The sequence below is a fragment of the Akebia trifoliata genome, chromosome 5 (assembly GCF_017979445.1).
Source record: "Akebia trifoliata isolate Shusen 1 chromosome 5, ASM1797944v1, whole genome shotgun sequence".
In the NCBI taxonomy this organism is placed as follows: Eukaryota; Viridiplantae; Streptophyta; class Magnoliopsida; order Ranunculales; family Lardizabalaceae; genus Akebia; species Akebia trifoliata.
The window spans coordinates 6,390,772-6,534,950 of record NC_141379.1 but is presented as its reverse complement, the minus strand read 5'-3'; the positions used below and the strand labels follow the sequence as shown (position 1 = coordinate 6,534,950).

Genomic DNA, 144,179 nt, shown 5'->3' with positions numbered 1-144,179 from the left:
ATCTTAGATCTGAAATAATTTCAGATTGGATTTGGATCTACCCCAATCTATTTCAAAATAATCAAGCTGAACATATTTCAATAATTTTTTTTTATTCTTAATTTCATATAAATACATATTGAAAAAAATATTTTAGTCTCTTTTATTTCCTTCTATATTTGTAGTAGGAAAGTAGATTTTTAAAATTTTTTGAATATTGATAATTTGAAAATAAGGCATGTGTTTGGATTGGACCGGATTGGTTTCAGATTAAGGATGAAATGAAATGGATCGGATTCGATTCATATATTCATTAATCTGTTCGAACCAGGTACATCTTTTAAAAAATCGGATCAGATTGGAGTGGCATTGATCCAGTACTGAACCGATCTGTTGCCAGTCCTATCTAGACTCTAGATAGACACTCCAAAATTTAAGATTACCTGATAGAGTGCATTTGAAGAGCATATCGTGTCAAAAAACACTTTTACACAGGCTATTGACACCTATTTTTTTGGCTCCCACAAATTATATACTCGTTTCATCCATTGATTTATTTTAAAACATAACGGTAATCTATCAAACTTTTCAATAATTTTTAATAAATACTTGTTGAACATTTCCAAAAAGTTTCGGTAATAAATTACCAAATATGTTTCACATGGGATCCCCTGCGAGGAACTGTTTGATATGTAACTACCGATCTAAGAATGATAAATTTGATAGAAACATACCGAAAAATATGCTATCATATGATATGTACATACCAAAGAGTTCTTTACATGGGGATCCCATGTTAAAAATTTGTTTGTTATGTACCTATCGACTGGACTGGCTCGATATAGGTTGAGGCCTAAGGTGAAAATTCTTAATGAGGTCTTTTTAATATTTAATATATTGATATAAATAATGTTATGTATATAAAATAAAATTTTATCTAAAAATTATTTTCTTATTTCTTGAGATCCAAATTACTAATTAAATTTTGATAATCAAATTTGGCTAACATATCATTTTCAATAGATAATATGAGTAATTAAATTAAAATACTAACAAAAAAGTTAAATTTATATTCCAAAATAGGATTAAAAAACTTCTTTTGATTGATTAAAAAAAAAACTATAAAAAAAAAAGAAAATAAATAAATTGATTATGTGAGGTTTAAATGAAAAATAGATTAAAAAACAACGATGAATATAAAATGATAAGTTGAAATTATTTTTAATTAATTCAAACATTTAATTTACCCTCATAAGAATGCCCTTTTTGTGTCTCGATGTTCCAAACTAAGTTGAATATCTTGCTAGATTTTTAAGTTGTTAATAAAAAAAGATAGAGTATGCATGAAAGAGATATATATATATATATTTGAAAGACAAGATGTATATTGTGTATGGCACTTAAAATCAAGGTTCTAGTAAACTTTAATGAAAGAAATAATAATAAATGTTTAATGGTGATTCCTTTCATATATACAACAATAGAAAAAATCCTAAAATTTTCAATTTTTTTTCCTTGACTTTATATATTTTCATTAGTTTGGAATAAAAATTAATAGCATATCAAAAAAGAAGAATATGATGCCAATTCAGTCATCAAGTTGAGAAGTGTTGATAAAAAATAAAAAAAATCCACCAATCAAATCAATAATTTGAACTGCATAAGATAGGATAAAAGCCTTTATTTGAAGATTAAAGAAAAATGGGAAACGATCGAAAATGTTCGGCATGGATGATTTGGGAAAAAGGAAATACAAAAAAACTTCTCATTTTTCCCCTACATCCACACCCAAGCCTCCCTGAAAGCATAACACTCTTTCCTACTCTCATCGTCGCCACTTCCACAAAATCCTAACTTCTTTGATTTTTACAGAAGATGAAAATATAAAGGAAAGAGAGGAACCGAAAAAAATCCTAAGGATGAGTAATTATGGAAAGGTAATTTCCTGTCCAACCCATTAATTCCTAAATCAAATCTAATCGTTTTTCCCAATTCGTAATCTCTTGTCTTTAAATAAACAAAAAGAGAGTCATCCTACCATTCAAACTAATCTAGGGTTTGCAAATATGAAGCATAGACCATTCATTTTGTTGCCTTATTTGACTTTTAAAGGTTTTCTCTCTGAACCCAACTTTTCTAACATCCTTCGGTGTCGGACACATGACGTCTATCAAACCACTTAGATTGATAGAGATACATGTCTTTGTAGTCGTTTATTAGGTATCAATTTCAAAGAAAAATCTTTAGAAAATGTTTTACATCTGAACTGTCATCATTACACGGTATATTTGCTTCTTCTTATTATTATTTTTTTAATACCAAAATGACCTTACTATTTTGTGAAAAATTAACATTTCAGTCACATTTTTTGATATCTCGAAACATCCAATTGCACATAATTTTTTTCTTTCTTAATGACCCCCTGCCATATAAATTTTTCTTAATACCCTTACCCCATGAAACATGCCAACTCAAATCTTCGAGATATACAATTCAAATCGACGATATGAACTATTCAAATTGTTATATTGAAACTTTTAACTCTTACGGTCAACACCTTACAATTTATCAATGAGTAAAACTTATATTTTTATTTATTTATGATTATGCTATATTTTTTAATTTAGATTTAAAATGTGGTATATATGAAAAATATGCCTATTTTAAAACTACCTTAAAACATCATTTTTATAGTCTTTGAATTTTTTCCTAATGTAGCCGAATTGAATAATAAGTTAATCCACATTTTGTTACTATGACAAGGGGTAGGGACTTTCAATTAAATAATTTTTATTTTCAAAATCTTGAAGTATCAAGGTCAGTGGGGGGCGGGGAACATTTTTTTTTTAGCTGCCTTCTCGCAATTTAGAGCAATGGTATATTATAAACATTGGGGGAAGGGTAGAATTTCCACGGTGAGAGCTCAATTTTTTTTTGTAGGGTCTTCTCAAAAATAGGTACAAGGGTTTATTATATAAAAAATAATAATTTTATGGGTAAGATTTCAAGTTTTTTTTGGGGGGACCTTCCCTCAAAGTGAGGCCTTAGATGATTGCCCAAATGGCCTTATGGTTGAGCCGACCTTGCCTACTAAAATAGTGTTGATGAGTTAGGTCTTTGACTTATCGAACATACTAGAAATTAAATAAATAAATAAAAAATTCTGATGCAAACGATAAAGATAAAATCGATTTTTACTATAGTTCATTTGCAAAACGATTAAAAATACTTTCAAGTACAAAAGATGACGAAAATAAATGATAAAAACTTACCCTCCATCTATCAAAATGCTTAATTATACTAAATAACAGTGAAAAAAAAAAACAAATTTTAGTGAATAATGTCTGTCTCAAATGGATCAAAACACGATCTTTTGATAAATCTCTGAAGATAAATCATTTAGTTATGTGGATTCGATTGAACTTTGAAAGAGTTTTTTGATAGGGTTTAATATGCTTTGAATTGATAGGAGGAAAAAGTTGTGTTTTGTTCGGTGAGTATTAGGTGGGTGTATGCAGTAAACCACAAAAAAATCATTAAAGGATATTTACATACTTAAACATTATTGGCATTTAATGTTTAAGCAGGAGTGGCGAGCAAAAAAGTGGGTGTCAATAGCGTGCCCCAAATTGATATTGAACGGTTTGATAAGAGACAACTTCTTATTTTCAGCATTTACAAAAAAATTGGCAGAACTTAAAATAACATGATTTTCAAATGATACTAGTATTTCAGAAATCGGACCAAATCAGTGGTCCAACTCGATTTTATAGTAAAATTAGTCCAATTACTGAACCATCGATTTTTTTCTTCGAGTATTACACTTTTATGAAAATAAAAATAAAGGTGATTTATTCATACCATCACTAAAGGCATGCGCTATCGTATCTTTTCTTATTTCCTCCATCCATCCCCCTTTTTTTTTAATCTGTCTTCTATCTTTTAGATCTATCAACTTGCAAAAATGCACTCATCACATAGATGTTATTATCGGCCTTCTTTGTACATATTTCAATTTTCTAATGCGTAGAACACGTGTAACTTTGATTTTACGTGTCTTATCTAGGCAAACGCTTGTCCTGATTTATATTTTATGGGTCTCAACTAGTCAAAATGTCTGCCTAGGTGAAACTTCGATGCAATCAACATATATAGCCAGTGTTGTCAAATGTGATCTCATACCCCAAAAATATGTTATCTGTTAATATGCAATGGCATATTTTTGTGTGAGATGGCATACTGTCCAACGGTCATAAATTTTTTTTTTTGAAGCATATATGATAGCATATTTTTTGTGTATGATGGCATAATGTCTAACGATCAGAATTTATTTTACAGCATATGCCACCACATATGTGATGTGCAAGATCGCATATGTGAATAGCATGTGTTGGTCGCACATGGTCACATATGACATAGGAAAATGCTGAAGTAACATTGAAATTGCCATCGTGGGGGACATTTTCTGATGTGGATGTGTGTCAGAACTATAGATGCTTTTCATCGAGATACAAGTGAGAAGCATCTATGTTTCTGACACACATCTGTGTCAAAAATGTCCCCCACAATGTCAATTTCAATGGTACTCCAGCATGCCTCTTACATATAGCTATTTCATTTGTTTTGCGTATTATTGATTGTACATTACGGATAACATTGGTTCAATTGTTTTGAAGGACTCCACTTCTTACTTGATCAATAAAACTTGGATTTGAAGGTCTATTCATCATTTTTGTCTTTTCAACAGCTAGAACAACAAAAAATGCAAATTTTGATTTGAAAATGGGCAAGAGATGATTATCAACCATAGACCAATTTGTGTCAATTTGTATCTGTTACCACAAATCCTTTGTTTTACAAGATAGGATTCCCCAATGCCTTCCTCTCCACGCGACCATCCTTCCCTTGGCTCCTTCTCAATTGTTAAATTCAAACAATTTTGATCCTTTGGCAACCTGTTCTGATGGACTAAACACCGAATCAATTTCTAGGTGTCTTTGCTTTAGCATAATCCTTATAGGGAAAGATTCCCCTTTGAAATGTTTGAGAGTGAGCAACACTCCCGGACTCTGATACTAATTTCTCAATTAAAAATCTTCGATGCAAGTTCAACAGTAAAACAGTAACAAGAACAGCTCCTTAGACTCATCACAACCTGAATGGTGTTCAAGTGTGGGAAGCTTATCACTCCAAACCCCATGTATCGATTATGTGGTCATCGAACTTGGCCTGCCTAGCAATCTTGCCAACCATTTCATAGATGGAAGATGCATGTTTGTGAGTCCAATCATCTGCCACAAAGTCATGGATGACTCTGTTCACTTGGATCCAACTCCGACCCGGAGGCTTCTTCACACCCATTTCAACCATCAACCGTCTCACATTAGCAACATCATCCCACATTTTAGCACCAGCATACACATTTGACAAGATCACAAGATAACCCGCGGCTCGATCTGGCTCAAGCTCCACCACCAGTCGGTGAGCGACATGGCTTGCAAGCTCAACATTCTTGTAAATCCTACAACCACCAAGCAAAGCACCCCACAAGACATCATTAGGCTTCATTGGCATGGTTTCAATGAGATTGAATGCTTCATCGAACAAACCTGCTCGGCTAAGGAGATCAACCATACACCCATAGTGCTCAATCCTCGGTTCAATTTTATAATATTGACTCATGTCCTTGAAATACCGACGACCCTCTTCGACCATCCCTGTGTGGCTGCAAGCACACAACACACCAAGGAAGGTTATCTCATCTGGTCTTACTCCTTCCTCTGGTCCCACACTCAGCATCCATTGAAACACACCAAGTGCTTCCTCTCCACATCCTTGTTTCGCAAAACCAATAATCATAGTTGTCCATGAAACTATGCTTTTCCATGTCATCTTTTTGAACACCATATAAGCTTCTTCAATTACTCCACAACTTGCATACATGTGTATTAGTGCATTGCTCAAGGTAACAATACATGGTTGAGCTCCGTCAACATAGGAATGAATCCGCCTCCCTGTTGTTAAGTCTCCTAATTTGGCACAGGCCGACAGTGCTGCCACCATTGCTATTTGGTCCAATTCAACATGGGCTCTCCACATTTCACGGAACAACGCCAATGCTTGTTTACACCTCCCATTCCGAGTATAACCAACAACCATTGTCGTCCAGGATACCACATTCCTCTCTGGCATTCTATCAAAAATTCTACGTGCTTCATCTACATTACCAATCCTCAAATACCCATTAAGCATCGAATTCCATGTGACGATACTTCTTTGAGACATTTGTTCAAACACCCAACGTGCATTTACAACACTAGCATCCCCTCCTGCCATGACATACATGTTAACTAGATTGGTCTGCACAAACACATTAGAACATAACCCATTTGACAAAATTCTCCCATGCAGCTGTTCCCCTTCTCTCAAGAAGAATGGTCTCGCACAAGCGGTGAGAACGAACGAATAAGTAAAACCATCAGCTTCAGTTTCTGCTCCTTTCATTTGATTGTAGAGTTGAATCGAAATTTGTGGATTTGGGCCCCGAGAATAGCCTCTGATAATTTGGTTCCACAAAATTGTGCTTGGGTTTTGAATTTGATCGAAAGTTTGGTGGGCATGAAGGAGGTTACCAGTGGAAACACAGAAGGATAATAGTTTGGCAAGAATGTAATTCTTCTGGGAGAAACCATTTATTAATATCTGGGTATGAATCTGAGTGAGTTCTCTTGTAGTTTTGCAACACTGCAAGAGAGAAAATAGGTGTTGTTGAAGAGCTCTTGAGTTTGGTAGATTGGTTAGATTTACTTCTGCCAAGAACATGAAGAAGACTTCTTTGGAATCAGTATGCATGTGAAGTGTAACGTAGAAGAAGATCGACTAGTTGTGCAAGTGGTGGGCCCTTGTTAATTTGAGGAACGCTCGAAGCCCATCATTGACTTGAAACTCTAACAAAAACTCAAGTATTCGATCAAGTCTGTTTGTAATAAAATGTTGGGCCCGTTTAGTTTAACTCCATTCTCAGCCAACGCCAGTAGTGCTGTCAATGGGCCGGTTTGGGCTGGGCGTTGGATGATACCTTAGACCAAACCCAACAGCTCCACAAATAGCTCAGACTGGATTTAGATTGATTTTTTTTTTTTTGGATTTTATTAAAAGATTAAATGCATCACGTTCGAAGCTGTTTAGTGGCTACTTTTCATCAAAATAAGGATCCAATTTTCATCCTAAAAGCTTGTTTTATTTTATGCTTTATTTAGTTAGTTACAAAATCATCCATCTCACCATATACAATGTACGAGCTGGAAACTAGGCATTGTTAGGCACTAACCCAACTCGGATTTTTTAGTGGGCTAGAAAATTTTGAGGACGACTGTACCTTTGCAGATCAAGATCAAGACCCTAACCTTGTTTTTTAAAACAGGTCCGGCAGGATTAGTGTGCCAACAGGCCAAATTATTAAGCACCATGTCTCGAATTCAAACCTCAGAAGAACAACCTCTAGGACTACAGAAAGGTATTCAAGTGAAGTAGCCATAAAACAGGCCACTAAGGGCATCATCAGAAAACAGTGCTTTTTGGTGGATATTAGTTGTGGAACCATTGATACTTAGGTGCTTTTTGTGTATTAGGTTTGTATCTGATTCAAACGTTGGAATGTATGATCTACAAAGAAGGCAGTTTGTTATGATTTTTTTCGATGGTTTTCTGGGCTTTAAGCTGGAAAAGCACGTTTGTTGGTAACGCCTTCTGCTTCAATAGTTTTCACATAGAGCCACTATGAAAAGTCAACACCGAAAAACAAATGGAAAGCCTTCTTAACTCATTGATTAAACAACAAAATCAATTCGACTCTCTCTACTTCTATTACTTTTTTGACAGCTTTTGTAACAAACAAGATTCTCCTGGACACAACTTCCTAGACTTTGAGCTTCTGCTTCTCTTAGACACAGAATCTTGAAGCACAAGTTGGAATCTCTAACAAATAGATCCAATTAGGATTCCCAAAAATAGTTACCAAAGTGAAAGCTTCCATGGTGAGCCATTAAGGATGCCAACAGAGGGGATAACTTGAGGAAAGGACTGCCCAAGGGGCTTGAAAGAAGTGGAACAAAGTTGAAGACAGAAGTGGAACAAAGTTGAAGACATCATAGAGTGGCCTATTGTGGATGGATGTCAATTGTGATGCATAGTGGTGTGTTACAACTCCAAAGAGATGAGGACTTAACTTTCCGCACAAATACACTGATCAATGAGCTTTTCCTACAAGTGTTGAAAACTTCTCACTCCTTGCCCTCAAGGCATGCACCAAGAGGCCCACACATTTGAACCATGGATTTGATCATGTAATTTTCTTTCATAAGATTATAATAAACACTATTCCACAATGGGGAATTTTGATGATGCACACTACATGTTTGACGAAGTCCACTCCAAAAACATGAGTCTGCCAGACCATCCTCATTTCTGCCTATGCAACAATTTGAAGCCTTAACAAAGCTCCCGAGCTTTTCAAGCAGATGGGAATGGGAGTCTGGACCCAGAATGGGAGCCAATGATGGTCATCCCCTCTGCATATGCCAATCTTGGGAGAATGGATATAAGCCTTTAATCATCATGACGAAGGCAGATATTTGTCTGAGCAATGCTCTCATAAACATGTATAAAAAATGCTGAGACATAAGAACTACTCCAAGAAGGTTTACACAGTGAGACAAAGGGATAGCACAACAGACATCCATGATTGTAGGGTATGTTGTGCATGGGCAATGATGCTACCACGTCTAACACCTATGCTGCTGCATGCATGGTGTATGAAAAGATCACAGTGAGAACTCTGATAAAGCATCAAAAGGCTCCAGGTTTCATGAGTTTGTTGCCACAGATATGAAACATTAATGCTTATCACCAAGCCCCCGAGATTTGAGATTTGAAATTTGGCTGATAGTTGGAAAATAGAAGAGAGTGAGGTGAGTATAGGGGGATTTGACTCTTGTCACTCCCCAAAACCCTAAAGAGAAACACCAATCAAGATAATTGTATAAACATTGTAAAACTCAACAACCCTTTTTTAAGTTATATAAATGACCAACCTTTCTCTTGTCTACACTTTGAAGTCTTCAAATTATTTTTTGAAAGTATGATAATTGCTAGTGAAAATTACATGAGCAGAAAATTGGAAGATGTAGAAACTGACTAAGGTGACTAGAGGAGCTTCTTCCTCTCAAAGAAGGTCTTCAAATGCCACAGCTGCAAGCCTGCTACTGACAAGCAGATGAAGAGCGAACAGAAACTCAACCAGGCCATTCTGGAATTAGTTGATCTGTTCAAATCTTGCATTTCTTCCTCCCTGAAACACCCATAACATAATGGGAAAAACAAATTTTAAGTACTTGTAAGACAGAATAAAGCAATGCAAAATAAAGAACAAATGTTTAGTGACACAAAATTTTCATAAATAAAAGTTTTTTTAGTAAGTGTGTGAGTACCTCTCACGAAGATAAAACATCTCCTCATGAATGGATTGAACAGTGTCCTCCAACTTCTTCAGCTCTAGTTCCATGACCTAGACAAGACACAATTTTAACGGGGTCAATAAGTAGAATCGAGGTAATTTACAAATAACATCATTATTTATGAACAATTAACAAGATATTTCCTGATATGAACAATGCAATTATAAGGCTAAATTAGGTGGCAAATACAAATATAACAGATTAGGGAACAAGAGTTGTCATCAATGAAGGACAGCATAACTTATTTGACGGAATATTAGGCTACCTCATCAGCTCTCAACACAACATTTCCTTGATTAACAACTCCCTAATTGGACTTGCTAATATCTATACTAAGTTAAGGTGCAAATAATTGTAAGGCACCATGGAACAATCAAACATTTTTGAAACTCAAGCAATTGAATTAGAGAATCATATTTGATGCCAAGGGGTCCCACAAAGCAATAGGGGAAGATCCTCACTCTGTCTTCCACTTCATTTGCATTCTTCGGCGCTGTAAGGTTGCCGTAGACATTAAAGGCATCTTCCCATATCTACAAATGTCATAGCCAACTCAGTCAAAAATCGAGGCTACTTCTTGCCCTTCAGTTTGCCTCACTTGAATTGTCTTCAGCCATTCTAATACCAAGGACCTCTTAAAATATTACCAACTAAGATCAATTTTAAACTTTATGCCATTGAATACAACTATAAATGACTTCCAAGATATGATGGTTACTTAATTTTTCGAAATAAAAAAGTATTACTGTAGGCATTTTAAATGGTTACTTCAAAAGATAACAGTGGCCAAAGACATCTTTTTTCCCGAGAAAGGGATCAATTGATTGTTTAAATAGATCAAACCAATTTATGTTGGAACCTTAAAAAGATAAAGCGGTTTTGATCCCATGTCTGTGGCAATACCAATCACACACTTTACCACCTCACCAAGGTGACCCTTTCAATATGTGCTGGAACCATTGTGTGAGTTTTGTTGGATTTATAATGCCAATTGACATAGCCAATCCTTTTATACTCACAAGTCACCAATTCGTAAAACAAATCTTTAGTGATTATAAGAAAAACACAAAAACAATGTGGATTCCTCTAGATGATTTGAAGAGGACAATACATTTAATTCTTTACATTTGCCTTTAATGCTTCTGAATTCGGGCAAATATGTCCAGGTATCTAAATCCCTAAGAACAATAACAGTGACTTAGTTCCCTAAAAAAATCCCTTCAAATTGATGACATCCCATGAAAACTAGGACTCGCAATACAACGAAGGAATTAAACTTAATTTCCTTTTCCTTAAATTATATTCCTCAGTCAATCTGCCAACGTGGATGTGACCCCCCTTCAAAAAATTCACCACGTTTTCACAATGCACAGGCCTACAAACAATGCAACCAAATCAGGAAACCTTGGCATTTGACATAACGACCCTAAATTCATGGTGTTGAAGTTTTCTCTCCAATTCGAAACTCGCCCTCAATTGAGCACAAGAAGGTACTCCTAATTCCAATGAGATATACTCGTATAGTAACACCACAACAAATTTAAGAAGAAATAAACTCAGTAGAAGTTACAACTCTTATCCATTATTGGTAGTATGTGATTTTTTCTTCCATAGAGAGAAGCAGTTCCTTCTTTTTCTGTTATTTTCGTTCCTTTCAATAGCAGCTGTCAATTTCAATAAATAATCATCATCACCCATCATTCAAAGAATCCTATTTCTGGGCATCTTCCTCAACCAAAAGCACCCTTCCTTAATTGATAGAAAAATTTCCACTCAGTTTATGAAAAGAAAATAATCAAACAATATTATTTTTAAGCATACACAAACACCAAAAAGAAAAATTCCCCATGCAATTTCCATTAAAAATAAGCTTGACACCAATGGGAGGAGTTTAGTCATGGTTTAAAATGTCGTAACGTTTTGTCTTTTCAAAATAGCGAGACGATACAGTCCGGAACTCGGAACATATGATGTTTCGTTGATTTCTAAGAGAAAATCAAAGAAGAAGAAAATTGGGGGAGGGGGGGGGGGGGGAGGGAGGGAGAGAGAGAGAGAGAGAGACCTGGGTGGCTGTGATGTTGCCGGATTGCTGCTGACGTCTAAGATAAGGTCTCCTTCTTCGAGTTTTTTTTTCAATAAACAACGAAGTTGATCTTTGCCCTTGACTTTGGTCTTGTCTTGAAGACAGGATTATTCATTTAAGCCCCCCATATTTTGGTAAATATTTGTGATACCCTATGTCTGGAAACTGAACACATGCCCCTTGACCACAGTATTCTGAGTAAGACTTCTAAAAAAACCTAATTTAAAGAGTTGTTTGTTTCGGATTTGTTTTGTATTGTTTCGGTATCGTTTAAGTTTTTCAAAAAATCGAAACGAGATTTAAATCATGAGTTTAGTGCCCACTCCCCAGAGTTCACCATTGCAAACAAACTTCTAGAGTGGCCATGTACGGAGACACTCAGTGATGTTCTTCAAAATCCACTCAACTTGGCATATTGTTCTTTGAGCCATTATCTTAATTATTCTACCTTCAAGCATATCCAACAAAATCCCCGAAGCATAGTGACCAGATAGAGTTAGAAGAATATGCCCCATTATCTTGGAATGGCCAGTTGATCAAGAATTAATTTTTATTGAGCTCCATTAACATGATGCTTCTTTACTGCCCAACATTTAGCTCCATTAAGAATAACTGGTCTTATTATCATCTTATAAAATCATCCTCTTAATTTAATTGGTATGTGTTGGTCATATAGCATCTCAAAAGCGCATCACCATTTTAACAATCCAGTTTTGATTCTATGCGCAACATATTCCACTTCATGTATCTCAGTACAAAATATGAAAGAAAGTGCACAGCTTGACACTTCTCCACACAACTCATCCCAAAATTAATCATATTACCCATTCCAATAGGAAACTCCCATAAGAAGTCTTCCACATGGCAGATTCCTTTTCACGCATAGGAGCTCTTCCAATCATCCCATCTGCTTTTCAATTCCCAATTTTTACTATTTCTAACTTCTCAAGTAGCATTGTTCCTCACAAATGAAACCTTCCAAGAACATATCATGTTGCCTTTCTTATTTGTAGCCTCTATCTAGAGAGCTCTCCTCATTTTCATAAATATAGAGCAAAGTCCGAAAGAGGACTTGCTAAATTCCTTAAACCCAAATGCCATGACGTATGGGATGGCACATGATGCCATAATCTACAAGCTGATCTTGTCCCTAATCCATCCAAAGGGAAATGCTCCCAACATTCTAATGAGATTTATAACAAAATCATGCACCAAGAGGGAGATATCACATGGAGGGGAGAGATTGGATTAGGGGTGCCAATGAGTCGGTTACGGAACCAACTCACAACATTTTAAATTAGAATATAAAATACGAAAAAACTCATGTAATTACTATTAACTTTAAAAGGTACAAAAAACCTTCAACCATTTATAATATTAAAAAAAATGGTAAAATAAATCGGCTCCGGGTACCCACGGATACCCAACGGGTAGAACCTCTCAGTTTCGGTTCCTTTTAGACCCGATTCTAATAGGGTATTGAAAATAAGGATCCAGAACTAGGGTTTTTGGTTCCGGTTAAATGGGTACCCATTGACATCCCTAGGTCAGGGAGGACATTATACCATCAAAATCAACACTTCCCATAAGGCTAACCACACTAACCAATTTACCTGAATACTCCAATTTTCAAATGGATCTTATATACATAAAGGAAACTACAATTTAAGTGCATAAATGCTGTACCCACATCATAGATCTATGTCCTCGCCATACACAATGTGTGTAGACTACTAGAGACTCCTGGTACTTTTAATCTTTTTCTTATAAGAACCCCCACTTTTGCTGAGAGGTTTGTTGTGGTGCTACACAGGTGCATCGAATGGTAGATTCTCCTACATTAATTAGACCCTAAAGATTTAATAGTTGCCACTGATAATACATAAGCAATTGCTTGATTATACACCTAAAAACCTAACCTGCAATTCAATTTTTGTGCATCTTATACCTGACACACTCCATCAAACATAACAAATTTCCAGAACAAATAAAAGCTGAGCACAACAACAATGCATAAACATAAGCAAACTCAAAATAACAAAAATGCTCAACTAAACAATTAAGGCAATAGAGATAATTAAAAAAACAGAAAAAAAAAAGTTGTTAGTGAGCGTTTGCTTACATCGATCTGCCCTTTCTTAGCGACATTCGGCCAATCCTTGGCTGCAACTCCAGTCTTCCAATCAAAATCAATCGTCAACTTCGCCGGATTCTTATGATCAGAGGCATAGAAGCAAGCCATGTAGTCCCCAGCCTCAGTTGCAGTAAAAGCAAATTTCCCAGATTCCACATGATCACCATAGTGAAAATTGTTTCCATAAGAAGAAGTAACCTGAAATTTCAATAAAAAAGTTACTCCAACCAGCTAAGAAAGAAAACCCTAGAAAATTGCAGGAACAAAAAATCAAGAACTAAGACGAAATTAGGGTTAGAGTATCAAGTTTATTACCCTAACAGTGATCTTATGCGTATCGGGGATTGGATGACCTTCGTTCGGATTAATAACGCTGTACTTCCCGACTGTCATGGAGTTGCTTTTGATGTCTTCTGCGATGCACTTGGTGTGACCAGATTGAAGATCAAAACGGATGGATTGAGATACAGATGAAAGAAACCCTAGAATTAGAAGAATAACCCCAAATCTTCTCATCGTCCCCAATATATTTCTTCGATGGAAGAATTAGGGTTCGAGAGATGTAGAGAGAGGTTATAAGGTTTTGAGAGATCTCTGCAACAACTTAGATTATTCGATGAGATCTGTTTTTTGTTCGAGAGGAAACAAAGAGGATGACCGAAGACCAACCAATGTAGTTGAGAAATAAAATTGGTGGGGTGACTCTGATCTGCGATACTGTTATTGAATTATTTAGATTTTATCATTTATGACGTGGAATCATTTACAAAATACAGGAAAATTACTTAATGAACCCTGATTTAGGGATTTCTTTCTATATACCCCTAATTTTTGATAATCCACTCATCTCTGATCCAATCATTGAGATCGATCTTTTTATAATCTTTGAAATCGAACGATCACAATGTTTGAACACAAATCTTGAGTTAAGCAATTTAAATGGGGTATAATTTTAAGAAAGAATGTAAAATAATTAGCTCGTTAAACTATTGCCCAAAAGAGAAACATCAATATATAAAATTGAAAGATTATTCTTGAAAGAATCGTGTTAAGGCGCCCAACAACTTAATTGAAATAATTGGCTAATCAACTCGTCCTCTTTGAATCAAATTCCTGGAATAATCTCCTTACTGATTCAAAAGCAACTTTTGAAATTGCATAAGATCGATCGAGCATGTTTTGATTGATCCATCTCCACCAATTTGAAATCTTATCGAGTAAATTCACATTATTTTCAAACAAAATTACAAGATCATCCCTCGCTAAAATGCAACCTAGGGTTTTAGTGATTGAATACCAAAGCTTATTACTCGGAGAAATCAATCGAATGCAAACGAAGGTTTCAGTGATCAGACAGTTGCGGCTGTGACATCGGGATCTAGTATGAGAATAGTCGATTGAATGTGATTGAAAGCAAGTCTTTTAAAGACAATGGAAGTAGGAGAAGCGACGATCCCTTCATAAGATGATTTGGCAATTATGGAGATGCCTCTTCCAACAGCGGCTTGAAGAAGAGCTCTAGATTGACAAAGAGCATCACTGGGACACAGATTTTGTTGGTTTCAAATGGTGGTAATTCATTGTGGTGATGGCACACAGTGGTGTTGATGGCAGCGAAGAAGTGATGAAGGTAAGTTGTTGGGCACCTTTAACACCAGCCTTCTTTAAAAAATGGTATAAGAGAAAAGGTAATAAAGTTGGGTGTATTTTTGGCAAGGAGGAGAAGAGATAAGGGAATAAATTTGAAAATTGAAAGTTACCATTAGATACATTTTTTACAAGGGATAAACATTCGGAGACAAAAAGGGGAACAACCGTCCTCTTTTATTATATAGATATCTCTCAAGTATTTTAATGTGAGATTACATGTGGTAACAAAAGTATAATAACCAATCATTTTTAGTTAGTTTGCCACACGATCTTGTTCCAAGAGAGCCTTTAGACATCGAGGATACTTCTCCCTCACCTCCTTCAATTTGTTGCTCAGCATGTCCTCATCCTACCCCAAACATTCAACTTCCCTCTTGTCCAAACAATTCCATGATAGAATCGTTCACTTTGCATCCTCGCACTTCCCACAACCTCCACATTCTCATGGGAAAGTAAGTCTGAAAGAATGATCAACAATGCCTCTCTTGCAAATAGTTCGCTTAGTTGATTCTATGTATATTCATACAACCTGCTAAAGGATAAGAAATAAGAAACAAAGCAAAACCATAACAAGAGAGCTTTGAATCTGAAAACTCCTTGAAAATTTTGCCCCAAAGGAACAAGAGTACGATGATTGAAAGAAAATCTCGCACGAAGGCGTGCTCATTTCCTTCGAAAATTCTATCACTCCACTCTGATCAAATTACCCATATTAATTGACATTCCCTTCATAAATGAACATGTATCATCTTGTATTCTCCCCGAATGATGAAGTCATTCCCATTATTATTATAGGATTTAAAAAAAAAAAAAATGCTTTGAACACCATCCAATCCATGCCTCCTCAAACACTCGAAAAGGGTATAAATCACTTATCTTATTTTCTCCTTCAATGGCACTCCAAAGAATTCGAATAAACATATTCATGCCTGTGGTATTTAACAAGGCTGCTCCCTAATATTAATAATACATTCTTCAAAACAATCACACAATACATATTGATTCAACTACTTGGGCTCCCAGAAGATGATATCGCCTTGTTCCCCGACTAGACCCAGATCCTTGAGCCTCCTCTCTTGGTAGTATTCGAGCTCATCTAGTTCCAACTCTCTGTCTTTAAAAATCCCATCAATCTGCTCCAAAACCCTCTTCTCCCCAGCCCTTATTCCGACCGCTATTTCAAGCCTTGGGTCTAGGTTTCCTCCTTCCCACAGCTTCACATCCTGCAAATACAATTTACAATTTTTAACTTCAATTAAAAACTTAATAATAGTGGTAGAGCATTGAAAGGTGCATCACTACTGTCTCTTTACTTAAAATATTTATTTTTCTTACTTTAGCCATGCCAAAATTCTCAATCTTCAAAATGAAAGAGAAAGGGTGATTTAGACATGCCCCCTTACGTTTTACTGAATACAAGAGATAACCCCTATCCTTTGACATTCATGACATGCATCCCTTGACCTCAGTCTTCTCAATAGACTAAGAGGAATAGACTCAAATGCCCTCATCTTCAACATCTAGATTTTTCTTCTCAAAACCCGTCTTCTTGAAGCTCTCCAATCTCCTTGGTGTATCTACTCAACTTTATCTTCAATTTATCATTTTCAACCTAGAACTAACCCTTTACATAAACCCTAGATTTTTCTACCAAAACCCCCACCATTTTCAACTTCCCCAAAAATCTTATATATTGTTTCTTCCCAAAATCAGTCAGCAAAACGTAGGTGGGTATCCCTAATATTCAGCAAAACGTGTGGGGGGTTTTGGGGTGGGGGGCATGTCTAAATCACCCAAAAAGAATCCAAAGAAAACTATCTTTTGCTGATTCAGTCAATTTAGATGGTAAAGGTCACCTAATTGGTCATTCTTTTGCCTATAAGATCTCCTGGGACCTGTCAACTGTGGATCCTGAAATTTAGATTTATAGTTGCTCTGTTAAGAGGGACATGCAACAAAATGAAATGCCTTTTACCTCTTCAATAGAGGTGTGATAGCCAGAAAGTGCAGTTTTGCACGCATCCCTTACAACTCGGCATATTAGCTCTTCATTTGCACGGCTAATAGGCAATTCAAGATGACCCCAAACTGAATTTCTGAAAATGGATTCCAAGAGGAAGGCATCAGTTCCCCCAAGAGCTACTAACCGCAGATATGGAAGCATTTTGGCTGGAAGAGAACGGCCCAGAACGAAATCGAAGTATGCAGTTTCGGCTAGACCGTTGGACTCTGCAATGTCCAGTTTATCCCCGAAAAATGGGTCTGACTCGGAAATCTCTAGTGTGAGAGTATATGTGTAACGATCTGACCTTGATTCGATAAACCCATAATCCAATGCCAACTCAGCATTACTCTTCCCTAAATCATATTGGATGAAAACCTGTCATGAAACCCTTCTGTGTGTCATTTAAGACAGTTTTATGAAGCAGAATCTGCTTCAAATGTAACATGAAGACAGCGAGAAGTTTCACCTGCTCTCCAGCCTTGACAGAAACTGGGGTTCGCAAGGAAAATACAAGTTCCCTAGAAAAGAGGCCCCCACCTTTGATCTCCCAAGCAGAATCTTCAGTAGTTATTTTGGAACTGTGGTTGAGCTGATCAAGAAAACACACTCAGAAAAAACCCCAAAAGAACAGTGATTTAACTGAACCATCACCCAAAAAAATGCATTTTTTTTTATATGATAGCAAATTTACTATGCATTTCAAAAATGCCTCTTTTAGAACATTTCAAATTTACTATGAATATGTGTTAGGAGGCTGCCAGCCATATGAGTCTGACGCAGAGGCGTAAATTACCCCTTATCCAAGTTATTCTAAATATTGCTCGTAGTTTAAGTACATTATTTGTCTGCACCGAATTTTGTTTAATATGGAACTGAAATGTCAAAGGAAACTCCAATCATTGTATATATTTCAGCCAATTAACGTCACTGCATTTGCTTACAATGCAATTAACCTCCTTCGTGGAAAAAAGAAATTCCTTCACCAGATAACCTCTTGCTTTAGACATATACCGAGTCACTCTTTCATTAACTAACATAGAATATAATCCATCAACCATTCCAAACATTTTTATTCCAAAACAGAAGAATAAAAAGAGTAAAAAATATCTTACCAAGTCTGCGTAAGGGATTAGAACAAGATTTTGACCACGAAGGCGTGAAAATGCCCTTGATCTCAACATTCCAAATGCCCATAGGAAATCATCCAACGTAATAGGAGAAGGGAAAAGATGCTTGTGAGGGAGTATTACTTCTTCTTCGACCTTGAGAAATTCATTCTGCACATATTCTTTAACACCCAAGGTTGTACTCAATAGTTGAGTTCCTGCCGAAAAAAAGAAAAAGAAAAACCCATCTCAATGATTCAATCCTGCAAAGAAATGAGAGGCAACGGAACCAAAAATGATGCAAGTGGTGTGATATTTTAATTTGTGGTGTTTATTTTAATTTTCATATTGTGTGTTGGGTAACTTAGTAATTTTACTTTCTTTAGTTAGGTCTTTACAAAAGGATGGGTTGTGGAGAAGCATGTTGTGCAATTGTCTTGTATCATGTTTCCTTTTTAGGATGACTAAAAAGGGAATTATATAATATTTTGTTAAGGGTTTTTTTTTTCCTATTTTTGGAAAGAGAGACGCGTTTTAGCAACTCCCAATTCATTCTTACAAATTGGGTATCAGAGCCAATCAGGGTTCGTACAGAGAGTTAGTACAGATTCGACTATATTTTTTGAGATCGTACTTTCATTTCTTTAATACAATGGTAGTAAAGAGTTCGAACAAGAAGTTCAAGGCCGAGAGATTCAAACAGTTTCATTCAATGGAAAAGAAGGATGAAAGACATCCTGCTTCAATAAGGCTTGGTTAGGATGTTGAAAGGGAAGTCCCGTAAATTAGAGATTATGGCAAATGCAGATTGGGAAGACATTGAGGCGAGAACGGTTAGCACAATTCGACTTTGTCTTGCAGATGATCGTGAGGTGGTTTCTACGGTTCAAGAAGACAAGTCGAGGTCCCTTTCTAGAATTAACTAGGGGCATCTACACATGATCCTTGCTCGTGTGATCGAATTGGGATAGATCAGGATGATTCAATGGTGTGTGTAGCTAGTGGTTCTAAAAGACCAATGGTTGTATACAGTATTAGCAGACATGTGACTAAGTCGGGTTGATTCAGGTTTGAGGTGAAGTTGCATCCCAAGCATAGGTGATACAAAATTCGTTGTGAAAAACATGTGTGATTTCGCTTCAAGGTGGTTCAAGTATTTAGGCCAAGGTGAAGCGATGGGCACATGTGACAGGTTAGTGCTCCAAACATTTGGTGTGACAAATTCAAGCCAAGGTGGAGATTGTTGTGCAATTGTCTTGTATTCTATTTCTTTGCAGGGTTACTAAAAAAGGGAATTATGCAGTATTTTGTTAAGTTTTTTTTTTTTTTCTATTTTTGGGGAGATAACCACGTTTTAGCAACTCCCACTTTTATAAATAGAAATCTCTAGGACTGTAAAACCAAGAAAAGGGAAAGAAAAAATAGCACTTGCTCTTGCTTCAATCTGTGGACATAGGCACCCCACTGAACTACGTAAATCCTTGTTTTTTTTTTTGGTGGTGGTTGTTCTCTTTATTGCTTCGTTGTTTTTACAAAGCAAAGAGATTTTTGGCTTTTTTTTTTTTTTGAAAAGTATAATATATTGAGCAAAAGAAGGAGAACTACAAAGAGAGAGGCCGAGAGAGCCTCAAGAACAAACAACAAGCAAAAAACAGCAAATCAAAGAAAAAACAAAAAACAAAAACAACATCACTGATTACATAAAGAGTCCCATCTAAAAACAAAATCGTCGAAGGTAGTCCCCCGCGAACTCTATATTCTGCTTCGACCAAATGTATAATAGACCCAAAATTTCCAAGAATCTTGCACGAGTGGTACTGCTCTTGTTGTTGAACACTCTGTTGTTTCTCTCGTTCCAGACTCCCCAAGCAATAGCCGAGGGAAGCATAGCCCATAGGATCCTTTTTCTGATGTGGAAAGCGTTATTGGTCCATTCAACTAACACCGAAGAAAACTTACGAGGGAGGACCCAGTTCATACCGAACATACCAAGGAAGATTGACCAAATATTATAAGAAAAAGAACAATGGACTAAAGTATGATCAACAGATTCTCCATCACTCAAGCATAATGGACAGCCATTGGGAATGATCCAACCCCGCACAATCAAATTATCCAGCGTAAGAATCTTACCAAGGGCGGCCAACCAAACAAAAAAAGATATTTTAGACGGAACTAACCTGGACCAAGTGATTGAGCCCAATAAGGGTCGCTCAGCTTCGAAAGAAAGCCATTTAAAGAAAGACCTGACAGAAAATCTCAAATCCTTAGCCCTTGTCCATTCCCACTTTGGCTATTTTGTATTGTGCGGAAGCTCCTTACTACAGAGAATTTGGGTATGTACCCATCTACCCTAGTGATTCCTCTCTAATCCTCTAAGTTCTTGCATTTTATTTGTGTTTTCATTCTGATCTTTTCATTTGCTTCAAAAACTACTAGTGAGCAGGAACGCAACAAATCAATATGATTGATTCCCAATAGTTAGTATCATAAAAATCTCATATATGGGTCCAATCTTTCTGGTGGCATGACCGAGTCTGGGAGTCGACCGATCAACCAAAAACTTGAAATCATTTTTCGTGATATTATGTGAAAAATGTAGCTTACACCATGAACCGAATCCATATCAGATCTTAAGGCCATATTTACGCAATTTGGGAACTGAACTAAATTTTTTGGCTGTTGAACTCTGTCCGTAGACCATAACAATAGGAAATAGTATTTTTTGTTAAAGGTTTTGTTATCAAAGTTTTTGTTAAAAACTTATATACTGTAAACTTAAGCAAAATATCTATGCAACTAACTAATGTTCTTAAAATTTTATGTGGTTCAACAAATAACTTTGATCAAACAAGAGAATTGTACTAACCTTGTAGCTCAGAGAGCTCCTCTTCAGGCCTGTACTGCAGACATCAAACCACATTCATTAACAGCAGAATCATAACTTCTAAAGAATAAGGCCGCCCTACTTGATCAGCTCTGGTTTCAGCTAAAGTGCTTCTTTGGAATCATTTCTCTTTGAATTACTTAAATAAAATTGCATGATTTTCAGAAAATGCATTTTTCGGTTTAGATTACAACTAAATATCCGTCCCTATAAACCTTTGATCATTATCACTAAAAAAAAATCCCTTTTTTCATTACAAAATCCCCTAGATGGCTTAAGCTGATTCTGGCCCATATCCTAGATCTGACTTTTGTGAAAATTCAAAAGACTTACCCCTCAAATACATGCCAAATTTTGTATATTTTTTAACCTTTTTTTATAATCAAAATATTTATTCTCTAAATAAAAATATGATCTTATGACTAAGCATCCTTTATCTTTAAAAAAAAAAAAAAAACTTACAATAATTTGAATTTAATATACTCTAATAAATAATTATAAGAGAAAGTCAAAAAGTCCTGCATCCTCCATAAAAAATAAGGAAAAAACAAAAATACAACTTGAGCACAATCAATTAAGAAAACAAGCCATAGTGCCATACTCACCAAAATATAGAGGAATCGGTAGTGTCAGGAAGAATGTCAAGGTAACTACGCCACACAGAATCCTTCCTAGACTTCTCCTTGAGAAGGAACAAAGCTACAGAAACCCAAGGCTTCAACCCACCGCATACTTTCCCAATCTCAGAAGCCGCAACAGCGTCTGAATCAATCCAATACTTCTTGGGTACCTCAACAACAACTTCATTCCGAGATATGTCTCTCTGTGCTATCAGCCCCAATCCTTCTGCAACAATTCTGGGTTTGACAGACGAAGAATTCGCCGAAACTACTCCTCTGTCACATAGCCATTGCCAGAAGCTTTGGACGGCCGTCGAAGGGGTGTCAGTTTCCGGCGACAATACAGATTTTATGGTGAGAGATGTACTGAAGCGGAGGTTTGGTCTCTTTGTTTGAGAAGAGAGAGGTTTAAGGGGTTTTGCAGAGAAAGAGAGAAAGGAAGGAGAGAGGGAAAAGAGAGAGGTCGCCATTCTCTTTCTCTCTCTCTCTCTCTACGAGTGTTTCCTTTGGGGATCACTCAAACTGAGCTACTCAGAACTGAGAATCTGAGATGTAGTTGTTGATTTGTCAAAATATTTGTGGATAGGCTTTTGCTTTTCTAACATTTGTTATATGACTAATTTACCCTCGAAATTTATAAAATATTAGGGTGGTCTAGACATGAGAACTTTTACTTATAACACACCAATACAAAATAAATAAGATTAGAGTTCCATTTGTAAATCTTGTTCTTACAAGTATGCCAGTATTGTATTGTATTTACAATGCTTTCACAGCCTCCAAAGGAAGGAGCGATGTAGGGGATTTTTAAAGCATCAATGAACTTTTTGGTGGTATTCAAGTCTTCATCAACTTGAACAAGAAAATAAATTTGGCTTCACATAAGCCATGCAGTAACCCCAAAAACTTGGTAGAGAAAACAAAATTAGCCCACCAATTCATTCCATGCATGATGAGGTTAATTCTCACCTCAAAACTGACCACACCTCCGAAACCAGTCATTTGTCGCTTGGCGATGTGTTGTTCCGGATGACTTGGCAGGCCAGGATAATGGACCTGTGTCACCTGATTGTTTTGCCATATCAGTTTTTTCAAACATGGACTGAAGAAAACCCTAATTTGTTATTTATATATGCTTTTCTTTTTTTAATCTTTCCAAGAGAGAAATAATTATATGTATAAAACCACAAAAGGACAAATAACTTGGTAGACCACACAAGAAGAAACAAGTTGTATGCTGTGATGTTGAAATGAACTATAATGCTGAGGTTCTCCTACATATCATTTCTTTCTGCAATAAGATTTTTGTATAACAAATAAAAATGAAGTTTGATGCCCATACATGACACAAAAAATGGACACATGACAATGAATAGTAATAGCATACATGAGATTCTTTAGCAAACCCTAGTATTCAAGATGAAATTGCTTACTCGGTTCAAAGCACCACCCAAAACATGATGCAATTTATGGACTTTTGAAATCACTTCCACAGAACCACTACTGCAACCTGCAAGAACCTAAAAATAGAATAGGAAATTACTCAATTTTCAGTGTTCTACTTCTCAATAACAATTACATTTCAGCTATGTAAAGCTATATATAAAGAGCAAAGGATGTTTGCAGAACCCACATCATTGTGCCCTCCAGTGAACCTTGCAGAGTGCAGAACAATGTCTGCACCAAGGGCAAGGGCTTTCTGGTTCATGGGTGTGGCAAAAGTTCCATCTACACAGACGAGTGCTCCTTTGTTGTGGCAAAGCTCTGAAACCAACTTATTATCAATGCATCGAAGGTACGGATTGGTTGGAGATTCTGTGAAGAAAAGGAACACCTGTAGGCAAAACAATACAATCAGATTATGAGATTATCATCCTTTGAGAGAATCAAATCAAAGAGCGCTTCCAATAAACAAGACGACCATTTTTGCAGTACTGACATTATCTTGATCCAGTGCAGATTTCAGGCCATCGATGTCAGTAGGGTCAATAACAGTGACCTGCATTGGATTGGAGACAAAAATATGGTAGGTCAAAAGACATAAAAAAAGAGGTCTCGTAAACAAGAAGCTTGGGATAAGTTCCTCAAATGATATTACAACAATAATAGGAAATCAAAAATAAGCAAATGCTTTTCCTAAGTACATTGGCACAAGCAGGACGGTGATATCCATGCTGGGAACAAGATTGTCTTGGATGAATATTCGGGTCTTCCTGTAGCAATCTGTGGTGGTCACAATATGCCCGCCTTTCGTAACCAATGCAAACATCATAACTATAGTAGCACACATGCCAGATGCCACTAAAAGAGTTGATTCAGCCCCCTCAAGTGCACCACTAGAGTAAATAAGACAGAATTTATCTAGTTTAATCATAGTCTACAATTAAAATAATGACCAAGCACATTATAATTCACTACACATTGAAGAAAAAATCATACCTTATCTTCTCCTCCGCAACCACAGTAATTGGGTTTCCATGGTGTCGATATTCAAAACTTGCATGTCACCCCTCCTACCAAAGATCAAAAAATTACATTAGCAAGAAATCTGGCACAGTCCGACAGTTGGGAAAAAGCTTAATTGATTTCGTTAAATACCCATGCGTGTGCTGCCTACAAGAAGTATAACTATCATTGAGGTATGGAATTAATGGACTGGATCAGACTCAAAATCAGGTCTGATAAATTCGACACTAGATCAAGGCTTTGAAACTTGGCTATGATTTATGGTGTATGTTAGGTGGTCAATATGCAAAACATCAGTAGATTAAGCGGTAGCATGACCTTGAAGGATAAGAACATTTAATTTAAATCCTAATACAAAGAGGATTAGTATCTTTTGGCCAAATCACTCTAGCAACTGGCAAGATAAGCAAAAAGGGAACTATTGATGATCGAAAAGTAGTAGATGCATAACACGACTAAGTCGACTTAGAAATTGAAAAGTCATCGAGTAAGACCAGTTACACATTAAGCCCACTCCTCATGTAAGTTATAAGAATAAAGAGGAGTGGGTCTTCAATGTCATTACGATCCTTTATTATCATACATACTAGACAATCTGGATAGAAGGTTACAACAAAGTTATTAATCACCCTTTAAGAGACTACTCTATAAATAGAGAAGCATCTTACTTTCAAACCTAAGGCATAAACCACACAAAAACTCTCTGACACTTATTATCTTCTTCTTGTTCTGTAATTTAACTAAGATCTAACTTGATTGTCGGAGGCTCCTTGGCCGAAACTGCATCGATGTTTTTTTTCAGGTTAAGACGATTCCAGATTGATACTGAAGATTCATAAGCAATATTAGAGAAGACGACTAATTTCAGAAGTTTCATCAGAGAAGACAACCAGAGTTCTTCACCTACTGTAATTTTCATCTTGAGGAAAAGCCAATCAATTGTTATAACACATATCCCTAGGACGAATTGATTATCTTTATAACACGTATCTCGAGGAATGGAATACCCAAAAAATCTCCTACAATCAAGAAGCAAAACTCCAGTAGATTAAGCGGTAGATGAGATGGAGATGCTGAGATAGTTGATTGGAAAGATTGAAAGACAAAAATTAGAAATGAATGCACTTTTGTAAATGTAGTAGTAGTCCCAATAGGTGATAACTAAGATAAAGTTGAATGGGATAGTCTAGTCATGTGCAACAAAGGTCGATCACAATTCACAATCCCAGTTAGAAAGCAGGTGAAAGTTCTATAAGAATGAGAGGAAGCCCCAAAAGAACGTGGATTGAGGTGGTGAAGACATATATGAATTCACATGCTTCAACAAAAGACATGACTCTAGATAGAATTAAAACGAAAAATATGATTTGTTCAGCCGACCCCATATTTTTGGGAACAAATCTGTGATGTTGATGATCCAATCAAATCTAAATGAAATGAAATGGATTTTATCCAATCTGATTCTATGGGGATCCAATGTTGAAATCCAAAAAGGCTCCAATCCAATATCTTATTGGATCAAATCCAATCCTAACCTAACTCTCTTCCGATTGGTTCTGAATCCACCCAGATTTAAACCCTAACCAAATCCAATTGAGGCATGCTTCAAATGTGAGACTCTCATGAGGCACCATGAGGATCTAAGGGGGGTTATTATTTTATTTTTTTCAATCCTTGAAAGCTTGTGCTTTGCTTTAAATGCATTGAAAAATCTTATGCCTTAGGGAAGACACATACCTTTTTAATGTATTTTGGCTAAGATATATGCCTTATGGAGATACATAGGACTTAAGGGAAAGCTTTTTTTTTTTATTCAAAGGCTTACACCTTATGTTAATAGGCATTGAAAATTCTTAGGCCTTAAGGTAAAAAACATGTCTTTTAGATGAATTTTGATAAGAGATATGCCTTACATATATACATAGGGGGCCATTGGAGAGCCAAACATTTTATCCTATATGGATTAGAAGTCTCGGAAGGAGCTTGTTTTTTGCAAGGATGATCTCTATGGTGAGAAGATCATCCTTACAAAAAATCAGCCCATTGTGAAACTTCTAACCTCAATTTACAAGTTGAAGAATCGTGGATTGTCAATTAATTGTAAAGCACTTTTGATGGGGCTAGAAGTTTCAGAATGAGTTAATTTTTTGTGAGATATCCTCGCCATAAAGACCATCCTTGTAAAAATCAGCTCATTCCGAAACTTCTAACCCATATAGGATAAAACACGTTGGCAAAATGTTTGTCACTTGAACGGTTCCCATATATTAAAGAGGTAAAAGATGAAAAATAATAAAGTGGGTTAAAGGGGTAAAAGAGAAAATACAAGAAAGTTATATGGATGAATTATAAATAAAATAAAGTGGGTCCCACAAAACTATACCTTGATGGGAGGGTTAAGGGGGTAAAAGTTGAAAGGGTATTATTAAAGAATTTTGAGGTTAAATGGGTAAATGATGAAAATAGGTTAAAAAGGGTAAAACAAAAATATAGTAAAGTTAGGAGTGAAGAGTAAAGGAAATAAAGTAAGTCTCACAAAATTATAGCTTAATGGGAGATTTATCCCATAGACACAAAAATGTAGAATTGTGGGCCCTAAAGTGGGGTTAAGGGGGAAAGGCAGAAGAAAAAAAAAGTAATAGAGGGTATTATTAAAAAAAAAAAATAGAGATTGAAATGATAAAAAATGAAAAATAATAAAGTGGATTAAATGGGTAAAAGATAAAATATAGTAAAGCTATAGGAGATGAAGTATTAAGAAAATAAAGTGGGTCCTACCATTGTTATTAAAAAATTTGAGGTTAAAAGGTAAAAAAGTAAAAAATAATAATATGGGTTAAAATTAAGATATAATAAAATTAGAGTGAGTAAATAGGAAAGTCAAAAAAGTGTAGTGTAGCTCGATAGGACATTTCTCCAATCACAAAACTGTAGTTGAGGGGACATTTATCTCCAACTCAAAAAATACCATGTTGCTAGCAAATCAGTTGTGTTTTATTATATAGATATATTTTTTGTTGTTGAATATCATAACATAGTACTTATAGTTATAAAATTGTTATTGGTTTGACATTTAATTTATATAAATGTCCTTAGTTACATATGTTGCATCTTTTCATTTGGTTATAACCTCTACAAGCCCTAGACAATTTGCAACTCTAGCAATCCTCGGCTTTTCTTCTTTAATTATTTTGACTTTTCTTCCATGTTTCTATCCCTTTCAATGCCGAAGCTACTCCACTTCTTCTAGTGTTAGAATAATGTTAGTTAGTGGTATGTTGGCTTTTGTTTGAGGGTTTAAAACTGTGAAAGTTAGAGATATGAAACTATTGATTAGGTAATTAAATTTTCTTCATTTGAGTTTGGGTATTAAGCTTTGGAATTTGAATTGTTGTTTTTCTGTAAGATTTGCTAATTTTCTCCTTATTAGATTATTCATTTATATTTCTATTTAAAAAATGCATGCTCATGAGGCTAATTTCTCAAAGCTTTGACTAGTAAAACACCTTGTCTCATGCCTTAGTGTTTAAAAACATTTGACAACCCTAAACATACCAAAGTATTAGGTCCTTGTGTTCAAAAGTTGGACCCTATCCCCAACAGTTGTGTTGCATTTGGGCGTAATGCACAAATTGAGAATTTGATATCCCTATGGCTACTAGAATATATATCTAAGGCTGTCAATGGATGCTTATTGGTTTGAATACGGTAATATCCAAAAAATTTATCTGATATCCGAATTTGAATCTAATTATCCTATCGGATAATATCCGATTAGAATTCGAATAATTTGTATATTTAAAAAAAAAAAAAAACTAATTTTTCCTTATCCAATTGATTTTTTATTATTTAAAAAACCTATTATATATTATAGTATGTATATAATAAATAAAACAAATAAAATAATATATATTATATTATTTATATAAAAGATAAATCAAATAAAATAATTTATATTATATATTATTTCGAATCGGATATTATCGGATTTGAAATGTTAATATCCGAATCCGTATCCGATAAGGATTCGAATATATAAAGCCATCCGAATTAGAATTCGATATTCGAAAATTTCAGATAATATTTGATTTTTCGAATTCGAATTCGAATCGGATTCGAAATTTTTGACCATCCATTGACACCCCTAAGAATAACTACATTAAATAATCAAGCGCACCACCCATTAATCAGTTTCTTGTTGTCAGGCATTGAAGAAACTAGTCCAGTTCATTGGCTCTTCAACAAACAAAAGTATATATTCTTCAGCTTTTCACCATAAAAAACTGATTCAATTACGTGAATGCTGGACAAGGATAATACTTTTAACGCAATAAAATACAACAAAACGTTTACAAGAAGACAAACTTTCAGGGGTAGCTCAGAGTAGACCTTGAAATCAATGAGCTCGTCAGAGTTCTTGGACCAGTAAGCAGAAGTGTTCACAACAGGGGTGGTGATTCCATCATTAACGATACCACGACCTAATCTTTCACCTGCACACATAAAAAATAAATCACATATTGTTTTCAATCACAAATAAATATAATTCAGAACCCTTTTGACAACAAGTTTGAACCAGCAGATTCAGTTCTGGTCCAGCCTATAAATCAACTCTGCGAGCAAACCCATTAAATGGAAACACATAGCTATTCTTTCTCACTCATTTCATGTTGAGAAACACTTTCCTTTCAAATCTTAATAAGGGTCATTGAGTTCAAATGGATTACTAAATTGGCAATCCAACACCACAGCCCTCTCCATTTCATAGAAAAATTGGGACTTGATCCAAGGTTTTGAAAATGGATGGCTACTTAACTCCCACCGAAGTCCGAAATTTATAATTAAAATTTAATGGTGAAAAGTAACTTCTTTTTATTTATTAAAAAAAAAAAAGTAACTTCTTTTATAAATATGTGAGACGGATCATGCGACATATGTGAAAACAATGTAATAATAATAATTTTTTAAAATATGGGTTAGAAGTTTCGGATTGAGCTGATTTTTTGTGAGCATGATCGTCCAATCTAAAATTTCTAACCCCATCGAAAGTGATTTAGAATGTGGACTGTCAATTTTTTACCAATAATTTGTAAACCACTTTTGATGGACTCAGAAGTTTCAGATTGAACTGATTTTTTGTGAGGGTGATCTTCTCATCAACAACAACATCCACCACTTCATCATCAATCACATTTGCGTCAATGTTAGCGGCAGAACCATTAGCGACAACACGTCTAATGTTGTTGGTGTTGTTCATCCATGAAGCAGCGACCAATTGCACAATGCCAATGTTGCTATAGTTCCTCTGAGCTTTTATACTAAGCTGACAAATGGAATTCGGAGGAAACCTAAAGATTAAAGAAGATAGACCAGATGAACCGAACGATCCACAAATTGGAACCGAGTTCGCTTTTCTAGAGAATCGGCTCGAACTCGTCTTCTCTGCTCGAGGATTGGAAGAAATATCGAGATCTGATCTGCATTTGAATGAAGGAAAAACCCTAGCTAATTAAGCTGGAGACCAACATGATTTCTCCTCTCTCTCTCTCTGAATTCTGAATCAATCCTTCTTCTTGATTCTTGAAGAAAAAGTACGTGAGTTTTATGTTACGTACAATGATTGGGGAATTAACCATGGTTAAGTTTTTCAACTGTGGTTAGTTACTTGAGGTTACTCAGTCTCAGGTGCTGTTTGTTAAACTAAAAAAAATAAGTGTTGAATAGCATTAAGCACTGAAACTTATAAGCGCTGAATTTAAGTACTGAAAAAGTTGTTTGTTTAGATGCTGAATCATGTTTGTTACACATTCTTGAAGCTAATAAATTGTCTTTGTTATCCTTACAATCATATTATATATTCTTTGCATGTTTCAAATGCCTATTTCTTATTAAACGCAATAAAATATATTATTTCTTATAAAATTAAAATACAATTCATTTTTAAATAATAAATAATACTCAAATCTTCAATTTATAAATAATAATTTCTATTTGTAAAAATCGACAAATTTCAAATTAAAAATAATAATGTCATACAAATCACCAAAATTTGAAATTAACATTAAAAGCACTTAATTTTGGATGAATAATTTTCGATGGAAATGAAGGATGTGTAATTATAAAAGCACCCTATGAATTAATAAGGGCAACTCACATCATAGCCAATATTTTTTGTTTGAAAATTTTTGGAGTAAGCAAATTTTTAGTGAGGATGGTCTATATGGTCTAAAAATCAATCCATTTTGAAACTTCTAACCCGTCAAAAATAATTTTTCAAAAAAAAAAAAAAAAGGACGATTTGCGGTTCTTGAACTTATTTTGATAGGGTTAGAAGTTTCTGGATGGGTTAATTTTTGGTGAGGATGATCTCATTGTAGAGATCATCTTCATCAAAAATCAACTTATTCCAAAAAATTTAACCCATATAAGACAAAATAATTTAGCCATGGTGTGGATTTATTAATTTGTGGGGTGCTTATATACTAATGAGGAGATCATCCTCACCAAAAATCAACTCATTTAAAAAATTTTAACCCATCTAAGACAAAATAATTTAGCCATAGTGTGGGTTTATTAATTTGTGGGGTGCTTATATACTTATCCATAGGATATAAAAGGTAATATCTTTTTAAGTATAAGGGCATACTTGTCCGTGTCAAAATAAGCGAAGTGCTTACCGCTTTAGCACTTTGTTTTTAGCATAAAAAATAGTGCTGAATTTTTTTCACTTATTTTCAACAATAAGCGTTGAAAATATAAAGTAAACAAACGCGCGCTATTTTAACAAAAAGTGCTGAATTTAATTTTTTTCAGCAATAAACGCTGAAAAATAGCGCAAACAAACACTACCTCAGTCACAAGGCGGATGACGAGGACTATGATTCACATAAGTGAAGGAGTGCTGATTTTTTAACTCAACCTAACAGCCGAATCAAAACTCCCCGACATGGCATGCGGAGAAAGCCATATATTCTTTGGCTTATGATACACAATTGTACGAGTGCGATTTTGTTGACAGGTATATTGTTGACACATAGTGACCTCGCAATCCTATTGGTGGATTGCTTAGAATAGTTTTTGTAGCAGTTCCTCCATCTTAATTTTATTTATAATTCTTATACTCTTTATTAATTAAATTTAAATTCAAAAACTGATATTTTTAATTGAAATAGCAAAATATTTGTCTCACTAACTAACGTAATAAGATTTTAATTTAATCCTTACTAAGGGTCTTTTTACTTATATGGATAACCACATCACCAGTCCAACACTACCACAGCCCTCTAAATTTCATCAAAAGCCTTAGATATAAAAATAAAAAAAAAATTTATGAAACAATATTTTTTAGCTTGATGTAAATTTTTAATAATTACCGAACTTCCAAATAACTCTCAAACTTAAAATTGAAATATAATAGTGATAAATAACTTTTTTTTTTTTATATACATCTTCAAAATATTTTTTCAAAACCCTTGAAAATGACTTTTTTTTATAAATAAATAAATAAAAACATTTGTAATGGAGTGGAGTCTCCAAAACTCAATTGAAATGTCAAAAATCTAATTTTTAGATGAAAATGATAAATTCAAACGGTTAGAACATTCAATCGTGAGAAATGGAGGAGATGAGGTCCAAGGACCACTTACAAAGAAAAAGTTTACTAAATGTCCTGCCAAGCTATCATTGAAAACTTCCCTCCGTGAGAGTCCTATAAGTAATTTTCCCAAAAATCTACGATTCTTTGTACATACCACACTTCAGTGAGTTTTTGAGTTACTCTATCAGATTGAGTTAGAAAATCAGCACTCTTGCTGTTATTGATTTTATCACCCAAATCCTCTCTGCATTCCACCAAGTTCTCAAAGGACCTTGAATAAAAATTGCAAAGGGACCAATATATTAATGTGCAGTTGAAAACACGTTGTCTCTGTTAAAAATTACTAACAGAGTAATAGAACTTGGTACCAAAGGCCTTGCCAATTATTTTATTTGACCATGTTAATGAATTTCTGACTGTTGCAGAGTAATATGAACTACTAAAATGTCTCACTTTGACAACAAACACAATTCACATCTCACTTCCATCTAAATTTATTTATCTTGATTTGTTCCATGGATTTACTCTTAGATAATTACCAAAATTTTTTTTGATGAAATTTGTTGAAAAGATGATTATATATTCTAAGAGATAGAATAGAAGTCGAAAAACAAAGTAGGCAAAATTTTCAAAACATACACGACATATCGATTATTTATCAAAACGGAGCACTATCTTATTTACCAAAATGATAAAAATAGTTATTTCCATATTTTTACTACTAAAAATACTTTTTTTGTCGGAATGATCCTTCTGACATGATATCAGAATGTATTTTATATAATGTCAGAATGATCTTTGTGACAAAAAGAGTATTTTCGATAGTAAAAATATGAAAATTACTGCTTTTACCATTTTGGTAAATAAGATGTATAGTGCTCCGTTTGATGAATTTCTCAATAATGTATGTATGGAAATGAAGACTTTTATTCAATTAGCCTTATGAGGATTGTACGGCCAACTCTTCTCTTTTCTTTATGTATTCTAGGATGCTTATTCACTTGTGCTCACCGCATTATCAATTTCTAGGTAACATGTAAATTTGTTTTATCATATCCATGCTGATTTCAAGTAAATAGTGCATACAATTACAAGCCAAATATCACATGTATATAATTCAGTTGAGAATAACTTCATAAAAAATCATAGAATTGTATTTCTCAAGAAGAAAAAAATAAAAATGTTCATTTATAACTGATAATTAATTTCTTAATTATAATGCAATACAAGAGACCAACAAATATATTTACAATCTACAAAGTGCACTTTGGGGAAGGGTAAATTATCATGATTTCATTTTATGACACATTTTTCACTAAAAGTGAATTTGATGTTTCAGGTTGATGAAAGTGTGCTCTTCCTATGGAACAACGACCACATTGTGAGCTTGATTGCCCAGAACTGCAACGTCATTTTACAAATCATCCTTGAGGCATTGTGAAAGATGTTCTTTGGAGATGGACGATGAGCTGTTTGAAGAGTGCCAGACATTGTACAAAAAGAAAGAAGCCATGAACAAAGGCATGGAAGAGCACGGGGAATTGACATGGAAGCATAATTTTGTAAAGAACCCAATAACCTTGCTTACAGCTTGGTTGTCTCGTACAATAGTAGATGTAATTAGGTGTGATGCTTAGTGTGTTAGAGAATAAGATGCATTGTATTAAGGTGCATGAGATACACTGTATTATTGTTAGTGTATCTCATCACAAATGAAAGGTTTGTGATAGAGGACACTCTAGAATATTTATATGAGGTAGTTTCCATATGTAATATTCATCCAAGAATTATCAATTAAATCAGTTTTCTACATAGTATTGCACCTCAATTGGCGATGTGGCACTGAAGAGGCACTAGAAGTCTAGAACAACATAACAACCCCAAATTATTGAGATGGCTGACTTAGTAAGGTTAGACAACTTGAATGTAGTTATTTTGGAAGGTGCGAGCAAACTTGGTTGTTTGAGTCGGGTTATCATACCATATATCTGGGCTCAATTCGCATCACTATGCTATTCATTTTATTAACAATAGGCTAATTTGACTAGCCCAAAGAACAGTAGACAAGGGTAAAACTCATCCATAATGTATCACTTTTAGATGAGGAATCCAATTAGACCTCCCTTGTGCTTTCAGTCCACCAAAACACAACCCTAAATATATTTCAAGTAATTTCAGTTTTTCCAACTAGGTCTAGAGGATCAGTCAAAGATTGGATCGAGTTAATTCGTTTTTATTTGATTTGACTCAGTCAATGTTGTTGATTTCTTTCTTCGATACATCTTAACCCGATCATAAGTATTAAAATAAGTGTCGGCAAGCCTATCTACGTCACCATGTTACCCAACAGAAGCAAGAGAAAGAAAAAGAAGAAGAGAAACTAATGTTGCAAGATGAAAAAGAAGAGAATGATGCCCATGAGTTTTTGGTATTTGTTTTAATGTGTGTGGAGGATCAAGAGACTAGAATTAGGTTTGTGGATTAATTTATTCTTGATTTTGTAAGCCTTGGCCAAAATTTTCAAGTGGGGGCACTAATTCTAGACAACAAAAAGAAGGAAACTTTGGAAAAATTCGTTTTATTTGGAAATCTTTGACTGATCCAATTCGTTTTCTAAAATTGAAATAGAAATTAAGTAGGACTACTTAAATAACTAAAAAAAAATATAAACTCAATAAAAAAAGAGTCCTATTTGGAAATCTTTGACTGATCTTCTTCCTCCTGGAGATGTCTATTATACTTTTCCACAAGTTCTCTTATTTGGAAAAGAACTAGCATTTAAAAGCATACCACGTAGCCAAGCCCGCCACTATAGTTGCCATTAGTAGCTCAATGGTTTTTAGGTTTTAATTATGGGATAGAAGAGCAGTTCTTAAGTACACAAATATCCATCGAGGTAGAAAATGCAACTGGCAAGTCGTTTGAAAAAAAATTCACAAAAAATTCTTGCATAGAGAGAACAATGCAAGAAAGTTTAGAACTACTGAGTTAAGCGCACTTACTTCCAATACATCGTAAAATTAATGATTGAAGCTTCAAGTAAGCTTTGTACTTTGAAAATGGAATACCTTGGTAGACATGATGATAAGGTCCCAATTATTCGATTTTTGGGACCGTAATTGCACTAAGATTACCATTGCATAAATGTTAGTTCCTTTAAATAATTGCAAAATTATTTTATTTATCCAAATTAATAGAGCTAATGATATATTAGTGTTAATTGTAGCGCACGTGGAAGTTATCAAATCGCGAAATAATTACGGTTACAATACACGAGTCGAAAGGAAGCATCCAGAAGAACCTCGATCGATTTGGGCGCCACGTGACCGCGCCGCGGCTAGGCATGACCGCGCCGCGGTCATCTCGAGGAATTTGTCCTCGAGATTTTCACAGAAGCTTCCAATTGCTTCGGTGGTTGTAACTGAATGGGTAGTTCGAAGCGAATCATCCGAAAAGTTGACCCGATTACCCGAATACGAATGTTATAAATTGGAGGGTTGATTTTAGAGAAGGGGTCTTCTCTTGGCTTTCTTCTTCTCTAATTTTTGTCTTCTCCTCTTCTCTTCTTCCATAATTTTTGGTTTTTCTTCTTTTAATTCTCTGTAATTTTTCCTTTTGGTGAGATCTTGAGTGTAGTGAGAAGATCAAGAGGAACCATTCATTTTTTGTGTAATTGTTGGGAGAGCTATAAAAGAAGAATTTCGGATCGATCATCATCTTCATCTTCTTCACCTATTCTCTCTTTTCTCTTTTATTATTTTTCTGCAATTACAATGCTTGCAATGATTGGCTAAATTCTCATTAGAGAAGTTAAGGAAGCCATAGCAAATTAATCCCTCTAGTGTAGATTTAAATTCTTGCTTTGCTTACATGTTTTAATTCTGAAAATTCTATTCTGATTAAAGTAATCCAACTTATAATTCTGATCCAACTTAGATAGCCATTACTTAGATAAGTTCAAGAATGGCTATGCTATGTGAAAAATCAGAAGATGAGTTGGGCAATCTCAATCATACTAGTGTTTTCATGAATATCCTTTGATTACTCTTAAGGATTTAATTGTTCCACCGTCCGATCCATGAGCAATGACTTGTTCCATGGATTGAGTTATATTCCGAATTTATCTACATTATGGATTAATTGCAAATGTTTGATTAACTTCTCTAATCTCTCTCTTAGATTTTCAATCTTTCTTTTCTATTTTTAATTTCAATTGCAAGTAATTTTCATTTCATTTGTGCAACAAATCAATTTTGTTTTTAAGAAAAATCTGTTGTTAATTCTGTTTTGGCCTTTTTATTCGAATGAGATTTTGAATCCAAATTGTCCCTGTGGAACGAATTCGACTTACCAAAGTCCATCTCTTAAATCTCTATCTTTGCATCTTTATAACAAGCTTTACAATCGATCACATGACCGTCTATGTTTTGGTCAATATTAGAGATAATCCCTTAGTGATGACATTCCTCTTTAACCTAGTTTTTCTTTGAGAGAGGAACATCCAAGCTTGTGCTCCGCCAAAATTTCTATCTAATTCTTAAGGTTTGAAGGTTGAAGAAGATAAAATCCTAATGTTATAGATTGCAAATAAACTTGGCTGAAGAGGAGAAAATCAAAGGACCATCTGAAAAGATGAAGGTGTTTGAGTTATTTATGTAATTTCTCTTTGAAAACACCTAGGTCTAGAAGAAATGACATGTCATCAATTTGAAAACATAGGTGTATCTTTAGGATCAAAATGTGGAAGGGCACTTTTAAATCATTTTTTTTAGGGGGACCTTCCATCGTGAGAACTTTTCAAGTCTCATGAGTTATTTAATTTTATTTTTGAGAGGTTTTTCGGAAGACCTACCAATAGGGGATTAATCGTAATTGTATTTGAGCGAAAAGTTGGAGTTAGATTTTGAGAGTGCCTTAAAATATTTATAAGAGTTCCCCCTCCCCTTCTTTTCAAACACTTACTACATATTTTTTTTTGGCAAGGATCTTCTCATAACATGAGATAGGGTTAACAATTTAAATTTGGAGGGCTTCTTTGAAATGGGGCCTCAGGCCGTTTCCTAAGTCGCCTTATGGTTGAGCCATCCCTACTGTCAGAACCATGTTACTAGAAGAGGCAGATATGATGCTTGCATTGATTAAGTTCTGATGGTATAGCTTTCTATGATTTTTATAGTTGTTATTAAAATAGAAGAATAAGAATTTACTTACAAAAGTAAGTGGTTAGGTAAAATAATCATGTTACTTGTGTGTCCATTATCACTTGTAAAAAATCAATGGCATTTTGAAAAAATATAAAATTTTAGAGATCACATTAACTTTTTTGTAATAGTATCACTTTTAATGCAAATCAACTTGAATTGCAACTCATGCTATTTCAAAAAATCAACACAAACAAGTTAATTTTCAGAGAGAGAGAGATTGGGTAATTTGTATTGGCAACTTAATGGATGATTTTGATTTGTGATGATTAAGTGATCAAAATGTCTTTAGGTTGCATTTAAGTTTTGAATATATAAGTAGCAAAGATATCTACACTAGTGAAGGCAACTTGATAATTTTAAGTTGAGATATTTTCTCACCAAGAGAAAATCTACATTTCGTTGGTCATGTTGAGATTTGATATCTCAATAGAGACTATATTCTGTTGGCCATTCCAAATATTGCATTTAGCATAGGAAGCATTAGGTGTTGGTCACAAACAATGACCAATATCAAATACAACATTTGGCAGAGTCGCTATCAAGAGTGGCGTCCTTTCCTATGTCAACATAGGGTGTCTACATGGTGCGTTTTGGTTGGATATTAAATACATTGAGCTGCCTACAATATATTAATCTATTAACGAGAAACAAGCATAGATTTCACCATCGTCACCGTCATCTAGGTCTTATCCCAAACATTGGGCTGGAAAATGAATCTTAATTCGTCGTTCAACACTGTCTACAGCTTTTTATGCTTTTGTTTTTGGTCAAGCATGTTTTGTACCCGACTCGAATTTGTTTCCATCCTTCCTCTATCCTTTTTACAAACTTCAACGTGCACCAAACCTCATTAACGTCATCATTGGTCTTTGTTGTGCATGCCTATACCATCTAAACTGACCTTCATTTATTCTTGTAGATGCTATTGATACTATTATTAGATAATTATATTTTCTTAAGCAAACTCGTTTTTATTTGTTTTTCCTTATCTACCACTCATTCATCTCAACATTACTGTCTATACCACGTTCATTCTAGGAACATATCGTTTATTAAATGCCCAATATTTAGCTCTATCAAACATAGCTCATATTTTGTCTGTTTTGCAAAATTTCCTCTTTAGTTTAATCAGTAGATACCGATTGTGTCATACTTAAGATGCGCATCTCCACATTAATCACCAAATACTAATTTTATGGCTACATATTGACCAATTTCTCTATCTTTATGGATAATTGGCAAAACATAGATTGCAACTGATGAACAACAATGATGCAAGATTTTCTACCCAAGATTTCAATGTAACAAAAATAGTTTATCATCAATTAAAACTAAAATTTTATAAACAGTATAAATGTCCAATTTTGTTCGATAATTTTCTCATTGTAGCTTTTGATCCCTACTTATCGCGCTCCCGTGAAGAAACACTGTTATATTGTGAAGAAACAAAGTTATATTTTGAACATAGAACATTCCACGAACCCAGGAAATGGTATCACATGACAAACATAACATAATGCACAAAAAGTTTGTCGCATTTCTAGATATTAATCACTATAAACCAGAGACAGAACATTCATACATTACAAAGAAATTAGTGTTCAAAAGTTTCTACCAAATCCAAATCCATTTTATCTCCTTTCACTCCTAAAGTTGATTATCATCATCTTATGCAACAACAACAACAATAACAACAATTAAATTTTGATGCCACCCTCAACCCCCCACCAAAAAAAATTCAAAACCATCGAAACCCATGAAGCTGCAGAAATTTGCATATTTATGAGAATCAACACAATTCATTAACAATTGTATTCAAATTGGTTTCAACCAAACTATTTCATTTCGAATCAATTATTATAACAGAAAATTCTTGCATTGAGAACAATAATTCTCTAAGCTACATTAAACCTACTTATCGAGGAATACAAATTGAGTCACATTGGTGTCAAAAATCATGTTTACATATGAATTAAGTAACAAAATGAACATTTATTTATTCTCAAAGAGAACTAAAAAGAGTAAACCTCAACTATAAAAAGCTCAAGATCTCTTAATTACCTCTTAAGGCTCTGAAAATCTTTATAACACAAACTCCTCCAAAAGAAGGAAATTTTTTAAAATCCTCTATTTTTCCTGTTTGGCCGCCTTTGCCATGGCTTCTCGCTCCAATTCATTCTCTGCTTCTTCTTCCACCGCTTTTTCGGCCCGAAGTACTGGTTCGTAGTAATCAGAGTGAACCTCCATACATTTCTTAAGCAATTCGGTCATCTCGAAACACTTCTCAACGATATCTTCTTTGTTCTTCTCTGCTTCTTTGATGCAATTCTCCCAATCGATGAACCTCTCCTTACATCCACCTCCCTTCATGAACAAGCAGAAACCACACTCTCCCTCTTCTTCATCTTCTGTTTCCCTGTTTTCTTCATTGATGGAGACATTCGATTGAACTGAAACTTGTAGGGTTTGATCTTCTAGGGTTTCACTGTCGAGAGGAGGATTTGATTCTGTTGATGTTTGGGTTTTTAGGGTTTCGGTTTCGTTTGGAGGGTTTGAATTTGGTGTTGAAGGAGTTTCGCTTTCTAGGGTTTTAGAAACAGAAGAAGACATGTCGAGGGTTTAACGATCTCAAGGCCTAGCGACATTTTTCCAGTTAAACCCCTAAAACCCTGGAAGAATCCTCGTTCTGGGTCATAGAAAATAGAATTTTTCTTCGGTCCAAGCAAATGGGTTCACCCACACCACACGCCCAATTGGATCGGATCTAACATTCGTTTCACCATGGGAATTAGGGGTCCAACTTGATTCGGATTGGGCCTAAATCAGAATAGGTCGACTCCACTAAATAAAAACCTGAATCAACCCAAATGGCCATAGAACCAAATCAAAGTAGTAAATCACTAAAAATTTTGTCCTCGGTTTGGTTCACTTTATACAAGTCTTGAACTAAGAATCGAACAAAACTAATTGATTCTTCATTTTTTAAAACCCATAACTGAGGCGTAAGCTCTTCTAAACTAAATCAAACTAGTCCAAAACTATCAATTTGATTATGTTCTCAGTTTGAATCGAACCAAGTTATATCCCTAGTAGGAATTAGGACCCAAGATTGGTTTAAATTTGGATAATATATTCATATTTAAATCTGTTTAACTTTTATATAGTATTTTAGTCATATTATTTTATCACTGGCAAATCAACCCAATTCTCATGTAAGAGATTTCAATTAGGCCCACTAATCCAGCTTAGCCCAATACTTGATATTTAGCCTGCAAAGATAGTGTTAGGTTAAAAATATTTCAGCCCATATATCTGAGCCCGCCCGTTGAAAGCCCTAATGTATCCTAAAACAGTGCTTCTTGAGCATACTCTATGAAATTGATTCATTCAATTTGGTGGGACTTTATAAATCTCCATCCCAAACTATGCTTTTTCATAAATTCTCTAAAAAATAACTTTATTGGGTAAGATTTTTTCATAAACTCCCCATTATACTTCATTGAAACAATTATATTTCAACATAAAAGAGTTGCAATATTCTTTTAGAAACTTAAATTAAAGTAAAATTACTTTACCTCCTTTGAAAATTGTACTACTTCTTTAGAAATTCAAATTTTCATCTTCTACTTTTAATTCATCCCTCGATACAAGAAATAATTTCTGATCACTTAGTTGTATTGTATATGAAGCATGGTTTTTTAACTCGTCCAAGATCCAAACGTATCGTCCAAGTTAATTCGGTATTGGAGCTGAACAAGACTAACGTACAAAGTCATTTTTTGACCGAGATTTAGGATTCGCGTTCAATTTTTTAATTTATCTCACGAGACGTCTTAAACGTATCAAAAAATTCATCCGAAACAACTCGATATTAGAGCTGAACGAGACAAGACGTGATACCAAATTTAAAAACCATGATGTGAAGTTGGACCACTCATGATGAAACCCAAGGATCAAAGTCAATGCTGACTCCACCAATACAAGATTGAAGTTATTTGACCATGGAGATGTTTAACGATGATGGTGGGGCTGGGCACGCATGCGTACTGCTCACTGTTACAGCTAGACATTATTATACTTACTTATGTGTGGTGGCTCCATTGCCAACCACGCACACTATTTTACGGCTTTAATTTCCATGTCGACACAGGGAGGTTTATGAGCCATCCACGTCAATCATTATTTAATCAAAATGTCAACGATTCAATGGTCAACTAGCCAACCACATTATCTACATTTGATCATCTTTGCAATCTCTCATCAACTAAGGTACACTTTAGTTTACAAAAAAAAAAAATAGAAGTGGCCATTCGATTCTTCTTTAAATATATAACTAGAAAGTGGCATGTGTAAGCCCACATATAGTAAAGGGTTTATTTGTAATTTAAAATATTGAAATAAAAGATTTTTTTTTATTTAATTTACATAGTGAAAAAGATATTTATTTTTAAAATTTTAAAACTAAACAATCTAAGTAGTACTTTGCAATTTAATAGTGAAAAAGATTTCTTGATTTTTTATCAAAATAATCTTGATTATGTTAAGTTTTAAAAATAATGATAACCTGACTCCCTCTCTGACATACTCCCTATCTAATGTCTTGATGTGGCATGTGAGTAGAATCATAGATTTTCTCGGGATACATAATTACAAAATTCCTATAAATATATGCAATTGTGTATCTCGAGAAAAATCTATGATTTTATGTAGATGCCACGTCAAGAAAAATGAGAGGGGGAGTTAGAAAATCATGACTCTAAGTTTAAATATAAAAGTAGGCATTTATGACCACACAAATTTTGGTGTGGAACAACTTCTACTTCGCTTTCTCTCATTATAAAAGTAAAGATAATTGACAATATATCCAACTAAAAATATGTTAAAGTAACTTGAAATAACAGTAGAAGTTATAATTATTGGCTAGAAAATCACTCGAGGTAACATTGATTGTATTAAAAAACCATCAGTGCTTTTTCTTTAGATACAAGTGATACACTTAAGGACAATTGATGATTCTCTCCACACTCGAGTGTTATTATGAATCATTGTAATAAGGCTTTTGACAAAAACACTTAACGTTGAAGTTGACGTCAAGCCTTTAAAAGTTTCCACGTCAATTTGTAGTGCCATTTAGATTATATATATATAGAGTAGCATTCAAGAGCAAACTTTTTAGCAAATTTTTTGGCAAAATATTTTTCAAAACATGGGTTAGAGGTTTTGGAATGGGCTGATTTTTTGTGAGGATGATCTCTACAGCGAGTAGATCATCCTCACCAAAAATCAGCCCATTCCAAAACTTCTAACCCATGTTTACCAGCTGAAAAATCGTGGACCGTCCATTTTTTGTAAATTGTTTTTGATGGGGTTAGAAGTTTTGGAATGGGCTGATTTTTGGTGATGATGATCTCCTCACCGTAGAGATCATCATCACCAAAAATCAGCCCATTCCAAAACCTCTAACTCATGTTTTGAAAGATGTTTTGCCAAAAAATTTGCTAAAAAGTTGGCCATTGAACGCCCCCCATATATATATATATATAAACTTGAGAGAGAAAGAGAGAGAGAGAGAAAAATCTTGAGTATTTCAAGAGAAACATATCATCAGTTTGAAATATTAGGATATCTCAAATATTTAGAAAAATTTAAGAAAAAGGGTGGCAACAAGGTTAAAGAGGGTACGTGATCAATTTAAAAACATAGACAAGATATTTCAAATATTTTTTTTAAAGAGTGAAGAATTTCTATATCATCCAAAAACTTGAGGATGGGCAACATGAGCATGTCATGAACTTGAAATCACTGATGTATCTTAAAAAAACAACCAAAATGATAGGTGGTACGTAAATCAAACAAAGTTGAGGGACATAGGGATGGAGTTGCACTCTATCCCTTCTTATTTATGCCCCTAATTAAGAATAAAGACTCGTTAAAATTTTGGGTTCTTGTCAGTGTATATTTTGATATTAGCAAATAAAAATTATTATTTTAACTTATATATATATATATATGCTAATTACAGTATTTAATCATTTATTTAAAATCTTTCATCCTATATTACCAACATGTATTTTTGTTCCCATCTTTTCTTGTGTTGTACATTTTGTATCCAACAAAGTAGGAAATAGAAAAAGTCTATTTTTTTTTTTGTAACTAGAGAGAGAAAGAGGAGGGGCAATTCTATAGGCAGAACTTGAGACGTGTGGTACACTTCATGAACACATCTTTTTCTTTTCAAGAATTGTAATCTGTGAGTTTTTGGGCTTCTTTAATACTTGTGATGTGATGTCACCACCATGTGTGCCACTAACTGATGGATATTGGGCGTTAAATTCGTGGGCCCACCTCTTGATTGGTGATGGATGAGAGATAGTACCAATTGGATTTAGTCCACTAAATACAGTACATTGGGTTAGGTTTCCGTGAAAGACGCGCATGCTTAATCAAGATCGTAATTGCTATTGAACTACAGAAGCTTTGGCGTAGGTTAGCAAGTCATGTCCCCACGAACAAGCTGGTAGCGTAGGTTAGCAAGCAACCCTTTATTTTCCTGACCGGCTGACCCTATTCACATAAAACGGGTTAAGATCAAAAGTGATGTTCTTGGAATATAGAATAGAGTATTAATTGAACAAAATACAATAGAGTTGTTAAGTCAGATATCGCTGCGGCCATCGATGGATGACTCGAAATCTGATATGATAATTTCAAATTTGGATCAACAATTTAGATCACGATAAAGATTTGATTTGATAAGATTCAGATTTGATATTTTATTGAATCGAATATAAATTGAACATACCCTAATTCATAAGGATTCGATCTCATAAAATGTTAGAAATTAATAAATTACAAATATTGAGATCAAAGCCCGATCTCTAATCGAGTTATGTCCTATCCCAACTTGATTTGATTGTCATTGGATCGGGTTTGGAACTTAATATTGAGATTGATAAAAACCTAATTTGATACTTATCAGGTTAGTCCTAAATCTGATCCGTTTCAATCCTTATCAGATTGGTACCAAATCGATCTTGATCTTATCCTTATCTATTGATAACCCTAGATATGGTGCACTTGAACTGAGATTAATTATAACCTTCAAAAATCACAGGACTTCAATAATTTGAAATTAATTAATGAAAGATCAATCTAAAATAATTTTTTTTTCCATAGCGAGATTGAGAGCTTAAAAAATATTACGTAAATAATTAACTTTACAAAGTCTACAAACTAAAAGAGAGATAAATACAATTAAATAGACTTGATATACACGTTTTCTCTTCTTCAAATGGTATGACAAAGGTTAGAGTACCGTTACTAAGAAGCTGCTCTCCCGCATAGTAAGTCACAAATTGGAAGAATTTGCACCTACTTTAAATTTTTGGGGACATGCGAGAACTAATAATAGATCTCGTCGTTAATGTGAACTTAATTTTGAGTAAATGAAAATGTTTTAAAAAATTTCAAAACAATAACAAATTTCGTCTCAAGATACATATGATCATAGCTCAGGTAAAATGAACCAAGTTTAGGATTGAGTACGAGATGCTAGTGGAGTGTGATGTCGAAGTTGGACTTGGAGACAAATTTTGCATGTCTCATAGATAGATTCGGGATGCGCCAACCCTTTGGTGGTACACAAATTAAGCTCATAATGATTTTCGTCATTGTAGGTTACAAGTGGGATTTGTCACTCGTGAGTGTTTTTTCAAGTGCAACCCTAACCTTCGAGAGTTGAGACTCAAGACCTCTTGGATCAATAATTAAGTAAATGACTATTCAAAAATAATTAATTTTTTATTCATATAAAATCTCTTATCTTGCTAACGTGTGCCTTTAGGGCATACGTCAAAGTGCAATAAATACACTATGAAAATTTGATTTTGTATGTAAATGTTGTTATTTATTATTAATTTTTTGGGTTCAAAATATTCTCATATTCCAATTTATGTATTTATTGCACTTCAACGTGTGAGATAAGAGCCACGATTTTCTAACTCGAGTATTTTCACTTAATTTGACGTGGCAAGGGTACAAAATTGTTGATCGGTTTTTTTTTTAGATGCTTCAGGATACTCAAGAAATCGATCGATGGTTCTATGCCTTTGTCACGTCAGACCATGTGAAAATACGAATTAGAAAATCATTAGGCTATGATTAAATCGAATTGTCATGGTAACAGATTTTGGATATTTTGTTTTAGAAACCGAACTGATTTCATACCTAAGAATTGAATTGCTCTCAAGTCAGAGAAATAAATTCGAGAGAGGAATCAAAATGAAAAGAATGTGACAGGAAACTAACAGCAGTAAAGACGGTTCATAAATGCACCTCACCTTCAGATAAGTCCACATATATACGCAATAATAGTTATTTCTAAATTAACAAATGCTCCAAAGTTAACTATTTAATACAAAGAAGCCCTTAAATCGATACCTAATTTATTTCCCAACCCACTACTTACAATTTTGTTTCTTTCTTGCTTTTTTTTTTTTTTTTTAACTTCCCGTAACCCCCCCCCCCAAAAAAAAAAAAAAAAGCAAGCCAAGACAGTTATTACTGAGTCAACTCGGACGAGTTTTTGCGATTTTTTGAACTCTAACCGAGTTATGAGCAGGTCAAATCTAGAAAACTGGTGAATCGGATGGAGAAGAATTCACCAAATTCAGAACACTGTTCCAGTAATTTTTATTCCCATAATCATCCGAATCGGTTCGGTCAGCATTGTCAGAGTTGCCCCGATCAAAGGATGAATCCGGGTCGTTCAAATTCTCTAGAATAAGATCATTGAACCCATCGAGGAAATTCGTCATGGGCATAAATTTGGGTCGGGTTTTCTGAGATTCTGAGGTCCATGGATCTTCTTCCATGGAAAATATAATGTCATGGTGGTCTCTACTAAATGTCACACATTCTTCTTTAACTAGTCCATCTTCACAAGTACTTGAATTTCCCATGATTTGGATCGAATGGGTTGGATTCTCACAGAATCCAATACCCGGTAATTGAATTGAGTTCTTACAGAAGCTCAAGGTAGACGTTGGTGACTCAAGATCGTTGTCGCCCGCCCCGGAAACATCACATTTTGTAGACTTTGACAAGATTCCTTGCCAAGCTTTTAGCACATCAAAGGAGGGTGGTTGCATTGTAGAAGCATTAGTTTTGTTCACCTGCTTATCCGAACCCGAACCCGAATCCAAACCCAACGTGCCAATATGAGGTTGGATCGAAGAGGACCGCAGTTTTGACTCCTTGACCAATCTGGCTTCAGCTTCGAGCCGGGCACTCTCCCACTGAGCCATGTGGCTAAGGTTAGTGTCGTTCTTCGATTGACCATTGGCCAAGCTTAGGGCATTGTTTTTGGGTTTGTGGGTCACCGGGTCGATACCCATCTTGGCCAACCGTTTCTTAAGATGAGTGTTCCAAAAGTTCTTGATCTCATTATCTGTTCTCATGGGCATGTGTGTAGCTATTGCTGACCATCTGAAGAAAATAAACCCCAAAACCCATCAACAATACAAGTATTTTCATTCCAAATAAAGAAAAAAAAAAAACAGGGGAAAAACAGAGAAATTAATTTATATTCAAGATCCAAATAATCTTAGATAAGCCTATTTTAAAGTTTGAGTGATCCAAGTAAATTATTCGCTTAGAACGAGCGATTGGATCTTGTAATCATGGAAAATTAGAAAGACCCATCTTTGAATTTCAGCTAAAACTCTTTTTTTTTCTCCAATAACTTGAGTAATTAAGACATACGTAACTATTTACATCAAACCTTAAATTACACTAAATGCAATTGATAGGAAGTCCATTAGTAACAAAGGTCATGAAAATGTATGGTGGGTGGGCTGTGATAGATAAGTTAACCAAATTTGGAATGGCCACACCAATCAAGAAGCAAGATAAAACCCACATTAACATGACGATCAACATTACAATATGAATCTTATAGTAGAGAAATCGATCCAAGAAAATATAAGAATAAGATGTAATTACACACAAAAACACAAAGATTTTTACGTGATTCCCTCAAGATAGAGATATATCCAAGTATCACACTGATCCCACTATAAAGAGAAAATTCTTAATTACAGATTCTACCCTTTCACCAAAATAGAAATATATACTCTTTGTGCGAGCTTTATGCTCTCCCATTACAAAGAGCTTGTCATGTTGGTAGTTAATATTAATTTTAAGGGATTTTCATTAATAAATAGTTCTAGTAAAACAAAAGATATATTATCTTAAGCGACGAAACAAGAAAAAATAAAACTATATAGAGAATGTTGCGAATTACGAATAATTAAAAGACAAATCAAGCACAAATTAGATATTCTTGGAAGAAAAATACATTAAGGATAATTTTTAATAACCTGTTGCCTAGAAGGGCATGGAGTTGAATTATTGTCTGTTCTTCCTGTAAACTGAATTTCCCTCTCTTAATATCAGGTCTAAGGTAATTAGTCCACCTTAGTCTGCAACTCTTCCCACATCTTTGTAGGCCTATAAACAATAACAAACTTCTAACATTAGTTAAATATAAAAAAATAAAAATAAAAAACAGGAAATTCACTCATAATTCATGATAAATTATTGGCAAAATTTACCGGCTTTAGCTGGCAAAGCTCTCCAACTTCCATGTCCATGTTCTTCAATGTAAGCTAAGAGCTTGTGATCTTCTTCTGGTGTCCATGGGCCTTTCTTCAAGCCCACCTTTTCACAACATGGTGATCTACCCATTTTGATTTTGGAGTGAAACCAAGAGGAGGGTCTTTGGTGAAAAGTTTTTATAAGAGCTAAAGATTGGAAGAAGTGATGGGAGGAGAGAAGAGGGGGAGACAGAGAAAGTGAGGGAAGATTGAGAGAGATAGAGTGATAAATAGAGAGATGAGCAGTGAAATTTTTTTTAATTTTTTACTACAATTGATGATATAGTAAGAAGTTGATTTTCAAATCAAAGTATGTTCATTAAGGGTGTTTTAAAAACACCCCTGTAACATTGGTGATATTAGGTTTACCCCCTTGTAAAATGCAATTGATTGTAAGTTAAAGTTATTTTTTCTCGATCATTTAACGGTGGAATTTTGATATTTTCCAAATTTTGATTTAGTAATTTAAGTATTTAAAGAGTATTTAAAAAAAAAAATCAAAATTTCACCTTTAAATTATAAAAAAATAAAAAATGCGACATTCACTTACGATTACTAGGGAAAAGTTTAATCTTGCATTTTACAAAAGGGTAAATCTAATATTACCAATTTTATAAGGAGTGATTCTAAAATATCCTACCATTAAAGAGAGTTCTATTATCACACCAACTTTTACTAAAAGCACCCCAAGATGTGCGTTACTTTTATGCATATGAACGGGGTACTGTTAACAAAATCTGGTGTGTCAATAGAATCTCTGTTTTAAATGAGGGAGGCCTTTACTTTGGCAGACACACTCTTCACAAATTTTGAAGGGTTTTTGTCTTACTCTCAGGGTCGGTTTTCTGCTCACACTGCTGGCAGACTCCTCAGTGCTTGCCACGTCAAGCATACGAGGGTAATTTTGTAACTAAAAAGTAACTCCAGCGAGACGCTTTTATAAATTTGGAATTCCATTTAATACACGTGAGTACATGTGATCAGTGAATCCCAGATTTCTGTGGGCCCAACGGGCAAATTTTTTTTCCGTAGTTTCATGATACATATGAAATATTGTACATACCTTCCAAGATCCAAGAGATTTGGAAATTGGAATCATCTCCTTTGACTCTTGACTTTGAAATGGTGCTCCTTTGATTATCACTTATATTTGGACTTAATTTCACCTATTGCTAAGATGAAAGAAAAATTAGAGACTTGTCTTCTTAAGTTCTAATGGATGTATTTTTCTACGGATTTTGTTTAACATTTACTCTCCAAAATTATTTTTTTGACCAAAAATACCCCCATGCTTGTTCCCAAGGCGTATTTTATGCACTTTAATGTGTGCCCTTAGGGCATGTGTTAACAAGACCTTTTTTTTACATTATTCACAAGAAAATCTTTTCATCTCAATCATTCATTAGGTATGACCTACCAAAAAAAAAAAAAAAAAAGTCAAAAAAAAAAAAAGAAAAAGAAAAAGAAAAAGGTTTGTTTGCTAAGATGGAAGGAAATAAGAAATTTCCTATGAATTAATACCAATTTCTTATGATATATTTTTAAAGAAAATCCTTTAGAAAATATTTCCATCTAAACCTAGCGTTAGACATTGTATAGTGAGTTTGATCGCATGAAAAGTCATTTTCTATTGAATTTGAAATACATGGAAAAACTGAAGTGAAAAATAAGTAGGGTGATAAAATCAAATTCTATTATTTAATTGAATTTAGAAAATATCAAGAAAAAAATCACAGAAGAACGAAGAGAGAGAGAGACAGACAGAGACAGAACAAGAGTGGGGCAGAGGGAGAGGATAGGGGAGGTGGTAATGATGTAGAGAGAGTCTGTGTGGCCAGAGTCAACATTGACAACTAAGATGATGATGGCGATCATGGTTGTGGCAATGGCGGCGGGGAAGAAGAAGAAGGGATGAGGGTTTTAAATTGAGGGTGGATTTCATATTCTCATGTGGATAGATGGGAAAAGAAAATCCAATTTTTATTGGATTTTTAGAAGATGATGGAAATCATTTTCCATTGCAAAAAACCAATATCACACGTGAAAAATGTGATTTTCCACCTTGATTTTTGTACATGTGGCATCATGTTATTGGGTCATCAACTTAGCATGATTTTTTGTTAACGTAAAATCCAAATTCCACTAACAAGATCTAGGTTGACTAGAGTAGAGAACGGAGAAAGGAATTTCAAAACAATTTCAATGGTTTTGTTTTAAAGATGGTTGTATCCTTCTTTTGAATAAAAGATGTGTGCTTGGTTATATTTAATATTAGTCTTGTAGATACCCCAATTTTCTCGAATGAAGTCTGAATGCTCATTGAAATTCAGTAAAGAGGGTGAACTCAAAAGAATTTCAATCGATCAAGTGGAACCCACTCTAAATATAACCAAAAGATTTAAGTTTTTTAAAGTTTAAGCTTGGCTTTTAGTGACCAACAACCAAGCTTACCCATACCTTGGTTGTTAGTCACCTAATGGCAGTCATTCCTTATGTTGGCTTTTACTCACCTAACATACATGCTATCGCTTGCCTTTACTAAACTAATGTTTATGCTAAAATTTCTTTGGCTTCACTTACCTAAGGCCAAGTTCAGTTAGATAGTTGTGCTTGAATGAGTGCACTTAAGTGCTCAAGTTTTGCTTAAGGAAATTACTTCCTAAATCATTCTCTTAATTCTTTATTCCTCAAGAAAATCTCATCATTTTTCTATTTTGCTCATGTATTAAGTCTTTTCTAATTTTCAATTTTTTTTTTTTCAGGAAATATCCAAGTATTCCAATCTTGACTATTAGTCTCATTTGATCTCCACAAAGAGTCACTTACACTTCTATTCCCAATTTGTTGAGACTCAATTAGGGAAACTGACCTTGTAGCCCATTGTTCTCATCCTTAATTCAAGGCCTACTCTATTAAATTCTTTGCAAATTGACTAAAATCAAAGACCCTCGACCTTTTTTTTTCCACCCACAAGAAGTTTTTAAAATCTTAAGGTCTTTTACATTTCTACCCTCAATTTGTTAGGAGTCTAGGTGTAAAATCCCGAATTTTCAATTCGTATCTCGAGGAAAAATAAATAGTGGAATTTTAAGAAAATCTTAAAAGTGGGACTTAGGGGTAAAATTTTATGATGTTTATGATCATTTTTAATGGAATATAACCTCACCATTAGATTCGAAATGATCGAAAAACATAGTTTAGCCTGTAAGCACGCTCAAGTGCGAGTCCGAATAGAAAAGTAACAAAATCCTCGATTATCGGGTCAGACCAGGCTAAAATAGTGACTTTTTGTTAGATGAAGAATTAGTAAGATTCGATTATACCATTCGGTTCGTAACAAAAAATTATTCTATATAGACTATTTATTTATCATTTTTGGAAACCAGAAAGTCGAATTATCGTCAAAAACGAAAACGACATCAAGTTTAGGGGTCACATCAGGCCAAAAGTGTAAATTTTTGATAGAGATATAATTTGTAGAAATTGACTATACCATTAGATCCGAAACGAAAAATTAGACGAAATAGAGTATTCATTTGTCAGTTTTGGAATCCGGATGATCAAATTATCGTCAATCAAAATAATTGATAGAATACCGAATTTGTCCCAAATTTTATATAAATAATATTTTAATTTTTTTTTGTATGTCATCTTCCCCAACTCGTCAATACAGCCGCGCGATAAATAAACGAAAAAAAATTCATTTTTTTTTCCTCTGATCTTCTACGTTAGATCCTTCGCAAACGGCTCGTCGTCGACGATCGTCGTAGAAGGAAAAAAGATCCGTAGCCTCGACATCTATAAAACCCACCCAACCTTTTTTCGTTTCACTTTCTACTTCACCCGATATCGTCAAAAATCAACCGTATTTGTATACGAAAATTTCGAAACTTTGACCTCGGATTTCGTCCGTTTCGGGTCAAACCGTCTTCCGACGCATAAGAGAGAAATGTCCGCAGCCTCATTCTCTACATAACCCACCCAAATTTCTTCCGTTTTCTCATCTTTTTCACCCCGTATAGTCAAAAATAAGCCGTATTTTTATACAGAGATTTCGTAACTTCAACCTCGGTTTTCATCTATTTCGGGGTCAAACCGTCTTTCGCCGTAGAAGGGAGAAGAGACGAGCACATCGAGATCTTCGAAACCATCAGGCCAGTTTTGAAAATCAACCGCTTCGAAGTTCGATTTGTCTCGATTTTCACCCGCGTTCATCTCGATTTCTGTGCACATGCTTCAATTCCGTTGCCTAGTGATTGTAAGGAACTTTCAATTTCTATTAGTAATCGTAGATTGTGAAAATTGCATTTAAGATTTTATCGGAAAAATTTCGATGTATTTCCAAAATATAAAATTCTTTTGTTCTTTAAAAATTCACGTTAGAAATTGCATGTTTGATATGTTTAATTGTATTTTTAACAAATTATACGTGGGTAGGTTATTTTAACGGGTTATTTCCATCAATTGGGTCTTGTGCACTGATCGGACCCTGTTTTGATAAAAAAAATTGGTATTTTTTTAATATTATTGATAAAAATAAATTCTTCAGTTGGAAAATGTGATTTAATATTCAATGAACTCATATTGAGTTGATGAATATCAGAAAATGGATATTTTATTGAAGAGATTGAAAACTGTAAAAATCGAAAAAAGAGAAAAAGGGTATGAAACGGTAAAATGTCAGAGTCACACCCGAGGGGTGATGTCTGCATTTTACGTTGTTCTGTTGTGTGTAGGTTGGTGAACAGATATCCATGGATAATATTGTTGGTTGCATGTTTATTTAAATTTCTGTTAGCGCGAGGCGCTGTTTACGTTTCCGTTATGTTATTTATTTTAGGCCGGGTGGCCACACTTGCATGGTAGGAAACTTGATATCTATTCTCAACCTTGTATTGTTAATTTCTCTTTTTATTTTTAAATGAAAATAATATATATATGTAGCTATTTTGTGAGCTGTTAAAGAGTCTGTGAATGCCTGAAGGGATAGTGCGTCATATCATCCGGAGTGGTGTACTATCCTGGGATGTACGGTAGGGACCACCAAGCTCATACGTGGTATGGGACGCGTATGAGAGTGGAGTCACAACTGGAATCCGGGTTATTCCTCTCTATCTTTACTAGTGAACTTGTTATGTAAAGGTGGTCGTATACGAATGGTTTGTATATTTGGGAATCACATGCACACTTGATAGGTATAGACGAAGATAATTAGTCAGTGATCACTAACAATCTATAGTAGTCGAACGTTCTGACACATCGAAAAGAGACCCATTGCTTACGGTCACGTCAAACGGTCAGCCTAAGCCGGATAAATGGTCAACCAAACATGGTAAGTGCAGCGACCGGCCACAAAATCAGGAATAAAAAGTCAGAGAGAAATTGTAATATCATGTCCCGACTGGGAGCGATCTAGTCATGAATCCCAACACTCTAATTCCAATACTCCACCATTGTGTATTATGTATTTGTTGTTTTACTTTGATATATAAAATGAAATGCATGTTTAATGTTTCCATTTGATCAATTAGATTTGTACATAAAGAAAATGGTATAGTGAGTACTGTTGATTGATGTAATGTCAGTTTTAAAATGTTTAGTTGCTCATCCCTGACTATATGTACTAATTAATCGTAGTTTATTATGTAAAACTTTGATTATTTTAAAATGATTCAGTATGCTTATTTGTTCATGCTAGGAGGGGTTATTGGCAGAAATTGTTTGTTTCCCTATTGGGTAACCATTGTTACTCAACCTTTCCTTCTCTATTTTTTAGTTTCAGATTCAGAGCTTGGCGAGGCAAGTATAGAGTACGAATGAGGATCATCTGGTTGGTCAGATAGACAACCAGAGTTTGTCACTTGGTAAGTACTAGGGCTATACCCCCTAGTGGTGTCAATTCCCCCAGGTAGTTTTATGGATTTTGTCTTGAGTGTGAGGATTTCTGTTACAGTGAGAAATTTTGTATAATCCTGTATATAATTTTTCTTCTTCCGCACTCTGATCTATCGGACATTATTAAACGTATATAGGCTTCCGCAAGTATTATATTTTGTTTGTTATATGCAGGATTGTATGTCGTTTATCAGGTACAGGTTGAATCGCCTTAGAATGCTAACATAAACAGAGGAGACCATGCCGAAATTTCGAGGTGCCACCTCGTACCTTGAAATCTGACATGGGGATTTGTGTTAGCGTTCGGCGGGGCGCCACAGATGGTATCAGAGTATAGCATTAGATCCGTATGGGATACAGATCTGTTATGTTTTGAAAAGTTAGCTGATACCACAGATAATAGAATGATAATCATAGAGTGTCACTAGAAATTAGGTATCCAAGCTTATTAGTAGTTCCGTATTGGAATTACGAGTTCTTCCGTGTCTAGAAGTCTATAGAACCTAGTAAGCCTCAGATAGGATTCTAGGTCTGTTCTATTAGTAATGGAAATTGAGTCCATTACTAAGTTCCAAGCTATGGTAGCAATTCATAGTTACGTAAAAGCGATTTTGACCTTATTCTGATAAGTTTCTTGTTACGGATAAACACAAGCGAGAGAAGTGGATGAGGTAGAGGCCAAAAGGCCACAGAGACAAGATAGGTTCTGGATTAGACATTTGACCTGATATCACAAGTAATATCATTCATCGGATAGGTAGCTGAGTCTCATGACAAGTTTAGAGAAGAAATATGAATAATACAACCATCACCACCTCGAAATCAAATGGAAAGAAGGCAATTAGTATGTAATAAGAGACAAACAATTACGAAACTAGCAAATTCATAGGAAAAATAACCATACATGGTGAACGAGATGATAGACATGCATACTCGGTGAATGGAAGAATTTTATAAGAAACAACAACATATACTACTAAATCAGTCGAAAGAAAGAGTTATAATATATTACGAATGTGGCAAATTGAGACATAAAGGAGAGTAATGTTCGGGTCAACGTTAGTTGATTAAGGATGTGTGGCTCTGAAAGATGCTAGACAAACCAATGTATGAGACAATAAGACCACCATATTTTAATAAAGTTGATAACGTATTCATGCCATCCCGAACAGATAAGATTAGCGATCGGAAGTAAGAGATGGTACAAGACTTACCACAATTGTAAGACACACCACTAAATCCAATAAATGAGGAAGCGCTGGACTTCTTCGCAAAAGAGAAATATTATTCCACCTTAGAGACCATTACCACAAGGTCATGCCTTTGAAGAATAAGAGAATTCCTCAGTCCAAAGGACATGTAAATCCAAGGATGTGGTAGTAGAATTTTCAACGATTACGTCTATCAAGATTTGAGGACTTTTCTGATCCGATTGAGGTCAATAAGTGGTTTTGAAGATCTGAAAGATTTTGAGTGCCATATAGTGCCCTAGAGATCAGTGGCTGACGGTGACTAAATTCCAGTTGGACGAGGATGCTAGTCATTAGTAATGTTTTGAAAGGAATAAATTGGGAGATGGATCACTTAAGTGGGTAAACTTCATAAAGATATTTTTTGATAGATTTATATCTAAAACTGTTCGAGTAATCAAGCACAAGGAATTTTTGAGATTAGTGCAGGATTATCTATCAATTACAGAGACTAAGATATGATGTTTATTAGGTTGTCATGATATGCGGTTGAGCTTATCCTGACAGATTTGCAGAAGGTCCGTAGATTCTTTAGAAGACTATAACCCTACCTAAGGGCCAAGAGATCGATGATTGAGACTACCAATTATAGAGATACGATAAATCGAGCTAAAAGGATAAAACGAGAGAAGATAAAGTTTCAGACCTCCAAGGGGCAAATGAGTTGACCTTAGATTTCTTTTCTTCCTAGATCATATTCGGCCAAGAGGCCGATGTATTCGAGGCTAATCTTCTTCGGATCAGTGTATCCACAATATAGAACTCCTCCACTATCAAGTTGTAGAGTTCCCCAATCACCGAGTTATAGAGCAGTTGGAGCTCTAATGATGCCAACAAGGCCAAAGGAATCAACAAGGTAGGTTCAGAGCCTACAAACCCCAATCTACCAACTGCCTACTCCACAGAGATCTACGAAGATAAAATCACTGACATTGTTACGCGTGTGGTCAGGTGGAACATATTAGGAAATAATGCCCTCTATCACAGTCGCGAGCAAGGAATGTGACCCAGGAGAAAGTACCTGTCTCCAACGAAGTTTTGGAAGGTACAATTTCTAATTATAATGTTAGAACGTGGAGTTTTACTCAATATTGGTTCCTCTAGATTATATAATTCTGTGAAGAGTTTGCACACTTGCTAGAGCTAGAAACCACTGACACAAGTCAAGTAATGAAATTATTTATACCATCTGGAGGCCTTGCGAAGAAAGAATAAAATTTTTGGAAGATCATTTAAGAACTTGCAAAATAGGTATTAGAATAATTGTAAAGTGTGAAAAGACAAGTGATGCTAAATTGGTACGCTTGTCTTTATATCAATAGTCTAGTTAATTACTCGTATATTACGCTAGTAGATAAGCAGATCTTTCTTGTATATCCTTCATGTCAAGAGCTACTTCCTCGAATATCAACGCAGGGAGTCATGTATCTTTCTTTTTTATTGAAGATGGCTTAACTTTGGGAGGCCTAACGACTAAACTATTAGATAAAACAGCTCTTGCTTTACGAATTCTTGAATCGATTCTCCTCCTTTAAAAAGATAGATCATCTTTTTTCCTTTTATCTTTCTATCCTCGGTGTCGGTTCTAACTCTTGTTTTGCCTTCTCCTGTCACGATTGCCTTCCAGTAGAAGAATCATTATTATCGATCTCGTTACGTGATCAATGTTTTCTACAGACAAGCGCTCACTTCAAGACTTCGATCGTGGTTCTTTTTCACTCCTTGAAACGAAAGCGTTATAAGTAAAGATTATGATTCCGTAGAAGCAGCGGCTACCACCTACCTGTGCCCACATCCATCCTAAAGAGATTTAGTAGAGTATAAGTTAGGAGGTGGGTCGATGTAAAATGTGAGAAAGAATAATCTTGTGACAATGTTGCATTAATGATTACTTAATGAAATTGTGAGAAAATAAATGTATGATTTATCCCCTCGAGTAAGATTTTAAATTATAAAGGTTATGATAGAGATTTTGAGGAAATATCGCAATAAGTAGAAAATGTAATATTGAATTAAATATAAAGATAATGGTGTGTTTGCGGTAAGACTATGCATTGAGGAGTAATATTCATAGTAATTATGAGTAAAATATAATAGACGGTGTAATTGGTGAGAGAAGTAAAGATAAAGAATAGAGAAGATGTGAAAAGATTGTTGTTGATAGACATTGGTGGGGAAGTGATACAAGGTAAATTGATTGTTATCTTAGGGTTATACAAATAATGGATTAGTTGGAGTATGAGTTTGTAATAGAGTGATTAATTAATGAAAGTATTGGGTTGACGGAGTACGGGAGGCATAAGTCTACGAGTTATAAATGAGATTGACATGGGACTAAGAATAGATGGTAATTGAAAATAGGTGGTATTTATTATACATGTCGTGTTAGTGGAATAGTGACAAAACTCTATAAGGTATGATTTCAATTTCGAGGACGAAATTTTTATTAAGGAGGGAAGAATGTAAAATCCCGAATTTTCAATTCGTATCTCGAGGAAAAAATAAATAGTGAAATTTTAAGAAAATCTTGAAAGTGGGACTTAGGGGTAAAATTTTATGATGTTTATGATCATTTTTAATGGAATTTGACCTCACCATTAGATTCGAAATGATCGAAAAACATAGTTTAGCCTGTAAGAACGCTCAAGTGCGAGTCTGAATAGAAAAGTTGCAAAATCCTCGATTACCGGGTCGGACCAGGTTAAAATAGTGACTTTTTGTTAGATGAAGAATTAGTAAGATTCGATTATACCATTAGGTTCGTAACGAAAAATTATTGTATATAGACTATTTATTTATCATTTTTGGAGACTAGAAAGTCGAATTATCGTCAAAAACGAAAACGACATCAAATTTAAAAGTCACATCAGGTCAAAAGTGTAAACTTTTGATAGAGACATAATTTTTAGAAATTGACTATACCATTAGATCCGGAACGAAAAATTAGATGAAATAGAGTATTCATTTGTCAGTTTTGGAGTCCGGATGATCAAATTATCGTCGATCAAAACAATTGACAGAATACCGAATTTATCCCAAATTTTATATAAATAATATTTTAATTTTTTTTTATATGTCATCTTCCCCAACTCGTCAATACAGCCGCGCGATAAATAAATGAAAAAAAATTCGTTTTTTTTTTTCCTCTGATCTTCTACGTCAGATCCTTCGCAAACGGCTCGTCGTCGACAATCAACCCAGAAGGGAAAAAGATCCGTAGCCTCGACATCTATAAAACCCACCGAACATTTTTTCGTTTCACTTTCTATTTCACCCGATATCGTCAAAAATCAACCGTATTTGTATACGAAAATTTCGTAACTTCGACCTCGATTTTCATCAGTTTCGGGGTCAAACCTTTTTTCGTCGTAGAAGGGAGAAGAGACGAGCACATCGAGATCTTCGAAACCATCAGGCCAGTTTTGAAAATCAGCTGCTTCGAAGTTCGATCTGTCTCGATTTCTGTCCGCGTTCGCCTCGATTTCTGTGCACATGCTTCAATTCCGTTGCCTAGTGATTGTAAGGAACTTTCAATTTCTATTAGTAATCGTAGATTGTGAAAATTACATTTAAGATTTTATCGGAAAAATTTCGATGTATTTCCAAAATATAAAATTCTTTTGTTCTTTAAAAATTCACGTTAGAAATTGCATGTTTGATATGTTTAATTGTATTTTTAACAAATTATACGTGGGTAGGTTATTTTAACGGGTTATTTCCATCAATTGGGTCTTGTGCACTGATCGGACCCTGTTTTGATAAAAAAAATTGGTATTTTTTTAATATTATTGATAAAAATAAATTCTTCAGTTGGAAAATGTGATTTAATATTCAATGAACTCATATTGAGTTGATGAATATCAGAAAATGGATATTTTATTGAAGAGATTGAAAACTGTAAAAATCGAAAAAAGAGAAAAAGGGTATGAAACGGTAAAATGTCAGAGTCACACCCGAGGGGTGATGTCTGCATTTTACGTTGTTCTGTTGTGTGTAGGTTGGTGAACAGATATCCATGGATAATATTGTTGGTTGCATGTTTATTTAAATTTCTGTTAGCGCGAGGCGCTGTTTACGTTTCCGTTATGTTATTTATTTTAGGCCGGGTGGCCACACTTGCATGGTAGGAAACTTGATATCTATTCTCAACCTTGTATTGTTAATTTCTCTTTTTATTTTTAAATGAAAATAATATATATATGTAGCTATTTTGTGAGCTGTTAAAGAGTCTGTGAATGCCTGAAGGGATAGTGCGTCATATCATCCGGAGTGGTGTACTATCCTGGGATGTACGGTAGGGACCACCAAGCTCATACGTGGTATGGGACGCGTATGAGAGTGGAGTCACAACTGGAATCCGGGTTATTCCTCTCTATCTTTACTAGTGAACTTGTTATGTAAAGGTGGTCGTATACGAATGGTTTGTATATTTGGGAATCACATGCACACTTGATAGGTATAGACGAAGATAATTAGTCAGTGATCACTAACAATCTATAGTAGTCGAACGTTCTGACACATCGAAAAGAGACCCATTGCTTACGGTCACGTCAAACGGTCAGCCTAAGCCGGATAAATGGTCAACCAAACGTGGTAAGTGCAGCGACCGGCCACAAAATCAGAAATTAAAAGTCAGAGGGAAATTGTAATATCATGTCCCGACTGGGAGCGATCCAGTCATGAATCCCAACACTCTAATTCCAATACTCCACCATTGTGTATTATGTATTTGTTGTTTTACTTTGATATATAAAATGAAATACATGTTTAATGTTTTCATTTGATCAATTAGATTTGTACATAAAGAAAATGGTATAGTGAGTACTGTTGATTGATGTAATGTCAGTTTTAAAATGTTTAGTTGCTTATCCCTGACTATATGTACTAATTAATCGTAGTTTATTATGTAAAACTTTGATTATTTTAAAATGATTTAGTATGCTTATTCGTTCATGCTAGGAGGGGTTATTGGTAGAAATTGTTTGTAGAACTATTGGGTAACCATTATTACTCAATCTTTCCTTCTCTATTGTTTAGTTTCAGATTCAGAGCTTGGCGAGGCAAGTATAGAGTACGAATGAGGATCATCTGGTTGGTCAGATAGACAACCAGAGTTTGTCACCTGGTGAGTACTAGGGCTATACCCCCTAGTGGTGTCAATTCCCCCAGGTAGTTTTATGGATTCTGTCTTGAGTGTGAGGATTTCTGTTACAGTGAGAAATTTTGTATAATCCTGTATATAATTTTTCTTCTTCCGGACTCTGATCTATCGGACATTATTAGACGTATATAGGCTTCCTCTAGTATTATATTTTGTTTGTTATATGCAGGATTGTATGTCGTTTATCAGGTACAGGTTGAATCGCCTTGGAATGCTAACATAAACAGATGAGACCATGCTGAAATTTTGAGGTGCCACCTCGTACCTCGAAATCTGACATGGGGATTTGTGTTAGCGTTCGGCGGGGCGCCACACTGGGTAGTACAATTATCTTAAATCCTAATTTTCTATTGCAAATTACATGTTATTGCTATTAGGTTCTCAAGAGATTGACCAAATTCAAGGAGATGTGACATTCGTATCCCTCAAGTAGAATTCTCTACAACTTCAAGTGTTTTGATACCTCTACCATTTGATGATCATGATTGGCAAAACTCAAGAACATGTTGATTGAGGGTATTTGAAGTCTTTTGTTGAGGTGTTCTTGTGAATATTTTAAAGTTAAGAAAATTGGATATTTATATTTCCAAACTTCCCATGAGCCTATAAATGATAATCCATTCAAAGCAAATGAAGGAGGCAAGTCTAAGATTCAAAATTATATCATTTTTTTCTTCTTGAAGCCTTTTAGTACCTTAAAACTCTGTCCAAGTTTTGACTCATACATTTTAGAAGCATAAACCAAGAGGAAGAAAAATAGAGAAGAAGAAAAGAAGACTAAGGTGGGGTGTAGACTTTTATTTTCTGTTTTTATATAATAATTCCCCTAAATCCCACACCTATCTTCTCCCATTATTTATTTTCTTGCAATAATGTAGTTGATTTACTTTCAATGACATGAAGAGGAGATAGTAAATTTTTACAATATGAAGCAATCTTCATTTTCTTCCATAACAAACTCTTTAAAGTAATTTAATTCCATAATAATTTATTTCAAGTTCTTTTAATTCTAAGTATTTTAAATTCCTAGACAATTTTTTCTTGTAAATGATTTAAGGATGAGAGAGTAAATCTTCACTGTGTAAAGTAATTTTTATTTTCTAAGTTCATTGAATAAGTTCCTCCATGGAACATAACATGCATACACTTTAGGACACACCACATTTATTTTATTGTAAAAGACTGAGTCAAAAGTGTAAATCTCTTTAGATTTATATTTAACACTCTAAGTCAACTAAAACAGTTCCAAGTGGACATAATTTCATGCATAAAATGAAGGTTCCCTCAAGGATATACTCCATCCATGGACATGTTCGTAGAATCTAACCAACAAAAATATACTCTTAAAGTGAGTACATAAGTGTTAGATGAGTGTTTGGATGCCAAAAATGTAAAATTCATGTGGATTTACACCAAAATCTCAAGCTCCAAATTTTTTTCAGTAAACATATAAGGGGGCGGTTCATGAGACATATGTAAAAACAATGGTTTTTCAAAATATGGGTTAGAGGTTTTGGATTGAGCTCATTTTTTGCGAGGATGGTCGCTATGATGAAAATATCATCTTCATAAAAAATCAGCTCAATCTGAAACTTCTAAATCTATCAAAAGTGATTTAATTAGTAAAAAATCGACGATCCATATTCAAAATCACTTTTAATGGGGTTAGAAGTTTCAGATTGGACTGATTTTTTTTTCAGGATAATTTTCCCATCATAGAGATCATCCTCACAAAAAATCAGCTCAATCTGACACTTCTAACCCATATTTTGAAAATTTATTAATATTACATTGTTTTTACATATATCCCTTAATTCATTCCTAACATATAATTATGTATATGACTTGTTTATTGACTTTTTTTGTGAGTTTAGAGGCCGAATTAATTCTTAACTTCTCTACCATCCCTTCTAATTTTTAAAACTTAAAAAAAAAAAAAAATCATTTATAATTCACTTTTTGTCAACTCTTAGTAACCACCAACTTGATGGATGAGATGAGGTGCCTAACACATTCCTTATCTCACATCCGAACCTCCTTACCGTTAAGTTATATGATTAGATTAGACTTAAGTTACTATTTGCTTGAAAAAATGAATTTTAAAGCATCTTTTATGATGTTCATTTACACCCTAACTCTTGAACGTTGACATTCCTAAACCCACGTAGATGAAGTCAAAACCCATTGAACCTCTTGTATCTACAAGTCTTTGATGTCATTAATTAACTTGTGGATCGATGATCAAAAAGATCTGGTTCATGCTTGATGGTCATCATTTGTGTGTGAAATCTATCATTATTGCATCCCACTCAATTAAGTCTTTTGAAACCAACAATCTACAATTCATATAATTTTGATTACAGGGATTATTCTCCTTTGAATCGATAAAATTTGCGAAATGTAATAGAGAGACCAAAAGCCCACCTACACTCTCTTACATATGAAAAAAAAGAGCTTTTATTGCCACACCAACTTTTACTAAGAGCATCCCCAACATGTGTGTTAAATTTTTTGTGATTCATATAAATTGGGGTGTTCTTAGCTAAAGTTGGTGTGGCAATAAAATCTCTAATAAAAAATAGGAAGTGTTTATATTTAGAGTAATGATTTTGTAACTCAACTGGACAGGGTGACTCAAAAACTCAATTGATGTGTGCCTTGCAACAACCGTGGATTTTTTTCTCTTAGGATACATAACTGCACATCCCAATAAAACATGTGCAATTGTGGATCCCTAGGGAAAAAAATCTACAATTCTTGCACCTACCACGTCAGTTTCTTAAAATATAAATTTTGGTTGACCTTAATTGACTCAAATATATATTCAAATTAGATTCTTCACCGGCTCATCCCATTCAAAAATATATAGATTAAAAATGCATATTTAATATTTAAAAATAATTAATTTTAATATAAATTATATTAATAAATATTACAATCACAAATTTTCATTTTGTATACATTACAAATTTAAATTCTTAAAAGTCATTTATGTATTAAAAAAACATATCAAAATTGATCCAAACTCGTTGATTCGACAAATTTTTTTTTTTTTTTAAATTTACATATACAACAAAAAGAGAAAAAAGCTTAAATAATTTACTAAAGTATAACTTATGAGAAATTTTTTGTGAGAAAAAAAAAAGTTAATCCACAATTTCACAAAATTCTAGATTTATTAAATTCTTTCATTTTTGTAAATAAGAGATGCCTTCAATGAATCAAGCTGGAATCGAGTTTTTAAGACTGACAGTCCGAGGACCACATGCGCAACTATGGAACTTGGAGTGTATAGGTATAGGGGGACACGTTTGGTTTGAAAAATTAATGAGCGAGGTAAAACTAAAAAATCACTTTTACTGCTTTGGCATACCTCCACATTTCTCTATGCAGTTCTGACACACATTTATGCATTCTGAGCTATTCAATTGGTGGATCATACGAGTCCAATTAATTGCAAAAATTCAGGACAAAGCTTTTAAATATATATATATATTTTTAAGTTAAGAGGGGGTTAGGCAGACTCACAATCATAAGAAACAAGTTACATTCTTACATACACGTGCCTATTGGAATCCTTACATATAATTTCTTTGAGATTTCTAAAGCTTTTAAACTTTATCTAATTGGCATCTGTTCATCATTGATGGGTTAATATAATTTCTTTGAGATCCCTAAAACTTTTAAACTTATCTAATTGACATCTTTTCATCATTGATGGGTTAATTTAACGGTAAAACTAACAACAAAAGTTTACTTTTTTTCAAATCTCGTGAGCTATCTTGAAGTACATTGGAAAACTTTCATGGATGAGACATGTAATTATAGGGACTAATCTCATCTCAAAAGAGATGTGGGATAGTGTGTGTTATTAAAAAAAAATATGACTTATTACTTAGGTATGGTTGAAGGTAGAAAATGGTTTTTCTTGAAAGATGTGATTTGCATTTGAAATTAATATAAATCGACATCAATGTATTCACCATCATCATCAATACCATCACATCCAAGAGGTTAAAGATAAATAATTCTAAAAAGAAAAATCAAATATTGCTACATCGTTTAAGTCATTTTTCATTAATAAATGAGAGAAGACTCAAGTCCAAGGGCATGTCACCAATGTGGAGGGGCCAACCTCGCGTAAAGGGGAAGATTCCTTCGAAATTTTGAAGTGGGTGAAGTTGAAGCTCACTTCACTTGGAAGTGTTGCACGAAATTAGATTGTGACAAAAATAATAAGGAGTTAGAAATGGAACAAATCTCTCTCTTCCTCACCTAAATCTACTCTTTTGCTTCAATTTACGTAAAAGATTGGGTTGTACTTTGATATTCTAAAGACCCACTAGCCCTTCTTCTCTTTGTACAAATTAATCCAAATTCTTAATGATTTTGTAAATTCTAAGTAAATTACTCTTTTGCCCCTCATTTATTTTGTAAATTTTTAACATAGATGGGTAAGGGGCTTATCACCTGAAAAGTGACCCAATAGAAATAGATTTCACGAGAATAGGTTAAACTTTGGCTCACTATTTGTCAATCTTCGGAAAGAATTAACGAAATCCTTATACTTAATAAGGGTACATTAGGGATCTGATTTTTTATTTAACTCTATCTAATGTTATATGTGTTATTTCTGTCTTGGTAGATTACAAAAGATAAAACAGAAAATAAATTGAAATAAATAACAAATCAATAAATAAGTTAGAAATATCGATTGGACTCAATCACTGATTTGAACAGAGCGAGACTTGTATTGGATGTAATAGTTTTAAGATAGAATTCACCCTTGAGATGTGCTAACAATTTGTGGACGCACTACAAGAAAACTGGGCTACAGCGACTATTCGTAGTGACGATCAAAATTTGGTTGTCGCTATAAAACCGTTTATTTTACAAAATCGAAGTCTTTCTCTCATGGCCGGCTCTTTCATCTTGTCTAAAACTCGAAGTCTTTCTCTCATCTCTTTCATCTCGTCTGAAACTCGAGCAGTCTCTCTTTCATCTCCGCCTCACTCTTTCATCTCCGCTGAAACTCGAGCAGTCACTCTTTCATCTCCGCTGAAACTCGAGCAGTCTCTCTCTCTCTCTCTCTCTCTCTCTCTCTCTCTCTCATCTCCGCTGAAATTAATCTTCAAATTAAGGATTTATTCGACATAGAGCTTCTCTGCCTCGCTGTCGATTTCTCAAACGCGTGAGGGTTCAATCTAAACAGATCTGATCTAATCTCGGTCTTCCGAAAATTAAGGTATGTTTTCCTACGTATTTTGTTAATTTTTCTGTCCAATCGATCCCTAAACCCTAGATTTTTCTTCTTATTTTGTTGATTTTGCTGTATAATCCTAATTTCTACAGTGTTGATTCAAATTTTGGTTCAATTCAAATTCGAAAATTTTGGTTTGATTTTTAATTACTCTGTTATACATATTCTACATTTGGAATAATATGTTGGATTTGAAAAGATTTCTATTCGTAAGAGTCAATTACTCATGATTTCTGAATTTTATTTTCGAATTCTTACACCAATTTCATGAAAATAGATTAGAAAACATTCAGAACTATTGAAGATCTTTACGTTCTTCATCAGCAATAATAAAGCTTCTAGTTATCATTCATCGATCGTACTTCTCTCAACAATATGTTTGGGGTTGGGTATTTCTAATAGATGATTTAATCAATCATTTATGAATGTCAATGGATCAGTTTAGACCTGTAATGTATTCGAATGTGATAATTGTGTTATGGATCGAGAATTGGAGTCTATTAGTGATCTGATTTGATAATTTGTCTGATTAGTCATGTTCTACTACATTGGATGTCAATCCAATAAAATGTGAGAAATTATGCAAATTATATTATATGTTTTATTTAAGGATTAGGTTTCAATGACTCATATATTATAAATATACAGCATTTATTCAAATTTTTCATAGCAAATTGTATTTCATCTAATTTTGATCCGATCTGATTCAATTGTTATGAAATTGGATTCAATTCTTATTACATCAATTCAAGATCTGTTTTAAATTAAACATGGTGAGGAGGCAGAGAGGGAAGCATAGCAGAAGTTTCAATGGCTTCAAAAGAAAAAAAACAAGCACTAGTAGTAGAAGAAGAAGAACAATAACAACAAGAAGTTTTCATTCCTCCTAGCCCAATGTCCCAATGTCTCAATAGTTCTACCATGTCTTTAACTGTCATCTCAGTTTTGGAATTCGAGATTGTAGAAGAACATAAAATAATTGAAATTGCGCATAATGTACTCTTACCTAGTAACATACGCTTTCAATCCATCATTGATACAAATAAGGACTGGTTCGGTGGAAGAAGGTCGAGGTGAGAGTCGAAGACCATATTATCGTCCCTACATTCCCTATAGGTTTATCACGAGCTGACTACGAAGAACACTTAAGAGTATACTTGTAGAAGATAGCTGGTGAGCGGTTTTCAGAGGATCGGCCTTTATGGGAAGTCCATGTGATCAAGTACCCAACACTCATTGGTGCTTCATCTGCTGTGTTGAAGTTTAGCCATGCAATTGGAGATGGTTATTCGCTTGTTGGTGTACTTTTTAATGGGTTGCAAATGGCAGATAATCCTTCTCTTCCTCTCACTTTCCCAACTATGTCTTTGAGATTAAATGAAGGGATGGGGAGTTTCTGCAGGGGCTTCTTTTCTAAGTTGAGAAACACTGTTTCTGATTTGACTTTCAACTTACTGAAGGGTACAGTTTTAGAAGACTCGACGAGTGCAATTCGATCAGGGAAGCCTGGAGTTGAATTCGAACCAATCGATATCTCGTCCATCAATGTATCCCTTGAGCTTATCAAACAAGTTCAATCCAAGGTTGGAGGGGTAAGTTTCCTTGAGCACTTTTTTTTGTAAAACAGGATCAACACTATTTCTGGAAATTATTCATTTTAATTCTAAAAATGGATTTACCATTTTCGGAATTAATTTTTCTTTAACTCCTTCCTGTAGCAATAATAAAACGAATCTTATGTGCTACACATGCCTTGTGCTTTTTAAAACAAATTGCATCATAGATCGAGTATGTATTAGAGTATCAGTTATGTAGTATCGTATTTAGATATATGGATATGCAGTTATTCCACTATCTATATTTGACGGTCTCAGCCCATCAAATTTACTTGTTGAGATGGTCTAAACTCATTCTTAAAGCTTTCAAATTAAACACAATTGTTTTTAAGTGTGTGAGTGCCTAAGTGAGTTATTGTGACTATTAGGACACTTTGATAAGGCTGACTTGAGCTAGATCACGAGGATTAGCTGGAGTGCCCAATGGGCACTTGATAACGAGGGGATAGGTCAATGCACCAGGCTTTGTTGAGCACAATGATCTCATGCGCTGTCTTTCTGTTGTTAGTGTTGACACTGCTAACGAATATTTACTCAATTTCAATCCATTGAGTTGCACTCCTTCCTAATTGTTAATTTACTATCAATTTTTAAGCGGATATACGTTCACTTGAACTTAGTCAAGTAACTATCAATTTTTTTAGTATGAAATTCTTTATTTTAATCAAGTTTATGGTTCTCAATAAAATTTAGGCCAGCTTACCTTTGTATGATTGACTTGAGATTTGACAAACTTGAGTGGACTTGATAAGGGCTTTGAGTACTCAACTAGTTTCCAAGTGATGATTCATGAAGAAACTATACCTAGGTGGCTCTCTCCTTAACAATAATAGAAGGTACAAGCTTATCTAGTCCTTGTTGAACTATGACGGATCGGATGCAAGTATCTCATCCTCATGTAATTAAAATGTAGCATTTCTTTTTGTTGACAAGTATGGGATGGAAATTTTTTGTCAATTTATTACACTGCAGTAGTTGCTTTAGTTGCAGCTAAACATGTGTTTTTCTTTCCTATGTGAGAAGGCTTCTTACACCTCCTGGAACTCCTCTTTTTTCTTCACTGGATGCAAGTGAGTCACAGCCAACTGTATCTGCTCCAAGAAGCAATTCCCATGTTAGATCGGTTTCTACCACTAACCCTTCCAGGGTATGTTTTCACATTTTTAATTTAATTCATTACATCCCATTTCTATTCAAAAGTTATATACTTCCAAGTTTACAAGATCATGTTCCTGGTACATATATTTATATGTTTTTAGTGCATGGGGAATACTCACATACACACAGAACAGGAAAAAAAAATGCTCACTGAGGTGTAGATATGGTGTGTGCATACTAGTGTATTTGTAAATTTGTAACATATGTATTGTATACAGTTGTATGTGAAAACTTATTTATTGGATGAAAGTTGCCATCATGGGTTCTCTCCAAACACTTATTCCAGCTTAATTGGCCTAACTTGGTCTCTAGTTTCATTCAGGTATCTATCTCTATTAAAAATCTTAAATTTTAACAAATACTTAAAGCTGTTTTTTTATTTTTGCTTGTTTTGGTAATCTGACATAACTTTTTTCTTGCTTGTTGGTTTCTGATTTTGGATTAAGATGTGTTGTTGTTAGATGAGTCACTTGGATAGCGTGTTGGGATCTGCCACCCTATGCAACAAATCTATTTTATTATTATTTCTTTGTCTTATTTCTTTTCATGGACAATTCAAATTGGTGATAGGAGTAGATTTAGGGGGCCAAGACCCATTTCTACATTGCAGAAAAACTGACCACTAAATTGATCTATAAAGATTGTTGAGTCTATATCAATGAATATATCAACCAATGGGGCAATAAGGGAAGACATTGCTCATTTGTCTTGAAAAGAGCACTATTTTGAGATTTTAAAGGGTTGTTGAATGTGATAGTCCCACAACTGCTTTCCTATATAATGACATTTTATTGTATCGGAATGTATATTATTTCTAGGAGACGTGATACCCACGATTAGTTCTGAAATATATATTGGTAAAATGAGAACCTGCTTTCGTTCTGGTTTGTGACCCGCACCCACACTTGTGCTTGTTAGCCATTTCACTGATAGATGAGCACCATGAAAGGAGTACCTGGGCCATGGATAGAAGCATCACCGGGTTTTTGGGACATTCCATTAACATGTTATAAATAAAAAAATGAAAATCTGACTTTTGGGTACGTGTGGAAATCGAAATCTTGTGCACTCAAGTAATCTTTGGTACTTGTGTTTAACATTACTTGTATTCACCCCGTGCTTTTTCAGCTGGCTTCTTACCATGTAGAGCTTTATATTGTAGGCAAGTGTCTTGAACATTGAAAATCTTTTACTCATCTAGAAAACAAACTTTCAATCTAAAATAAATATGTTACTATTTTGACAAGTTCAAAATGGATAAGATACATGCTCATTTTCTTATTGGAGTTTCCATTTATTAGTTTCTATGTGTAACTATATTTTATTCTTATTATGTTGTGTTAGTAATTCTTTTGCTCAGGATGCACCATATGATGAAGATGACCCCTTTGCTTCAATGTGAGGTCTAAACCCCGATGATGAAGAAGCGACTGTAAACCCTGATGATGAAAGAAAGATGGTCGAAACAAGATACAGAATTGTTCTTTGAGGTAGAATTTGTGTACACATTCATATAAAACTGGTGGTGTTTCTTAAATAAAAACTAAATTCAGAAAATGAGAACAAGGAAATATTTCAGTGTGGAGCTTGTAGTTTGGTGAAGACTGAACCAATTTGAATTTTCCATGAAGTTCTTTCACTCATTTGTATTTGATTTATCTTTTTGTCAGGCTAATTGGCAGTTTGGAACAGATTTTACAATGATACAACAACTATTTGGATCTTTTCATGTCGCTAGTTGGGGTTTAATTTTCAACATGTGGTTTAAAAAATAGTTAGATTTATGAAAGTTGAAGATGAGGGGTATTTGGGTCTTTTCATATTGCTAGTTGGGTTCTAGGTCATCAATTTCAAAATATAAGGGTATCTGCAATATTTAGCAACATGTGAGGGGGCAGGTGTAAAATTAATTAATTATTTTTAAAAGATCTCGTAGACCATGGCTGAAGGTCAAATATATATATTTTTTTAAACCCTATAGCGACGGTCGCCGACCGTAGCTAACGGCGATATATATTTCTTTATAAAAATTACCCTATAGCGACGGTTAATAGTGGCTGTCGCTATAAGTCACATTTACAGCGACGTTTGTAAATAATTGGCCGTCGATAATACATTTAGCGATGGAGGTTTCAGCGACGCTCACGGACGGCCCGGGTGGCTGTCGTTACGTGTATTTGCGACAGTTTTATCCCTGTAGCGACGGTCGGAGACCGTCGCTATATTCCTAATTTACTGTAGTGACGTCTATTTCCCAGGATACATCACTCCACACATGTACAAAGTAGCACTCCAAGTTTACACATACAATTGAACTTGTATTGTGGTATTATTCGCACTAACTCACGAGAAAACTTCAAAGAAAACTGAATGACACGATGCAAATAACATAAATTCTAAGATTCGATGATGCAAATGAAATAAGGGATGCAAATTTATAGAGTTGGAAATGTCTATTGGTGAAAATATTTTTTAGTTGTGACTGTTTGTATAGACACTTTGTGGGGACCTTAGAATAGTCACCACTTGTGTCTCTTAGAATAGTCATGAGTTGTGACTTGTTGAGTTCAACTCAATGGATAAAATAATTGAAGAAAAATGCCCAACAAAATTTAGCAAAAATAGGTCTCTCTCGCACTCACTTGATGTTTAAATCCGAGATTTGCACCCCCCTTGTGCACGTACACACTAAGATTTTTTGAACCAATGGATCTAAATCCCTTTGGAACCTATGGGCCCTCGTGCGCATGTAGGCTTTATCTATATTTCTCTCACATTCAATACACTATATGAGAGTTTTCATATAAGAGTTACACTCTTTAGTTGTTTCTATCCAATGTGAGACTAAAACATTTACACCACACCTTAAAAATAAATCACTTAACAATATCACTTACACTTCCATTCAAACAAAAGGGATAATTCTCAAAAAATTTCAACAATATATTTTAGATATATAATTAAAAAAAAACACTTTTCTCACTAACTTAGCAAGGAAAAAAGGTCTTACTAAGACTAATCCACCATTAAAACAAAATCTCGAGATCTTTTACGAATTTAGAGATTTTGTTTTGACAATGAATGAGTATTAGTAAGCCTTTTTTATCTTACTAAGTTAGTAAGGCTCGTTGGACTCATAGTTAAATCTAATGCAAGATTTAAGTATACATCAATGGATTAAATCCAATGCAATCATTTCACAATAATTGTCAATGAATAATTCATTGAAGTGCCGACTGATTGATTAATGAATGATAATTTTGGTAAGAAATCAAACTATAGAAGAAAAGAGAACTAGGAATATAATTTAATAAAAATCAAACTTTTAACCTCTAAGTACTCGTTTGTTATAATCCAATAACTTGAATCACCATATGGACTGTTTTTTAGAGTTTAATGAATAAACATTCTCTTAATATCGATATTTTGAACCAAACCAGGGTTCTCACTCTAAATGTATATTAAAAAAAGGATAAAAAGAAGAAGAAGAAGAAGGTAATATGTACAAATGTAGGTAAATTATTTTCAAGAAGTTACATTTACAGTGCATTTCTAGACTGTTGAAATAAGAAAATGCCGAATGGACATTAAAAAACATTTTTGACGTGGATGTATGTACGGAACCATAGATGCTTTTCATAGAGATACAAGTGAGAAGCATCTATGGTTATGTGTGCATCTCACATCAGCAATGTGAGAATCAATATCAATTTTAATGTTATCCCAGCACAACTAACTGATTTCCAAATCCATCTTTAACAAATCTATTTGGCATGCAAGTCACACTTTGATGTGTGCCTGTTTATATGATCAATGAATGATGAATGCATGCGATCTTGGTACGTGGCAAGGACACAGAACCAAACATTTTTTTCTGTGTATCCCGATAAAAACGATCTATGGTTCTGTGCACTTTTCATGTCAGCCGCGTACCCATCCACGTACCAACACCATATGCATTCATCACGACTCATGATCAATATATCTTTCAACAAACCTTCACCTATGAAAGCATTCAACAACGAATAAACTTGTGCCATTTGGAACCTAAACAACCCGCTCCCCTTCTTCCTTTTTCTTAGCTTGTCTTTTTTTACCATCTCAAATTGTTCGTTGGACTTAAAACGTCCATTTTTCGTTTGTTGGATACCTATGCTATAAACATAACGTGATATATTAAATGTGTAATGATTTTGTAAGTCAACCTGACATGGTGACTCACAAACTCAACTGACTTTTATCATGCAAGAACAGTAGATTTTTCCTCGGGATACACAACTGCACATCCCCATAAAAGTGAGAAATCCACGATTCTTGCATCTAGAGTTTTTGAGTTAGCCTGTTAGGTTGAGTTACAAAATCAGCACTCATATTAAATTCATGGTTATTTCATTTAGCATAAATTTTTTATGGGAATTTCATTTCAAATTCATTTATGACATATTTGCTTGGCATTTATAACATAATTTAGATGATTAAAGCTCTATCAACAATATTTTTGTTACATTTCATTCATCTCTCTCTTTTGATTTGATAGTTAATGGAGTTAGAAACAAAAATCAAATTAAAAGAGAAGAGATATTGGAGTCAACCAAGAAAACAACATACAATTTTCTTTATTAAACCCATTTGCCAATCAACTTTCAAAATTCTTATTACTTCTGGACCTCTATCTGTCTAAGACTCTTCCTTATCTTTTAGATCAGATGGTTGACGTAACTACCTTGCAATACACAATTGGTATGGTAAAACTTTCGAAGTAATGGGACTGGACTACGTTGACACTACCTTTGTTTTGATAGCTTGGTGTTTTAAAAAAAATTCTTTCCTCGACATTCACTTTATTTTAGTATTTGGAACTGTAATCTTTGTTGCACAAAAATACAGAGATCGACGACCCATTGATGAGGCTCTTTGTCATTTAATCTTGTCTGATGTTCGTGGACCACTTGAAGGCTTGTCTACTTATAATCACCATGAACTGAATCTTATTCAGAGTGGGGATGCTATGGCTAATTATAGTAGCGTTGGGTGGGTCTCACCATTTTGACATCACGACAATTGAGCAATATCAAAGGCTTGAGTTTCGTTAGAGATAATGGTATATTAAAAAATCATTATCAATTATGATTCTTTGGTGTGATTGAAAGTATAATGGACAAGTGGAATTCGCTTTGGAAATTGACAAGTGAGATATTTGGAGTACTATGTTGAGTTTCGAATCGATAGAAATAGAATTTGCTTGGCGTGAAACCTATAGATCTGCTAATTGATTTGCTCAAAAGGAGTTGCTAATATTGAGAATTTTGGCTACTTTGTTTATCCTAATATTATTGCTGAATCTTTCAGCATTAGCTTCTTTTAATGAATCAGGGTGAGCCCTTCATAGCCTCAATTTACTGATAATAATAAAAAGTGTTTTTTTTTTTTTTGCTTAATAAATCTTGCATATTTGATGATATATTAATTATTTTATTTTTACACGACATTTAACATTTTCGTACTATATAAATCAATGTTTTGTTATATTAGTCATGTAGACCCCATCTACATGAATTTAGGAGTCGCCACCATTCAATATTAAGGTATGAATAGCCATCATAAAATAGAATTTTAGAATCTGATTTTTGGCTTCATAGTGACTCACATTCAATGAAAAAGGGTTAGGTCTACCTAACATGAATTTAGGAGTCGCCACTATTCAATGTTAAGGTATGAATAGCCATCATAAAATAGAATTTTAGAAATCTGATTTTTGCCTTCGTAATGACTCACATTCAATGAAAAAGGGTTAGGTCTACCTAAGAGACTAGTAGGAAGGTTTGGTTGAGGGACAAGAAAGGTGTTAGGCACCTTGTCCCACCCATCAAATGATGGTTACCCATGAAGACCATAAATGAAGTATAGAAAACTATTTTTTTTTGTTTTTTTGTTTTTTTATTTTTTTGAAGATAGAAGAGATTATAAAGAATTTAAATGTCCAACGAACTATAGTTTAGCCTACAAAAATCTAAAAAAGAGGTGATGAGCAAGCCATATACAAAAGTATAGGCTTGTTAGATTTTTTTAATAAGATTGAGGATTTGTTGTGAATTACCATGGCTTTCACCCTACTTATCTCTAAGCTAATTTTTAAACGTTTATGTATTCATAGGAGGGTTTATTTGTGTTGGTTTAACCTCAGAGACATGTTCATAGGTTGGACACAACCTTGAAGAGGCTAAACCCTATGCATGCAAATTTTGTCCACTTTGGGACTATTTTTATTAGCTTTAAGTGTTAAACATAAATCTAAAAAGATCAATGTTTTTGACTTTTAACCTCTTTTAAAAGAAAGAAGGTGGTGTGTGCTTGTTATGGATGCATGAATGGACTTATAAAGGGGAAGATTACCTCAATGAAGAGGGATTACTCTCTTCCTCCTTATCTCTTAAAGAAAAGAAAAAAAATAAAAACTTGAAAATAAAATGCTAGAAACATAAAAGATGCTTGAAATAACTTGCATTAAAATTGAATAATATTAAAATTTATTGGGGACTTAATAAGAAGATGGCTTCTCAAAGAAAAGACTTACTCTCTTCAACCATATGCGCTTAAAGGAGAGCAAGAAGACTACATTGTAAAGAACTTAATTAAACTCAAGCAAAAATATAAAAGATATTAGGTGAGAAAAAGATGAGCAAATGAACTTAATTAAGTAGATAAAAAAATCAACCCTTAGTTCCCTAACCCCACCTTAATCTTTTCTTTCTTTCTAATTTCTTTTTCTTTTAGCTCCAAGGGCTCAAAAGAGGTGAGTAGAAATTTGGGTAAAATTTTCTTACTCTAAAATTCTCCTCCTCTATTTGCCTTTAGGAGCCCTTTATTTATAGAGTTGTGGAAGACCTCTTGGAGGTAAAAATGTCCAATCCTAAGGATTTTAGGAAATGTCATGAGAAATATATAGGGAATCCTTTGAATTTTTCATTTTCTTGAGGGAAAAAGGTGGAATTTGGCATGATGCCTCTTAGATAAAGTCATTTGGCCAAGTCATGTGTCACAAATTTGGTGGTGATGGAGTGCTAAGTGGAAAGTGAATTTTGGAGAACATATGAATGAATGCCATGTAAAAATGTGGTTGGTTGGGTCTCATGTACTTATCCTTAAAAGTAAGGGTAAAGGGTAAAAGACAAAAATGTTTTTGGGAAGGTTAATAAGAGAATGCCATATGTAAAGTTAAACTTAAGGCTTTTTGTAAATATCTCATAAAATAATGTTGGATACACAATTTTGAAATGGACTAATGGGAGAGCTTTATGTATATACTTAAAGCTTTTACTTTTAGAGGGTAGAGTTGAAATTTCTATTAGCTTTAAAGATTTTTACCAAAGATCAAAACACCTTTTTTAATTTGACCTTACTTTTTAAGAGCGTCATTCTTGGGATTTCTTAAGAGAGTTAACTCTCCAATGAGGTTGGAACATTAGCCCACCAATGAGGATCCTTCTTAGATGTTGGAGCTTATGAGAGACCACCATGCATGTATCCTCTTTTGGGGAGAAGTGTAAGGCCATGGGCTTTAAGTGTTATTATGAGCTTGATATTGGGTTGAGTCATGGGTTTGGATTATAGACTTGGGAATTGGACTTGGACTTCTTGTAGTTATTCATTTAGACTGAACCCTTCTCCACATGTTTCTTTGATCTCTCAGGCTTAATTAAGGCGAAAACGGGGTATCAACAAGTCATATAAGTTGCATTATTTCTAATATCCATTGACTCGTAGGTAATGGGTCGGGTCGTGAAACCCCAGATTAATAGGTTTCACATTTTCTACGAGTACTTAGATCTTCAACACCCGTGATTTATGACAAAAATGTTGTTTAGTAAATCAAAAGGAAGAGAGCCTTCCTGGTTTAAAAAATGAATTTTTTCTTTATGTGAGACGTTGTATAAAAGAAAGGAGTCTACCTTCAAACGAAGATCTTGTGGAGCCTAGTTTCTAAGCATTTGTCATGACATTTGTAACAAAAGAAATTGTAGGGTTTTTGAAGGGAGGGCCACTAATTCCAGAAGTTTATCATTTATTTCTAGAATTTTTTATGCATTGGTACCAGTGTTATAAGTTGTTTTTTTTTTTTTTCTTTCTAGAACTCATGTGTTTAATAGAATAGTCATCAATTTCTCTACTTTGGTTGAAGAAGTACAAGTTTGGGTGCTTCGGCACCAGACAAACATAGGAAAATAGAGTATATCGAAATGTAAATCGGCCAGATAACCATTTTACCTATGCAAATTAATGAGATTCCAAGGATAAAATCAATAGAAATTCTTCCAGCTTGTTACTATAGCAGCTTACTAATTTTGGAACACATAGTTTTTGAGATAGAGGCATGTTAGATGATGAAGGGGAAAAAAATAAAATGGGTTCAATATAAAGAATTCTTTGTAAGATTTTTGACAAAAGGACATTGACGTTGCAGGCATAAAAATCTGATAAATGGTCCATAAATTAGCTTGAATAGATGGTTAAGATTGTCCTCTCATCTCATCAGCATTTAAGGGCCATGAAATCTTCATCCAAGCAATAACTGCTTAGTCAAGGTAGATAACTGTATGAATTACGAGGAGATCATTCACCTCAATGTCACCCAATACTGTAATTTCTAATTCTAAAGAAAAATAAATAAAATTGAATGACCTTTGGTATTTATTAACTTCTAATGAACTTGCAAAATTGGGCATCAAGAACAAAATCCATTAGAAAGAAGAAAGCCCAGCTATATATCGGAACTGGCCAAACCTCGCCCACGTGGGCTTCTGGGGAAGAAGCCCTTCCATAGTGCATTTAAACCTTCAACTCTCACAGTCTTTACTAGACAATCGTAAGAGTTCCTATACATGAACCTAGCTTCTTTCCCTGCAGCCTGATTCATCATTCTTGTTTTCATGACATCTGCTGGACAACTCAAAGTAGTTGTTGAAGACCCGACATGATGGATGCCAAGGTGTGAGCATATATATTATCCTCACAAACTTGTTTTTCGATAACAAAACGCTTTGCATGATCATAACAGGCTAACTCCCCCATATTTACCAAAATTGCTCTTTGGACATTGGGAACGACTCCTTGCCATAATCCCCTAGAACCTTCTGTTCTTACAATCGTGTTTAAAGCATGAAATGGACCAGTGTACCTTGGTTGGAGATCTTGACTCACCAAGCAACCATCCGCTTGCATCCTCATCTTCACAAGATCAGCAGTGCTTGCCACAACCTGTAATTTTTTAGGTAAGCAAAGGAAGTTACAAAGTGAACAAAGAAAACCTCTTAACTTTGAAACCAATATACATCTGGCTTTAAGAATATGATCATGAGATACCCTATTACAAAAAATTTCACAATGAGCACATTTAGAGAGAATAGTTTTGGAAGGAAAATTAGAAACAAATTCATGATTAAGTTAGACAGCATTAAGACGTCTGTAAGTAGTAATGCTTCATAATAGGTTTAGGAAGCATTAAGACAAAATCAAACTTAATAGTCAATTTTGTAACTAGAGGAATATTGACTCGCTTAGGTAAACAAAAAATCCAATAAGATGATCATAATCACCCTACCCATCACAATCTCTTTAAAGGTCAGTACAAAAAACCCTTATCAAATAACCGGGAAATGGAAGACAAGAGAGCTGAAGCTGATCCCTTACCACAAATTCATCGAGGGGCTGAGCACCCACTTTCAATCCATCAATTTCAGCTACATGACTAGAGCCAAGAATCAGTTTGTAAATGCACTTGCTACATTGGCATCCATGATTAGCATCACTGGCGAGGAGAGCATCTGGCCACTAGAAATCGAGATACAAGACGAACGTGTATATTCTCTAGCTATCAAAGAAGATGAAGCTAACGAAGATCCTTGGTTTTGTGACATGAAGACATATTTAGAGCTTCGCTCTTTTCCCAACTAATGCTACAAATATTGAAGATAAAACGATCCAAAGAAGAGCATGCCATTATTTTTTTAGCAGTAGAACTTTATATCGTAGACCGCATCATCAGGTACTTTTAAGGTGTGTCGATGAGATTGAAGCTAAAAGACTGATTGAAACTATACATAGGGTGTTTAATGGTCACATGTTAGCTAAGAAGATAATGAGAATGGATTATTAGTGATCCACCATGATGACGGATAACCATTTACATGTCCAAAAGTGCCATCTATGCCAACAAGCAAAATGCTCCACCAACATAATTGTATAATATGATGTCTCCTTGGCCTTTCACTCTGGGCATAGACATAATTGGTTCAATCTCACCGAAAGCCTCTAATGGGCATCGTTTCATCTTAGTGGCTATTGACTATTTTATAAAGTGGATAGAAGTTATGTCTTATGTCAACATCACAAAAGGATTTGTTCTAAAGTTTCTTAAGAACGATATCATATGCCAATATGGGGTACCCAGTGTCATAGTATGATAATGCCTTGACAAGGGTCTGGAGTTACCTCAATTCACACTTTGCTGAACTATTGACGTCAGCAAAATATGAATTGAGATCAATCTTGAAGTCCTTCTGGCACTACTTTGGCCTTTTTTACATAGTCTCCCTAGTCAGGATGAAATCCTTACTAAGGTCCTTGGGCTCATATCTTGGCATCCAAAAACATGATTTGCTGTTCAGGGTTGTAGAGGACGAAATTCTATGAATTTTAAAAAAAGAAAATAAATTATTTTTCAACATTGAATTTCATTTTTAAGTTTAGGAGTTCTGTGGACGTTCGGTCGCCATCCATTTTCAAAACTTTGGATCTTGTTCAAAATAATTGTTTTTTGTTCTTTTGGAACTAAATTTTTTGATGAAACTTAGAGGGCCGTGGTGTTGGATTTCTGATCTGGTCATACATTTGAGCAAAACTAAGGCTCAATGTTAGTAAGGTAATGAAAGGGTTTCACTTTTATATAACTTCACCTGGATTCAACAACCAATAAACTTGTGCCATTTGGAACCTAAACAGCTCGCTCCCCTTCCTTGTTTTTCTTATCTTGTATTTGTCTACTGTTTCAAATTGTTCGTTGGACTCTAAACAGTTCATCTTTTGTTGCAGGATACCTCTCTATCGCGAGGAAACACATCTATGGTTATGTGCACATCCCACGTCAGACTTGTGAGAATCGCAGTAAATTCTTTGTGTCATTTCAGCATTTTCCATAAAAATAAGGTTAAAATAACGTGATATATTAAATTCATGGTTATTTCATTTATCATATAATTTTTATGCGAATTTCATTTAAAATTCATTTATAACATATTTGCTTGACATTTATAGCACAATCTACATGACTAAGTCTCATCAACAATAATTGCTACATTCATTCATGTTGCTCATTTGATAGTTTATGAAGTTAAAAACAAAAATCAAATTAAAAGAAATGAGATATTGAAGTAAACCAAGAAAATAATATACAATTTTTTATATTAAATTCATTTGCTACTTACCAATAAGCAATTCAACTGTTGTTGTGGTGAATTTAAATATGTCAAAAGGACATTAAAAAACTGATTTTTTTTCCTTTTTTTTTCTTTTAACTTTATGTTCATTTTAATTCCAAAAAAAAGATTGGGTAAGACTGGTTATGCTCCACTGGTTAAATTAAATTAGTCAGATCTATGGTTAGAAAGCTGGTGAATTATCGTGACTCAATTAGTTAATGGTCCATCTATGGTTAGAAAGCTGATGAATTATCGTGACTCAATTAGTTAATGGTCCATCGGTATGTAATTGCCATGGAATCTTCATCTAGGAATCAAGAGAATCACTAACATAAAGGTTTGACCAAACTTAATATCTGAAGATCACTCACCAGAATGACACCCAATACTGTAATTTCTTATACTAAAGAAAAATAAATAAAATTGAATGACCTTTGGTATTTATTAACTTCTAATGAACTTGCAAAATTGGGCATCAAGTACAAAATCCATCAGAACGAAGAGAGCCCAGCTATATATCGGAACTTTTCATAAGAAACCCAGAACACAAACTGCCAAGGGCCTAGCCTTGCCCACGTAGGGAGGAAGCCCTTCCATAGTGCACTTACACCTTCAACTCTCACAGTCTTCACTAGACAATCATAAGAGTTCCTATACATGAACCTAGCTTCTTTCCCTGCAGCCTGATTCATCATTCTTGTTTTCACAACATCTGCTGGACAACTCAAAGTAGTTGCTGAAAGACCTGACATGATGGATGCCAAGGTGTGAGCATATATATTATCCTCACAAACCTGGCTTTGGATAACAAAACGCTTCGCATGATCATAACAGGCTAACTCTCCCATATTTACCAAAAATGCTCTCTGGACATTGGGGACAACTCCTTGCCATAATCCCCTAAAACCTTCTGTTCTTACAATTTTGTTTAAAGCATCAAATGGACCAGTGTACCTTGGTTGGAGACCTTGACTCACCAAGCGACCGTCTGCTTGCATCCTCACTTTTACGAGATCAGCAGGGCTTGCCACAACCTGTAATTTTTTTGGTAAGCAAAAGAAATTACAAAGTGAACATAGAAAAAACTTTGAAACCAATAAACATTGGGTTTTTAAGAAAATGATAATGGGCAGCCCCATTGAAAAAAATTTCACAAAGCGCTTAGAAGTATACTTGTAAATTGCGAAACACAATAATGTTTCTTGAATAGATTAAAGAAAAAACATAGTCATAGTATGACAATAGTTAAAATGAGCATGTTGAGAAAGAGAATAGTTGGAAGAAAAATTAGAAACAAATTCATGATTAAGTTAGACAGCATTGAATCCTGAGGAAGGGAATGGTTATCTTCCTAGCCTGTGGTGCACGTTTGAAAGTATTGCAAGAATTCGGTAGGGTCAGCAAACAATCTGATAAGATGACCATATTACCCAACCCATCACATTCTTTTTAAAGGTCAGTACAAATTAGGTAATGATCCAACGAAAATCCAAGAGATTGGAAAGCTATTGCCCCTTGATAGGCTGATCTTTACTGCAGTAATCTCCTTGGTGGAAACAATAAATACTAACTCCTACCCTCACATTGCATGCGTGTTACATATACTTTCTAGGCAGAAAGGACATTTTCTTACTCTCTTGGAGCAAAGTAACTATTCCACCAAGAAACAACGTGGGCTTCCATAACAACAAAACAAAGACAACCAATATCTATTAACTGTGGACTCCTAAAAAAAAAAAATCAAAACAATACCAACAACAGCAACCATGGATGTCAACATGTAAAGAGGCATGACTGCTACGGAGAATGCTGTATAACTATGGAACCTAAAATTAAACTGTCAAATGAAACAAGATCTAAAGTGAAACCTGCAAAGCATCCAACCAATAACATCCCCGGTAACATTTTTGAAGCTGATGATTGACCAGATAATGAAGAATAAAAGGAAAAAATCCCAAGTTGGCAATTGATTTACTGATATAAGATCATACAATATTTTGTTTCATATGATGCATACCGTTATGCTTCCCTAATAATAAGGATGCTCAAATTGGGTTTATGTTCTTGGGGGCAGTGTTGATAGAAAAGAAGCTTGTAGAAACTCGAATCACGATTCATGTTGTTAGATGGTTAATTCATACAGATATTTCCTCTATGAAATAACATTATGTAATAATCTAAAAAATAATCTATATAGAGTCGTGCCGGAGTGACGATTGTACCTCATATCTCACTTTCCTGAGTGGAATTTTGTAGGAACCCTAGACAATGATTCCTATACACTTCCACACCAGGAAAGTGAGATATGAGGTATAATCTTGAGGTCACTTCAGCATTATTCATCTATATAATATAATATGTAACTACTCTAACTCATCATATAATGAAAAGGTTTGTAAACACCAAGGGGGTGGCTGAATGGTAGTAACTTGGGGCCAAGGAATCTGCTCTTTCTATGGTCTCAAGTTCAAATCCCACTACCCATAAAAAACCTTGGTGGCCACGCACCGCTCCACGTAGTGGGGTATAGCCTGAGTGCGGGGCGTAGGGACTAGTCTGGTGCGCGCAAGCTGGCCCGGATACCCTTCGTTATCAAAAAAAATAATGAAAAGGTTTGTATGGCTACTTACAAAAACAATCTACCAAGCAATCTTGATATGCAACATTGAGAGGCATTCTTCAAAACTCAAAGATAAAAAACAAAAGATCTTTTCTCAAAAAAATCAAAATCGTGTTTACTTAAATAGTCTAAGATGGAAGATTGAGAAAAAGAAAGGAACAATCCTTGTCTTTGGCAGCTTACTTCATCAACAATTTTCGGCATCTCATCAACGTTTTCATTCTCAATCTTTATATTTGCGTCGAAAGGACATGCATTCTTGCCATTCATGTTTAGGTAAAATAAAATAAAATAACAACCACTTGTTATCTTTCACTTTATTTATTTATTTTTATAGAGTTTATAGTTTAAGAAAAGCAAAAAAATACATAGGATTCACTATTTTCACCTGAAAAATAAGACCCTTGTTTTTATTCCAATAGTGTAAGATTTGAATAGTGAATTGTACACGAAGAGCAAAATTCAAAAAGAAATAGTTGGGACTTGTATCCAAAGGGTTTCCATATGTAAGATTCAAATCATTTTGTTTAGGATTTGAATTGTAAGATTCAAAACACAAATTGTAGGACTTTAATTAGGAGTATCAACAGGTCCATTTCAGTTTGAAACGTCAATATGTGTGAACATTGTCCAAAAACTCAATCAAGTTAAAGGTGATGTCTTGGTGTTCATTCAGACAACACAATCAAACATTCAAAACCTCTAGTAGATACTTGAAATAACTCAGAAAAATTAATTAAGAATATATAATTTTTTTCTAAAAAATTAAAATAAAATTCAAACAACATAAGAACACTAGATACAATCAATTGCTCTTCAGATCAAGTACATTAAATGCACTCAAGAACTGTTTCAGATCAGTTTAGAACGTCAATGAATCAAATCAAACCTTATTCGAGAATTAGACTAAACCTCGCAATTGAATATTTAATAAACTCAATCGAAGACCTAAAATTCTCAGATAAACAATGAAATTGAAGTTACCTGAGCAATTACGCCAGAGATCCCTCCAATGAACGCTTTTCCAGAAAGAGAATCGTTCGAAACAGCATTTCTTAGGTGCTCGTATCCGACGATTCGAATCGGAGTGTAGAAAAGATGCCTAAGAATCGCTGGAGATAAACCCTTGTAGATACCTAGAGAGCCTTCACTTTGTATAATCTCCGAGGCGACTCGGAAGGCATTGGTGGGGCGAGTCGAAGCAAGAGATTCACCGTGGAGTTGAAGTCTGGTCTTCGTGATGTCGATAGGGAAGGTCATCGACTCTGCAACAATGGCTGATAGAGAAGTTAGGGCAATCTTCATATGTGGTTTCTCATTCTCTTCGCTTGCTTTCATGGAGGGATTTGTGTGGAAAAGTTGCAGAGTGAACGAACCAGACCAATACGGGCGCGCGTGTGCAGGTGAGAGAGAGGAAGACGTTGAGAATTGAGATTTGAGCGAAAGTAAGAACAATTCGCGTGTCAATTGAGCCTGCTGGCCCAGCCCAGCCCGCCCGCCAAAACAAGGGTTAGGGCCTTCATATTGAGCCCGTAAGATTTGTCCAGATAACAAATTTGATAAAGTAAGGGAGTTTTATAATAAAACTGCAATAGATAGTAATAAGTTAATTTTAATTAACATACCTTGGAGTGGATAAATTTTTTACTTAACATGCCTTGGAGTGGATCAATTTGTGGCATCCAAAAACATGATATGATGCCACAAGATTATAAAAGACGAAAATATGAAATTCTAAGAACTTTCTAGGAAATTTTTTTTGAAAAAATAAGTTTATTTCAGTGTTGAATTTTAATTTTAAATTTAAGAGTTCAGTAGCCATCATTTTTCAACACCTTCAATTAAGTTCAAAAAGGATTTTTTTTAATCTAATTTTTCCCAAGAAATTTAGAAGGTTGCAGTGTTGGATTGTCAATTTAATAATCATGTGGTCCCAACGATACTTGGTATGATTTGAAATCTTACTAAATTAGTCATGCTAGCCTGAATTATTAAGTAAGGTTTGTTTTACGAACAAACTCGGTAAAGTAAGAGCGTTTATATAATAAAATTGCAACAGATAAGTTTATCAAGTAAATCTCTCAATAAAAGAATTGTATACCTTTACGGTGGGCAATCCTTTCTCTAATGACATCATGGTGACGATAATGAAGGTTTGCTTAATTTTGATGTAGTGCTGATCTTAGGTGGAGATTATTTATTTATTTATTTCAAGGTTGTTGTAATAGGCATTATTCTCCTCCACATTAAATGAAGGGTTATTAAGTTAGTTGTATTAAGTGGATTTTTTTCACTAATTCCATCACGAGTTTGAGAAAAAATGTCTTAAAGTAACACCAAGTTGGTACTCCATATTTTTTTATATTCAATACAATAGGAAGATGATTTTGTCAAAAAGTCTTCTAGAGTGGAGTGGAAAATGACAAAGGTGATATATAATTTGTGTGAAAATATTTTATAATTTTATGAACACTTTTTCAGTTGCTCATAGATTTTTTTTTATTAATTTATGAGTCATGATAATCTGACTACCCAAGACACACATTTTTGTGGCGAAGTGCAGTTTTGTTTCCCAAGACATACATATCTATGATTCTCGAACTTATCACGTTAAGAGAGTCGATTGAGTGTGCCACGTGGGGTAGTCAGATTATCATGATTCTTAATTTTTTCTTTTTTTATTTGTAATTCTCATTTACATATTTATAAATATTTTCTTATATTATCAATTTTCCCCTCAAATACCAAAAATAGCCAACTGCAAGTATTTGCCTTCCTAAGATAAGTAAGTTCCATCCACAAGACCTTATATAGAGTAGTTCAAAACATCAATTCTTGTGTCAAAAATCATGATGGAGAAGTTCAACAAGTATTTAAAATTTTCTTACTCGATTTTATCAGAAGTTGTAATTCTTAAGCCTTTCTTCATATAAAGTATGGATAATGAAGATGCCAACTTAGATAAGTTGGTAAGGCATGGAGGGTTGATACCACAATTTGGGTTCAAAGAATGAGGAGTTAATATTCTCTTGTAAAGAGGATTTTATGATTCTGAATCAGTTGAAGATAAATAATTTGAAATATCATATATTGTCTAAGATGTCCTACGAAATCCTTACTGTGTGAGTAGGAATTGGGGATGCACCAGTATTGTAGGATCATGTTTCATAGGGATTGTCAATAAAGCATTAATAGCAAGAATAATCTTATCCTCGACATAAGAAATGAGATTTTTTTTTAAAAAAAACTGGTTCTAGACCATGCGCCTTACCGCATTAGAAGGAATAGATATATGCTTCTAAGCATATGGAACGCAGGAAGTAACCTCCATCATAGAAAGATCTCGTCTGATGGTACGGGAGTATGATTCATAACGAAATAATAGAAACATCATGATAATGTTTGTAATTGACGACAAGTTTTGCTAAAAAAATTATGAGGATCATCGTACACTCAAGGAAGAGATGATGGTTCACAGATATGTGTAAAATTGAAAATGGGTGAGATTATTTATTAGGATTTTTTCTTCATTTAGTTTTTCAGCATTGGAATTTTTTGGTAGATACCACATCCATGCTTAGAATAAGGAATCTAAAGCAAGTTAACATTTTATCTATCTCAAGGTGTTGGGACAATGAAAATCACCCCCACACTTACATTTTTATATTTATTGTTACCTCATAATGACCTTTTAGTATTGGAAGTAGGGTATTTGAGTATTTTTGTATGTCAAAAGGGTAAAATCAACTTCATTTCAAATGAAATCCCCCTTCAATTTCAGGAGGGAAAACATTAAAATACCCTCAAAATGTATAGGGTATTAAGCACACCATTTTTTTCCCCACCTATGGTTGAGAGACTTGTCCTTGAAATTGGTGATATCCTATATCTCAAATGGAGCTTGGACAGTATATGTCTTGATTACCCCTTCTCAAGATTACTATACATGTCCTAGGATGCCACCATACCCCACTTAGCACATCAAGGAGAGAGGCGACATAAATTCCTACTCGAAAGTATCCCCCATTAGCATGATAAAAGTCTGACATCTAGGTAAGAGAAAGAAATTAGGCGGGTCTCTACGTAGTTCGATCAAGACAAATCTAAAGCGATTAAGAGAGGCAATGAGTTTCAGGTCGGACCTACATCCAAATTAGTCTAAGAGGATCCAACATAATAAGACAAGACATTAAGTTGATCTGAGCTCTCCCATGGCAGAGATGTACAAATTAAATTTGGTTTCCTAAAATAGTTATCAAAAGAGATTGGGAAAAGACATTCTCTAACTAACCTACCATCAAACAGTGATATTTCACTAACCACATATTAAATATATTGAAACGTTACTAATTCAACTCAAATAAAGGTATTAATGAGGTGTAGGTACAATTTCCAAAAGTAGAGTCAACAGTCTCTAAGCCAACTCAACGTCAAGCTTGCTCATGATGTGGACCTATCATATGGTGACAAGTGTCCCAATAGACTCAGTTATAAAAATTCTTCTCAAAGATTGAGAGAAAATTCAAAACCTAAATTCTTTCATTAGAATTGCCTATATACTTCACCCACTACAATTTTACTATTAATCATCTTCTCCAACATTTCTCTCTGTCTCTTTCCTTCCTTATTATTGACTTAATCATCGAAAATTAATTGGGAGGCACCACACCAACACCTCCTTTTCTCATTTAAGGCTGGTAACGGGTTAGATAAGACTTCTATCGACTCCATACTTGAATTGAAACATACACACTCATACCCAATTTCTTACCCAAATCCAAAATTTTACTCATGTTTTAAGTGGATAACCATACCCAATTTCTTAATCAATTCTAGGGTCACCCAAATTTTTACCCTCTTATCTGAAATTTTTTTTTTTTTTAACTTTAATAACAAAAAATTAATTATTTACATATATTTATATATAGAATATGAAATTATTTTTTTGTTGTCAAGTAAACGGTGTAATTGGATAGGACATGACATATATTCATACTCGACCCTACAAAACTTTTGAATAAATGGGTATCAGTGTAATATTACTCAAATTCTCAATTGGGTAAAAAAGCCTCAGTCACATCTGATTTATTCAGGTTGGATGAGTCGGGTAGATGGGTATTATCTGACCCATTGCCAGCCCTACTCTCATTCAGTCATTGCAGCAACTACTCAGGGGTCATCGGAAGAAACCAACTCCAAAGGGGAATCAACCATTGGATCAAGACTAGGCTCATCTCAGAAAACTTACTCAGATCACGAGGGGTGGAAGCCTAAAAAGCCTCCACAAACATTTCTAGTATTGTGATCCTCGATTATTTAATTGATTAGTTATTATTTAATTGATTAGCTAATAGAAGGCAACGACACTAACTTTTGGTAAAAGGGATTCCGACTTAATTTTGCATTTGACGGAATTGTCTTAGTTTTGAACATTTGGTCTTATAAGTAAAATTCCCATTTTTATGAGAGCTTCTATTTAACACACCATTGTTTACATATAACATACCAATCTGTAGGTAGACAATGGTTTAATTTCAGAAGGGTTGATGTGTTGATAGTAAAAGTTGGTGTGCCAATAGAATCTCTCTTTTTCAATTCTTTCTGCCAACAAGAACCCAACAATCATCAATGAATAGGCGTTGAGTCCTTAATAAGTCTGCCATGTGGCAATCTTATTTTACGAGCACGTCGTTTTCATTGGTGTGAAGCCACGAGTATGCTAGATGGCAATTACGATAAGACCAAACAAACAGTAAAGATTCTTAGAATATTCTTTAGAGTCGTGATAATCTGACTACCCGTGTGACATACTCAATTGACTACTTGACTTGATAAATTTGATAATCATAAATCTGTGCTCCTCGAGATACATAAAGCTCTCAAGATACACTCTTTTATGAGGAAGTACAATCATTTACTCAGAAGAATACAGATCTACAATTTCCAAACATGTCACATCAGGATAGTCGATTGAATTTGTCACTGGGGTAGTCAGATTATCATGACTCTATTCTTTGTCTTGTTACTCCCCAAAGAAAAATTTATTTAGATTCAAATGTTGGACGACTCAAATCATTGTGTGTATATTTGGATAAGTTTATAAGAGATAAATACAAACAATAATTTTAAAATTTTAAAATATATTTATTATTATAAAAAAATATGTATCTTTACTATTATATATCATAAGACTAGGGTCATGTTAGATGATATTTTTCATTTTTAAATCACAGAAACGGTTTTTGAATATTTTGATATATATGTATACAATAAGAGACAAGGGTGGATATTATTGACATTAATTAATAAAGATATTTTTATTTTAAAGTTTTACAAAAAGTTTTTATATATATATCTATATATATATATATATATATATATATATCTATATATATATATATATATATATATATGAGTCAGGTTCAAAGGACAACCATTTCTACACACATATAGACAACGTGTTTTGTCTTATATGGGTAAAAATATTTGGAATGGACTGATTTTTTGTGAGGATGATCTCTGTGGTGAGGAGATCATCCTTGCCAAAAATCAGCTCATTATGAAACTTCTAGACCGTCCAATTTTTGTTGAAAAATTATAGACCGTCCAATTTTATTGAAAAATTATAGACCGTCCAATTTTTGTAAATCAATTTTGATGGGGTTACAAGTTTTGGAATGGGATGATTTTTTGCCAGGATGATCCCCTCGTCACAGAGATCATCCTCACAAAAAATCAGCTCATTCCAAATATTTTTGCCCATATAAGACAAAACACATTGTCTATATGTGTGTAGAAATGGTTGTCCTTTGAACCTGACCCTATATATATATATATATGGGTCCCGTTCGCCACCCTTAGTTTTACCACACACTTTAACAAACGCGTTTTGTCTTACATGGGTTAGAAGTTTCGGAATGAGCTGATTTTTGGTGAGGATGATCTCTATGGTGAGGAGATCATCCTCACCAAAAATCAGCTCATTCCAAAACTTCTAACCCCATCAAAATTGATTTACAAAAAATGGACGGTCCACGATTTTTCAACGTGTAAACATGGGGCTAAACATTTCGGAATGGGCTGATTTTTGAGGAGGATGATCTTCTAATCATAGAGATCATCCTCACCAAAAATCAGCTCATTCCAAAACTTCTAACCCATGTAGGACAAAAAACGTTTGTTAAAGTGTGTGGTAAAACTTAGGGTGCTGAACATTTCCCATATATATATATATAAAAGGTCTTATTTACATTAATTAACTTTCTTAAAACTCTTTTAGATCAAAATTTTGTTACTCTCTCTCTCCTCCACCTCATCTTTTAATTATTATTGAACTCTCATCTCAGATGCAAAAATTAGAAAAACAGTATTTTTAATAATAGAGTTGAGATGAATGCACACGGTAAATCATACGCAATCTGTACAAGGTGGAAGTGGCAAGAGTACAGAATCATAGATCCTTTTATTTAGGATATACAAGAAAAAAAGATCGTGGTTCAGTGCTCTCACCACATCAATCATGTACAAATCGCATATGATTTACCACACATTCATCTTTACTCTTAATATTATAGTGTAATGGACGACTTGTGATTTGTTAATAGTTACTTTCAAAATAAATCAATTTTCTATTTTTTTAACATGACTTTCGACAAGTGACCAAAAAATAATTGAATTTAAGAGTATAGACCCAAAAAGCACTAATCGAATTCAAATATAAAATATTTTAATCTATGAGTGTAGACCCAAAACACATTAGTCAATTTCGAATACATCGACAATAGGATAATTAGTGTAGACCTTGAACAACTAATCAAATTCCGGATACATCGGATAATAGGATAACTAGTTAGCCCCCATTGATAGTCTTGAATTTCCATCACCTACTCTTTAATTAGTCTCAAATCAATAATTTTTAATAGGGTCGCATGGTAATTCAGTCCTCATCCAAGAAAAGTAAGAGACAGTTGGACATATAAATAATGCTAAATCTGTTCAAATCATGAAAGCTTCACCATTCTTCACCAATGAGGACCCAATATATGAGGTGGTTGGATAAGAACCACAAACACAATCCTAATCTTTCAATGTTTATCTCCCATCTTTAATAAGACACATGTCATCTCATGGGCTTGATAGTAACGTTAGGAGACCTATGTACCAAGCACTTTGTTACTTTAATCTTAATTCTACTAGTCAATAAAACAACCAATCAAAATATTGATCAGATTTCACTAAACGACAAAAAACCAACAGAATAAAACGGCTACTTCTCTCCTTTCAAACATTTCAAGCACTCCAAATTCTTCTCCTTTAGGCCTCTCTTTCTATCCTTCCCTTCTTCCCCTTTTTTTTTTATTTGAACCATTAATGGATGCTAGAAAGTCCTCTGATCTTCCTCCTGGATTTAGATTTCATCCAACTGATGAGGAATTAATCTTGTATTATCTTAAAAATCAAGTGACATCGAGACCTTGTCCCGTGTCGATAATCCCAGAAGTCGATATTTACAAATTCGAACCATGGGAGTTGCCTGGTTCGTTTCGAATTAATTAATAAAGTAGTTTTTGGGTTTTTAATTGTATGTTTTTAATTGCTTGGGTATGTATAATCATGCAGGAAAATTGGTGGAAAATGATTTCCCAAGAAAATGCAATTTACGACTTTATGATTGCAGTTGAGGAAATAATTTCCTACAACTATATCCCTAAGAAAATGAATTTTCTCATTTGGAGGGAGTATTCTAATGCTATTCTCTTGGGATCACAACCACTCTTCAAACTAAGACCAACTCTCTTTTCTAACACCAACAAATATTTTCTAAGAATTTTTTTTTCCTGAAAAAAAATTTCCCTCCAATTATACACAAGGATTAACACAATTGCTTATGGGTTGTAGAGAAGGCGGACTACGGCGAAAAAGAATGGTATTTTTTCACTCCACGTGATCGGAAATACCCAAATGGCGCGAGACCCAATCGAGCAACAACTTCGGGTTATTGGAAAGCCACAGGCACAGACAAGGCCATACACAGTGGGTCTAAGTATGTTGGGGTGAAGAAAGCTCTTGTGTTTTATAAGGGTCGGCCACCGAAAGGCCTTAAAACAGAGTGGATAATGCATGAATATCGATTGGGTGATTCAAGACGATATTCCACCAAGTTGAATGGATCCATGAGAGTAAGCCCTGCTATGGTTAAAATCAAATTTACCAAAAAAAAAAAAATACTAGATTCACGATGAACTTAGATCTGAACCATTCATTATTTTGATGATTAACACCTTGTTTGTTTGTATGTGTGTTTCAGTTGGATGATTGGGTCCTATGTAGAATTTACAAGAAGAGACATTCAGGAATTATTACGGAGAAAAAAGAGGATTCATGTATCCAAAACGCGATGGGAACTAATGTAGATGTGAGCGATCAACAAGCATTAATATTTCCTAGATCGCTTTCGCTTGCACATTTAATGGAGGTCGAATACTTGTCGATTTCACACCTTTTAAGTGATAATCCATATAGCGAAAGCAACCATGGCATGGACAAGTTTCCATTGATTGACACGGATTGTCAATTTGCGAATTCGACCAAGTTCCATGTGAATCAGAATGTTCACTTCAATCAACAGATGTGTATTAACCCAGTATTTGAATTTTAGTGATTTTAAGTGTCATTTAAGGAGGTTGATGATGTACCTCTATTGTTGAAAAATTGTACAAATATTACATCAATTGTACAAATATTACAAAAGAAGGGTGGGTTTCCCCTCATCGATTACTTCAGAAAAATGAAAATTGTTCCGGAGAAATCCATATCTCTCAGAAAATATATGAATTGTTGTATACTAGGGGATTGGTTTGGGAAATAATTTTCCACTATTTTGGCAAACATTGTGATATCAATAAAATATTTTTCCAATGAAAGTGCAAAATCGAATGAGTACGTTTCCATTTTCACGTGAAAATCACTGTCCCACTATTTTATTTTATTTTTTTCCTTGTGGAATCATAGAGACTCCAAGTTTCATGAACTTCATGCACAAAGTTAATGAAAGTGGGTTAAAAATTTGCTTAAGGTGTGTAGGATTGATAAGAAAACTTTTTCTAAAGAATATCAATTTCTCCAAAATTTGGTTCTAAGAAAATATATTTTCTCAAGAAATGCACCATGGAAAATATCAAAAAGAGAGATGGTTTTTTGTTTTGTGGATGGGTTTGAGAGAATAACATTAGGATTATCCCACCCTGACAAGAAAAGCATTTTCCTATGGGTCGGCATGGAGAATACTTTTCCAATAAGAAGGAAAAAAAATTATCAAGAAAATGCACAATCATACATCTGCAAATCCGATCTTCTCAAGAAAATAATTTTAATATCGATTACCCCAACCCCTCAAAAGTCAAAAGTTAATTCTTATTCAAACATTGGTAGCATAGACTAGTCCTAATCCAAATAAAACCTCCACAGAAAACATAGAACCCCTAAGTTTTAATCCAATTTAATCAAATATTTTATGTGGTAATTGTACTTTTCATCATGGGCCTGAAGGCAACAAAGAGACTTTTTATAGAATCAATATTTAAAAAGAGTCATGATATGACTCGCCAAATGGCATACTCAATCAATTCCCTGACATGGACAAGTTCGGGAACCGTAGATCTGTACATCTCAGGATGCATTTTATGGGAAAGTGGAATCGTGTATCTCAAGGTGTACATATTTATGGTTACGGAATTTGTCATATCAGGGAGTCGATTGAGTATGCCACCTGGCAAGTCATATTATCAGCACTCATTTAAAAAACATTCTGAAATCCAATGGCAACAAATCACCAATGAAGCTGATTTATAATGGGTGGATCAATTCAAGGAGTGGGCCAAAATTTCATGGGTCAGTGGGCCCAAATCAAGGAGGTCTGATTGTTCACTCTTAGGTTTGTTTTGTTGACAATATTTTAAAACTTGTTAAATCTGTAGAATTAGTTCAGTTTAGAACCCAAATCAATCAAGAATTGACTTGAAATGATACTATATCTGGGCTTGTTCTGAAAATTTGACGATGACGCTTAAAGTTGTGCCCTTTAGGATTTCATTATGTCTAACAAAAATTTATGAAATTATCAATCTATTTTTAAGATAGAAAATTAATACAAATAAATAAAAAAAAGGGTAATTTTGTTAATCTTCTTCCATCATGGATCAAAGTCAAATATTAATGGAACACTAGTCCTTGTGGACCGTATATCCAATCAACTTCATGGCTAATGTTCAAGGTGTCTGCTTCCTCAACGTGAACTAAAAGATTATCCTAATACTAAGGATCATCATTGATTGGAGTATGATCATCACCATCATCATCATCATCATTCTTGAAGGAGTTACGATGGGCTGGTATTTTCCAGGCCTGTCATGGCCTCGATTTGAGTAGTACAAATAGACCCTTTTAGTTATTGGGTCGGGCTACGCCCTGTTCATTTTTGAGGCCAGATTAATGTTTGGGAGCTAGGCCATTCAGGAAGCTCAGCCCATTTAGTAAATAGGTCTCTGGTTGGGCTTGGACCTACTTTTTGTTAAGTTGTTCTGGCGACCTTCCAATATTGGGCTGGGTTCGTGATAGGATTTTTTAGGCCGATTAAAATGGACCCATTTAAGGCTCAAAATCAGCCCATCCCATTGACAGCCCTAACCACATTACCAGACCCATTTTCCCTTCATGCCACAGGTGTACGATATTTTTATTTAGGGGTGCAACATGGTCTAGTTCAAACGGAGAACCAAACCAAACCAAACCGATAGCTTTGGGGTGGTTTGGTTCGGTTTGGAATAAGTTGTGGTTCGGTTCCGGATTATAAAAATGGAGAATTGATCAATTTGGTTTAATTCTCTGATCAAGCTTGTATAGAAATGAATCAAATCAAGAACTGAACCCCTATACAATATATATATATATATATATATATATATATATATATATATATGTATATAATAATTATTATGAATTATTTTAAGAGTTAGGACATAGATTAATATTCTTTTATGAATAAATTAATGATTTTTTATGGATAGATTTGTGATTGATTGTATGAAATTTTATACTTATTTTTTCATTAAATAAATATATATGTATATAATAATTATTTTAAATTATTTTAAGAGTTAGGACATAGATTAATATTTTTTTATGAATAAACTAATGATTTTTTATGGATAGCTTTGTGATTGATTGTATGAAATTTTATACTTATTTTTTCATTAAAAGATATTACTTACAAACTGTGGAATTTGGTTCGGTTCTAATTATCATTTAGTGGAACCGACCTATATTGGTTCGGTTCCAATTTGAACTCAAACCGAACCAAGTAGCGCCTATTTTTATTGCATTTTCGACACCCAATTAAATTCTGGTACACCATGAAACAAATATCCAAAAATAAAAAATGCCCATATCTTGCCAAAGATATAAAAAGAAAAGAAGAAAAAAAGAAATCAAAATGTTATGTGTTACTGGACGTAATTACCTTAACAACAGAAATGTCACTAAGAATACCCACTAACATTAGCATTTATAACTTATTTCTTAATTAATCCATAGATGACGACAAAAAAAAAAAATCCAAATATACAAGACTGAGACGTAACATATATTGTTCACTATTAATCTTATAAGTTCTACAAACATATAATGTAATCCAAACCATATAGAACTTCAAATACGCTAAAGCTTTATCCCTCGATCTTGCAATGTATACTATGGACAATAGTAAAGAAATACAAGATTTGGTTCGTTCGTGTAAACCTACTATGTCCACGCCACAAATAAAATTTTGAGTTTCGCACTATTTTTTAGAATAATTACAATTCATATTTATAAAATCGAAGGTTTTCCAATTCAAAATTAGAAGAATTTGAGTGGGTCAAATGTTCCATCAAGATGAATGACAACGTGGTACCCATAGATTAGATATTTAATGTTCGGTAACCACGCTGACCTTATGCAACATCAACTCCACAAATTAAAACCATTATCTACTTGATTGTAAGTTTGAAAGAATGAGAGAAAGATATAAGTTAGAGGCGGGCCCTCTAACTTATATCAAATTAGATAAGTAATGATGATGAGTTTGATGACGATGTGATAGTTAGTATTAATAGAAAAAAAAAAATCGATTGCATATTTTAGCGAAAAATTAAATGAAGCACAGAAGATGACAAAAAGAGTACCAATAGTTGTAGTGTGCACATACCTCTCAAACTTTCTAAATAAAATGTGAATGAAAGGAATGAGATTGAATGAAAGAAAACAAAGCAACTAGTCGAGACATTACGCGTGTCTCGCATTCCCAATCAAAATTGCTTTTATCTTAAAGAAGTGATTGTCGTGTTATGCATTTTTAGTAGAATTTCATTAAAACGATGAGTATCGGCTATGTCACTGGCCCCAAATTTGTCGTTACGGCCACAACCCAACGCCACGTGTTCATGCCTTAATTGGAGGATATGTATCCATGCAACCAAACTCACTTAGGAATTTTCTACAACTGTTCTCTAACGTCACATATGTGATTGTGATTCCCACGACCTTATCAAATACTAACAAAAAAAAAACAAATTTCCCAATCAAACCACACTTATAAATATCTAAGAGGACACTTCTGAAGATGAATGATACGGTGAGAACTGGACTTATATATAAATATCAACTAGGTGAAGATAAATTTAAGGTTATTTAATCAAAATGGGTGACTATTTTGCTGAATTTACCATATCAGACATGGTTTTTTTTTTTTTTTTTTAATTATTTATCAAGAAGTATTTGAATCCATCTTGATAATTATTTATATTTACCAAAAGGGTATCCATTGTTGTAGTCACTTCCATGATTTTACTTTTTATCCTTACCCTTTTGGAAAAATATGCTTATTTTGATGAAATTTATTAATAAAAAAATGTTAAATAAATTAAGTAAAATGACTATCAAACGAGTACCCATTTTGGTAAAAATAAAGAAAAGCCAAAATAAGTACGTAAGTTGCATTGAGCATGGTAGAACTCATTTACAGTGGATAATTTCTCCCCTGAATAAGGTGGCTTTGGACCTATATCTATTTTGTCTTTTAGTGAGGGTGGGTTAGAGTTGCATGTTTAGGAGTTACTTATCTACATCCCACCTTAAGATTCCCAAATCCCTTTCGTGGCGTTGTTGTCATCCACGTAAGCATCACTCTAGCTGGCATTGGGCCCACATGCAATTATGCATCATCTACGCGCGTATATGATGCATAATTTCAATGACGTGGCAGCCAAATAATGATGATCTCCAACGTCACGTTCGTTTTCAACTGTTGACGTCAGTAATAACCTGAAATCGACTGTCGATAAGCACCTAAAAAGAAGGTGGGACCACACCTACGCGTCCACCGTGGTAAATACCTAACTATCTTCGAGATTCGTAACAACATAACCCATCTTTCAGGACTTTACAGTTTACAACAACCACCTTAAAAATTATGGAATCCGATTACGTAGGATTTGGGGGAAAACAGGGAATTCGGTTTTTATGGAAAAATAATTTTGTTGGAAATTAATGTCTGAGGTTCGTTGCACCTTTATCAAAGTGAGAAAATATGGGATGGGAAATCATTTTCTCACTCTATAATTTTTATCAACAATTGTACATATTATTTTGTTCGTTTTCATTTTTTTACAATTATTACAACTTTTATAAAATTTTGGTCCTATATTTAAATTTTATTTTATTTTAGATTGCTCGATATCATTATCTATAGAAGAATGACATGCATAAGATCTCCAATGCACTCGATGCAAGAAGAATATAATCTCATTGATATGGCACCAAGATCACGTGTGCTCAATGATACCATTTGTTGTTTTTGAGACACGAATGAGCGAGGGACGACTTTCTTCTTGATTGGGGGAAGAAATTAAGGGAAATCAATGAATGCAAGATTCTATATCGTTGAGACTTGAGACCTCTAAAAGTAAAAAAGATGCCAAAATATCATAACATACATAAAAGGACGATCAGGATGACAATACGACCATCTCATTGCCTATAAAAGGGGAATAACAAATGCCAAGGTACCTAATTCTCAATATGTCAAGTCAATAATAAAAAATATTGACTTGTTCATCAGAATGTGATATTAACATCGCACTAAAGTGAAGATGACCAAAGAAGAAGATTGAGTGTCTCGCATATCATAATATGCAAAAAATTTAGTCCTGTGATCTCTCATTCGAAAAAAAAAAAAACAAAATATTGGTGGTCTAGTAAATTAGTTTACTCACTATGTCAAAAGTCATGTCTTTAAGTAACTAATTTAAATGTCTTTGTATATGATCCCACCACCTCTATTCATATCTTTTTTTAATCTTCTTCTCACTCTTTTACAATCATTAACTTGTATATTTTTTCAAATGTGAAACATTTACATTACTAGCATAGTAAGATTGTTTTACCTTACTAAGGGTCATTTTGCTCAAATGAATTACCACATCAACAAGCCAACACCACAGCCCTCTAAATTTCATCAAAAAAACTCAGATAAAACAAATTCAAAAAAGAATTTCTTTTGATTTTGATTCAAGATTTTTAAAATGGATGGCTATGAAAATTCCACTAAACTTTCAAACTTAAAATTAAAATTCAACGATGAAAAATAATCTTTTTTGAAAGAAAAAAAAAAATCAAAATTCATAGAATTTTATCTTTTACAACCTTAAAGCATCGGATCATGGTTTTGAATGCCACAAGATGAGCCGAAGGACCCTTAATATTATAAGGTTAGTTAGACTCTTTTTTGAGCAAGGTGGTCTTCATTTTTTATGGTTGAATCATCTCAATATTCTCTTCTTAGTTTATAATCTGCATTTTATACAACTTCAATTTTCCCGAAGAAATTCATTTCTAATGTTATCTTTCTTTATATCTGTTACAATTGATCCATGATTAAGTTTAGTATTATTTATTTTTATTTTTTTGCCAACATTTTACCTCATAAAGTAAACATAGCACTCTACAAGTAGATCTTCCTATAACAATCCAACCCTAAGTCAGTAGCTATATTGATCTCAATCTCTTTATCCTATAATAATAGTGCCAATCTATAAATAAAAAAAATGTTCACTTCAAGATATTTTCCAAAGATCAATTTTTCAATTAACTTTTATTCTTTACACGTATCATTAATAAAGCGATGCGCCAACCATTAAATGAAGGAAAATGCTGAAGTAACATTGAAATTGACACCGTTCACACATTGCTGACATGTGTGTATAGAACCATGATGTTTTTTCATCGAGATACAAGTGAGAAGCATCTATGGTTCTGTGCACACCAATGTGTGAAACGATGTCAATTTCAATGTTACTCCATCACAACTCTTAAATGAATATAATGTGAATCGATATTTTTGCTAACTCAATTTATTAACATGGTGCTTCTTAATCATCTTCATTTCGCTCCATAAAATATAATTTCTCTTACAGTTGTCTTATTTAGAAAAAAAGAATTAGGATTTTGACCGATTTTTGTACTTACATTACAAGTTTTGGTTGATGTTTAAAACACACTGGACTCCTAAACAAGTCGTGCATTTAGTCCAATGTGTTTTAAATAAAATCAAAACATGACATGTAGATACCATATACTGCTTTAGGCAATGGCGTATTTACAATGGGGGTTGTGGGCGCACTTGCCCCCACAAGAATTTTCAAAGTCTATGGAGTAGTGAGTTATTGCAATATATTTTAGCAGCAAATAAAAAAAATCTACCTTTATTGCCCCCACATAAATTTTCACTCTTATTCCCCCTCCTCCTCCTCCTCCTCCTCCTCCTCCTCCAAAATCACTATTTTTTTCTTACTCTTAGTTGTCCTCACAAAAAATTTTCTACTCTTGGTTGCCTCGCGTGAGCAAAATCCTATCTCCACCCCTGGCTATAGGGACACCATTCTGGATCGCAACTCTTTTAAAAAATCAATTTAATTGGGATAAATCAATCACAACATTCACTTCAAGAATCCTGCTCTGCTCCAACTTATCTTAAAGTCCTTAATTTTTTTCAATAATTATAATTTTGTGTTGACTCTCTCTTTAGACAAATCAAATAATAATACATTTTGTAAGTGACGTATACCCAAGTGTGTACTCTTAAACATGAGCAATTATTTTACCAAACAATGAAGCATGCATTAAATGTCGATCCCTAATGTAAATCAATTATTACTAAAACAAGTTTCATTATGATCTTCCTTACAAATATGCAATTAGGATCGAATTAGCAACTTGATACTTGATTTGCAAAATGTGAACCACATGAACATCAATCCTGTTGTCACTTGTATTTCCTTTGTTTACATTATAAAAAATAATTATAAACATTTGAGAAATGTAATTGAAAATTTACTTTTAAGATATTGAAAAATAGAAAGACAAAAAAAAAAGGAACACTAATCCTAAAATTAAGAAACAAATTATTGAAAGAAAATTTGAATATTGTCGATCTTAAGAAAAATAGAGACATTGGAAAAAGAAAAATAAAACTAAAATTTTACATAACATTGATGAACTTACAAAAATACCCTTGATTTTTTTTTTTCTTAGAGATTTTTCCATAAACCCTCACCTTCCCGAGGGCTAAGCTTGACCAACATTATGCCTGTGTTAACTCTCTCCCAACAAACAATCTGTCACAGAGAGAGAAGAGTGGCAAAAAAAATAAGAGAGTGGTAGTTATCATCGAGATACACAATTTTGATGGCTAGCATTTGATTAAGAAGGTTCTTAAAGTTTGTAATCATTACGTTAGAGTTGAATTCTCACAGTTGCTATCATGGTGATTACTGGTAGGTGGCCTAACAAACAAATTTTTTTTCTTTTTTCTAAGGTTAGGAGAGACGTGGACCAATCAAGAAGACACAATTGTAATTATTCACAATAACCAATGGTTTAGCCCCCACAAAATGAAATAATTCCATGACATATGAGCCGATATTTAAATCCCTTGGAGCCGATATTTCATGGTGTTGCAAGTTCAGGGTAGTGGGTCCCTTAATTACCTAACCAAAAAAATTAGAAAAAAAATAAAATGAAGGACCCAGATTTATTAATTAAGAAAGAAATAAAAACAATTATGAAACCATATATTGTACATGATCTAAACACTAAATTCCATAGGAGTCGATATAGATTTATAATAATAAATGGTTACTAAGATCTGTTAGCCACCAAATGAATCCTGGAAACTATATGGATTGGATTCGAACAATTTAACAATTCTAAGAATTTAATAAAAACAAATTTAAATGCAAACCTCAAATAAATTATAAAAAATGTATATTAAATGCCAGATTTACATGATTTTGTAGTACCATGAGATAAGGGTGTTTTACCAACTTTGAGGAAGAACTTGCATTCCAGATGATCAATCATCAAGTAGATTCAAGACATCTATCACACCACGACCCAAATAATGTTTAGTTTGTATTTGGTAATACTTTTGAAATTTGAAGTTTAGAAACATCAAAAGACTAGAAATAGAAATCAGACTTCCGAAGTTTCATCAAACACATCTCTCCATCGTTAGTTCAAAATTTTTTAATTTCGATTTTAAAGTTTGAAGTCTAAAATCTGAAACGAAACAAATGAAAATAAAACTTCTGAAGTTTGTTTTAAAGGTGGATCACCTCCATTCGAACTTCAGAAATGTTACTAAACACACACTTAAATGAGGGAATTATACAAATAATGGGTCGAGTATTTTGCAAGAATTACCGAACCAGTCATGTTTTTCAATATTTACAAAGAAACATCAACCCCATTTTGTAACTTTTTTTTAACAAAAAACAAGTATGATACATGCCCACATTGCAATTTTCTTATTTACCCTCTCGTGAACCTACATTCAACTCAAGGGCATATATATATATTCACCACAATCCATTGTCAATCAATCATTTTCTCAAAATAGATAATTACAAAATTGGGTATGTGGCCCCTTTTGTAAATATAAAATAATTTTACTGATTCAGCATCTTCATAAACTACATTACTGTTTTGGTAATTTCTCCTTTCAATGCCATGTCTCAACATAGTTCATAGAAATATATTCAAAAAACAACTAAATGAAAGAAGAAAAAAATTACAACAAAAAATAGTTGATTGATTTCCTATAATACATGATAATCTTTCTTACTCCTTTCATGCTATTTCAAATCGGAAAATTTATATTTGAGTCCTGATAATATGACTCACCATGTGGCATACTCAATCGATTCCGTGATGTGGACAAGTTTGGGAACCATAGATCTATATGCCTTGGGATACATGGCTCCTTCGAGACACTTTCTTTATGGGGAAGTGTAATCGTGTATCCCGAGACGTACATATCTATTATTCTTGAAATCAATTTTTATTTACATATGACACACAAAATCAATTTTAGACAACAATAATAATTTGAATCACTCTCTCTCTCTCTCTCTCTCTCTCTCTCCAACTCAAGGGTGAAAAGATAAATTCATCGACTACCTAACGCGACAAGTTCAGAAACCGTAGATCTGTGCTCCTCAGTATCATGACTCCCTCGGGATATATTTTTCTTTTATGGAAAGTGTAATTGTGTATATCGAGGAGCACAGATCTACGATTCCCAAACTTGTCACGAAAGGGTATTTGATTGAGTGTGTCACACGGGGTACTTAGATTATCATGATTCTTCATGGAACAGTCCATTGTGAATTAATCATTGTCGGAAAAAAAGATAATTGTGAAATTGGATATATGGCCATTTTTGTAAGTATAAAAAATAATATATGACTGGTTCAGTAATTGTCACAAGTACAAAACCGTTTTAGTAATTTTTGCTTCAATGGTATATCTCTACAATCAAGAGGCCTTGGCTCAGCCCTACCCTGGTAACATAATCTATAGAAATATATTAAACTAACAATTAAATGAAATAAATAAATACAACAAAAGAAAAGCTGATTGATTTCTTATAATACATGATAATCTTTCTTACTCCTTCATGTTATTTCAAATCAGAAAATTTATATTTACATTTTACACACACACAATCAATTTCAGACAACAATAGTAATTTAAGTCTCTGCCTCTCTCTCTCCAACTTCTATAATTTTTGCTTCTTTATTTCAATAATTCCAGAGACAATCAAGGTCTACAGGACCAGGTGAAGGTGATGGGTCCTGTTGATCTTCAAATCGTCGACCCATTTCAAGATTCGATATTACAGAAGAGATTTCAGTGTTCACATCTGTTGTCAGCCCTGTTTCTTGTGAGACACTAACCATCTCCCTCTCAGCTTTGCAATTCTGTTTCAAAGTTGATTCATGGTTTTCTAATAAAGCCTTCAAGATTGCTTGATTTTGAATAAAACCAGAACTTGGGTATTGAAAATTAGCTAAACTTGGAGGACCTTGAGTGGAGTAAAATGGGTTTGCAGAAGCAGAGAAAATAGGAGAATTGAAGCAATCAAACATCTCTTCCTGGTTTTTCTGAGCCTCCATTGAATTGGAGAAGCAGGTCACGTGAGGTGTCTCAGCTGTAATTGATTTGTTCTTGAAGTTGTAGGGAGAAGAATCCATTAATGGGGGCAAAATTGAAGGACCCAATTCATCTCCCAAGGAAGTCAATCTCGCAAAACCTGAAACATGGATTTTTTTCCCACCTAAGCTCTTTTGAAATATCCTGCAAAGTACCCATTCGTTCTGTAAAACAAAAGAAAGAAACAGAACCAAACCCATTAAAAACATCACTAAAAACACAGAAAAACAGAGGAAAACAGAACACTACCTTAGCTGTTTTGGGGAGGTTGTAGAGAGAGTATTTCCCCTCTAATCTGTACTCATGCATGACCCAATTGGTTTTTTCTCCTTTTGGGGCTCTCCCTTTGTAGAAAACAAGAGTTTTTTTCATCCCAACGAGTGATTTTACTCTGTAAATATCTTTATCTTTCCCTGTAGCCTTCCAATAACCAGCCACAGTAGCTCTATTAGTTCTTAAACCAGTTGGGTATTTTCTGTCTCTCACACAGAAGAAATACCACTCTTTCTCTCCCATTTTAGCTCTCCCTTCATCCAAAAATAAAAATAAAAATAAAAAATTAGTAAAAAAAAACACACTTTAAATAATAACTAAGAAGAATTTGTTTTACAAGACTTACTTGGCAAATCCCAAGGTTCACACTTGTTCAAATCAACCTCACCAACAGCTCTAGCATTGAAATTGCGATCAAGAACCTTTTTAGAAAGATAGTGAGTTATAAGTTCTTCATCAGTTGGATGGAATCTAAAACCAGGAGGCAAATCCATCTGATCATCTCCTTTACTAAGACCAGAAACGTTTTCCATCTTTTCTAAGACCTTTGTTTCACAAAGAAAACCTGAAAAATATCTCGAACATTCAAATGGGTTTTGATCTAACAAAGAAAACCCAACCAAAAGTTTAAAATATGAAAGTATTTAAGGAGAGGTTGGAAGGAAGCGAATGACATACAGATAGAAGAAAGAAGGCTAAGAAGTGTAAAGTTTCTACGCTGAGAGGTTGACATATGTTGTTAAAAAAAGAGTGTTCCAAAGAACAGAACCCTCCACTAAATACAGCTTCATGTTTAGAGAGCGAGAGAGAGAGAGAGAGAGAGAGACGTGGTTTGTAAGGCAACGAAGGTTGGTGGTTTTAGTTCTCTTTAACTTTTCTGTAGTAAATTTATTTCTACAATTTGACCAAATGCGTCTCATCCAAAACTCTTCTTCAAAGTGTGAAAGGAACCCAGTTTCCTATTAATAATCAAGATTAATTATAAATTTAGGTATATTTTATTAATAATCTTAGATTAAATATTATTTTTATATTTTTTCTAATTAAAATTATCAGAAATAAATAATATTTTAGTGAATTTTTTATTCACTTTGTTGGTTGTTTGTATTTCAAATCCAACTAAAGCTATCTACCTTTCATTATAGCTTCAACACTGGTCGATTCGCATTGAAACTTGATCAAAATGACTCGGTTCTAGTGGATTTAAAGCATGGTTTTTAAACTCGTCTGAGATCAAAAAGTATCATCTGAGTTAACTCGGTATCAAAGTTGAATGAGACTAACTCATAAAGTATTTTGAGACGATCACGTATTGTGAGATAAGCGAGTCGTCTCAGACGATATTTTCCAATATCTCGGACAATACAAACAAGACAGCGCAGAAAATGATTAACTCACGAGTTAAACGGGACGTATCGGACGAGATTTTCAAAATCTTGTCCGAGATAAACAAGTTAAAGCCTCGACCCTCTATTCTTTTACTCCCAAATCGATTTTTTTTTAATTATATATATTTTTTGGGTTCATTTTTTAATAGGAATCATTTCTAAATTTATCAGATTTTTTTAAATGGTTAAAAACCATTGTCTCAATGTCAAACGAGACAACTCAAATAAGACGAGACGTATCGTCTGAATCAACTCAGTATCAAAGCTGAACAAGACGAGACGAGATACTAAGTTTAAAAACCATGATTTGAAGTCATTCAGTTCCAAAACTTGATGGAAACTACTTGCCAAGTAAACTTGTTAAATTGGACTGATTTATTAACTCGGAGTGGATCCTTCGTGGTTTGTGTTTCCTGTAGTGGTCTTTCAATAGTGGCGAGACTATGTCAAAAGGAAATTCTTATACGTCGAGAATGTATGGATCACGTCTTAGATTAGATTTGAAAAAAAAAAAAAAAAACTTATTCTAAGCCTAATTAAGGATTTGAAAATGAACAATCACTGAATTTCAAAAAATTTAATAAAGGGATTTTAATGTTGTTGCCAAGTGGCACGCTCTCCATTATCTAACTATACTACAGGAAACACGAACCACAGAAGATAATAAATAAATATTTTTATTTATTTTAAAATTATTTTGTAATTAATCTATTTTTATTTGACTAATCAGATTGATATGTTTTAAATAACATAATTAAATATAATTAAAATAGAGTCGTGATAATATGACTCGTCAAGTGGCATACTCAATCGACTTCCTGATGTGTTAAGTTCCAGAATCGTAGTTATGTACGTCTTGGGATACACGATTGCACTTCCCTTTAAAATGTGTATCTTGAGATTTACATATCTATGATTCCTGAACTTGTCCACGTCACGGAGTCGATTGAGTATGCCACCTAGCAGGTCATATTATCACGACTCATCAAAATATCCATATATTTTTCTTAAATTATCTTTGTTTATATTTCTAAAAAATAATACTCCCAAAAATCAATGGTTCATTAGAGGAATTAATACTCACAAAATCTAGTCAACCTGAGCGGATCATTCGATCCAGTCCGATTTTAAAACTCGGGTTCGAACTCAACTTTTCAATGATGTCTTGCTACAAGACAAAAAGACTAAAATCCAACGGTCAGAAATCATTAATAAGCATGACTTTGGTTTGTATCTCCACCAATTAGTGGGCAAAATTTTGATGACTAATGGATCCAAAATGGTAAACCACGTGGCACTGTTCATTGAAAACCTTCCCTTTTGGTGAAAAACGACGTCTCCCCATGACCAAAGAAACATTACAAAAGCCAACACCACTAGTTTTCAGAATTTGGTAAAATGTCTCTCTATTCAGTTAAAATGACTAATATACCCCTACTTGTTTTTCCCCGCCGAAAAGAACACTACTCCTTTGTCGTCTCTCAACCACATATGGTTCTCGACTCATTGGAGAAGCGACACGTTGCTTATCATGTAAAATTTTTTTAAATAATTTTTTTATATTAAAAAAATATTAAAATTTAACTACTCTTGTAACATAAAATAAAAATAAAAATAAAATATCATTTATTAAAATTAAAATATTACGTAATTATATACGACAACAACAAAATCTTATCTTAAAGATTTGAGATAAGAGAAACGAAGTATGTTATTCCATTTTGCTCTGTTTAAAACAAAGTCGTACATCGTTGATAGTGAATTCATATATAATTTTATTATTTTCAAATTCTTTTAAGTTTTAATCTCATTCTTTTATGATCTTTAGTTTGAATATTTTTTAAAAATAAAATTATAATTAATCTTCCTTGAACACACTTAAATCATCTCAACTGCATCTCTCTCTAGCAGAGGTGTGGCAAATGGCCCCTTAAACTATCCTACCTCACCTAAATACCCTGGGGTTCCTGCAACACTCTACAAAATCACACATATCATGTAGGTCAGCATAAATCCTTGGGAGTGGCCCAACAAGTGAGTTTGAACTCAAGATCTCTCTTCTTTTATTTTTTGCGAAAAATCATAATCACTACATCCAACACTCATTGGTTTCAATTGTCTTTCTCTTAGTTTATCATTTATTAAAATAATTTTTAGCATTTTTTAAATGCTATCTTTTCTTACTTTTTTCTGATTCTATCTTTTACAATCTCATATTTATCATATAAGCATTAATAAGTGAAGAGTTGAACTATTAGTCTTATTTTTGAAACTACGTTGATGTGACCATCTTAAAAAGTAGTCGCTATCATTTTTTTTTTCTGTAAAGAATCTAACCTAAATCGAAATAAAATCTACAAAATCTAATGCAATTTTTTTAAAGGATTAGGGGTGTCGATCCAATATTTAGGTCACATTCTTCGTACCGCACACGTCATAAAATTTTTCAAACCTACATAGAACATTTATGAAATTGACCCACGTGGTATAGTAATTTTGAATTGAATTATTGACTAGCAATATTTTTCTGAATCTTGGCAAACCATACTATGCGGGTTCAAATTCAAGTTAGCGTAAATTTTTTTAAACACTAGGAGAGACGTGCAAGCATGCAAATTGATATATAATACTAAATCGTATATTCGGAATAATATTATATAACATTAAACCCAAGTTTAGTTAATTTCAAATGCACTATTATACAAAAAAAAATGTTTTACACGCATACATAACAACAAAATTAGTAGTTTCGACTTTTTATATCGTCGTTATATAAGAAAAAGACAAAAATACCCTCAATCAATTTCTATCAAATGCTCACATTGGTCAAGGTGGTGGAGGTCATTCTCAGGAGCGTTATTTGTCCATTACTCTACTCCCGAAAAAGAGAAGAAAATGAAAACAGGGGAAGTGACCTTCATGTTATAAAAAATATAGGGATATTTTGGTAATTTGATACTTTTCTCTTTTTGTAATTAGCCTTTATAATTAAAGTTACTTTTCCTAGTTTAGAACTAATGAAGAGAAGTAACACTTTCCATTTTCAGTTTACGGATCAAATTATGTACCGACGCGTGGCACTCTTTTGGCGTTTTTGAGGAATTTCAATCGTCTCAGTAACCTCTAAAATGCAACGGTCATGATTTCATACAATAGTCAACGTCCATATCCGCCACGTTAGCATCCACACGAAAAAGAAAATTGACAGTGCCGTCGCTGCCTACCGAGGAATAACTAACCTCACCACGTGGCGAATTCTAATTGGACTAGTTAATGATAAACTAAACCTAGGTTTACTTAACTAACCCAAAGGTTGACTTCTAACCCAAGGTGACACTGAACTGGCACGTGTGGGCCCTGTTGCGTTTGTCCCGACAAGGAGCCAAGAAAAAAATAGGGACACGTGGTTCAATATCGTTCGCTAAGAAAACCCGTGTGGTGGAGTTAGGCGACCCCCGTGTGGAAATAATCTTTTTGGTCAGCGAGTTTGAATTGTGTGCAATTCGTTATGACCCAAAAAAGCTTACATACATTTTTAAATACCTCGATTGCAACATTTCATCCAATGGCCTAACTTAATAATGAAAATTTCAAGCCTAACTCTATAATTTAATTAAAGTAAAATCAATGGTGGTGATTTTACAATCACACAATGGCTCAATAATTTTTTTATTTTATTGCAGAAACTTCTAAAGGAGATTTATTTTAATGCTAATATAATATTTATTATAATTTATATGGATAAGAATATTTAAATTAAAGTATAAGTCCAAACCCATATATATTTTTTTGTTAATCTTAGTTTAATTTAATATATTATTTTTATTCTTAGGATGTCATGACATATGGAAAATCGTATTGTCAACCCGAAGAGACAATCATCCCGAGATCCTAGATTGTAAGATGATCCTGGAGATTCATGTTTTCTAATCTCAAGGAAAATCCGATGGTATTAATTTTCAAAAGACGATCCCACGAGATGTTGAGGACAATAGTGTAATATATAATAGGAAGTCGCAACCAACTAATATGTGATTTGGGGATCTCAGATCTATGTGAGGTGGTAGATCCTAACCATTCTTTTTTCTTTTTTAAATCAAAATCTTTAAATATTTAAATTTGGAGTTATATAGCATGTGACATTAGACATCAAATATAAAACTTCGACTAATCTTAATCGTTATTTAAGAAATCTCTTATCGGTCAAGACCATTTAATTGAAGAATCATGCACCTGAAGTACCAATTGATAAAGGAAAATGCTTTTCTTCATGCGTTGGACGTTGGGTCCAACACTGAGTTGACTTGACAGTGCATAGAGAATCGTTGATTTTCTAATTTGTATTTCAAAAAAATAAATCTATGATTATTTGTGCATTGCCAAGTCAACTTAGTGTCCAAAGTAGGCAATGTAGTACAACTCTTGATCAATGTGATTATTACCATCTGGTCCATTTTGTAAACGGATGGTTCAGATCAATTTGTAAGTGAGTAGAGAGATGTGAATCCAACATCATTTCATGATGTGGTGCCACGCATGTTATGCTATAGGGTTCTACTTGTAGCTTTTTAGGGTGGTCTTAAGTTGGTTAGGTGTACAGATCATTGGCCTTTCTTCCAAATAAATAAATAAGAGATAAATCAAATAGGAAATTATTTTCATAATTTTATAGCCATAGGAGCTGATGAGATCCTTACAAGCGGATGGGACAGAGAGAGATGGGCTTCTATTGTTTGAAAATTTAGACTTCTGAACCACCACTAACTGCCAAAATAGCTGCCCTTTGCTGAATATATAATTGTTTAACACGAGAAATGTGCCAATTAAATTAAGTGTGCTTTGTGAATCGTTTTCTATGGTGCATAGAAAGGGTCGAGTATTATTATATACAGAATGTTTTTTCCCCAATAAATAATTTTTAAACAAATTGCCATGAGAAATTGATTTTTCTTATAGAATTTTTTTTAATATCATAATCGAGTTGATTTTTTTTTTTAGTTTTGGAGTAGGGCTGACCTGAGATAATAACTATTAGATTCTCTTATCCTGACTAGAGAAGGGTTTGGTTCAGGGAATATTTTCCCCCCAAGATGGGAATTTTCTGTAAAATGTGTAGTCAAATACTTGAAAATAAACGCAATCATATGGACTCTAGACTTGAAATAAAAATTATCTTTAAAGAAAAAAAAACAACAGACAATCGTAAAGAAAATGGGTATTGTGGGCTGAAAATTTAAGTTTTTGTGAGCCAAGATGAAAGCTAATGTGGGCCCATAGGATTGGCGTAATTTTGAGAGAATGGGCCTTTAAATTTCTTTATTTATTTATTTATTTATTTATAGTTATTTTGTGTTTTTATTTTAATTGTTTGTTAGTTATAATGGTTATGTAGTTCCAAGGTCAACGAACAACTATCTATGTCAAGGAATTAATGCTTGTAACTCCCCATAGTATGTTTTGAGTTTTAACGTCTAGTTGAACCAAGGAACTTGGTTTTTAATTTATTTCTCTTATGTATGCGAGTTCCGAAGTCACTAGAACCAAAGAGTAAAGCAATGCAAGGGGCCATACATGGGCCTGATGTTGGGAGTCGATGTTTTGTGATGGAAATTTTTTTTTTTTTATTGAAATGCAATTTAGAGGTTTTTCTTTAAGATCTTAGACAAATTTAGAGATTTTTTTAAAAATCTTGACCAGCTTCAAGATTTTCTGAACGAAATCTGATTTATCATAACCTCTTATTCTCGCAAAATAATCTTTCAAGTTTATCGGTGTTAACCAATTTTTCTCCTTCATTAGGTCAATACGTTTGTTTGTCATTTTTTTTTTTTTATGCATTAAGAAGGATGGAAAGTTGGGGTTGGCCATAGGTAGGTTCGGGCCAAGTTTGGTTGAGCCTTTATCTTACCCTAAAGAGGCGGGTTATACTTAGAGCAGTCCTATATTTCTATTGGCCTAAAGTAGGATGCTCGAATGAAACCCTAACATGCTCAGGCCAAACTCCAATTGATTTTGGGTTTTATAAAAAAGAAAAATTATTTAACGGACCTTGATAGAGGTATTTCTTTCTGATTAGTCCATAAATTTTAGGACTTCTCTTAATAGTCCATTTAGTACAACTTTTCTTTCTAATTAGTCCTTGAACCTCACTCCTCACATTTCTTACGATTAAAATGTTGAATGTGCCCTAACCGTTTGAACTTACCTTTTTCATCCAAAAAATTTGGATTTTTGGCATTCCAATTGAATTTCGGAGACTCCATTCTCATGTAAAGGATTTGAGGAGGATAAATAAGTCACTTTCAAGTATTTTAAAGATGTATGTAAAAAAATTAGGATTTTTTCAATTTTTTTGCATCGTCTATGGATGAAAATCGATCAAGGATTGTTATTTTGGTTTGAAATCATCCAAACAAGTCGTTATGTCAAGTTTTTAGTCGATCTTTCATGTATTTTAGTCGAAAGACTCAAAAAATGAAAATGAGTGGATTTTACCAGTACCGAGTTCAACATTTTTTTTTTTTTTAAATTGTCGAGTTCAACAATAAAAAATGCCGAACTCAACAATAAAAAATGGTGGGCTCGACAATAAATAAAAAGCGGTGAGCTCGATAATAATGAGGGATCATTAGAAAATTAAAAACTCACTAAATGAATGATCAATCTATTGCCCAAAATTCAAGGGCTAATTATAAAGAAATCCCTCCATCAGGGTCCTTTAAGTAATTATTCCTATAAAAAAAAAAAACTAATTTCATGTATATATATTTAAAATCATTTGATATTGTTTTTTTTTATCTCAAATGGTATCCAATCTCTATTCAAATTGAAGAAAGAGTCGTAATTTTCTAACTCCATACTCTCCTAAGAATGAGAGTACAAACAGTAGCGTTCGGTTCACTAGACGTGTAGATTGTAGTGCTGTCTCTACACATGTGATCGTTGTATCATGGGAGACAATTGTTCATTGATCCGTTTGCACCAAATTGCGGGAACAAAATTGTCTTAAGGACATTGTGTTCAACACAATCCTCAGTCAAACTTCAATTTGTTCATTCTCGGGTATCTACCAGATTACATTAAGTTCCGGGGGAGGGGGGGTTAGATTGTCATGAATCCACCGACAAATAGAGACAACAACTATCTATTAAGTTCTTGAGTCGTGATAATCTGACGTCCCCCTATGATTATCACGACTCCACTAACAAATAGTGACGACAACTATCTCTTAAGTTCTTGAGTTGTGATAAACTGAAATCTCACTCTGACATATGCCCCATTGCAGGGGGGAGGGGGGGTTAGATTATCACGATCCCACTAACGAATAGTGACACTTACTACCTATTAAGTTCCGAGGGGTGGGGTGTCAGATTATCACGACTCCACCAACAAATAGTGACAACAACTATCTATTAAGTTCTTGAGTCGTGATAATCTGACATCCCCCTTTGATTATCACGACTCCACCAACAAATAGTGATGCCAACTATCTATTAAGTTCTTGAGTCGTGATAATCTAACGTCCCACTTTGACATACGCCCCATCGCAAGGGGGGAGGAGGGTTAGATTATCACGACTCTACCAACGAATAGTGACACCAACTACCTATTAAGTTCCGGGGGTCAGATTATCACGACTGCACCAACAAATAGTGACAACAACTATCTATTAAGTATTCTTGAGTCGTGATAATTTGACATCCCCCTCTGATTATCACGACTCCACCAACAAATAGTGATGCCAACTATCTATTAAGTTCTTGAATTGTGATAATCTTATGTCCCAATCTGACATACGCCCCATCGCAAAACGGTTGATCATTTGCCTCAGGATACATAATAAAATATCATATGATTCTGCGTATCCCGAGGCAAATGAACTAGCTTATGTGATGGATGCGTCAAAAAATCATTATTCCAAGTACTTCTCATTTTCACGCACTCACACCAAACGCAACGGTTAAAACTTTAAAATGTCGTTGAGATGATCAGGAAAACTAACAAGAGCTCCTACCGCCTCCAACGGTCGCGCCTGTGGCAAAGTTGTTCGAACTTTCGATCTCTACAACAAATCCATGGATTCATGGTTGTTAATGGCTTCAACTCCAACCCCTCTACACTAAGAGAACTAATTTACGCAAGTGCCATAACCATCACTGGAACTATAAACTATGCTCACCGCCTTTTCGAACAAATTACTGAACCAGACATTTTCATGTGGAACACCATGATCAGAGGTTCAGCTCAAAGCTCCAACCCTTCAAAAGCCGTTTCTCTCTATGCCCAAATGGAGGGAACGTCCGCACGGCCGGATAACTTCACTTTCCCCTTTCTTCTTAAGGCATGTACTAAGCTTTGTTGGGTCCAAATGGGTAATGAGATCCATGGGAAAGTTGTCAAATTTGGGTTCGAATCGAATACTTTTGTTACAAACACCATTATTTATTTTCACGCGAATTGTGGAGATTTGAAGGTTGCGAGAGTGCTTTTTGAAGGATCAGCAAATCGGGATGTGGTCACTTGGTCAGCTTTGACAGCGGGGTATGCGAGACGAGGAGAATTGGGGATGGCTCGTCGTATTTTTGATGAAATGCCGGTAAAAGATTTGGTTTCTTGGAATGTGATGGTTACGGGGTATGTGAAACATGGGGAGATGGATTGTGCCAGGAAACTTTTTGATGCGGTTCCCAATCGGGATGTGGTGACATGGAATGTGATGATTTTTGGATATGTGCGTGTTGGGTCTCATGAAAAGGCCTTCGAGATGTTTGAAGAGATGCTACGTGCCAGGGTACGGCCTGATGATGTGACCTTAGTGAGCTTGTTGTCTGCTTGTGCTGACTCTGGAGCTATGGATGTTGGGGAGAGGATACATTTCGCCCTTGTGGAGATGGGTTCAGGAAATTTCAATGTTTTTCTTGGGAACGCGCTTATAGACATGTATGCCAAGTGTGGGAGCATTGAGAGAGCACTTGAAGTGTTCAAAGGCATGAGAGAAAGGGATGTCTTGACGTGGACCTCGATTATAGGAGGATTAGCTTTCCACGGTCATGCCAAAGAATCAATCCGTCTGTTTGAAGAGATGCGGAGAGAGAAAATCAGGCCAAATGAGATCACTTTCATTGGTATCTTGGCTGCTTGTAGTCATGCTGGGATGGTTAAAGAGGGTTTTCGATACTTTGATCTTATGAGGATTGAATATGGTATTGAACCTAATATTAAGCATTATGGTTGTATGGTAGACATGTTAGGGCGTGCTGGGTTATTGAATGAAGCATTCGAGTTTGTAGAGACAATGGAGATTGAACCTAATTCCATCATTTGGAGAACTCTACTAGGGGCTTGTAGAATCCAAGGGAATGTTGAATTGGGTAAGCATACAAATGAGCGGCTTCTTTCAATGAGATGGGATCACAGTGGGGACTATGTGTTGCTTGCAAATATACATGCATCAAAAGGGGAGTGGGATGGAGCAGAGAGGGTGCGGAGGTTGATGGATGATAGAGGGGTCTGGAAAAAACCTGGTTGTAGCCTAATCGATTCGGCTAGATAAGAGCTCATGCATTTCTTATTTGATTCAAAATCTAAGTTTTGAGTTCAAAAAACAATGTTATTTGACTATATTTGGTTTATTTAGTTGTTTTATATACTAAGATATACATGTAAATTAAGTGAACAATATGTAAATTAATTGTAGAGAAAAGTAAGTTGAGAATGAGTTCCTTGACTAATGATAAGCTCTCTCTCCCCAAAATCAATCTTAAAGGTAGAAAGATAAATTTTATTTTCTCTGATATCCAAAGTTTTCCAAGATTTATTACATAAGCTATAGCTCATGACAGCAACAAGACCCAAACTCCAAATTAATAAATTTTCTTTTGCTGCTTAGCTTGCCATTCTTTGATTTCAGCTTCACTCCCAGCTTTCACAATTGCATGGAATCCTGGATATGGTTCATAAGAGAAGATCATCTGAAGAACCTGAAAACACCAACAATTTCAGCATCTCCACACCTTACTCTTCGAAGTTTTTTTTTTTTAAAACAAAAAACTCAATTTTTAAAGGATTAGACATAATTACCTCAAGCAGAACGAAGAACGGAGCCATTAAAAAGCCTAGAGCGAAGTTGTCGAAAAAAGCAGGAGCTCGTTTCTGTAGAAATAAATAATGATTTGTAGAAATCTGGGAGGCTTGTAATGAATTAAATTTGAAAATGAAACAATATAGTTAATTACCTCAAAGACACCATGGCCTATGAACTGCGCGGTCCAACAGCACAACTGACCCAACAAAGCTACCTGAATATATAGCAGGTGAAGGGCACTCTTAAGGACAAACTAAATGAATAAAAGCATAAACTTGGTGGTAACTTCAGGGCTCACATGGGTTGCCATATTGGCCAAATCTTTGTTCCCTGAATTAAGGATTTTGGTTCGCCACATTACAAGGCATTTAGGTAATTTATGTTAGTCTTAGAGCCAATGTCATCAGTTTGAAAAAACAGGGATATCTCTAACATTGAAGAAAAACATGAGAACATGGAGGGATACTTTATTTTTTTCAAAACAGGGGTTATTTCTGTTGACCAAATGTGAGGGATACCTTTAATATTAACCAGAAGTAGGCTATAGTGCTATACAAGTTCATTGTTTTCCACGAACCCAATATGGATGGATCCATGAACCAGTTCACTTCATAACGATTCATGGTTCCACATGGTAAGAACAAATCTGGTAACACTGGGCCAAAAAACACATTAGCCCTCTAGATTTCATGGCCTAGATTTTTTTTTATTTTTTATAACCAGTTATCTCTGTAGACCGCCGTCTGGGCCCATATCTGGGCTTTGCCCAGTCCATAGACCATGATCTTGTCCAAGGAATAGTCCCGGGGCACATGCAAGGTCAGCTCATCACTCGCACCAGGTAAGTGAGGGTGCACCCGAGGAATTGAACTCATACAGGGTATCAAACTCACAAACTACGGGCATTAACCGCTTATCGGTCCGAAATTGCCACTGAGCCAACCCCTTGGGGTTTCATTGCCTAGATCAGATATAAGGTGGGGGGAAATTACTAGATCAAAGGCTTTTAAAATGGACGAATCTAAATTCTCAAATTTCAAATTTAATTCCCATGGTAGAAGATTGTTAAAAATAAAATAAAATAAAAGTTCTTAAAATATTGTGATCTAATCTTTGTGACATTCAACTCTGTTTTTGGATGCCACATGGAGGTGCAATCATAGAATTTTCCTTGGGCCTCCCTCTGCTCTCTTCCATACTGACCCTTCGAGATTGCCAACCTTTGATTGAGAAACTTTCCTTGAGAATTAATTCTTGGAAAGGTAGGTTCCTCTCTTATGCAGGTGGGTTAGAGCTTGTGATAAGGTCCCAATAATATCATTTTGGGACCGTAATTTCACCGAGATTACCATCATATAAATACTAGTTCCCTTAAAATAATAATAAATTTTATTAAATCCCAAATTAATGTGACTAACAATAGTTTGTTACTAATTTCAGGTGAAAATGGCACATTCGGAAACCAACAAAAGAAATAACAATTATGGTTACAATACGCGGGCCGAAAGGAAGTTTCTAGAAAAATATCGATCGATTTGGGCGCCACGTCACCGCGTCGCGGCTAGCCAAGACCGCGCCGCGGTCATTTCGAGGAATTTATCCTCGAGATTTTTACAGAAACTTCTAGAAGCTTCGGTGGTTGTAACTGATTGGGTCATTTGAAGCGAATTATCCGCTAAATCACCCCGATTACCCGAATAAGAACATTATAAATTTGAGGGTTGATTTCAAAGAAGGGGTCCCCTCTTGGGTCCCTCTTAGGCTCTTTTCTTCTATAATTTTCTTTAGTTTCTTCTTTTAATTCTCTGTAATTTTTCCTTTTGGTGAGCTTTTGAGAGGAGTGAGAACATCAAGAGTAATCCATTAGCTTAATTGTAACTCTTTTGAGAGATCATCAAGGAAGGAATCAAGTTGCCACCATTCTACATTCTCTTCTCCATCTATCATCTTCTTACTTTTATTATTGTTGCAATATGATCCTTGCGATGATCGGCTAGATCCTCTTTAGAGAGATCAAGGATGCCGGAGCAAGTTCATTCTACTCATGTTATTTCAATTCTGTATTTCTGTGTTTAATGTTAAATCTATGAATCTCTTCATGATAAGATCATCTAACTCATGCTTCTAATTCAAGCTTTGATGAGTATTACTTAGATAAGTTCAAGAACACTCATGCTCTGTGATGAATGGAAGCATAAGTCGGATAATCTTGTCTAAATCAGAGATCTTCATGGATACTTTTGGGTTCCAATCAATGGATACATCGAATCATCTTCCGATCCACGAGCAATGACTTGCTACGTGGATTGAGTCATATTTAGAATTAATTAGCATTTTTGATGACTTGCAATGGTAGGCTTGAGCTCTCTAAACCCTTTCTCACTAGTTTCAATTTCTTTTTTCTATTGTTAATTTTCATTTTCTAATTTGCAACAAATCAATTTTGTTTTTAAAAATCTGTTTTCCAATTCTGTTTTGGACTTTTATCCGATTGAATCTTTGAATCCAAACTGTCCCTGTGGAACGAATTCGACTTACCCAAAGTCTTAATTCACATCTTAATCTCTGCATCTCTATTGCAAGCTTTACAATCGATCAAAATGGCGCCGCTGCCGGGGACAGCGAGTTGATTCATTTTCCAATTCGGAAAGTATCCGAAACAGTTTCCGAAACAGAACCGAACTTGTTTTGCTTGAAACAGAAGTCAAACGAACAGAAAAAAAATTGAAAAAAATTTCATTACAATCCTCAGGATATCAGAAACCATTTCCAATTTGAAAAATCGATTTTCATCAAAATTTTACCGCGCCGCAGTTGTCCCTTGGTGCGCCGCGGTGACGTGGCAACATTTTCTGCTGATTTTTGTTGGAAAAGTTTCTGACATCATGGACATTGTAATGGTCATATTGTTTTTTTTTTTTAGTATTCTGATTTGAATAATTTTGTTCTGTTCAGGTGAAGGACTCGACGGAAGTCAACGGAAATTGACGGAAGGCGACACGTGGAATTTTTATCCACTGAATTGATTTCCTCACTAAGAAGATCAGCAATTTTCAATTCTCTACATTTTATTTTTTTTAGAAACCAACTTGTATTAGGAACTTGAATTTGTATTAATTTTTAATCGTATCCGAGAGGGCTCGGATTGTAATAGATTTAGGGACGGACGATAGTGGGACGAAACTATCTCAGCCCCTCGGGTTCGTACACCAAATTTGGTGTTGGTGGCCCGAGTCGACTCAACTCGATCATCCCCCGTCTAGAACGGGAGGTAAATTTCGAAACACTCACGCATCTCTCGCTAGTGAGTTTCTGTATTGATTTTGAGTGACTAATCTGTACACATTGGATTGTACCTAGTAATAAGGGCACCCTTACGAGGATGGCACCATAAGATAAGAATCGGAGTTCATTACCGATTTCTTGCCCTTCTAGGAAAATCAAATTCACAGCCATTTAATTAATTAAAATTTGGTTAGACTGGACTCTAGGTTCCATCGAGCTCATTAAGCAAAGCTAATCAAAAGTTGCACCAATTGCACTTCTTGATCGTGAACAGTGCCTAGCGCAATCTTGCCCTGTAGTTCTACGTGAATTCAGGGGATAGATTACGTCTATTCAAGACGAGAGGTGATCTAAGAGTGCCCTTGCTCAGCATTGTGCGCCACCTCTCCTCTGGAGATTAAAACTGGCTGTTCCGATTTCAGAGATTTGGGTTGGAGGCTTTGATTAATCCTTTGAACCAGTTAGGAGCTGTCTAGTCATAGGCACCCAGTTATCACGTGTGAATTCCTCCCTCTCTTGTGTGCAAGTCCAAAGTGTATGTTATAGTAGATACAGAACCTCGAGCAGATTTATATCGTCATGGAGTTTAGGAGAGAATCATTGATCTCGTGCGGCTTATGTGATAATTATGGTCATTCTCCCGAGCATTGTCCGAGTCAGTCCATGCTACATGCTACACAGGCCAATATGCATCATTCTCAAAACTCGTATTGGATGCCGACACCCAGTTCGTTCGACCAACCATACCACGTAGATAATTTGTTTCCCCAAAATTCCATACCATGTCAGAACGAGTTCACTCAGGGTAGTCATTTTGGTAACCATGAGGAGTTTTATTTGCATAACACATCGATGATGAATCCAACCATAATTTCTCAACAATCCTATGATTCTCGATATTTCTCCGATTACAGAGCTACAGAGCTTGAGCCAACATCCACTCACTCATGTTTGTCTTCTCCTCAATCGTCGTCATTAGAGTCTATGATGTCTGCCTTCTTAATTCAACAACAACAATTAATCCAACAACAACAGCTCCATCAACAAATGTTGGTAAATCATCAACAACAGTTGTTAAATCATCAACAACAATGGGATATGGGTCAAGCCTTAGTCAACATAGGAACTCAACTGAGTCACCTAGCGTTATCCTTAGAAGAAGGAAAATTTGATAAATTCAAAAATGAGGATATCACAATCCCAGAAAATCCACCATTCTTTCAAAATAACCTTAGTGACCAGTTCTACTCTTTTGAAGATGTCGATGATTATCCATCAACATTGATAACCCTGTCTCAATTGAAGTTCAAATTCAAACCAATGAGGTTACAATTCCAACTGAAGCAACGATGGAAGTCCAACTAGGTCAGCTTATTGTGCCCTTAGAAGAAAAAGAGAATGGTCAATTTTCAAATGAGATAACCCATGAGAGCCAACCAATGTTTCAAATTCCTAGTGGGCTAACCAATTGTACAAATTTGACTAAGGAAACTAATCCACCATTTGAGGAGACTGTTGTTCAAGAAGAACCAAGGATGAATTCTAATATATTAGTCACACCAATTCCGACCATTACTGATCCAACCTCGTACCCTATCAAGCCTATCTTTTTACAAGATTGTAAAGATCCTGCTTATTTTACAACTTCCATTCTCTTAGGAAATACGATGGTTGAGAATTTTTTCGAAAAGGTGATGACACTAAGAACTGAGGACAAACGAGGGTTGTTGATCATTTTTAAAAATAATTTCCAAGTCCTAACGATGGTAAAAATTTGTCTACCTATCAATTGGGGTAGGAAGTCAATCGTTGTGTCCGTCAAAATGAATGTTAGGAAAATTCCTAAATATCAGACCTTTTGATAGGTCCGGCTGAAGACGTTAAACTTAGCGCTGCTTGGGAGGCAACCCATGTGCTTTTATTTTAATAAGTAGTGTAGTTAGGAAATAAAAATTTTCTTAAAAAAAAAAAAAAAAAAAAAAAAAAAAAAAAAAAAAACCTCTAACCTTAATCCCTTTCTCATTCTCTTCATCTTCAAGGTCACTCTCAACCAAACCAATCAATCAATGCCACTAGGACTGCAGCCTAGTCAGCAATTGTTGATTAAGTAATAGCAATAGATGTTAGCTTATATTGAGGAGAAAAAGGCACAGACTACTGAATGTTCGGATTAAGATAGGTTTAAATTTTAGATTAGGATGTTCTTAATTTCTTAATTAGGTTGTTTTTCTATTTTAGAAAGGATATCTTTTATGCAAAAAAAAAAAAAAAAAACTGCTTCGGAAATTCTCATTGTTATAACTTTCATTCTTTTCAGATTAGTTGTAACAGAACTTTGCACATTAATGCTCAATCCTTTCAGGTGTGATCTAACCTTTTTATTTTTTTTTTTCCTTACTGCTTGCATATTGAGGACAATATGTCATTTAGGTTTGGGGGTATTAGGTTAGTTCACAATTGCATTGCATTAGTAGTTTAGTTTCAGGTTTATTTTATTGCTAGTTTAATTTCATGTTTAAAAACAAAAAAAAAAAAAAAAAATTCAAAAATATTCAACACTTTCGAAATATTTTCTTCAAAATCTTTGTATATACTTTTTACATATGAATTTCAAATTTCAGGCTCATGTCCTAATTTTTTATCAAAAGTTCTTTTTGGTTATTCCTCATTAAGAAAATTATGAAAGAATTACTTTAAAATTTTACTTCTGATTAAGTATTTGGAAAGATAAGATTTTATGGAACAAAAGTTGACCCTCTTTTCTGACTAGAGTGTTAGGGAAAACCTAGTCTAGTGAACTATGACTTCTTTGTCCCTTGGTTGACTTGTTAGAAGAAAAACAGAACTGAAGTTAGTATTACTTGGACAACAACCATAGGATTAGACTGGGTACCTTGAAAAGGGCTACCTGCTTTTTGTAAAAAGAATACCAGAAAATGGTGAAGTGTGATAAAATCTAAAAAAAAAGCAGAAAATACGAGAAAAATGTCAAAGATGGCTAGAACTGCAAAAATGAAAAAAGAGTCCAATGAGACCAAATAGTGCAGTAGGGTGAAAGCCGTCAATGGTAAAAACGTGAGTAAACTGGAATATCACAGATAAAGCCCCTTAGAGGTATTAAAGTGAATATCCACACCTCTCACAATCCCAGACAAGATGTTAGTTTCGAGTTAGAACTTAGGTAGAACCGACCATTCTTAGCAGTTAGGAGGTGAAATCTTGTTCCTAAAAAGATATTGCTTTTAAAAAGAAAAAAAAATCAAAAATCACACAAGCACTCAAGTTATCTTTCAAATTTTTTGAAAACGAGGAATAAAAACTTAGAACTTTGTTCAAACATAAATGACCTTTGACTGATTTATGAAATGTCGTTATGTTCACTTTACATACTTTGATTTTGATTTTAATATTTTTTTAAAATGTTAGAATTTTGTGGGTATATTCTTTCACTGCAAACCCTCACGAGTCAAACTCGTCCACTAGGGGTAACCTAGGGGTTTAAGGGCTTACTGCATAAGCTAAATGCAGTCGGAAACCTCACGAAAGAGGAGTTGTTTAGATTTAAGTTTTGCTCGGGACTAGCAAAATTGAGGTTTGGGGGTGTGATAAGGTCCCAATAATATCATTTTGGGACCGTAATTTCACCGAGATTACCATCATATAAATACTAGTTCCCTTAAAATAATAATAAATTTTATTAAATCCCAAATTAATGTGACTAACAATAGTTTGTTACTAATTTCAGGTGAAAATGGCACATTCGGAAACCAACAAAAGAAATAACAATTATGGTTACAATACGCGGGCCGAAAGGAAGTTTCTAGAAAAATATCGATCGATTTGGGCGCCACGTCACCGCGCCGCGGCTAGCCAAGACCGCGCCGCGGTCATTTCGAGGAATTTATCCTCGAGATTTTTACAGAAACTTCTAGAAGCTTCGGTGGTTGTAACTGATTGGGTCATTTGAAGCGAATTATCCGTTAAATCACCCCGATTACCCGAATAAGAACATTATAAATTTGAGGGTTGATTTCAAAGAAGGGGTCCCCTCTTGGGTCCCTCTTAGGCTCTTTTCTTCTATAATTTTCTTTAGTTTCTTCTTTTAATTCTCTGTAATTTTTCCTTTTGGTGAGCTTTTGAGAGGAGTGAGAACATCAAGAGTAATCCATTAGCTTAATTGTAACTCTTTTGAGAGATCATCAAGGAAGGAATCAAGTTGCCACCATTCTACATTCTCTTCTCCATCTATCATCTTCTTACTTTTATTATTGTTGCAATATGATCCTTGCGATGATCGGCTAGATCCTCTTTAGAGAGATCAAGGATGCCGGAGCAAGTTCATTCTACTCATGTTATTTCAATTCTGTATTTCTGTGTTTAATGTTAAATCTATGAATCTCTTCATGATAAGATCATCTAACTCATGCTTCTAATTCAAGCTTTGATGAGTATTACTTAGATAAGTTCAAGAACACTCATGCTCTGTGATGAATGGAAGCATAAGTCGGATAATCTTGTCTAAATCAGAGATCTTCATGGATACTTTTGGGTTCCAATCAATGGATACATCGAATCATCTTCCGATCCACGAGCAATGACTTGCTACGTGGATTGAGTCATATTTAGAATTAATTAGCATTTTTGATGACTTGCAATGGTAGGCTTGAGCTCTCTAAACCCTTTCTCACTAGTTTCAATTTCTTTTTTCTATTGTTAATTTTCATTTTCTAATTTGCAACAAATCAATTTTGTTTTTAAAAATCTGTTTTCCAATTCTGTTTTGGACTTTTATCCGATTGAATCTTTGAATCCAAACTGTCCCTGTGGAACGAATTCGACTTACCCAAAGTCTTAATTCACATCTTAATCTCTGCATCTCTATTGCAAGCTTTACAATCGATCAGCTTGTCAGATTTGTTCTCCTCAGCATCAAAGTCTGGTGCAACTACTTCATTCTCCCTGCCAAGGTCGTCAAAGATATGGAAAGAATTTGTGCGAGGTTCCTTTGGTCTGGGCCAGATAGACAGAGAGGTAGTAGGGAATAAGGGATGATGCTAGATGCAGTTTATGTGGAGGGCATGAAGAAGACATGAATCACATTTTCAACCAATGCCCTTTCTAGAAAGGTATCTGGGCTGAGATTACTCGTAGATGCCTCTTGAATAGCACCCCTTGTGATTGGGATGAGGAAGTTGCTGTAGTGGCCAATAATTTTAAAGGTCATTCGGTGATCCATAGAATCAAGCAAGTTGCCTTTTGTGCATTCATCTACCATGTTTGGAGAGAAAGGTGCAGTCAACTTTACCAAAATAACAAGAACACAACCTTGGTATTTCGCAATATCTGGGAGGATATTTGGATCAGATTTGAGGACGTCAACGACAACATCGAAGACTCAGACTACAACATATCTTTTTATGAATGCTTTGGGGTTCCAAGCCTCCTTCTCCCATTCCAAACAAGTTTTTTGTTCTTGGCCTAAACTTCATGTAGATATGTTCACCATTAACACTGATAGGGCTCTCTTTGCTTTAAGAGGAGGTTATTGAGACATCATATGCGACTATGAGGGTAATGTGAAGGTTGCCCTGGCGGGATGTGATACTCCGAGATCAATTTTCTATCATGAGTTGCAGGGCATCCTCGAAGGGATCAGACTTCTAGCAATCTCCGACACTTCGAGAATCTCTATTCAATTTGACTCTTTAGTGGCGGTGAACATCCTCAATGACATATGGAGCTTCCCTTAGCATGTTCACCTCTTGATCAGGAGCCTCCTGCAGATATTTCAAGAGGCCTCTTTGACCCACATCTACAGAGAAGCAAACAGGTTTGCGGATATGCTAGCTCCATTGAACGATAGTTCAAGCTGCCTTGTTCTAGATTGTACCTTGCTGCCCTAGTGCTCTTTTGTCTATCCTTGTTCAGGATAGGAGGGGGATGCGTTATGTGAGGTTGTAACTAGTTTGCATCTGCCTTAACCCAAGTGATCTTTTTTTTTTTTTTTTAAAAGAGTTTTCCTATGTATCTCTCCCCCCTCACCTCACCCTAAAAAAAGCACCAAAATTGGTCCAAATCTGTTGGGCAAAGTAATTTTGAAAAACCTAAGAAACCAACTGACTTGAACTAATTTTTTGGCACATAAAATAGGGTTTTGATTCACCATAAGTCGATGACGAACGCATTTGGTGCCCTCCAAATCCGTTTTGATTCAACGAAGTCAACTCATTCTCAATCAAGTTTAAAAGTTTAATTCAAGCTAAAATAAACAAAAGGGATTTACCATGCAAACCAATCCGTTTCATTTTTGTTTAAAAAACCCCCTCACTTTATAAGTTTGTTACTCAAAAAACCTTACCTAATGAACCAAGCTAGGTTGACTGAGTAAGATTTCAATCCAAGGTGGTTAAAATGGACGGCTATCGAACTCCTAAATTTAAAATTAAAATTCAATGGTCAAAATTAACGTTTTTTTAGAAAGAAAAAAAAAATGGAATGTTCTTAGAATTCTGTCATCTACAACCTCGTGGTTTCAAATCATGTTTTTGGACATTACAGTGAGGAAACTTTTCTTAAGTAGAAAGGAAAATATTTTTCTTACCTAGAATGCACTCAGTTATTTTAATCAAATATTCATTATATCCACTCCATTTTTAGAGGAGATATGATACAATATGTATTAATTTAAAGAATTGAGGGTATTACAGGTATTTAATCTTTTAAAAAGATTTGGATCCCACTAAACAGTTTGTTAAGTAACAAACTTGATAAAATAAGGGTATGTTTGATTGCATATGGAAAATAGGGTGGAAAATCAATTTCCATGGAAAATGACATTTTTCAAGTGTTTGATTGCACATGGAAATGGAATTCATTTTCCACCCCATTCAAAAAGTCCACTAAATCATGGATTTCACTTTCCCACCCATATGGGTGGGAAAATAAAATCCACCCATATTTTCCATCCTCAATTCTTCCCTACCACCACCACCACTACCACCACCATTACACTAACCTCGCCGTCGTCATCATCGCCGTCGTCACCATCGCCGTCGCCATCGGCTCCGTCTCCGACCACCTTCTATCTCTTTTCTTCTTCTCCTTCTTCTCCATCCCTCACCTCATCCGCCACCACTACCACCACGTTCTCCCCCCCATCTTCCTCACTTACCTCCGTCGCCACCGCCACCGTCGTCGTGGCCGCCACCTTCACCGTCTTCGTCCTGGCCGCCACCGCCGTCGTGGCCGCCACCGTCACCGGCGTTGTGGCCGCCACCATTGTCGCCACATCCTCCCCCCTCCCTCTTCCTCGTCATCTTCTTCTTCTTCTCCCCCTCCTATCATCTTCTTCCTCCTTCTCCTCTTCTTCTTTTTTCTCATATTTTTCCATGATTTTATCCATGTGAAATCAAACAATGGAATTTGATTTTCCAACCCTACCTATTTTCCACAACTAATTTTCCATGGATTTCAAATTCCATGGAAAGTGACTTTCCATGCAATCAAACATACCCTAAAGGTTTTTTGTAATAAACATGCAACAGATAAGTATGCTAGAAAAATGTATATAATAAACAGGACTATGGACCCCGTCCCAACTGTAGTTATTGGGTATAAACGTCCCTTCAGCTATAGTGGAGTAGGGTCCATCTTATCTTGTCTTTCCTCTTCAACTTTATTGTCTTTCATCTCCTATCATTTTTTAATAATATCCTTCAAATTTTGTTATTTTTCCTCTTTTACTCTCTTTTTAATAATATCTTTCTAATTTCATTATCTTTTCTCTTTTATCTCTTTAACCCACACCCCAAAGAGGATACATTTTCCCTACTAACCCTAGTTTATATAGAAAACTACAATTGTATGACCCACTCTAATTATAGTTATGGGGATAAACGTCCCCTCCATTTACAGTTTTGGAGTGGGCTCCACACAGCCCACTCCAGTCCTCTTACCCTTCAACTTTATTGTCGTTCATCTCCTCCACTCTCTTTTTCAATAATATCCCTCCAATTTTACTATCTTTCCTCTTTTGCTGAGTCCACACAACCCACTCCAGTTCTCTTACCTTTCAACTTTATTGTCGTTCCTCTCCTCCTCCTTCTCTTTTTCAATAATATCCCTCTAATTTTACTATCTTTCCTCTTTTACCCATTTTCTCAAACTTTATTATTTTCCAATTTACCAAACATCCCCCCCCCCCCCCACCAACCCAACCCAACCCAACCCAACCCCCCAACAGGATGTCCATGTCTACAAACTCTCGTCCATCAATAAACAAAACCAAAAGCCAAATCAAATGCAAAAGAGAAGATAGAAATCAAAGAACAACTACTAAGCTTCCCAAGGAAGAAAGAAAAAAATGCAAACTATCTTTTTATTGGAAATAATATTTAAGAAAAAAAACATTGTTTATCTACCAAAAACTGAAAGGTGATCCCATAATCATCCAAAACACAATAATTAATTATTCACAGGCAAAGTACAAACAAGAAAATCCAAAAAATAAAAAATAAAAAAGCACCCAATGTACAGAGAAGTAGTAACCAACATTGTTAAAAAAAGAAAAAAAAAAAAAACACGAAACCCATATCAAATGCATGAAGAAGAAAGTAAATTAAGAAACAACCACTTTACCTTCCAAGCCAGAGAGAACCCAAGTTGAGTTGCAAGAGAACTGCTACCAACCCAACAGAGAAAACAGAGCAGAGCACCCAAAGAACCAGATTTCTTCTCCATGCAGATATAGAACAAGGCGTGAATCAAGGTATGCAAGAACCCAAGATTCAAAACCAAGTTCCCAAACAGAGATGATTCAATCAGAGGAATGCTGAAAAGAGAGGGTGTGAAGTAGAGAAGAAGAAGAATACTGAAAAAGTTTGGCCAAACAAACAACATGTGGATGCAAACGTTAACTGGGTTGCTGTGATAAGCTCCATAGAAAGCAAAATGCTTTTCAAGATCAAAGATTCCACTCTTCCCCATTGAACTCTCTCTTCTTCTTTTTTCCTGAAACCTTGAAAGATATATCTTATGTTAAACAAACACAATTCTTAAGAAGTATAAGAGAATAGATGGAACCGAGAGTTTGTTGAAGAATGGTATCAGAAGGGAGTACACGTGGAGATGAACTTCTGATAGAGCGACAGAAACGAAGTCACCATGGCAGCTGTTAGTTACTAAAATGTTAGTGTCCAACATCGTTGAACGATGCTATCAATGTGAGCTTACTAAACTGGACTTGGACTTGATTGGGCCCAACTTATATCTTTTATTTTACAGACAACTTGGTTAGGTCCAACATGGACCCAGATGTTCAACTGTATTTTGGACTGGTTGGCCCAAATGTTTCTTGCATGTTTCTGCACCGAGTGCTGATTTTCTAACTCAACCCCAACAAATGTGCAGTTGTGTATCCCGAGGAAAAACCGTACGGTTCTTGCACATGCCACATCAGTGAGTTTTTTAGTTATTCTGTCGTGATTGAGTTAGAAAATCATTACACTTTTGCACAACGCATGTTGTGTTGAGAATTGAGATTTTATACATGTAGGTACATAAAACTTTAATTATGATTTTCTGACTCTCCCTCCAACTTACTCCCCCATACTCTCCTGACGTGGCATGTATTGGAACCATAGTTTTTTTTTCATCGGGATACCCAACTACACATATTTAATTACTCTCGTAACATGGTATGTGCAAGAACCATAGATTTATTTCCTCAGGATACACAACTACACATCCTCATAAACATGTGTAGCTGTGTATCCAGAGGAAATAAATCTGTGGTTCTTGCACATGCCACGTCACGAGAGTTAGTGGGGGGAGTTTGTCAAAGGGGAGTGGGAAAATAACAACTCTTAAATAAATGTTTATGGATGCAAATGTTGGGTTATTCATATATAATCACATCTTTTTGTTGCCCTCATTCAATTGTTTTGGGTGATTTTAGATACCCTTTCTTTTTTTGTTTCAAATTGAGATACCCGTGTTTTCAACTATGGCATACCCCCTTTCACCATGTTCCCCCACCCCCAAACCCCAATTTTTGGGTGAAAAATTGAGATGCCCCCACCTTTGTTTTCAAGTTGATGTTATGCCTTCCCCTTCCCCTTTCTTTTATTTTCTAGACTAACAAAAAAAAAAAAAACCTAATCACTCTCATTTTCAACTTATAATCCAGATTTTGTTCTTTTCTTTCTAAAATTGGTCAGCTTCAAATAGTTCAACTTCTATAGAATGGTAATATTAATATACTTAACTTCATCTTCAATCAATCCTTTTGAATAGTATCTTAATCCCGTATATAGAAACTTAGAATTTTCTATTAAAAATCTCATCATCTACTTTAAAAATTCTATCATGTTATTTAAATTTAAAGGTTAAAGCTAATCTTAAGGTTGAAGATGACTAGTTTTGAGAAGAGATCGAATTCGAAAGGTTCTTTTTGATTTTTGATCGAAAAGGGAAATGATGTCATTTATGTATTTGTCTACTACTTAAGCTCGACCTCGAAGGAGCATGTAAACATTTTGGTGCATATTTGTCAACTGTTATAGTTTTCTAAAACCAATAAGGAGAATCCTCAGGTTTGTCACCATAAACTTCCATCAAAGTTTCATTGTATTCTAAAGAATTTGTCTACAACACATCAATAAACTTTTTCATAAGTACCAATAAAAAAAAAATAAACTTTTTTATAAGTGAAGGCAAATAAAGTCTTAAAGATAGCTGCCTTTTTTTTTGTTTTTTCCTCACAATCAACAAGGTCAGATTTCTTATTGTCTAAGACTCAATTTTCGCTACATGTTGTATGTTCACATGTTTATCCATCACTCGAAGCGACTTTTGAGGCTCCTCAATGACCAAGACAATGAGAAAAAGAGACATCAAATCTATTTTTCTAGGGATCAATATAGATTTTCTAGGGATATGCCATTTCAAAGAATCTCTAGACATGGGCGGAGGAGCTAGGATTTTCTTGTAATGGGGGCAAACTTACTGTTAATTGGAGGGGGAGGGAGCAAATATTGGAGGGAGACGAGGGAGTGAGGGAAACTGGTCAAATGGGGATGTCAGTAATTCAAAATGCAGGGATATCAAAAATTTAAGCATAAATACAAGACTATCTAAAATGCCCAAAAAAAGTTGAGTGGGGGGCAATTGCCCCCATTTCCCGCATCTAAAATGATTGTTTGATAATCAAATAACTCTAACAAGATATTTATAGAGATTACATCAACCAAGATATAAAAGATAAGTTTAATATAAATAATTTCTAATATTTAAATTTATATATCTTACTTATCAATCATTTCTAATATAAAAAAAGTAATCGATGGATATATATATATATATCAATCTCCATCACAATCTTTTATTTGTGATTAGATACAGTAGTATTGATACAGTATATCTCATCCAACTTAATAATTGCATCTTATTTCTTTAACACAAATTGCTTGAGAAAATGGTCCTATCAACAAGACCCCAAGCTCCAAACTAAGAAATTTTCTTCCGCGTCTTAGCTTGATATTCTTTGATTTCAGCTTCAGTCCTAGCTTGCGCAATTGCATGGAAACCTAGACATGGTTCATAAGAGAATAACATCTTAAGTACCTGAAAACACCAACAATTTCATAATCTCCACCTTAGTCTCAAATATATATAAACTATTGTTCTCAAATTTGAGAAGATTGGTCACAATTACTTCAACCGAAACAAAGAACGGAGCCGTGAAAAAGCTTAGAGAAAAGTCGAAAAATAAAGCAGGAACTCGTTTCTGTAGAAATAAAGAATATTAATTGGTACAAATCTTTTGGCCAATAATGAATTATATTTTCAAAATTAAACAAGATACTTCATTACCTCAAAGAAAACATGCGTTATGACCTGCGGGATGGAACAGCACAACTGACCCAACAAAGCAACCTGAATATAATATAGGTAGAACCATTACCCTTTCAGACAAGCATGGCTCAATTATTTAAAGTGTCTCCCTAGGTGGCATACTCAATCGACTTCCTTACATGGACAAGTTCAAGAACCGTATATCTATATGCCATGGGATACACTTTTTATGGGAAAGTGCAATCATGTGTCATACAGATCTATGATTTCCGAACTTGTCACATCAGGGAGTTGATTGAGTATGTCATTTGGTAAGTCAACTGTAAAATTGTTAACCCCATTTTTAATTTTAAGATTCTATCTTCTGCTTCTTCAAAAGCTCAAGAAAGGATAGAAAACTTGAGGATGGAGAACAATGAAATTTTAGATAGAAACATAATTCATGGATTGAAGATAAGGTTAAATGGATTAAAATTAATTTTACTGTAGATGTTGAAGAACTTATGGATGATCAATTTTCAAGAGAAAAAAATCAAGGGTTTCTATTGAAGTGGGGGTATTTAAGTTATTTTCATTAATATATAAGATATTTATAGAATACAGTGTGTTAAGCGCATGTCATGAATTTGAAAACCTTGAGTATCTAAAACATTTATCAAAATATGGAGGGGCATCTAAATATTTACCAAAATAGGGGCGAGGGGGGGGGGGGGGTAATACCCTAGGTAGTTGACATTGTGATTCAATTTGGAAAGAGGAGTTCTATCGTTTAAAGCCCAATAGTCAAACGCTAGGTAGGCACCCAACTTATACTCAAAAACGGAACACCGTTCTAGTCTTCTAGATACCCACTCTTTCTTATTGCCTTCTATCTCCTAAAATTCTATCAAGAACTTCCATTAATTCATTAATTTAGCAATTTAATAGAGAGAACGGATAGTGTGCATCTTGAGTGGAGGAATGAAACCCTCCTCCCAAATCTCAATGCATGCCACGTAAGCCTCAAACTAAGGAAACTTTGGAAAAAAGGTATTTCAAGCCCTAATTTCTAAGAATAAAACTTAGGAAAATGCTGAAATGACACAAAGTAGTAATTGCGATTCTCACAAGTCTGACATGGGATGTGCATATAATCATAGATGTATTTCTTCGTGATACGAGTAAAAATCATCTACGATTATGTATACATATCCACATCAGAATTGTGAGAATCACAATAAATCCTATGTCACCCCAGCACGACTCTAAAATTTATGGGGCATGTATTGTAATCGTGGAAGGAGGGTTTCATTCCTCCACCCTAGATGCGTATGATCTGGATTCTTTAATGAATGTGGATCGTATGCGCTAAGGGTGGAGGATTGAAGCCCTCCTCCCACACCAAAATACACGTCTAGTAAATTGTAATTCAACAAAAAAAATTAAAAGAATATAGTTTAGGTGTTAATTCCTTAAATTATGATTTATGTGACATGTATTAGGGTGTAGGAGGATGATTTCAATCCATCCTCCGCCATGAGTGCGTACGATATGGACTCTTCTTTAATAATATCCATCAAGATGGTACACATTACAAACTTTATAGTAGGTTCGAAATATTGCATTTAAAAAAAAATAATAATAATTATGTTAAAATATACTTTTAAAAAAAAATACTTAAATCCACTAAACGGACAAGGAATTTTTCACAAAACCATAGATATTTTTCCTCATATACAAAAGGAAAAATCTATGGTTTTATGCACAAATCAAGTCAGTTGAGTATATTTTCACTTGAATCAGTTTAGTATTATTCTTTTGATAAAGAGTTGCGGTGCAGTGACCTCAATTCACACTTTGTTGACGGGGAGGTGCGCACACATTAAGATGGATTAAATACACCTCAAAACATTATTTTTCCTATCAAAGATGGGAGCAGTTCAGCAGCCCTAAAGTATGCCAAATATTTTTCAAAACATGGGTTAGAAGTTTTGGAATGAGCTAATTTTTTGTAAGGATGATCTCCATGATGAGGAGATCATCCTCACCAAAAATCAGCCTATTCCAAAACTTCTAACCCCATCAAAAGTGTTTTATAAAAATTAAACGGTTCACGATTCTTCAGTAGGGTTAGAAATTTCAAAATGAGCTGATTTTTGGAGACGATGATCTCTTCACTGTAAAGATAATCCTCACAAAAAATCAGCTCATTCCAAAGCTTCTAACTTATGTTTTGAAAAATGTTTAGCACAATATTTGACAAATTTTAGAGCCGTTGAACCGCTCCCATCAAAGATACATTCAAAAATTATTTTTTCCATCAAAAATACCTCCACATGCTTATTTCCAATGTGCATTTAGTACATCCTTACCATTAAAGGTACGTGTTAACAAAACCCATTAGTAAATACCATTAATATCCCTGATATTAGTTTGGTGAAATATCTATAATAGAAAAAATAGTCAGTCATAAAATGACGTGCTTAAACATATAGGATCTGTAAGCAGCTGACGTGGCAAAGGTACAGTACCATAAATCTTTTTTCTTCGGGATACACAAGATAAACATCTACAATTAATCTATGCACTTGCCACCTCAACTAAATACAAACCACGTATATCTTAGCATATAATTTTATCATTAGTTTAGAAAGAAAAAAAAAAAGGTTTTCCTTCGGTTTACACCCATCTAGGATCCCAAGTTGTCTTCACTGTAGGCATAAGGTCCAACTCTGAAACATGGAAATTGATGAAAATAATCTTATTGAGGTTTTTCAACAGTTAGGAATTCCACACAATCATGAACAACACAAAGAATTCCAATTTAGTTTGTTGGCATGGGAAAATTTTATACTGAAAGATCTCTTAATTAATGCAAGCATAGCGAAGCAAACAGTTATTCAGTCATGGAGATGTTGCGGTCCAGTTCAAGCAATTGACTTGGCACATGAAGTGACTCTCTTCAAGTTATCCTCAGCAATAAAGTCAATTTTAATGGCCCATGGCCTAATGATTTTTGCCATGGAATGACGATCCGAGCAGTTGAAATGAAATTTTATAATTCTATACATGACAAGAGAGATAGGGAGTCTTCTAGGAACCAAAATTGGATCAGTTGAAGAGGTAGATTTTCCTGAAAGTGGAATTACTGGAAGCAAGATTCTTAGAATCAGAGTCTCAATAGACATCACAAAGCCTTTGGTTCAGAAGGTCCTTTCGAATCGTAAAAGGGAAGGAATTGCAGAAGTGGAGGTAAAAGACCAACGATTGTGGATTTTCTGTTATCTTTGTAGTGAGATTGGCCATGATTACAAACACTGTGAGAAACATCTAGATGATGAGGAAGGTCGATGTGCTTACTCAAAAGGAAATTTCTTGTTTGGATCATGGTTGAAAGTGTTAGAAATGATATTTTTTGCACAGCACCATCTCAAATTAAACTAATCAACACATCAAGAAGAAGGATCCAAGTTTTGGTTTCCCATCCCTCCAGACTAGCATCCATTTTTCGTCTTTCATGCATCTATGGAAATCCAAACACAACTGGAAGAGCAAAAGCATGAAAGGGAGAAGAATTTCAATTCCTTGGCTAGCCATAGGACACTTTAATGATCTTTTATCGTTTGAAGAAAAATCAGGAGGCATCCCACCACTCCAGAGCCGTATGCAAGCTTTCAGAGACATGGTTAATGATTGTGGTTTTTAAGACCTGGATGGATTTCAAAAGGGACGAAGAATATGGGAAAGAATTGACAGAGCTCTTTCAAATCGGCCTGAAAGGCTTGCAAAAGCAAGTAAGGGATGGACGAAGAACATGCACTTGAGTCCCATCCCTTCCAATTTTTTTGTATCTTATCTAATCGGCCTAGTAATACTCATGCTCATTGGGTTAGTGACTTGCGCCACAGAAATAAATGGAATGAAAATTTATTGAGTCCTTCACGGAAAGTAGATTCTATCATTAGTAACAATGTGTCAGATAGATAGGTGGATTTGGCATCTTTCAAAAACTGGCTCTTTCACGCCCAGGTAACTCATATGATCAATGCAGCTCAAAGTTCATCATCTTGTTTTCTTTAAGATGAGGATTGGAAATTTCTTTGGATAGAGCATTTCCTCCCAAAAATAAGGAACTTTATTTGGAGGGCCTTTCACAGTGTACTTGCAGTGGGGAACAATCTGAAAAAGAGAATGATTAATACGGAGATTTGTTGCCATATGTGCAATATGATGAAAATGAAACAGTAGAGCATATCCTTCTTCAATGTCAGTTTGCTAGAGCTCTATGATTTTGGATGCTCCCTTCCAACACTCACAATTTCAACAAGAAAAATTTTCCTTTAAAAATTTTGGTGGATCGAATGGTACAAAATATATAAATCTGGAAAGATAACTTCCTATCACTTTCATCTAGGGACAATCTTACTTTGAAAATTTTGGTTGGCTAGAAACAAGGAAGTATTTTCATACGTTAAGCTAGATTGCAAGCAAATTATCCTCTCGGCCCTAAAACTTGGCAAATGAACATAAACAATCGAGTGGGGATGTTCTTGAAAATGTCATACCTTCCCCTCAAAAACCCAATGATGATTCAGAATTTTTTCTATTGGAAAACACAATGAGGGTGTTCTATGATGGTTCAGCAAAGGTGAATAACAATCATATGGGAATTGGAGTGGTGGCTCTTCTTCCAGATAACAAGGTGATCGATAAACTTTGAAAAAGCTTCCAGATGATTAAGCTCTTCTTGCATAAACTATTCTCATGGCAATTCGAAATTGTTGGATGAAAGTGATTCTTTGTCAGTCATAAATGCCATTCAAAATCCACAACAACTTATTCTTGGGAAATCCACGTGCCTATTGCAATATAAGATCTTACCTTGATCAGCGGGATGACTTCATTTTTCAATTTATCAGAAGAAAGTCAATAACTAAGCACATCAATTAGCTTTTCGCAGTCTTCTTTGTAACCCTATCCCAAGGAACTCATCTACTTATGTAAGGATTTTCAATTCCACTTATGAATAAAATCTAATATCTTCTGACCAAAAAAAAAATGTAAGACTGGCAACAGATCGGTTTGATACTGGATCAATGCCACTTCAATACTGATCTAAATTTTCTTAATGATGTACACATGATTCAATCCGAACGGATTAGTGAATATGTGAATCGAATCCGATCCATTTCATTTCATCCTTAATCCAAAATTGACCTAATCTGATCAGAACAGATGCCTAAATTATCAATATTCAAAAAAATTAAAAAATATAAAATCAAATAAAATTTTGAAAAGTCTACTTTCCTACTACAAATATAGAGGAAAATAAATATGTATGCATTCATATGAAATTAAGTATAATATAAAAAATTATTGAAATATGTTCGGATCAAATTTTTTTGAATTGGATTGGGGTACGTCCGAATCCGATCCAAAATTATTTCAACTCTAATATTTCAATCCGAATCCGATCTGAAATTTTGATTTTTCATGTTTTTGTTCGGACCGATTCGGACATCGGGTATATTTCAGACCATTGCCAACCCTAGCTAAATGCATGTATGTCAAGGTAAAATGTGTAATTTTATTGCACCCATAATTAGTGTTCATGTGAATGTTAATAAATAAATAAATAATTGATTGAGTAGGTTAGGTCATGTGCAACGATAATTACTTCCAATTAAAAAGACTATGGAAGTAGATAAGTTGCTAATTTGCTAAGTTAGTACCCACCAAGGGTTAGTTGAGAGGGTAAGAGCAATTGGGTATGTTGTCCAGGTCACATCTTCTAATTTCTATATGCCCCTCCATTTTTAGTGGTATATTTAACTATTGTCACGTGCAGGTAGATGGTACGTGCGGCCTGCCAAAGCACAAAAAAAATTGATAGGCATGGGTTTAAAATGCCTTCACCCACTAAACTAAATACCAACCTGCTTTCTCATCGAAGATAAATATTCTTTAAAAGGAAGAGAAAAAATAATATTAATTGAGGTAGTAAGGAGTTCACATTTTAAGACCATCCTAATAAGGCAACGACTCTTGACCCAATTTTACTGTAACTTACAAAGGAGTAAATACACATGCTACAATCCCTTTGAGTTGGCAACGGACTGCAAACCACTCACACCACACACCATCATTGGCGAGTACACTGTAAGAAACCCCTATTACATTCAAGTTCACTAAGGATTCAAAGGAGCAAAGTGACATCACCAAAGCATACCCCAATAAGGCCGTGAAGAGGATGAAGAAATGGGTAGACAAGAAGCGATGACCTATATCGCATATGAAACAAGGGGATTTGGTGATGGTGAACCTCCAACCCCAACAATTCAAAGTATTCAAGAAGATACACAAGGGGTTGATTTGTAAGTACGAAGCTTGCTTGAAAAAATTGATTGGAGGACGAGGATTTGTTCAACCGGCCTAAATTTTGTTAGGATAATGTTTTGATGATGATGGCTTAGTAATAATAGTTCACAATAATATATTTTATGATTTCATATGGTGACATAATTTGATGTTTTCGTTTGTATCTAACCTTGATTTGGCAGGATGACAATAAATTAATGATACAAGAAATGGATGAGATTGTAATTATCTGCAAAGGTAGGGGATCCAATGGTCATTTCAGCCATAAAAAAGTCAAAAGGATGTATCCACCGCAAAATTGCTGATGAAAGTCTGCAAGGCATTGAGATCCATCCCATTGGATCTTCATTTCCAAAAGTTGACTTTTGGGACAGTGAGACATTTTAGTTTAGTCTACAAAAGAAGAGATACAATCCTTGTAAACAGACTTCATAGACAAGACAGAATTTTTCTTCTAATTTGCAGAGAAATCCAAAAGAAACAAATGGATCAGAACATGAGGGGGTTTCTGATTGGATTGATTGGTGCAGCACTAACATTTTCTGCTTATTCACAGACTTTCATCTCCAGCACCCAATGCATCACATTGGGTCTTCTTGTTCTTATGTTTGGTCTGATTGTAAAAGAAGGTCTAATTTCCCTCTAGCTTCTTTTTTCTCTCTCTTCCAATGGAGAATTCGAGCATAGATTCTGAATTACTAGGTGTTCTCTCTGTGATTCTCTTTGTTGATTAATTAATGTTATTTGATAGTTTTGGGTGTTGATGTGTTCTTTTGTATTTTAAACATTGGTGTATTTTGGAAGGGTTTCTATTTGGTTGAGGAGCTTAAGCATCTCCTCTATTTGTTTTTCTCTTTGTAGGATCTTTAATAACCGACATGTTTTGTAATAAGGTTTGAGAGAAGAAACATCCTTATAAGATTATTTTGTACTCTCTTATTAGTTTAGTTTGTTCTTAAGGAGTTTTTTTTTTATTTTTTCTATTTTTTTGGGGAGATAGAACTGTTTAGTTACACCAGGTTTTATAAATAGAAATCTTCGGGTTGTAAAACTTGGGGAAAAGTAATAATTATTTTTTATCCGATCCGTGGACGTAGGCACACTGTCAAATCACATAAATTCTTATATTTTCATATGTGATTTTGTTCCCTTTATTACTTCGTTTTTTACACCATAAAGTCTTATTGCAAACTTTTGATACTTTAGCTCATTAATTTATGTGTGGCTTAGAATATATTGTCATTGCACATGATTAAACCATCTCTTACAAGTTGAGTATAGGACTTACGGTCTACACCAAGCACAATTAGAAAAAAAAAAAAAAAAGGAAACAATCGGATCTTTTCACATAAGTCGGGCACATGACACTCATTTACAGAGGGCGAGCCAACGATCAAAAGTAGGTGTTCAAGAGAAGTGTTTCCGTACTCCACCTTGAATTTTACAAACAAACATAAATATACACCTGCACAACTTTTAGTTATCCATGTGGAGAGACATTTCAATTATAGGAACGAACACACACATTTTGATTATCTATGAATAAATATAAACCTTTCGACTATTTATTAATGGATATAATTACTAGTTATTCATGAATGAACACATTTGTTTCTTAAATTATCTATATAGAGATAAACTTAGAAGTCTTTCTATGAAGTAAGGTGCTGTTTGTTAAACTGAAAAAAATAAGTTTTGAATAGCATTAAGCGCTGAAACTTATAAGCGTTGAATTTAAGTGTTGAAAAAGTTGTTTGTTTAGATGATGAATCATGTTTGTTACACATTGCTGAAACTGGTAAATTGTCTTTGTTACCCTTACAATCATATTATACATTGTTTGCATGTTTCAAATGTTTATTTATTATCAAACACAATAAAATATATTATTTCTTATAAAATTAAAATACAATTTATTTTTAAACAATAAATAATACTCAAATCTTCAATTTATAAATAATAATTTCTATTTATAAAAGCTCACAAATTTCAAATTAAAAATAATAATGTCATACAAGTCACCAAAATTTGATTTTGGATGAATAATTTTCGATGAAAATGAAGGATGTGTAATTATAAAAGCACCTTTTGAATTAATAAGGGCAACCCACACTATAGTCATTTTTTGTTTTGTTTTATATGGGTTAAAGTTTTTGGAATGAGCAAATTTTTAGTAAGGATAGTCTATATGGTCTAGAGATCATCCTCATCAAAAATCAATCTATTTTGAAACTTCTAACTCGTCAAAAATAGTTTTCAAAAAAAAAAAAAAGGGGGACAATTTACGATTCTTGAACTTGTTTTGATAGGGTTAGAAGTTTCAAGATGTATTGATTTTTTGTGAAGATGATCTTTTCATCGTAGAGATCATCCTCACCAAAAATCAACTCATTCCAAAACTTTTAACCTATATAAGACAAAATAATTTAGCTATGGTGTAGGGTGTTTATATACTTATTCATAGGATATAAGAGGTAATATCCTTTTAAGAATAAGGGTATACTTGTCCATGCTCAAAAAAACAAAGGGCATACTTGTCCGTGTTGAAAAAAGCGAAGTGCTTATCGCTTCAGCACTTTTTTTCAGCATCAAAATAGTACTGAATTTTTTTCACTTATTTTCAACAATAAGCGCTGAAAATATAGAGTAAACAAACGTGCTATTTTGACAAAAGTGCTGAATTTAATTTTTTTCAACAATAAACGCTGAAAAATAACGCAAACAAACATTGCCTAAATCTATTATTTTACCATTCTAAAATTCTTAAGGAGAATGAAAGAGAGCATTTTCTTTTTTCTCTTCAAAATCACAAATACCATATTTCTTATTTTCTAAGATTCCATTTTCACAAAATATGCTGTACATAGATCCTTTGTTTTTTTATCTAGCACTCTAATAAGTAACTCGTTATCTTTGGATTTATTCTAACCTAACTCAAAAAAAAAAAAAAATACCATTTCTTTGATGGTCAAATATTGCTTAAGGATTGAGACTCTTGTTTCATTCTTTTTATCCAAAGGGTCCATATGATTGGCAGGAAATCACATTCAAAGAAATATGAATTCTTTCAGACAAGTTTCCTAAGAATATGAATTTGATCATTTGGTTGCACCATGGGTTGGTTATAGTTCGGTTCTAAGAAAATTAGAATCATAACCACTATATTTTTTCAATTTCAATTTTTATCGGTTCCTTTTCCTGTTAAAAAATAAGTGGAACTCGAACCACCAAGAATCACGGGTACCCATCAGCTCCGATTCTTAGGAATCGAATAGGAAAAAATGTTTCTAAAGCCCTACTTATTTGCTTCGTAAATAATCACAAATACAAACATTTATCATGTTTTTACAATTACCGTGCTTGGATGGTCAAAGTCATGTGGGCCCATCCGTAAAAACCAACAAAATTTCACACAAAAAAACGGTCAAAATTAACACAAATTATTATGGAGCGACACCCTCTGCAAAACTTTGCGGAGATCATGGATTGTCACCCCTTCATCTCTCATGGCTGAACCAGGCATCTATACTCTCATCAAATCATATAGAAAATAGATCAAGTACATTACAAAATCGACCAAATTATTCAGCTATATATAATATCTTAGAGAACAAAAATAAATCTTTAAATTATCTTAAAATGCTATATAAAAAAATTTATAAAATGGGCAAACTAATTGCACACCACCCTTTACTAATTGTGCTTCATCACTTAAAAATTCTCCTAGGCACGCTATTTGAATGATTGCACATTAAATAAAAAATTAAAAAAGAATACATTCTAAATAAGACTTAAGAGAGATTATAATAAAAAATGTTATTTTATTTTAAGATTGGGGTGCAACCAGCCACTAATTGACCCCTTATATAAATTTATGGAAAATGTTGAAGTAACATTGAAATTGACATCATTTGGGACATTGCTGACATGGATGTGTCTATAAAAGCATAAATACTTTTCATCGAAATACGAATGAGAAGAATCTATGATTTTGTGCACACCAATATCCCAAACGATGTCAATTTCAATGTTATTCCTGCACGACTCTAAATTTATAAATTCTTATTTTACAAATGCTGGAGTAACATTGAAATGTACATAAATTTGTACATTTTGATGTGGTGGTGCACGCATAATCATAGATGTTTTTCACTCGTATCTTGATGAAAAATATCCATACTTATGTGTGCACCACCACGTCAGAATGTACATTATAATGTTATTTCAGCATTATCTTTATTTTAATACAAGTTGTCCACTTGACTCGATGAGTCCAACCAATTATTTCTTTTAAATCTAGGGTTTTAAATTATGGGTGAGTTTAAGTGGGTAACTAACTATGAGAGAATAATATTTAAAAAAATGGTCAAAAGAATATTTATCCTCCCTGGCCCTGGAAAATTGCTTCAAACAAGAAATTGAATTCTGAGGGACATTCTGATCAAGGCCTCAAATTCATATTTTTTAACAAAAATCGTTTTACTGCTTAATTTCTCTCCTCAAATCAAACAAACCCTAAGAAAATATTAGCCTCAAACAATGTTTGACACTCTACATCAAACAAACAGCTGAGATTAAGGAAATGTCCCCCGAGACTCTCAAATGTAAGAAATTGCTAAAAACATGACTGAATCCCTAGGAATCCTATGTTTTTTCCCTCATCACTCCTTTCTTTTTTTTATGCTGAGTTCGTACTGCAATCTCCGATTTCTTTAGTACAAAGATGTCACGAGTCACAACCCATAAAGTTAGTTCACACGTGGCAGTCATTTGTGCACATTAGCCTTCAGTGGGACTGTTAAAGCGTAAAAAATCATCAAGAAGGCTGATCAAGTGGGTACGGTAGGTGGGAAGTTTCATGAGTCGGTGCTTGCCCTAAATAAGTGACCCACGTGACCCTATTATTTTCAGACAATGACTGCAAAGACCCATTTTTTGTTTTTTAAATATATAATAAAAATAATGGAACAATGACTGTGAGGGACACTTTATTCAGAATATGTACGGGTTAATCCCCTAAAAAAATGAATACGGACATGTAAGTCCCACTTGATAACATATTATTTATTATGGCTCTTTTGAAAATTTCTTTTTTTTTAAAAAAAATACCTGAAATACCCTTTTAATAATTTTATAAAATGATTTAATCTAAAAATATATCAAGTTAGATAAAAAACTTACCGGTTTATTTGATCATTAATATTTTTGTAAAAATAAAAAATATTATTTCTATTTATTAAAATTTATTTATAAATTTAATATAATTATAATTAACTCATTTAAGTACATTTGCTAATTTTTTTAATTACATCAATTCGATGATCATTCAAGTCAAGTTTAAAAATAATATATTAATTATTTATATTTTTTAATAAGTCTAATGTACATAGATCAAATTAATTTAATATTAATGATGATAAACATACTCATCTCCATCACGATCATCATCCATGTGAGTTAAAATCACTAATTTTGGAAAGAAAAATTAAAGATATATATATTTAGATCTTTTTTTTTCATATATATATATATATATATATATATATATATAAGAGAGGACCATAGTCAAGGGACATGTCATTAATTAATTTTAAAATATAAGATTAAAAATAAACATATTTCTTTCAATCTCAAAATTTGTTGAAAAGGTAATTACGGCATTTTTACTTCAAAAATTATTTTTAAACTAAAATTTGATAAAATGAATACTAAATAATCCATATTTTTTCAAAAGGGATTTTTTTGTGCATATTTTCAAAAAATAGGTCTTTGGGGGTAATTGTCCCAAAAATAATTCCTTCTAAACAAATATATTGATTATTTAATACTCATTTTATCAAATATTATATTAAAAAGATTTTTTAAAATTTAAATGTGTTTATTTGAGAATATTGGAGATATCCCTATGTTTTAAAATTAATGACAAGTGATATCCCAATTGGTTATGATCATCTCTTTTAAGACAATGAAAATAAAAATCTTTAAAAAAAAAAGTTTATTGTTTTCTCACCCCAATACTAGTCATCTTTAAACTGTGAGGCAATGAGATTTGATCTTTGTATGTTAGATTTATTAAGTTTAAATAATTAAAACATAATTTTAAAATTGGACTAGAATATTCATCGAATTGATTCAACTCAAAAATTAACAAGTGGAATGAAATGAGTTAAATAAAATTATATTAAATTTATAAATAACTTTTAATAATTAAAAATATTTGTTTCACATAAATACAAATAACCAAATAAATTGATCAAGTTTTTTATTTGACTTCTTTCAAAAGGGTATTTCAAGTATTTTCCTATAAAAAAAAAAAAAAAAAAAACTTCAAAAGATTCTTAATGGACTATATTTTTATTATGTGATTCTCAATAAAGAGTATTATTTTTCACAGCTGTGTCAAATAACCTAGGCCTCCCTCACAACTTTGTTCTTCCATTTAAGCCCTTTAAAAAAGAGAGCTTCTACTATTTCACCAACCATAGAAATATATAACTTACCCAAAAAAAACAATTAGGCAAAGTAAAAGTAGTTAAGACACCAAAATTTGGATCTCTCAAACACCCCTACCTTTACATTTAAATCTAATATAATCAAACTTCATTTTGGTCAAAAATCAAGAAAATTGCAATTTCACACTACTATAATAATATTGGTTAGTTTACAAAATTACAAAAATAAAGAGAACCCAACACAAAATTCCTTGATTGGGCAAGATTTTCAATGTCCACAGATACTGAGATAATTATCATTTCCCCTCAAAAAAAGCTGAAAATTCCTCACTATCATAAATTAATGATATTACCACACCATTATAATATTGAGTATATAAAATAAGTGATTTTATTTTATTTTAAAATCAAACAATATAAAATGTGGTTTTGTGACTTTAGCATATCTATTAATTCACTCGTGACATTAGGTATATTCATAATTATTGTGGGGTAATATCAATATCATTATCCTAAGTTTACATGGCACAAACATAATAATACATAAAATAAACATCTAATAGTTTCTTAATCTACAATGAGGCTAACATGTACAAACCTGTAATCTCCAACTCATCATCATCATCATCATCATCATCATAGAGATCTAGCATGAAAAAATGAGGCAGAAACGTAGCCAGAGACAACTTGCCAGATTGATTTCTTCTCTAATATGTATTATATGTGACATTCATACCAAAACATGCATACATACATCTAACATCAAAAAAAAAATACCCATTAGGGAAAATATGCCGGCAAGTCATCCTTGGCTGCAAATCATGACCTCATTCCCACATGCAAGACCTTAAGATGATTGGTACCCAAAAAAAAAACCCACATCATCCCATCATCATTCACAGTGATTCCAACCAATTGGAGACTTCACAGTACCCTAAAAACTCACACAACATGAAGCATTGAAGCATGATCTTTCCCAATAGAGGAAGATTATATACTCTGTTGAAACACAGAAATATACATCCCCATCTTTATTCCAACACTAAGAGGGTATTTCCCCAAAGAGGGGGGGGGGCACAGGTAGAGAAGAAGAAACCGATTGGACTGGAAGCTCACACTTGACAGGGCATGAACGAATGGGGTTTCAAGAAAGAGAGTTTATAAAGAGTGGTTATTGGGTGATATGGTTGTTTAGGTTTTTAACCAATGGAAGAAAGGAAGAAATATGGGATATATGGATGGTTTGATTTGATTTGAAGGCATCAGCTGTATTGATTTGACGTTGCATGGGTTCTTAAACCAAGGGAAATTAAACCTATAGAGGATCTGTTCTCGTCACCAAAAGTTTCCTTAGCTTCATTTACCTTTTACTTTTTAAATATTTAATGCGACTCTATCCGAACGAAATTGAAATAAATGGAAGGGTTTGTTTGTTTGGGAGAGTTTCATTCCTGAGAATCAATTCTCTTAAGTCCAATTTTTTTAAGTTAACTAGAAGAGTTGTATAGTACAAAATTTGAATTAACATCCAGACCGTACACGTGTCCAAATAATATAATGATGAAA

General features: G+C 34.3%; 10 protein-coding genes and 4 pseudogenes across 12 annotated transcripts; 4 read left to right on the top strand and 10 right to left on the bottom strand.

Moving 5' to 3' along the window:
* Positions 1–4,559: 4,559 nt before the first annotated feature.
* LOC147401288 (pentatricopeptide repeat-containing protein At5g66520-like) lies at positions 4,560–6,982 on the bottom strand. Of its 2 annotated transcripts, XM_086442500.1 has the most exons (2): positions 5,589–6,982; positions 5,374–5,500 (listed from the first exon to the last, which is right to left on the bottom strand). In XM_086442500.1, exons 1-2 carry the CDS (start codon positions 6,829–6,831, stop codon positions 5,412–5,414), a joined length of 1,332 nt encoding a protein of 443 aa, XP_086298626.1. In that variant the 5' UTR covers positions 6,832–6,982; the 3' UTR covers positions 5,374–5,411. The 2 variants fall into 2 exon arrangements, with proteins under 2 accessions (XP_086298625.1, XP_086298626.1); XM_086442499.1 differs by having other exon boundaries at positions 4,560–6,970.
* A 2,044-nt stretch (positions 6,983–9,026) lies between these two features.
* Positions 9,027–14,428, bottom strand: LOC147401287 (transmembrane emp24 domain-containing protein p24delta9-like). Its single transcript, XM_086442497.1, has 4 exons — positions 14,027–14,428; positions 13,700–13,909; positions 9,468–9,544; positions 9,027–9,328 (listed from the first exon to the last, which is right to left on the bottom strand). Exons 1-4 carry the CDS (start codon positions 14,225–14,227, stop codon positions 9,184–9,186), a joined length of 633 nt encoding a protein of 210 aa, XP_086298623.1. The 5' UTR covers positions 14,228–14,428; the 3' UTR covers positions 9,027–9,183.
* Positions 14,429–16,220: 1,792 nt separating this feature from the next.
* LSMT-L (Rubisco methyltransferase family protein) lies at positions 16,221–22,547 on the bottom strand. Its single transcript, XM_086442496.1, has 6 exons — positions 21,965–22,547; positions 21,342–21,370; positions 18,479–18,690; positions 17,833–17,955; positions 17,337–17,741; positions 16,221–16,584 (listed from the first exon to the last, which is right to left on the bottom strand). Exons 1-6 carry the CDS (start codon positions 22,447–22,449, stop codon positions 16,369–16,371), a joined length of 1,470 nt encoding a protein of 489 aa, XP_086298622.1. The 5' UTR covers positions 22,450–22,547; the 3' UTR covers positions 16,221–16,368.
* An 829-nt stretch (positions 22,548–23,376) lies between these two features.
* LOC147401285 (cystathionine gamma-synthase 1, chloroplastic-like) lies at positions 23,377–30,081 on the bottom strand (annotated as a pseudogene).
* Positions 30,082–39,100: 9,019 nt separating this feature from the next.
* On the bottom strand, positions 39,101–39,923 carry LOC147401284 (uncharacterized). Its single transcript, XM_086441566.1, has one exon. The coding sequence runs from the start codon at positions 39,854–39,856 to the stop codon at positions 39,374–39,376; it is 483 nt and encodes a 160-aa protein (XP_086297692.1). The 5' UTR covers positions 39,857–39,923; the 3' UTR covers positions 39,101–39,373.
* A 5,845-nt stretch (positions 39,924–45,768) lies between these two features.
* On the bottom strand, positions 45,769–48,110 carry LOC147401283 (transcription factor MYB106-like). Its single transcript, XM_086442495.1, has 3 exons — positions 47,860–48,110; positions 47,626–47,755; positions 45,769–46,732 (listed from the first exon to the last, which is right to left on the bottom strand). Exons 1-3 carry the CDS (start codon positions 47,990–47,992, stop codon positions 45,874–45,876), a joined length of 1,122 nt encoding a protein of 373 aa, XP_086298621.1. The 5' UTR covers positions 47,993–48,110; the 3' UTR covers positions 45,769–45,873.
* Positions 48,111–66,331: 18,221 nt separating this feature from the next.
* On the top strand, positions 66,332–69,970 carry LOC147401282 (wax ester synthase/diacylglycerol acyltransferase 11-like; annotated as a pseudogene). The gene is made up of 4 exons (XR_015178256.1): positions 66,332–67,059; positions 67,892–67,919; positions 68,107–68,230; positions 69,586–69,970. The product of XR_015178256.1 is annotated as a wax ester synthase/diacylglycerol acyltransferase 11-like (transcript).
* Positions 69,971–76,979: 7,009 nt separating this feature from the next.
* LOC147401281 (mitochondrial uncoupling protein 3 pseudogene) lies at positions 76,980–77,679 on the bottom strand (annotated as a pseudogene).
* Positions 77,680–80,133: 2,454 nt separating this feature from the next.
* On the bottom strand, positions 80,134–83,816 carry LOC147401280 (mitochondrial uncoupling protein 3-like). Its single transcript, XM_086442494.1, has 2 exons — positions 83,320–83,816; positions 80,134–80,749 (listed from the first exon to the last, which is right to left on the bottom strand). The coding sequence occupies exons 1-2, from the start codon at positions 83,671–83,673 to the stop codon at positions 80,207–80,209; spliced, it is 897 nt and encodes a 298-aa protein (XP_086298620.1). The 5' UTR covers positions 83,674–83,816; the 3' UTR covers positions 80,134–80,206.
* Positions 83,817–90,621: 6,805 nt separating this feature from the next.
* LOC147401279 (NAC domain-containing protein 1-like) lies at positions 90,622–92,143 on the top strand. The gene is made up of 3 exons (XM_086442493.1): positions 90,622–90,871; positions 91,234–91,514; positions 91,643–92,143. The coding sequence occupies exons 1-3, from the start codon at positions 90,706–90,708 to the stop codon at positions 91,991–91,993; spliced, it is 798 nt and encodes a 265-aa protein (XP_086298619.1). The 5' UTR covers positions 90,622–90,705; the 3' UTR covers positions 91,994–92,143.
* A 10,182-nt stretch (positions 92,144–102,325) lies between these two features.
* LOC147401278 (NAC domain-containing protein 100-like) lies at positions 102,326–103,996 on the bottom strand. The gene is made up of 4 exons (XM_086442492.1): positions 103,873–103,996; positions 103,541–103,759; positions 103,171–103,448; positions 102,326–103,085 (listed from the first exon to the last, which is right to left on the bottom strand). Exons 1-4 carry the CDS (start codon positions 103,925–103,927, stop codon positions 102,510–102,512), a joined length of 1,128 nt encoding a protein of 375 aa, XP_086298618.1. The 5' UTR covers positions 103,928–103,996; the 3' UTR covers positions 102,326–102,509.
* Positions 103,997–112,278: 8,282 nt separating this feature from the next.
* Positions 112,279–114,618, top strand: LOC147401277 (pentatricopeptide repeat-containing protein At5g15300 pseudogene; annotated as a pseudogene).
* LOC147401276 (2-hydroxy-palmitic acid dioxygenase mpo1-like) lies at positions 114,343–127,040 on the bottom strand. Its single transcript, XM_086442491.1, has 4 exons — positions 126,589–127,040; positions 114,818–114,880; positions 114,663–114,734; positions 114,343–114,562 (listed from the first exon to the last, which is right to left on the bottom strand). Exons 1-4 carry the CDS (start codon positions 126,934–126,936, stop codon positions 114,446–114,448), a joined length of 600 nt encoding a protein of 199 aa, XP_086298617.1. The 5' UTR covers positions 126,937–127,040; the 3' UTR covers positions 114,343–114,445.
* A 9,473-nt stretch (positions 127,041–136,513) lies between these two features.
* On the top strand, positions 136,514–137,252 carry LOC147401275 (uncharacterized). Its single transcript, XM_086441565.1, has one exon. The coding sequence runs from the start codon at positions 136,646–136,648 to the stop codon at positions 136,805–136,807; it is 162 nt and encodes a 53-aa protein (XP_086297691.1). The 5' UTR covers positions 136,514–136,645; the 3' UTR covers positions 136,808–137,252.
* Positions 137,253–144,179: the final 6,927 nt, after the last annotated feature.

Coding starts and splice junctions, on each gene's coding strand:
- LOC147401280 (XM_086442494.1), bottom strand. CDS start 83,673: ATGAAAGCAAGCGAAGAGAATGAGAAACCACATATGAAGATTGCCCTA. Junction 80,750..83,319: donor TCTCTGGCGTAATTGCTCAG/GTAACTTCAATT, acceptor AAAAAATTACAG/GTTGTGGCAAGCCCTGCTGA.
- LOC147401284 (XM_086441566.1), bottom strand. CDS start 39,856: ATGTCTTCTTCTGTTTCTAAAACCCTAGAAAGCGAAACTCCTTCAACA.
- LSMT-L (XM_086442496.1), bottom strand. CDS start 22,449: ATGGCGACCTCTCTCTTTTCCCTCTCTCCTTCCTTTCTCTCTTTCTCT. Junction 18,691..21,341: donor GGAGCTCTCTGAGCTACAAG/GTTAGTACAATT, acceptor TTTTTTCGGCAG/GAACTCAACTATTGAGTACA. Junction 17,956..18,478: donor TAATCCCTTACGCAGACTTG/GTAAGATATTTT, acceptor TTTCTTGATCAG/CTCAACCACAGTTCCAAAAT.
- LOC147401275 (XM_086441565.1), top strand. CDS start 136,646: ATGGATCAGAACATGAGGGGGTTTCTGATTGGATTGATTGGTGCAGCA.
- LOC147401283 (XM_086442495.1), bottom strand. CDS start 47,992: ATGGGTAGATCACCATGTTGTGAAAAGGTGGGCTTGAAGAAAGGCCCA. Junction 47,756..47,859: donor AGCTTTGCCAGCTAAAGCCG/GTAAATTTTGCC, acceptor TATTGTTTATAG/GCCTACAAAGATGTGGGAAG. Junction 46,733..47,625: donor CATGCCCTTCTAGGCAACAG/GTTATTAAAAAT, acceptor TATTTTCTTCAG/ATGGTCAGCAATAGCTACAC.
- LOC147401279 (XM_086442493.1), top strand. CDS start 90,706: ATGGATGCTAGAAAGTCCTCTGATCTTCCTCCTGGATTTAGATTTCAT. Junction 90,872..91,233: donor CGAACCATGGGAGTTGCCTG/GTTCGTTTCGAA, acceptor TATGGGTTGTAG/AGAAGGCGGACTACGGCGAA. Junction 91,515..91,642: donor AGTTGAATGGATCCATGAGA/GTAAGCCCTGCT, acceptor TGTGTGTTTCAG/TTGGATGATTGGGTCCTATG.
- LOC147401288 (XM_086442499.1), bottom strand. CDS start 6,831: ATGCATACTGATTCCAAAGAAGTCTTCTTCATGTTCTTGGCAGAAGTA.
- LOC147401276 (XM_086442491.1), bottom strand. CDS start 126,936: ATGGGGAAGAGTGGAATCTTTGATCTTGAAAAGCATTTTGCTTTCTAT. Junction 114,881..126,588: donor GGTTCTCTCTGGCTTGGAAG/GTAAAGTGGTTG, acceptor CTATATATTCAG/GTAGCTTTGTTGGGTCAGTT. Junction 114,563..114,662: donor CGTTCTTCGTTCTGCTTGAG/GTAATTATGTCT, acceptor TGGTGTTTTCAG/GTTCTTCAGATGATCTTCTC.
- LOC147401287 (XM_086442497.1), bottom strand. CDS start 14,227: ATGAGAAGATTTGGGGTTATTCTTCTAATTCTAGGGTTTCTTTCATCT. Junction 13,910..14,026: donor CGCATAAGATCACTGTTAGG/GTAATAAACTTG, acceptor TTGAAATTTCAG/GTTACTTCTTCTTATGGAAA. Junction 9,545..13,699: donor CTAAGAAAGGGCAGATCGAT/GTAAGCAAACGC, acceptor TGTCTTGTCTAG/GTCATGGAACTAGAGCTGAA.
- LOC147401278 (XM_086442492.1), bottom strand. CDS start 103,927: ATGTCAACCTCTCAGCGTAGAAACTTTACACTTCTTAGCCTTCTTTCT. Junction 103,760..103,872: donor TAGCCTTCTTTCTTCTATCT/GTATGTCATTCG, acceptor GATATTTTTCAG/GTTTTCTTTGTGAAACAAAG. Junction 103,086..103,170: donor ACCTCCCCAAAACAGCTAAG/GTAGTGTTCTGT, acceptor TTTGTTTTACAG/AACGAATGGGTACTTTGCAG.